At 42.6% G+C, this 144,179-nt stretch overlaps 3 protein-coding genes and 1 non-coding gene across 5 annotated transcripts; 1 reads left to right on the forward strand and 3 right to left on the reverse strand.

Moving 5' to 3' along the window:
- Nucleotides 1-20,891: 20,891 nt before the first annotated feature.
- pou4f1 (POU class 4 homeobox 1) lies at nt 20,892-29,508 on the reverse strand. The gene is made up of 3 exons (XM_015953419.3): nt 29,002-29,508; nt 25,340-28,594; nt 20,892-22,081 (listed from the first exon to the last, which is right to left on the reverse strand). Exons 1-2 carry the CDS (start codon nt 29,122-29,124, stop codon nt 27,608-27,610), a joined length of 1,110 nt encoding a protein of 369 aa, XP_015808905.1. The 5' UTR covers nt 29,125-29,508; the 3' UTR covers nt 20,892-22,081; nt 25,340-27,607.
- Nucleotides 29,509-31,372: 1,864 nt separating this feature from the next.
- obi1 (ORC ubiquitin ligase 1) lies at nt 31,373-40,368 on the reverse strand. Its single transcript, XM_015953420.3, has 6 exons — nt 40,176-40,368; nt 39,858-39,993; nt 34,252-34,343; nt 33,883-34,104; nt 33,560-33,648; nt 31,373-33,029 (listed from the first exon to the last, which is right to left on the reverse strand). The coding sequence occupies exons 1-6, from the start codon at nt 40,245-40,247 to the stop codon at nt 31,718-31,720; spliced, it is 1,923 nt and encodes a 640-aa protein (XP_015808906.1). The 5' UTR covers nt 40,248-40,368; the 3' UTR covers nt 31,373-31,717.
- Nucleotides 32,159-91,584, forward strand: LOC107381648 (uncharacterized). 2 transcript variants are annotated; one of them, XR_011521503.1, is made up of 5 exons: nt 32,159-32,290; nt 51,016-51,272; nt 52,932-53,056; nt 79,690-79,739; nt 86,349-91,584. It is a non-coding gene; the product is annotated as an uncharacterized protein (transcript). The 2 variants fall into 2 exon arrangements; XR_011521504.1 differs by having other exon boundaries at nt 32,170-32,290; nt 50,999-51,272.
- Nucleotides 91,585-109,368: 17,784 nt separating this feature from the next.
- On the reverse strand, nt 109,369-119,913 carry rbm26 (RNA binding motif protein 26). The gene is made up of 22 exons (XM_015953421.3): nt 119,624-119,913; nt 119,316-119,434; nt 119,101-119,213; nt 116,389-116,486; nt 116,048-116,304; nt 115,523-115,795; nt 115,192-115,437; nt 114,938-115,078; nt 114,692-114,832; nt 114,509-114,617; nt 114,266-114,422; nt 113,768-113,968; nt 112,613-112,711; nt 112,448-112,516; nt 112,246-112,344; nt 112,093-112,167; nt 111,810-111,977; nt 111,627-111,731; nt 111,313-111,516; nt 111,042-111,128; nt 110,807-110,920; nt 109,369-110,222 (listed from the first exon to the last, which is right to left on the reverse strand). Exons 1-22 carry the CDS (start codon nt 119,680-119,682, stop codon nt 110,133-110,135), a joined length of 3,024 nt encoding a protein of 1,007 aa, XP_015808907.3. The 5' UTR covers nt 119,683-119,913; the 3' UTR covers nt 109,369-110,132.
- Nucleotides 119,914-144,179: the final 24,266 nt, after the last annotated feature.

Raw genomic sequence — 144,179 nt, forward strand, 5'->3', positions numbered from 1 at the left:
TGGTTTGCGTGTCATAGCTGGAGCATCTCTTCCCGTGTGTTGTTGGAGTAATTAGTCTCTGGAACGTTGCACCCGTCACAAGCCTGTTTAAGGGTTAATGAGGCCCCAGCAGCTTCCCAGCATGGGGTTGTGTGTGTGTGTGTGTGTGTGGGGGGGGGGGGGGGGGGGGGGGGGTATGTATGTGGATCTGAGCTGGTACTGCACCCGTTTCAATAAGAAACCACCCATAGGACCTCCCTTTGAAGTGTCAGAGGGTCCCCCCTTGTTCTGGGTGGCTCCTGTTACATTTGTCTGAGTGGCAGCATAAAATATAGATGAGCTGCCAGACCCCCCCCCCCCACACACACACACACACACACACATCTACACCCCTCCCCAACTCACCCCTGCACATTATTAGTGGATTTAGCAACGCCTCCACAGCACAAAATAATGGCCCGGCGTTCTCCTCCCAATCTGGCTTTTAGGGGTGACAGTAAAATTAGACACACTAAGCTTTATTTGTGCCTCACAGTAACAATAAATGAACCCATGGCCACCAGAAGACTACTTACTGTGAACTATTGTGCCGGGTGCTGGTGCAGACAAAGTTGAAAATGTGTATCTGCAAGATTTTGCCCTGAGGTGTTAGTTGTAATGAGCAGTAATGCAGTAGATGCACGACTGATACTGCAGCTTAGGGGGTTTAGATCTGTGTTCTCCAGCACGGCTGCTTCATCTCCTCTGGTCCCAGTGGGATGTCCAATGGTCCAAATGGAAACCATCCCAGGTGGGGAGGCAGTTCCTAGAAGACATAGACCAGAACGCCCCATTATAGATTTTAAAATGTGTCATAATATTTGTTCCTTCTTATATTTCACTTCAGTTTTTGTACTTTTGAAATACCATCACGTGTAGCCTATACGTGTTTTTCCGTTATCTCATTAAAAAGCACAATATCTGAAGGAGAATTTCTAGCCTATGAGAGAAGATTAAAACAATCACGAATGGATTCACATCGTAAGTATTTCGTAAAATGCATTTTGATTTGAAATGTGACAAAAATAAATAAAATCATATGTCTCAACGTGCCTTTATTTTTAAACAATATACTCTTATATCTCTATTTGTTTGATCCCGGCTCCCGCCAGAGAATGCTGCTGTTGTGTCTTTGGGCAAGACATTTAACCCTCCCTGCCTGCTGCTGGTCAGAGGGGTGGCGCCTGTGCTCAGAGACCTCGCCTTTGTCAGTGCGCCCCAGAGCAGCTGTGGCTACATTGTTGCTCATCACCATCAGTGTGTGAATGGGTGAATGATACACTGTTGTGCAAAATGCTCTGGAGTCCTCCGACTCTGGTAGGCGCTACATAAGTGCGAGTCATTTTGCAACAAACAACATTCATGAAGAATGATCTGAAATGTCCCAAAGTGTCTGCAATGGAGGACATGTTCCAACTATTTTAGTGGCTCGTTTTCTCTCTAAACAATTTAAAAATGAGTAAAACCTCAAAAGAAACTCATCTTTCTTTAGTTTGTCCAGAATAGGGAGAAATGTGAAAACCTTTGGGACTGATTTACAGATTTGTTGGTTCATCTCTCATCATCAGTTTAATTTGTGTCCAATTTGTCATAAACATTGTCCTCAGTAAGGGAAAAACGTACAACTAAAGTAGTTTTTCACTTCTTTTTGATTAAGCAGCAGCGACACCAGTTATCTAATGTGTCAATTATTAAATCCGAAGATGTAAAACAAATTCTTTAACGTTTAAGCCTTAGATATTACTCTTAGATCTAGTGCTATTCAGTACATAATTCTCTGTTTTCCTGAAGTTTTCCAAGTTTGTAAATCCCATTTCTACCTTCTTATCTAAAGCATTTGAGAAATTCTGTGTCAAAGTTATTTATTTCAATCATAAATCCTATAAATATTAAATCAGGCGTCAAGTGGAAGTCAGATCCCTCAGCTGTTACCTGTTTCTGTAACATGAGGATTGACCACATATATAAAATAAACATGATGGTTTGGAATTAAACCTCCGTAGCTTCACATCTTAAGAGAAACCTTCAGGTTCCTTCACAAATCTTGATTTAATTCATGCCGTTCGTTTCATATTTGATCTCATAAAACGTTAAAGTTCAGCATGTCTCCACAGCCATCGTCCTGTGATGTCAGTGTTTGTGCTCGTCTCTGTAGCCGAGGCCAGCATCAGTCAAAGGAAAGTTAGGGAACAGCATTAATACGTCCTCATGATGACAAACTGCATTAGAGTCCAGAGGCACTGCATTTCATTATAGGCTACAGGGAACTCTAATCTCATTCCAGTCCACTTTATGGAAACGACAAAATGTTATTACGTTCAGCGGGTGTATCAAACATTACAGAGCTACTTTTTATTTTCACTTTATTTGCTTAAGTAACTCAGGGGTATCTGTACATAATTGTTTTTAAGCTTTAGAGAAGCCATGTCCCTAATAAATCATCTTCTTCTCCTCGGATCTCCTGGGAAGCTTGACCAACTTTAAATGGTTTCCTTAGAACAAGTTCACTTTTCTCCACTGGCTTTGTAAAACTTCCTCAGTTCTTTCTCTCTTCTGTTTTGCAGAAGCCAATGAGAAAAACACGAAGATTGCTTTGGCATCTGCCTTTCTTACATGCTGAACTCAAAACGAGCAATTGATAAACTGTCTGCTTGCCAACAGAATCTGTAATTACTGGATTTGCTCTTTACAAAACAAGAAAATAACAAAAAAAGGAAGAATAAAGTCAGCATTTAGATAGAAAATAGTCATCCTGAAGCAAGAGAATATTCTAATTCTGCATATTTGTCATGTTTTTGAAAGATAACGGATACATATTATGCATCAAATGTGTAAAAATAATTAAGCCAGGTATGAAAAAAACATTTTGTGATTTGAATTTTTCATTCAAACTAATAAATGTTGATCATGTTGGCTGATAAATAACAAATATAAGAATTAATTTTTTGAATAGTTACAGAAAGAAACTTGGAGAGTGGTGGAGGAGATAACAGGAGGTGCTGGGGGTGAGAATGATGAGGAGGATGAGGAGGTGGGAGGGGCCTTTTTTTATTTCTTGAAATTATTATATCTGGACTACTGGCTCCTCAAGCTTTATCAGATTGCTTTTCCTAATCATTGCACCCGGCGTGTGTTTGATCTCCATGATGAACAGATGATTAGTTTTTCATGAAACCGTTCAAGCACAACACTCCAACACGAGCTGTGGCGAGACGTTGTTGATTTAACCGTTTGAGAGGCAGAGGGCCCCTCCGTCTGCCACACGTCAGCCAGAGCGGGGAGACCACATGGGAGCGGGAGCGGGTCAGGCGGGGTCAAGTCTATGGGTAATGATATATCACCTGCCATATATTTAAGGTTTTGCTAACTCTCCTCTCCATTATGACCATTCCTCTGCCCTGTTGGCCCCAGAAGCAATGAGGCGACACAATCAATTTGAGGAGGAATATACGTTGTTTTTTTTTTTTTTTTTTTTTGGGGGGGGGAGTCATGCTGCTGCAAATCACAGGCAGCAGGCCCAGATGATCCCCCGGTGTTGACATGCACGCATGGTTTGCTGTTCCTGTGTCAGATAATGACAGGGGCGGGGGCATGATGTGAAAAATGCATCAGACGGACAAAAACACTCTTGTGTTTAATTTGAACTTTTCTGTAATGTTTTATTTTTATTTGCAGTGGATGGAAAACAAATAAGTTCCCACAGCTTTAAAAGTTGTCCGAACCGACTTTAAAGCATCTTGATCTTTGAAATCCAGACTAAATAAAGAGCAGCTTCTAGTGCACATCACTCCAGTTTGAGGCATGTGTGAAACATTCATATTTCTAATGTCTGCTGTGTGAAACCAGCGTGGCATACAGCTTCAGAACCTTCCTTGGATGAGCTCCCGCTACATGTAAGCGAAGCTGCACCGCCAACATCTCAGCCTAATGGGATGACAACTCGTGTGAGCGGAGCGAGGAGGATGAAAAGAAGGTGAAATGGCTTATTTAACCAACAGAGAGTAGGGAACTGCAGGGGGGTTCAGTTCTCCATCAGAAACTTTGTTCTGCATGGATAAAGCAAGGAGGAGACAGGAAGTGGTGCATTCATCCCCATGAAAAGAACAGAGCGGTGTGGTACGGGGCAAACAGCAGGAAGGCTGGAGATGAAGGCTGCTCGTCCCTCTAGTCCTAGAACTGATTAGAGGATGAGATGCAGTAAGTGCAGCTGCAGCAGATAATTTAGTCCTGGACTAATTACAGCTAACACACTTATGAAGAGCGTTCTTCAAGCATTGGTACACAGGTTCGGTTCCTTCTTTCTTGTTGTGTTGGTCTTGTTTGTACTTAATTCATTTGATTTTTACTTTTACATTTTCTTGTTTAGTAAACACTTATTGATGTATCCCATCATGCATCATGTTAGTGTGCAGTGTTGTGGATCATCACTTAATGGCATACTAGGCAGTTTTTCTTGCTTTTAGCACCCCCTAGTGTCTGTTATTAATTTTTGTGGCTAAACCAAAACTGAAACGTATTTCCTTGCTGTGTGTATGTCTTTTAATGCCTTGAACTAACAGCTGAAATGTCTCCTCAGCCTTCATTAGCTTCTACAGGAGTGATTCATCACTAAATCAAACAAATCAGCTGTGTTCATGATCTAAACCCACCCACAGACTCCTGATCGGCCATGTCAGCTCCATTTAACTCCACAGCTCCCTCCACCAGTAAGGAGTGCTCACACTGAAGTTTCAAGTGTGTTATTCTAGCCACGGAGGGCGGTGAGTTCTGAGTGACATTTCATTAACCCTGTATAGAGTCATTTTAGCACATACAGACTCAAGAAAACAGTTTTAAATTTTTTGAAAAAGTTGCAAAGTATCCCTTTAAATATTAAGTAGCCTATAAATATAAAAACATTTGACCACGTTTGATTTTAAGAGGGTTAAGTAGCTCTATTTGGTTTTTATTTAGAAAAATATTCCATTAATTCACATAAAGGGGCGGAGCTCATTTTGCTTTGGCTTCAACTTCCTGATTCTATTTGTAGATGCTAATCAGATGTCCTGTTAATAAATATATATCACTGATGGCTCAACCCTACATCAGAGCCACTAATTCAGAGATAATCGTTTGCTGTACTTTTTTCACGCTCTGTTCCCTCTTGAGATTGGTATGTCCATACAATTTTCTATAAACATTAAATTTAACAGCTAAATACTAATTAGTCACATATTTAGTTTTTATTCTATGTGCATCAGTCTGAATCATAACAGGTGTTGATTTCACTTCCATTCTGTTGTTCACTTAATAAATGTTGACACACAGCCATCACATACAGTATGGAGAACACTCGTAGAATCTGGCTTGCAAAATTTAACTGCAATGGATAAAATTATAGCTCACAGATGGAAACTGCCTGACAACTTGTCTTTTGTGCTCGAGTGTATATGGACATTACCTACATGAAACTATCATCAGCAACGATCAATAATGAAACTTCAGCATCTTGGATGGATTTGATAGGTAACCTTAAGAATAGCGATGTCCAATATTATTGGTCTATCATTAATATCAGCCAATGTCAGCATTAAAATGTAAAATTGAGTCTTTTGATGACCCAACTTTTACATACAACACACAAGTTATACATCAAACTCTTCAACTACTTCTCCCCTGACAGATCTGAGGTAAAGTATTTTGGATATTTTAGCCTCTTTGGCACAACTTATTAGTGACAAAACCAAAATACGTGTCTTCACCCAAGGCTTGCCTTTCCCATCTGAAGGTTTTTTATAAACGTTTTATCACCAAAAAAGCAACGTACAGGGAAAAAATATTATGTTCCTAACAAATAAACCAATCTTAGCATCACGCTTAGGGAGAATGAGATTCTGCTGCTGTTGGAGACAAAATCAGTACAGCAGTAGGTGTCATTTTGCACAGACAATGATTAAAATGTAAGCATGCATGATAGAAGATATGGGATGTTATTAACCTAAAATGTTTAAGTTGTTTTTTTATGAGAGGGGGACACAGCAGTATCTGTTTATATAGGTATCAAAAATTAAGAGTCAGAGAATATCAGTACATCGGATATTAATAAAAAAAAGTCAATATTGAGGATCTCTACTTAAAGAGGAAGTGGGCGTTGAAGTAGTCCGTTTGATCACCTCTGTTTCAACTCTGTGACAGCAGGGGGGGAGACTGGATCATCTTTTGGGCTCCCTGTGGGTGTGTCAATTGAGGGATCCTGGGGGAGCTCATCACTCTTTCTGGGGAGCCAGGATTCCCTATAGCTTCCTCATATTTTGAACCCTGGATAGAGGTACTTCATTTAGTAAAAGGATGAATTTGCATCCTCTTTGAGTGGATGGCGGACTGCCCTGTTGACTGACATCCTGTCAGACTCGAAGACTGGGTTCGGGAGTAAGAGCGTTTATTATACAGATGGTGGGCTGAAAGCGGTGCTGGAACGGCTGACGGATGAGGTCTGAGGAGGAAAGGTGGAGGTTTAGCTGTAGTGGCTTTGGAAATACTCTGATCATGGATCACGGTGGAACGATGACTGAGTGAAGAGCCGGTGTAGCGTCTTCCATATATAGACATGGATGACGCAGGTGAAACGTGGAGGGAATCCCCGCGAGGGGCATGCTGGGTAATGTGGTCCAAGACGGAAGCCGGTCAGCTGGGAGAGCCCGGCCTGGGGGCTTGGTTTCTGACAGGACCCCCCGGTCCAGGGACGGCTCCAGAAGTCCCCGGGCCACCTCGGTGGGCCCAGAAGTCCGAGATGAGGGCAGGGTCCAAGATGGAGCGGGCCGGCTCCCAGGAGCGTTCCTCGGGGCCGTAGTCCGCCCAATCTACAAGGTACTGCCAGCCCTGACCCCGGCGGCGAGCGTCCAGAATGCGCCGGACTGCGTAGATGGGCTCACCGTCGAGGAAGCGGGCCGGCGGAGGTGCTGGAGCCTGAGGTGGCAGGAGGGGGGATTCCACGTAAGGCTTGAGCCGGGAGGTGTGGAAGGTAGGATGGACACAAAGGCTTGTAGGCAGCCGCAGCCGGTACGTGACCGGGTTGATGACCTCCTGCACGGGGTAGGGCCCGAGGAACCGGGGAGCGAGCTTCCTGGAACCGGCGCGGACCCGGAGGCCTGCCGTGGACACCCAGACCTTGTCCCCTGGAGCATAGGAGGGACCCGGGCGGTGCCTGCGGAGGTGTTGGTGTGAGTAACGGGCGTTGGCCCGGGTAATGGAGGCCCGCGCCTTGATCCATGCGTTCTTGCAACGCCTCACCAGGGATTGAGTGGCTGGCACCGCGACTTCGGGTTCCTGGTGGGCGAAGACTGGGGGCTGGTAGCCATAGCAGACCTCGAAAGGGGACATCTGAGTGGCCGAGGAGGTGTGAAGATTATGGGACAGCTCCGCCCAGAGGAGGAACTTAGGCCACTGCGAGGGCTGGGCCGAGACAAAGCAGCGGAGGTACCGGCCCAACTGTTGGTTCGCCCGCTCCGATTGACCGTTGGTCTGTGGATGGTAGCCCAAAGACAGGCTGACAGAAGCTCCCACTAGATGGCAGAAGGCTTTCCAGAAACGGGCCGTGAACTGGGGACCACGATCTGAGACCACGTCGACCGGGAACCCGTGGAGACGCACCACATTCTCCAGAAACAGTTCTGCAGTGCGTCGGGCCGAGGGAAGGCCCGGGAGGGCGATGAAGTGAACAGCTTTGGAAAACCGGTCAGTGACCGTTAGGATGGTGTCGAGGTCGTTGACCGGCGAGAGACCTGTGACAAAGTCCAGCCCCACATGGGACCAGGGGCGGCTGGGCACCGGAAGAGGTCTGAGGGTGCCAACCGGAGCCTGGGTGGATGCCTTAGAGCGGGCACAGACGTCACAGGCGCTCGTGAATTCCTTAACATCCCTCTCCATACGTGGCCACCAGAGAGCCCGTTTCAAGAACTTGAGAGTCCTAGAGAAGCCCGCGTGACCAGACAGGCATGATGAGTGGGCCCAGGCCAACGCCTCACTGCGACAGGCCGCGGGGACGTAGAGCCGACTGACGGGGGTCTCTGGCGGCGCTGGGTCATCCCGGAGGGCGTTTTGGATGGCCTCCTCCAACGGCCACCCAAGGTGGGCCACGAAACGGTGCTCCGGGAGGATGGGCGCCGGCTCGGACGTGGGCGCTGAATGTGTGAACTGGCGGGAGAGGGCGTCCGCCTTCTGGTTTTTAGTCCCGGGGCGATAGGCGAGATGGAACTCGTAGGGTTCGAAGAAGAGGGCCCAGCGAGCCTGGCGAGGATTTAGCTGCTTGGCGGACCGGATGTGGGTTAGGTTCTGGTGGTCAGTCCAGAGGGTGAACGGCTGAGGGGTGCCCAGAAGCCACTGCCTCCATTCCTCCAACGCCCATTTTATGGCCAGCAGCTCGTGATCCCCTACGCCGTACTTCTGCTGGGTGGTGGAAAACTTCCTGGAGAAGTAGGCGCAGGGGTGTAGCCTGTCATCTGGGCCGCCTTGGGACAGGATGGCGCCGGCGCCGACATCCGAAGCGTCGACCTCGACCACAAAAGGGACTGCCTGATCCGGATGGCGCAGGATAGGAGCCGATGTGAAACGAGCGACTAGGTAGTGGAAGGCCCAAACGGCATCTGGGGTGAGCCGGAACGGTTGACCAGGAGGGCTCGGTCGGGTGAGAGAGGTGAGAGGCGCCACAATGGTGCTAAAGTCTTTGATAAATCGACGGTAAAAGTTGCAGAAACCCAGAAAACTCTGCAGTTGCTTCTGGCTGGTTGGTAGGGGCCAGTCCTTCACCGCCTGGACTTTCTGAGGGTCCGTAGTTAGACCTTGATCCGAAATCAGGTAGCCCAGGAATGAAACGGACCGCTGGTGGAAGGAGCACTTCTCGGGCTTACAGAACAGGTTGTTGTCCAGGAGCCGGGTCAGGACAGCGCGAACATGGTGGTAGTGTTCGGCCTCTGACTTGGAGTAGATCAGAATGTCATCCAGGTAGGCAAACACCCACCGTCCCAACATGTCACGGAGGACATCATTGATGAAGCGTTGGAAAACGGCGGGGCTATTGCACAGTCCAAAGGGCATGACCTGGTACTCCCAGTGACCGGTAGGGGTGATGAAAGTCGTCTTCCACTCATCTCCAGCTTTGATACGGACCAGGTTGTAGGCGCTCCGGAGGTCCAGCTTGGTGAAAATCCGCGCCTGGGAGATGGCATCCAGGGCGGACGTGAGGAGCGGCAGAGGATGACGATCTCTGACTGTGATCTTGTTCAGTCCTCTGTAATCTATACAGGGGCGGAGATCACCCTCCTTTTTCCTCACAAAGAAGAAGCCTGCGGCACCTGGGGACGACGAGGGTCGGATGAAACCCTGCCGGAGGGCCTGGTCAATATATTCCTCCATGGCTCTGGACTCGGCGGGAGAGAGAGAAAAAAGGCACCCCCGGGGTGGACTGGTTCCTGGTTGCAGCTTAATTTCCATGTCGTACGGGCGGTGAGATGGCAGTGTGGTGGCGCGCCGCTTGTCGAACACCGCAGCCAGGTCCCGGTAGGGCAGTGGAAGATTGGGCGGTGTAGGACCAGGGTCACCGGCCGGGCAGTCTGGCATGGATGGAGGAGGAGAGAGGTGGGCCTGGCACTGGGTCCCCCATTCCAAAAGGCGGCCCTGGGACCAGGAAATCCGGGGGTCATGGAGACGGAGCCAGGGAAATCCCAGGATTAGAAGAGAGGAGGGAGCACATATGATCAGGAACTGGATGGTCTCTCTGTGGCCTTGGACAATCATCTGGAGTGGCTGGGTTCGGTTTTGGACCGGATAGGGTTGGAGGGGCCTACCGTCCACCGAGGTCACTGGTACAACTCTCTCCAAGGGGGTCATGGGGATCCGTAGGCGCTTAGCCAGATCCATGTCCATGAAATTGTCAGCGGCCCCCGAGTCCACCAGCGCGTGCATCTGGAGTGAGGCCTCACCATGAGGTAGGGTAACATAAAGAAGGAGTCGATTTGAAGAGGTGGGGGCTGAAGGTGACCCAGGCTGAGCGACCCCGATACTCAGTGGGTTCCTTCGTTTCCCAAACGTAATGGACAGTTCAGGCGTCTGTGGTGGGAGGAGCCACAATAGGCACAGAGACCCTCGCGCCACCGTCGCTGTCTCTCCTCTGGAGGAAGGTGGCCTAATTGCATGGGCTCATCAGTAGAAGCGGGTCCGGGAGCAGGCGTGGGGGAACGAGGAAGAGGTCCAGGCGCCCTGGATGGGCGAGTGAAGGGCTTGGGCCGAACCAGAACCCGCTGATCCATGCGCAACGCCAGATCCACCACTTCATCCAGGTTCTGGGGCAGCTCCTTTCCCGCCATCTCATCCCGGATGTAGGTTGCCAGTCCCTCCAAGAAGACGGCTCGAAGGGCAGAGTCATCCCACCGCAGCTTGGCGGAGATGGTGTGGAACTCCGACGAATAAGCGCACACAGAGCGCTCCTTCTGGCGGAGTTTTAGGAGTCGTGCCTCTGCCCCCATTTCGCTGCTGGGTGGAACAAACGTCTTTCTGAGGGCAGCCACGAATGCAGCGTAGTCATTGCAGTCCGGTGATTTAGAATTATAGAGCGCAGCAGCCCACTCTGCCGCGCGTCCGGTGAGCAGGGAGGTGAGCTGTGCCACTCGAGAACGCGCAGTGGGAAAGCGTCCTGGGTGGCACTCGAACTGCATCTCGAGGGTAGCGAGCAGACCGTCTGGACTCCCCGTCTCTCCATTCCACTTCTCCGGGAGACTGAAGTGTGGCTCTCCCGTCGGTGGAGTGAGGGCTTGCAGGTGGAGAGCATGAACCTGCTGCTGGAGTGCCGTGACGGCAGTAGACAACTGCATGGAGAGATCGGTCTGGGAGTTCAGTCTGGTGTTAAGCCGGTCGACCTGGGCGTGGAGCTGAACGTTCTCGTTCACCAGTTGCTCCATCTTTCTCTTCACCTGCTCGAACTCCGCTGGATTAATGGACTCAGTCATCCTGTCAGACTCGAAGACTGGGTTCGGGAGTAAGAGCGTTTCTTATACAGATGGTGGGCTGAAAGCGGTGCTGGAACGGCTGACGGATGAGGTCTGAGGAGGAAAGGTGGAGGTTTAGCTGTAGTAGCTTTGGAAATACTCTGATCATGGATCACGGTGGAACGATGACTGAGTGAAGAGCCGGTGTAGTGTCTTCCATATATAGACATGGATGACGCAGGTGAAACGTGGAGGGAATCCCCGCGAGGGGCATGCTGGGTAATGTGGTCCAAGACGGAAGCCGGTCAGCTGGGAGAGCCCGGCCTGGGGGCTTGGACTCTGACACATCCATAGCGGTGATCACATCACATTGTTTGATGTCCAGCAGCATATGGAGACAGTTGCAAAGACAACCATATTCCTCCTCACAATGGAGATCTGTCTATGGGTCGTAGCCAGATTATATTTTCACATACACTGCCTGGCTAAAAAAATTGCCACCCGAAACAAATGTCACACACTCTAATATTTCACTGGACCACCTTTAGCCTTGATTACAGCACACATTCACTGTAGCGTTGTTTCAATAAGCTTCTGCAATGTCACCAGATGTATTTCCATCCAGTGTTGCATTAATGTTGCAACAAGATCTGCATTTATGACAGAGTCTGACTGGTGCACAAAGCCTTCTTCATCAAATCCCAAGGATTCACAATGGGGTTAAGGTCTGGACTCTGTGGTGGCCAATCTATGTGCGAAAATGGTGTCTCATCTCCCAGAATCACTCTTCCACTATCTGAGCCTGATGAATCCTGGCATTGTCATCTTGGAATATGCCCGTGCCATCAGGGAAGATCAAATAACCTGGTCATTCAATATATTCAGGTAGTCAGCTGACCTCATTCTTGGAACACATCCTGTTGCTGAACCTAAACCTGACCAACTGCAGCAACCCCAGATCATAGCACTGCCCCCACAGGCTTGTAGAGTAGGCACTAGTCATGATGAGTGCATCACTTCATCTGCCTTTCTTCTCACCCTGATGCACCCATTACTGGATCAGGATCCATCTGGACTCATCAGACCAGTTTTTGGACAGTTCTTAACCCAATTTTAGCCATTTCTACAATCAGTCTCCTTAGATGTTTTCTCTGTTTGATGCATGCTAGTGATCTGACCCTTCTAAAACAAGCTAACATCACTTTTAAGTCACTTTGGACAAAAGCATCTGCTAAATACATAAACATGAACATCTTTTCCATGACCACCAGATTTCTCTTTCAAGAAGCAAGTCATTGCAGCAGTCAGGGTTAAATAACCTGTTGCCAGCTGAAAGATGGCCCATGCAATAATTATCCAATAGGAGGCTTGTGCCTATTTTCTTAGTTAAAATCAGGTGATGACTTTCATTTGGTATTATATATAGGATGGCTTGCCAGGTGCATATTTAACAGCTATTTGCGGTATTTTCCAATTTTGAGTCTTCACTTGATGACGATTTGATCACGATAGCTGAGAAAACTCGTAACAGTACATTTATTTTAGTTTAAATTAATTTGTTTGCGCATCTTTAATATTAATCATCACAAGTCTTGTTTGGATGGTTTCTTCATTAATGTAGCTTTAACTCAATCTAAGAATGATAAGAGTTGTGTTGTCTGTTAAATAAATTTACAGCAGTTTTTAAACAAAGCTGCTGCTCTTTTTGAACTTGTTTAAGGACATGGTTTTTTGGCTACAATCAAAGACAAGGTTGTTGTGAGTTAGCACCTGTGAAGTTACCTCTGATTGCATCACTCTAAAATGCTCAGACTCCTATGAATAAACTGGGATTTGTTAATATTAGAAATTCCTTCAGTGGAATTCAATCAAGCCTTCATGTCTCTTCAAATGATCTCATCATGCAGATGAATGAACAGCTGATATTTATTAGAGCCAGATGTCGTGTGTGTTTCATTTCTATCTGCTACAAAGCATGACACATTTATTTTGTTTTGATTTAAAAGCTCTTCTGAAAATACAGCAGCTAGCCTTTACTCACACCAGACCATCTTTTAGTGAGGTTTTCTTGCTTGTTGTTTCCACAGCAACTCTTCCAGAATGAGGTGGAAAAAAGAAGGAAAAAAACTAACAAGCACTTGTCAGGTCTCAGCCATCTCTCTCCTGACAAGCCACTCTTGTGGACTCCTCTTATCTTGCCTCTCTCACACCTTGCAGTCATCTGAGGGAGCACATTCATTGCATTTGTATGTGTTCATGTGTGAATGTGCAATTTTGTGTGCACCTGCATGTGTACACATCCTTGCTTCTCTGTGTGTGTGTGTGTGTGTGTGTGTGTGTGTGTGTGTGTGTGTGTGTGTGTGTGTGTGTGTGTGTGTGTGTGTGTGTGTGTGTGTGTGTGTGTGTGTGTGTGTGTGTGTGTGTGTGTGTGTGTGTGTGTGTGTGCGTGTGTGCCTACATGTGTCAAAAACTCGACATGATCGTGTCTCTGGCCAAGGCCTTGGATCACCCAGCCCTGCTCACTCCAGACCTGACAGTGCAGCTGAACAAATCAATATCTCTGCAGTCAAAGGTGGGTTGTGCCATGAGACCGCGGGGGTGCACTAATTGATGGAAACTCACCGCCGGCTAGCTCCATGCCCTGCGGCGTTGGAAGACGGGAAGCTAGGGCCTTCCACTGAAATGGAAGGGGAAATAGAGGACAGAGAGGCCAAGATCATAGTCAGGAGGGAGAGAGATGTTTAGTTTTTGTTATTTTTGTGTTTGTATGTTTAGCTTAGCGAGAGGTTTGGATCTATTTGTACAGTTACATTTTTCTTGTTTGTTTGTGGCTTTTCTTGTTTGTTTTGCTTGTGTGCGGGATATTATTGGTCTTAAACAGTTATTAAACCTGTCAAGCATATGTCTTTTCTGCTGTTTTTTCATTAATCGTTCTTTAGCTCCACTGCTTGAAAGAATATGACCACAGAAAAAGATTATTACAATTGTGAATTTGATTTTTAGATTGAGTATTTTTAATAATGTTTAACAATCAAACTCTATGCATTCTCTTTAAATTAAGCAGTGCCTTAGAAAAAAACGCCTTGTTTCTACTAATCAATTGTTAAAAACATACATCAGCTGTTCGGGGACCCCTTTATGAGAATAACCTTAAGAATGTGTAATAAGTTCAATATGAACCTTCTGTTGAGACAATATGAAAATGTGTCCTTGTGCCAATTATAATATATAACAGAATTACAGCAGAAATGAAAAACATCCCAGAAGAAAGAAGTGATCACTTGAGAGAACGCACAGTGACTTGTTTCTTGTTAAGAATATATTGTTATGGTGCAGACTAAGCACAGCCAGGATAATTACCATCAATAATTGAGTAAGGGGAAATGGTAGGCAGAGCTGCACTCATTGCTGGCTAAATGTGCCTGAGAGATGTAGCAATGGACAGTCTGGCTAGCTTGCTAATTTGGCTCCTTTTTTATGTGGCACTGAAGATTATCTTTATGTTTCCACCCGCTTTGCTTTGGCTCCCGTGAAACCTGGAAAGAGAACATGTAGCGCTTGCTGTCATCGCCGTTTATCAGCCGTTTGATGGTGCACATCGATCTCCGAGAACATCGAAATGAACACACAGGAAAAGGCTTCAGCTGCTTGACTCAACATGAACCAAATTCATTTATCAGTGAATTTGCCTTCATTTTATCTTCTCATTCACAGAATATCATCTTAGGAGTGAGATCAAACAGAGGTAAATGTCCACATGGCAAATTTAATCAGAACCACATCATCTCTTGATGCAAATGCTGTAGAATTGAGAGGAAAGCTGCTTTTTCCTACTTCTGTGTTGTGCGGTTTGTTTAATGCTGACAAATACCTTCCTAGAAATGTTGACACTGAGATAATCTTAATGCACGGCTAGCTGGAGGGCAGATGTTGGCGCAAGCTTTTACTCCTTTCTTTGGAAGCGGGGGTTTGTCTCTGAATCAGAGCACAGATCTGATATGGACCAATCACGTCCATGAATAATGTGCTAAGCAAACGAAAGGCCATCAGCACGCAGTGAGAAAACTAACCTTATAACTCCATGTTTTGTTGAACTCTAGTAATCTAACAGTGGAGACGTTGGGAACAGTGGCGCTCCCAGAAAATGTTATTTTGGGGGCCAGTGAAAATTTCAGGGTGGCACACCAAATGGGTCCCTGTGGTAACTCTGGGAGAGTTTAGCTTGTGCATTGCTCATTCATTCTTTTTTATGTGAAAACAGGCCTATTCTCTACACTGGTTACCAGTACACTACAGAATCAATTTCAAATTATGTCTACTAGTTTGTTTGTTTGTTTGTTTGTTTATTAAGAACCCCATTAGCTGCTGACATACAGCTGCCATTCTTCCTGGGGTCTCATCTCATACAGTCATTACATTATATATATATATATATATATATATATATATATATATATATATATATATATATATATATATATATATATATATATATATATATATATATACACATATTGTGCACTTCATTCATACATGACCATACACATACACACACAGTCACACACACACACACACACCCACACACACACACACACACACACACACACACACACACACACACACACACACACACACACACACACACACAACTAATTTCAACATAATATTGAAGTGTAGAAAAATCACAATTTAATTCTCAAAAGCCCAAATATAACAATATACATTCTTAAAATTTAAAATACAGCTCACTTCAGAAGATGTTTAGCTTGACATTATCTTTGGAAAAATAAAAATATTTGGAGTTTTTTCTGAAAACCTTTTTTTATCAATTTCCCTCAAGAGAAATCCTGGTAGTGCATTCCATAGCACCACTGCACGACAGACCACAGTTTTCTGCATTTGATTTGTTCTGCACGTAGGTAACGCACATCGTCCATGCATACTTTGTCTTGTGGAATAATCGTGTTTATCTGCGAAAAAAGACAAGGTGGAATAAATTACATTTGGAGTTTTTGTCATAAGGATATTTCTAATAAACATTGTTAATGAAAACTCCAATCTTTCTCTTATTTTTGCCAGGACAACTTATTGTGTAACAGATTTACACTGGTTCTGTACGGACTCCCCAATACCATGCGCTCTGCCTTGTTTTGTGCAATTTGTAACTTGTCTAGACAATTTTCATTGGTGTTGGACCAAACCACAGAGGCATAATCTAAGTGTGAAAGCACCAGTGACTGAACTAGTTTCTCAATTAAGTGAAATGGAATGAATTTCCTGCAACGTCTGATAATAGCCATACTTTTTCCCATTTTTTTCAACAGGTAGTTAATCTGATTCACCCAGAATAGCTTATTATCAACAGTAACAACCAATAGCTTAAACTCATCAATCTGTTCAATAATAGTACCATCTAAGGTCAAGCTTTAGAGTGGATTCATTTTTAAAAAGTGTCTAGATCCTATGACCATACATTTAGTCTTATTTGTGTTTATTATCAAATTGTTTGCGGTGATCCATCTATTAACAGATTCTAGTTCGTTATTTAGAACAGTACTAAGTTGTAACACTGTTTTCGCTGGTGCGTATAATGTAATTTCATCTGCATAAATTGCCATCGTGGCATGATCCAACACCATAGGCAAGTCATTCATAAAAATAGAAAACAACAAAGGTCCTAAACAACTACCTTGGGGCACTCCACAACACATTTATTTTTCATTTTAGCTAAACAGAATATCACCAGCCGTGTAGTTAAATTTTTCAGCACATAAGCATCACCAAAGTGTCTCAAGCAATGGTAAAGCATGTGTGTATAGGACCGATGAGTCCTCCACAACAAAGAAAGTTAAGAGAGAGTATTGACAGGAAATGACAAGCGACCCCCCCCCCCCCCCCGAGAATCAGGGGCACTTTTCAAAATGTAAATCAGGCCTTCCCTGAGACACACAGGCTTCTCCCTCCCCTGCTGCTCAGAAAGCTTTGCCTTTCACCTTTAAAACAGAACAATAATCAATGGAGCATTATTAATGCTGAAATCACTCGTGCTCTCCAGTGGTTCCCTGCTGACTGTAAAGTCATGGAGCTGATATGCTGGATTGCATTGTCCTAGTTTAAAAATAGCTGCATTCACTGACCTGATGTCTATATTTGTTTGAATCTGTGAAATGCAGCATATCTAAATAACCCCAAAACAATTAACTCGGATCTGATCCCCCGGTGGCTTTTGACACTTTCCAGTTTAATCTGTGACGACGTTTCCCTTAATCCCAAAGGTTTTCTACAAAGATTTTAAAAGAGAGAAAAGAATCATGTATGTGCGCTTCAATCTTTAATAAGAAATGTTTCCCTACCACGGCACTCACCAGCCCGTCCTCAATCCCTCAAAGATCCTGGTGTGAATTTTTCATAAACCATGTCTCTGTTTCTTGTTCATGAGCTGTCTCAATACACCGAGGCCTATTGCTTCCATGTCCAACCCGGCAGATTTATTGGATGTTAAAGGGGTGTGAGCAGAGAGCAACGGCGCAGGGCGAAGGGAGGAAGTGGGAGCGAGCTCGCTCCTTCATTACAGGAGGCAGATGTAAATCAAACTAATTATGGAGCCACTATGGTATCGAACCCATGGAGGGGAAATGAAATGATCAGAGGCAGGTCGCAGCTCAACGGAGAGCGAGTTAATGAAAATATTAATTACCTGATGATATAGTGGGAGCGCCTCGCTCACACCCGGTTTCTCTCTCTCCCTCTCAAAGGCCCTACCACAGCGAGCTTTCCTTTTAATTGAGTAATAATAAGACTGCTACATTTGGCTGAGTCACTTGATTAGAGCTGGTAATTGACCAATAAAGGCACATGATTGGCAATTATAAAATCCAATGTAGTGCTAATTACTTAGCAACTCTTAAGTGTCTAACTAACACAGAGAACATTCCACTTCTGCGCAGATGGCTGTTTTAAAAACTCGTAAAACCAAAGCAGAGTGAGTTCAGAGTCACTTAATCTGCGCGACACACACTCGTAAACTCAAACACACACATCCCACCCGCCATTAGGATGGGACTGGCTATTAATATCAGATTTTTGCCTCTTGATCGATTTGCTCTGTGTTTTGTTCTGAATTATTCAGTGGTACACTTTATCTCCTCACCTTCCCCTCTCCCCAGATTGCCCCCCAACCATGCAACGTGTCACGCTGGTCAATAAGTGGGTGAGTTGGATCCTGGATGTGTGAAGCAGGGTTACTAGAGTATGACTCTGTGTGTGTGTGTGTGTGTGTGTGTGTGTGTGTGTGTGTGTGTGTGTGTGTGTGTGTGTGTGTGTGTGTGTGTGGATTATATTGTTTATCACTCAATCAGGATAATTAGGAGGCATCAACAGCAGTCTGGTCTGCTAATGTTTGAGGCTAAAGAGGCATTGCAGTTCAGGTTATTCCTACAATTGGATCATTTAGTCTTATAAATTAAATAATGACTTGTGTAAAACTGCATGTATTTGTGTATAAGTGAGGTTCTCTTTTCCTTCGTCGAATCAACAAAGCATACAGGCTAATTGGGTTTCTTTTTCAATCGGTGAGTGAAACTAAAATCATGTATTTAATCAATACTGTGCGACGGTCCTAAGACGTCCTCCATTCAGTTTCCATTCAGCCTGACTCTTTTGTACCTTTGTTGCCATTTAAGGCGGTTTTGAGCAAAACCTTTTGGGGATTTTTTTTAACGTTTTTTTTATCTTTTTTCCTTTAAAAAAACTCTTACTTTTTCAATTTTTCAGACTTTCTCCTAATTCTTTAATGTGGTCTTGAGCAAAACAATGTACTTTTGTGATGTTTGTTTAAATTATCTTTTTTTCACTCTTTTTCAGTCCAATGCCTGATCATTTCCAGGGGAATATTTTTATGATTTTTAATCCCATAAACTTTTTTTAATAAAGCTCTTATAGGAAAAAGACAAAGTTATCTGTAAATGCACCATTAAATTATTAGTTTTTTGTTGTATCACCCATGTTATAACTATTGTTTTAAACATCTTAAAATATATATGAATTCAAATGATTAAATAACTTGTTTGGTTCCGATCTAATGCTTGGTGATTGAAAGAAAACTCAAAGAAAGAGCTGGAGATTATCTGCATTGATGAAATGCCTCTGATAAAAGGATCTAGACTGAAATCAATGCAGCTAAAACCAGCAAACATAAAAAACAAGGTTCTTTTCAGGAAAATGTGCCTGTTAACACCGGACTAAAGTCATTTCCAAGAGCTTTGATGGGTAAACTGGTCCCATTAAGGAGAGTGAGCCCGTGTGCTGAAACTTAGAGATACGTCAACATGGCCGCTGCTTATTACTCAGGCATAATTAGCCGTGTCAGCCTACCCAGCTCGATGGAGTGATGCTTTCATTCAGCTACCTGTCTGGCTCACAGCGAGTGAGTGAATGAATTTTACATAGTTCTTGGCTTTCCTCCATTCAGAGTGACAGGCTAATCAGTAGTTTGTCAAAGTCAACTCCAGCTCCACCTGTCAAAGCTGTCAGTCTTCTGAGGAGCCAATGAGATCCCCCGAGTCATAAACAGGAGAGCTGATTTCACACCGTGTGACCTGCGAGCTGTAAAGTCAGGCCACCGAGGACATCACAATCATTGTCAGAACATGTGGTATTGATGAAAGCTGTCAAAAATAACGGGTTCCTAACATGGGATGGCGCTCGGTGTGTGTCTCCTGGGTGTGATCCTGATTATTACACAATGTAGCGTCAGATATGATGAAAGCTGCAGCAACATCTGTTGTGTAGCCAGGAATGGTAGTCACAAGAGCTTATTTACACGTTCTCTTAGATGTCCAAAACAGGATTTCTTCTTTCGTTTTCATGTCTCTGATTTTTACGGGAGAGGTAATAATGGAGGGTTTGCCATCTTCATTTAGTGTTTGCTGCTTGACACTTGTAGAGGGGCTGATCTCACAGCTGTGTCATGAGTCAAATATTCCAGTAAGAGGATCTGCAGGATGATGTTCCAGTCTACGTAACAAGATGCTAATAAGATCAAAGAAAGGCGATCAATGGCCAGAAAGCTGAGCTCTCTTTCTGTCTCTTCTTGTAGACACTTCCTCTTCATGTTGGATCCCAGACATCCTCCTCAAACCGTGCGAGCATGCCAAGCAGCTTTTCATTCATAGTAAGAGGCAACTGTATAAAAGAAGTTCGTGACATTTTATTTAGATGTTTAAGTCAGGTATTCAGACTTAAATAATGAATCATAACTGAATTATTTGGTTTTTTCTTTTTTTAATAGAAATGTCACCCTGTATAGTGCATACATATATAGTGCAAATTGCCAAAAACAATCTTCCTTCTAAAGCAGTTTTGCACTTTGTTTCTTCATGTTTTCATTACAAACTAAATCCAATTTTTTGTTGTTGTTGGTTTTATCTTGGGCTGTGACATCATATAGGACATTTACAATGTGTGTATTTTCATATTTGTATTGTACTATTACAGCAGACCTAGAAACAACTGATTAACTGCAGTAAAATGTTTATTTATAAAGAAAAATTTGTAACAACGTCATCAGACTTACATTAGTATGACTTGAATGACTTAAAAATCATGACTGTTTTGAGATATTCATGTTTAATATCTAAGGTTTTCAGGAGAGTATTTGTTACTGCAAAAGTTAACAATAATGTCGTTGCTTTGTGTGCTTCCATTTGCTTTTTGCCCTTTGTTTGTTTATTGTTGGTAATTGTTTGTTTTGTATTTTTATGAGGGAAATTAGAACTTATTATGACACTTAAGGCTTTTTTTATAGGCTTTACATCTTTGAAAGAGAAACCTATAAAAAGCCATCAGTGCTATACTTCTGCTGCAGTTTCAAGAGATCTGAGCTTGTGTGTGTGTGTGTGTGTGTGTGTGTGTGTGTGTGTGTGTGTGTGTGTGTGTGTGTGTGTGTGTGTGTGTGTGTGTGTGTGTGTGTGTGTGTGTGTGTGTGTGTGTGTGTGTGTGTGAGAGAGAGAGAGAGAGAGAGAGAGAGAGAGAGAGAGAGAGAGAGAGAGAGAGAGACTGCATTAACATTTGTTCCCCTGCATGCTTCCAAGCTCCAGTTCAGCAGAGTTGAACCAACCTTCCCAGGCAGTCCTCCATCTCTACCCCATCCTCTAACAACTCATGAAATATTTAAGGTGCCTCACAGTAACCTCTCACTCACACACACCCTGACCCACACACATGTGCATTTCTCTTTCTGTCATTCTGGCTGATGGTCAAAGGATGTAAACGTAAATGTCCACTTAAGTCCTGTTATATTTTGAGAGTGGGAGTTATATTCAGCACATCACTGACCCTCACCTTCTTCTATATGCTGCTTGGTGAAAACTTCAGAACAGTTTCTCTAAACATTTCGGGGCGACAGTCCTTTGTGTTCTGGGCTGGACACAAATTTGACACCCGGACGATCGACAGCTGCCGGCTGTTTAATCAACAGTGATGAATATTTGATGGCGTGGCGGTGGGCAAATGGTAGCCGACGCTCTCCTCATTATTGAAGTCCATGTGTACAGAGGAAGATATTCAATATCTTCCAATGGGGGACGTTTTTAAAATACCCCACAACAATTTCCCACCCCTCCCCCATAGATTAAAAAGCAAGATGCCTTCACCTTAGCCCAAAATTCCACCCCATGCACAAGCTCTCAATGAAAGGGCAACTAGCTGAGTACGGATGAACCAGCAGTAAAAAAGAAGGAAATACCATCAAAGGATCCATGAAAGCATGTAACAATATTTTAATTGGACTTTAATGTTTTTAACGTGCGTGGGTGGCTATCCCAGGAGTAGCTTGCTTTTCAGCACCAAGGTCAGCGACCATAAGAGTTCCAAAACAATTCCCAGGTGGTGGTTCATCCATTCACTCTTTCTTTTCATTTGTAGAAACTGTTCATTCATCTGTTTTCATTTGATCTAGTTCGTCCCAGCGGTGAACCTTCTGAATGAGGGCTATTTCCTTACAGATATCTTCTTAGAATCCCTCTCCCCACCTTAAGGCAACAGTATGCATTTGTTTCATGGAGGTTGTTGTCATCATAGGACAGGGGGTGCAGGTTTTCTCTCATCTGTAGAAACAAACATGGGAAAATGGACTTTAGAGGAGAAGTGAGTTCATTTATTGAAATGAAAAGCAAGACAGATTACATCAAACAACATTTAGACAATTTGTTTTATTTTAGTGTAGCAAAAAACTATAATTTTCAGAACTAACGAGCCTCTGAGATCAATTTAATTATTTTACTGGCTCAAAATAGGTTTCATTTCAGAATGTGTTCAAAATAGTACGGAAAAAAACCAGATAATGAAGAACACAGACGAAATCGACTCCCTGTGGTTTGACCAACGAATTATCTGAAAGGTTATTTTGCTAAACTTGACGACGCTGAAAGTCCTTATATGGTATCTGTTGATCCACATGTTTCCGGTCGCTAGCCCTTCTGTCTGCTGCACGGGTAATGACGACAGGGGAATGGGTTCAAAGAGCACTCAGCCCGGGGCCGAGGCAGCTCTTTGAAGGCAGGGACTGGGAAATAAATGACATTTAGGAAGTGAGGCAGATTTAGCATAAAGTGACATTTAGGTGGCAGAACGTGATTTCAGAAGGAGGTAAAACATCCCGGGACGGAGCAGACATAGACAAGCGTTCTGATGTTTTAGTGGTGCACTTTATCAGTTTAGTTGTCAAGCGGTGAGTTCACGCAACTTGGCGTTTAGGTTTAATGGCGTTTTGTTTTTTCCCTAAACCTAATAAAGTAGAATTTAACAGTCCTGAGATGATGACCCAGATGTTACAGGCAAAGACGTGGAGAGTTGTCTGACGCAGCTGGAAATAATGAAGGTTTTAGGGTTGTTTGGTCACGTGCTTTTACTCCAGTTAAAAAAAACACTAAATATGGTTTAGCGCACTTTCTTTAATATAGTTAAAATGTGTTTGTGTGACTTTCAGGAGCTTTTATAAGTTTAAAGGGTAAGTTCTAATTTGGATCACCTGACATTAAGTGGATGACAACAGGAGCCGCGTGTCATTAGACGAAAAAGTAGGAAATACGTTTAATGTTACATCAGGTCAGAATCATATGGTTGTATGTTGAGTTTATAGTTCTAAATAAAATTACAAAGGGGACTTACAGTTTATTTTAAACAATTCACTGTTGGGGTTTTTAGGCATGTGTCTTGATGAAGGCTATTTTCATATAAGTACTGTGTCCTGCTGAATGTGAACCTGTTAATGCCACATAATTAAAGGATTAAGCCGAACCTGTCTTATGTGACAGACTGCCTGATAACTCTTAAATAACTAATTCGTGGCATATTGAGTGTGATTGTTGCACCAACTCTTTTTGTTCTCTTTAACCTTTGCTGCATAGATTTAAAAATGAATCCCACCCTTATATAAATATGAATCTGGTCCTTTTTATGATGCAGACTTCCTGCAATATCCTTGAAGGACCCATATCCATATTTTCATCCGTCAGTCGCTACATGACAAGAGGTCAGCCCTTCAAGATCAAATATTTTTCTTACTAAATGACGGATTTATTAGACAAATAAGATGTGCGTCTGACTCTGAACCCTCTGTGATTGAAATATACCCCTGTGTCAACAGCATTGCCTCTCAAACCGGGTCCCCGGCGATGGAGAGCTGCCACAGCGGATTACTGAGCAAATATAAGTGGGAAATGAGTGCAGATCTGAGGGATCTACCCATCCGCATCCCGGGTGTGACATTTCCGTCCAAAGGCCAACCTCCCTGTGCCTGTTATCTCAACGGAGCCTTCCAGACGCTATTATTTTTGTATTTGTTTTGATATTATTATTATAAGACACGAGATAGCGTCAACCTGAATGTAGAATGTGATCAAAGGGGAATCAGAAATGATAAAGAATGTGAGGACATTTTATTCTTTAATACGCAGGCGTGTTGTAATTATAATGAGCCAATCCATCTTAACATGGGTGCCTAACAGCTGCGATTAGGATAGGCTCACCCGCTTCCGCTCAGAGCTATAGCAAAAAGTCGTACGCTCGTAAATCTAAGCGCCTGCGTAACCATAACGTGGTGAAATCATTATTGCTGAGGTGGTGTCAGAGACTCTCTCATTTCGTCTGTCAGGAATCCAATTTCCTTTTATTTACATCCGCGGAATAGATTAATTACTCCCCCGACTGGTAGCCTCAAGGAATTAAGTTATGGGATGCTTTGGAAGGCTCCACGATTAATCCATCATGGCCTATGCATGGATACAAAGGTGGACGGAGGAGTGGTGATTGATGCTGTCATTGCGTATCACCATAAGTCTTACATAATTATTATTAATATTATTACTATTATTATTATTATTATTATTATTTTCACAAATTAGTTCGATTCAGTAATTTAAAAAGGACGCGCGTAATGTTCATCGTGGAAACAGGGTGGGCAGGTAGTGTGTGTGTGTGTGTGGGGGGGGGGGGGGGGGGGGCATCCTGACATGCATAAGAAGGAAGGCCCTTTCAGGCCCCGGCAACACCTGCGATCAGGTGGCGGCGCAGTCCCGCTATTGATGGAGCTTTAAGGGTTATGATATCGGTGAAGGTACCGATGAAATATCCCCCTCTGATTAATAGAGGGCTCGGTCGTAACGGGCTGACATATGGTAGGCGAGGCAGCTGGGGACGGTACCTCCGGCATCCCCTACGGCCATTAACATATTAGAGGCTATTGTGCAGGCAGACAGTCCGACTTCATCCAGAGCCCCTGTGCAGAGAGACAGCACCCTAGAGCTGTTTGATATAGGCTTTCAATAATGCATTACTCTTCAATCCGCCAGCGGAGCTGTCCGTGGTGCTGAAATGACGTGCCATGTGGCGCGTGCAGTGCTGCTTGTGGAGTGTGTTCAGCACCAGCAGTGAAGGTTACTGGAGGTGTGTTAGTGTAAGAGAAAACTTAGAAGAAAAAGTACGTATGGTTGGATTTTATCTGCTGTTTAACCTGCCAGCTCAGTACAAAAACTCAGCAAAATTAAACATTTGGTAAAATATCTAAGTAAAATGTCATTAAAAACAGTCTTTATCAGAAAGTAAAAACAATTTGAACACTAATTTTATTATATTATTATTATTATTATTATTATTATTATTATTATTATTATTATTGTTGTTGTTGTTGTTGTTGATCAAACATTAAAACATAGTGTGGCATTACCATCTACATGCAAAACGTAAAACTATGTTAAATAAAAATATCGCTTATAAAGGTATATCACTTTTATAAGTTAAAAGATAAATATATATACACACATAATGTACAATCGACAATCAAACTGAGGTAAAAATCTACTTACGATGAGAAAACGCTCACTCTTCTGTCCATGTAGCCAAAAGCTAAAGAAAGCAATATGGAGGAGATTTCTGTGCTGTTGAACACCGACCTCCTCCACTCGCCTGCATCCTCTAAACGCCCCGAAAGCTGACCGAAAGTATTGCATTTTATATCAGCAAAGCGTGATTAATATTGCATCAAGTGCTTGTAAAAATTCGCAGTAATTCATATGCCCAAATACAAGGGGAACTGAAAAAAAAAGATTTAAAAAATATCTGCTGGTTAGAAGCATCCTGACATTAATATCTGAAGGAGGGAAGACGTGAGTTATTTAAAACAAATAACATTAGATATTATTACTCTATGGTGTGTGTGTGTGTGTGTGTGTGTGTGTGTGTGTGTGTGTGTGTGTGTGTGTGTGTGTGTGTGTGTGTGTGTGTGTGTGTGTGTGTGTGTGTGTGTGTGTGTGTGTTTGTGTTGTCTGATTTATTTTGGTTTTAGTTTCTCATTTTTCATTGAAGTGAATCTTCTAAGATCTATTTTAGCAGCAAATGTGGTGAAAGTAAGGGATTATTATATATGTTCCAACTCAAGTAAATCTGGGCGGATTAATACATCACATTAATCGTATTACTAAGATGCATTTAAGCATTTGTATTTATAATTTATGTAAATTTCGATAAAAAACGTTATTACTATTATTACTATTATTATTATTATTATTATTATTATTATTATTATTATTGGTGCTATTTTCTTCAATATTTTCTCTGTATACAAATTAATCAAAGGCCAAATAACAAATGTTTGACAGTCTCACATTTAATATGCCTCTCACTAAGGCATATTCACACCTCAGTCTTATTTTTTCATTTAGTTCAAATTTACTTCAGATCGCAAAATAACAAAAATATAATAAATTTGCCAAGAAAAAGAAGGAATAGACAGAAAAATTAATTATTCCAAGCACATCCTCTAGCTCCACATGTAAATTATTATCCGCTTGCATGTGTAATTATTTATCCCACCAATAATAAAGTCAAAGAGAATATTTGTTGAGGGTGTAGCTTGTCACAACCAAAAAAAACCTCTTTTTTTCTTTCTCTGGTTTATTAGAAGATTGCTGGAACACACCTCCCCGTTGGGTTTTGGCTTACAAGATGAAGAGTACCAATGAGAGTAGAAGAGGACAACAGAGGAGGGTGGAGATGTTGTGAATGAGGGAAGGAGACATTGGGACATTTTCCATGATGCACATGTCGCAGCTGTTTTGTAAACATACTTGTGCACAAAGTAAAATTTTACTCACACAACGATTCCGTAACAATTAACACGACAAACAACGAGGTGATCTTAATGTGAAAACAGGCATTAACAGTGACTTACACCATCCACAAAATCAGGTCTGTCAGCTGACAGCACTACTGTACGCAGTTAGTCTTTTTTAAATGCATAGAGTGTTTGCACTGCAAACTGAAACACATAAGAGAAAATTTCGATCTTTTTTATAATCATTGTGATCTATCCTTGAAGAACAAGGTACTCGTGCTCTGGTCTGTTTTAAACGTTTTCCTGTGACGCCAATGGTGTCAAAAGACCCTTCAAGTTTAGGAGCTCTTATTTGTGATAAAGTGATGTCTGTATATACAAACCATTGCGACATGACAAACTCATAAAAGGGTCTTTTTTTGTGCAAATTCAAAATAAATATATCTGTATTTGACAGCCTGGGAGAGGCTTAATCATAATTAGGAAACCATGCAGGCCTAATTTATTTTTCCCGATAGCCATAAAAGTTTGCAACTAAATTTGAGTCCATAGCAGCTTCCAAAATAAGATTAAATGAACACATTAATAAATTAGCAGATTCATGAATAACTCTATACGAACAGTGACAAAAAAGTCAAACCAAAATCACATTTCAACAATCAATGAGGTAATTCGTAAATGGCTATACTTCAAATAATAGGCCTATTTGGAGAAAATAACGCGTTATTGTATCAAATTACCTCTTTCCGCGTATTTTAAAAGGCAATGTTGACGTCACTGAACTTTTCCCTCGCAACAACTGAGCGAAACTTGGGGAATCTGTTATTTGCATACTTCACATTCACCAATAACGTGAAAATAAAGATGTATGAAGCCTCATAAATGGGTGTCACTGTGCACCAGCGTGTAAAGTCGCTGGAGACAAAAGACTGAAACGGTGTCTCATTAGAGTCCCTTGGTCCCCAAATTCAGTCACCCAACTTTTATTTTTCTCCCTCGTTTCTTTTCCTTTCTTTTTCCATCAGTGAGCTGCTGAAAATTTCAACCTCTTCTGCTTCTGTCTTTGGTTACAAAACCACACTCGCACCACGTTTTTTTTCAGGTCCAACTTTTCCGCTATAGCCGCTATTTTCTCGGACGACGGTCGCGGCTGAACGGCGAAGTAAGCTTCCAACGATCTTTTCTCTGGGGCCGCAATCGAGGTCCTCTTGCGTTTCTTTTCCCCTCCGTTGAAAATGTCAGGTTTGCTCATTTTCTCCCTCTGGGCCCCCTCGGCCTCCTCCAGCCAGGCCTGGAGGATGGGTTTAAGCGCAATCATGTTGTTGTGGGAGAGAGTTAAGGACTCAAATCGACAAATTGTACTTTGGCTCAGTGATCCCACGCCAGGGATTTTGAGATTAGCCAGAGCGCTTCCCACGTCCGCCTGGGTCACCCCCAGCTTGATCCTCCGCTGCTTGAAGCGCTCCGCGAAAGCCTCCAGCTCCCTTGGGTCTGTGTCCGAGTCATTGATGGATGGAAGTCCGGGATTTGTGAGCCCTGGGCCGCCTTGACTCCCCCCGTGATGGCCCGGTAAGAGCCCGTGGTGGGTGAGTGACGAGTTCATGCTCATTGCCTGGTGGGACAGGTGACTTAAGCCGTGCATGTGAGAGTGCGCGTGGGCAGAGGAGGTGGAAATGAGCCCTCCGCCGCCACCTCCACCTCCTCCACCACCTCCACCGCCTGTCCCGTCGTGCGCACTGGGCATCAGGGTGAGAGACTGGGAGCTGATGTGGTCCATGATGTCCGGAGGCTCCAGGTTCTGGTGGTGGTGGTGGTGATGGTGGTGATGATGGTGTGCCAGTGGAACCGTGGAGGTCGACGAGCACGGCACCGTGCTCATCGTGTGGTAGGTGGCGTCGGGCTTGAACGGGTGCGTCTTGCCCTGGGACACGGCGATGTCCACGGCAGCCAAAGCCTCTGCGCGGGCCAGCAGGGTCTCGTCCAGACTTGCGAAAATGTTGCTCTGTAACTGCAAAAGTGAAAATAAAAGAAAGAGGAGGGAAGAGTGAGTGGATTTACACATTTGGTGAGAAATTGGGGAGAAAATACACAGAGATGAAAGAGGGGAAACGAAACGAGTTGAATTCTGTACTTTAAGCGACTCATAACAGCTGATCGTTCCATCAGAGGCGGCAAGTCATACAAATTAATACAAAAACACCAACGCTGGTCTTTGCGTGCAGCGTGCTTTCAAAAAGATCACAGGCTCTCCGAATGATTGCTGTGGAAGACATGAAACAAACATTACGCGAGTCTTGGCGGAATATGCCTTGAAGCATCCCTTGTTATTGCGCGCAGAGAAGCGCTCGTCCCTACCCTACAAGCAGCAGAGGCGAGAAAAAGTGACAAATATAGTTTTCGGGGAATCGTTTTTACCTGTGGAGTTTGTAGACAGGCTCTCCTTATAGCTTCCGAGCTGGAATGCAGAGAGGTGTACTTGTGCTCGGGTAAGGAGGGATGCATGGCGAAGTGCGGCTGTTTGCTGTTCATGGACATCATCTTGGCGAGCTTCTCCAGTTAAAGTGCACAAGAGGAAGAAAAAAAAAGAGGGGAAACTGCTGGGAAACGGTCACAGACACGCGGAGACTTCTTTGCTTATCCGGTAATGACGCGTGCGGTTCGCTCTGTAGTGCACCGAGTGCAGCAGCCTCGTGCCCGGAGATCACAGAGATGCCTGCAGTCTCTCAGACGCACTTATCTGTCTACTGTTTCCCACTGCTGGGGATGAGAGAGGCTCTTACACCTGAGCGCCTCAGATCTCGTCAACAAGACCGTGCTCGGCTGCTCTCGCGAGACACAAACTGCCAGAACAGTGAACTGGTTGACAGATAAGAAAAAAACGCTCACAGGGCAAGGAAAGAACATCTGGAGAGTAGATGTTTTTAAAGGAGCCTTTCCACAGGAGTCTGTGACAGTCCCTTTTGGACTCAGTTCTTTATTTAGACCACTGACCAGAAGGGGAAATAGAAAGGATTTTATGTAATGCGGACAACTTACAAATATTTATATTACCTGACCTATTGACCAATATTTCACTGCATATTTTAAAGCTTGCCAGCTTTACTGCCTGTTAAATTAGACAAAGAGGAGGAGGCAGCGGTGGGTCCTCCACCTGATCATTAAAGTCCATCATTGCCAAATGAGAGCTACACAAATTGATTTAATACATCACTGATCATTTTGAAGTCTTCACCTAAATTTATCTCAATGAATTAACACATCATTAATTTTAACCACAATGGTTATCCAATTAAAATTTCATGCAGCAATTAGAGGTATGTGAAATATACACAATATCCTTTCATTTGCATAATAAATAATGCACTAACTTAATGTGTGTGTGGTCTATTACATGGCTCCTGACATGCTTTGGTCCAAATTAACAAGCAGTGTCATTTCTATTTTAATACCAACCAATTAATAACTGTCACAGTTAACATTGAGAAACTGTTAAACATTGTTTTCTACATGAAAATGTGGACAATAGATATGGCTCACCAAAGAATATCTTCATTTCTTCAAGTCTTCGTTTTTTGTGAGTGTGTGTGTGTGTGGGGGGGGGGGGGGGTAAATGCCATCTTTTATATAAAAATCAAGCATATGCTGTCGAGAGCCCACCTGGAGCGGGTACTGCATGCCTTTGTAATTTCTAGGCTTGACTACTGCGACTCTCTATATGCAGGGTTGTGTCAGTCAACACTGCATCGCCTACAGGTTGTGCAGAACAGCGCTGCCAGGTTCCTGACTGGGACCAGGAAACGGGACCACATCAGTCCGGTTCTGGCCTCTCTGCACTGGCTTCCGATTTTCCTCGTCTTTGTTTATCATTTCTTCCAGAGTGGTGCTCCCCCCTATCTGGCCACTCTCCTGAACAAACATTCCCCATCACGTGCTCTGCGCTCCTCTGACCAAGGCCTGCTCGCTGTCCCTCGGTCTAGGTGTCGTACCCGTGGGGACCGGGCTTTCTCAGTCCTAGCACCGTTACTCTGGAACCAGTTGCCACCCTCAGTTAGGCTGTCCCCTTCTCTGCCAGTCTTTAAGAATCACCTAAAAACACACCTCCTCCGCTTGGCGTTTCCAGAACATGTTTGATTATGGCCTTCTATTATGTTGAATCCATTCCAGTTTTCATTGGTACACTCAATCCATCCACTCAATCCAAATGTGTTTCACACTTTTGTCCTTTACCAGAATGTTTCATCTATCTTGTAATTTCCATTATGTATTTTGTAATTTGTGTTTTGTAATCTGAATTTCTTTTATTGTTGATTTATTCAATATATTTACATACAACTGTACAATGTTCAGCGCTTTGGGCTTCCTGACAGGGTTGCGGAAGGCGCTTTATAAATAAAGCTTTGATTGATTGATTGATTGATTGATATAGTACCTCTCAAGATCAAAATTAATCATGAGATGCTTTACAAAAACAAAAAATTTAAGTATAAAAAGATTTTTTAAAATGATTAAAAATATGTTTAAAAGGAGAAAAGAACAAATAAATGTAAGTAAAGGGAGACAGAAAATTTATAGGAAAGAGGGAAATCAATGGATCGTGGGAAAGGCGGAATGAGAAAGGAAGAAGGAGAGGGTAGTGGCAAAGGTCATGCAAAAGCCAGGCTGACCTAGTGAGCTTCAGCTGCTTTTTAAAGGAGACCACTGAGTCCACTGATCTCAGGCTCAGGAGCTCCAGAGTCTGGGGGGCCACAGCAGTGGCCTCCAGGGGGCGTCAGGGAGGTTGCATTGCTTTATTTCTTTATTTCTTAACAAAATTTTCCATGTGTTAATTCATTATAATACAGCACATGATAGTCATAATCCAGCAGTAATCTTCAGTGTCCTAATTGCTAAATAAAAGGAAATTACAGACAAGCAGGCAGGTAAAAAAGAGCGAGAGGCCCGACGGTGAATGAGCTGAGATGTTGCAAGTGCATTTTAAAAGCTATTTAACTGTTTTCCTAGCTTGTTCCATATAACACTACAGAAGACACGTGACAATGGGTTACACCCTATAACATCACTGTTATTCGTTTATTTCCCAACAACATATAGCTAGAATCTAATCTAAGATCACGGGGGTTGTATGAAACCTTCACATGAGCTTGGACAGTTTGGTGGGACTGCTGGAGTTAAAGGGGCTGTGAGACTTCCTCTTTACTGGCTGGCTGCTGTTCAGAGCGTGTCTGTCTCTTGTGTTTACAGGCTTACTACCAGTGCAGCCAGAGGAAGAGGAAGTTACGTGATCCTGATCTTGGAGTTGGGCCTCTGGACTGAGGGAGCCAGAGGGGACAGCCTCGACCTGATCCAGATGATCAAACAGCAAATCAAAAGACAGCTCATCAGTTTGAGAGGGCTCTCTGTGCTCAGTGGAACCAAACCTACAAGGACCACCCTCAACAGAAAAATTATCCTCAGATCCACTTGGAGCCTCTTTGGAAATCAAAGTGTCGTCCATGTTGCTACCCAGATCCTGTTGTACGTCCTCACCTTGGACTGCAGGTTTACCACCAGAGCCGGACGAGGAATCTGGGCAGATTTGAGATTCTGGGGTGAGGGTGCCATTCAAGTCTCCTGGAGGAGAGGAAGTCAAGGAGAGCTGTGATCCTCTGCTACTGGAACTTTCTCCATCGAGCATCATGGAGTCCAGCTCTGATATTTTGTCCAGGTAAGCTGCATCCATGGAGGCCTCACTAGATGTCTGGAAGCTGTTAGGGTCTTCCCTTATAGCATTAGCAGATGTAGATTCCTTCACTGAGTTGTCTTCACTTGGACCTGGATGCCAGGAGCCCCAGAAGATAGACTTTGAGGGGTCCATGTCACTCAAGCCTTTGGGAGATTTCTCAACGCTGCTGAATTTGTTCCCCAAGGCTGAAGCTGTCTGTGATGGACTTGGATTTTCCTCAAAGTTAAGCTTTCTCAGATGAGGCACAGGTTTAAATGCAACTTTCTTCCCGCGGAGGCCTGGACTTCTCAGGGTCAGGGATCGGAAAGCAGAAGATGGAGTGGTGGGAAGGAAATCAGAGGAGGTGCTTTCCAAGTCCTCCTTCTTCTGCTCTCCATTTGGACTCTTGTCTTCCACAGATGGCTGGAACACCAAACTGGGATTTCTAGAAAATGTTCGAAACTCGACCTCTGGGTTGCTGCAGATGGACATCCTCTCATTGTCACTCAAACTTCTCATCATCATGTTGAATTTCTGCTCGTGTTTGAGAACATCTGCCCCACTGTTGCTGCTTGCAAATGTATCCTGGACTTCAAGATGCTTCTTCTCAGATTTCCTGACTTGAGCTTCCAGCTCATCGATGTACTGGTCGCTGCGCTCCAGAGCTCGTTTGAGGTGTTCCACATCACGCTCATGCTGTTGAATCTTTGATTCCAGCGCTGCCACTGTGTATCGACCAAACCTGAGGACAGAGCATTTTATTTTGAAATCACAACACAAAGGTCAAATGGCGTGTCATGTAGTCACAACACGTTTAGTTTAAATATCTTATGGGAGCTAGAAATCAAAAACAAGCCATCAGTTTCACCAAAATGCAAAAATCTTAAGACAGGAAGTTACAAGCAGGTGTAATTTTTATTAATTATTAGCAGTGTTACTTCTTGAGGCTGATCCAGTGGAGTGTTGCTCATTATTTGACTGACAGATAACCGTATCGGTTTACGTTATATTTAATCTTAAAAATATCAAAACTAAATAGAAAATTCTATAAAATAAAAATGTTTTAACTATTCTGATGATTGAAGTACCAAAGATGCTGCCAATGCACAAATCACTGTCTTGCTCTTCTTAGGATTAAGCTGTTGCAGATAAATGGAAACGATAGAGAATTATGTGTGGAAAAGAGAAAACTGCAAGGCAAAAAGCCCAAAAAAAGGCTTCAAGATCAAAAAATGAGGCGAACCTTTGATGGCATTTCACAAAAATACTTACTTCTGAGGAGACCTGCTGGCCACCTCGGTCTTGAGCCTCGTGTTCTCGTGTATGAGGTTAACATTTTGAGATCGTAAGGACTTGTTGGCCTACAAAATAAAACACACAGACTCATTAGAAACTAGATTATTTTACGAATTGATTTTTAAAACCACTAAAAATGTCCTAGAAAAGAATGGAATAGTAAGTTATTTTTATGTGTGTTTTTTTTCTTCTGCACACAAAATATTTGGGTGATCATCCATTCAGATTGACCAAGTGGATCCAAACCAAAGACAGGTCATGTTGAGCGTTCTCTGTAGAACACACTCCAGCGTGTGTACCTCTCTGAGCTTGTCCATGTCCTGCTTTATTTTATCACAGACATCTGTAGCCGTTTGCAGTTTGCTCTTCCATTCCTCCATAACAAATGGAGAAACCTTTTTGTCATCTGGTTGGGCTGAATTCACGCTGCAGGGATGCAACGCAGTCTTCAGCTGCTCTTCCAGATGTAGATTTTTTGTTTTTAACTCCTCGTTTTCTCTCATAAGCCCGTCGATCTCCTCCTGTCACAAGAAGTTTGCAAAATTACCTTCTAACCACCAAAATAACAGCTTGTTGAATAAAAATGCATACTGTGTTTAGCTAACAAGGCAAAAACAAAGACATTTAGCTGAATTCTGAACTAAAATAGAGCAAAAAAACTTGACAACCTCATACTCCCGTAAAAGCAGCTCTCCCCTGGTTTTCCTGAGACAATTCCTCATGGAAGGACTATCCAAGTAATCACTCTCATTTGTCCCTCCTGCAGCAGAAGTACACAAATAGTAAAACATTAACAAACAAAAACACATTGGTAATATTTCCAGCTTTCCACCCCAGATATGAACAATATTAGCAGGATTTTTATATTTTAAATTGCTGCCCTTTCAAATCAAGTCTGGTGTTAACTGAGATATCAAAGAATTGTGCTAAAAACATTCAACTTATAAAGTTTCTGTTCCTGCCTAAAGCTTCCCAAGACTTCAGAGAAGCATTTTCCCTCCTCTGATCTCACCCACCCTTTATGAATGTAGTTGATACCTGAAACACCCATGGCAGACATGGCTAAATTTTCAGTAAGTCATCTTAGAGCTATTTATATCTACACTACACACTGGACCATTATCGATCGATTGAAAAAGTAATAGATCTTAAAACAGAGAAGCTTGTGACCCTAGAAAATCACTAAAGAAATATGACTTGTTTTAAACATTTGGCAAGAGGAAACCTGCTTGATTTCGAAAGATCAACAGAACACAAATCAGGTTTGCAAAGTTGCATCTGAATAAACCACAAGCACTGGAAAGCTATGACCTTTACCAAAGCTGAGATGTTCGGTCACAAAGTGGAGCATGGGGTTGATCATTTGAACTTGTTTTTCTTAACCATGAAAATGAAGTTGACCGTGAGCTCTAGATCAGTGGTTCCCAAAAGTATTTAGCCGCGCACCCCCTTCTATGTCCCGACCATGTCAACGCACCCCCCAGCCCCCACATCAGGGCATGGCTATACATACATATATATATATATATATATATATATATACATACATATATATATATATATATATACATACATATATATATATATATATATATATATATATATACACATATATATATATATATATGTGTGTATATACTTATAGCTCATAGTCTATGACCCAAGGGCTATAGACCTTGGTTTAACTCATTTAAGTCTAACCAGTACAGACCCAAATACCAATATCTTGCAAATACTGACAGCAAGAATTATACAGTGGCATTCATAACAAATAAATGCAAATACATTTATGTTCACAAAATGTTGCATAACATTTATTGAGTCGTTTCAATGTGCTGTAGGAGAGTGCACTAGCACCGTGTCCTCAGAGAGATTAGTTATTATTTATCAGTGTGAGGAACTTATTTCTACCTAATTTATAAACTATTTATTTACAAGTCCATCAGTTAATGTAATAACTGTCCCAACCACAGCTGCACCCCCCAACCCCCAACCCGGTCTCACAGCAATCCGGGGCAAGCTGCACGTGTGTTTAGCACGCCGCACGCGCACATTTAGCCGTTTTTAGTGGCTCAGGAGCCCGCAGGTGCGGTGTGTGTGTCACTCACTCTGGTTACTCCAACAGGGAGCCGGCTCTGAGAGCTGTCTTTAGCGACTGACACATCACTACATCATTCCCTTTCCTAATGTCCTGAAGAACGGTCCGGACGTGCAGGCGGAGTGTTAAGCTAACCTGCAGGAAATGTCGACGACAGTTAGGGCTGCTCAATTAATCAAATTTTAATCACGATTACGATCCGAGTTTTGAACGATTATAAAAACAAAACAAGCCGATTATTTACTCCTCCCGCTTGCGCTGCCCTGAGTTGCAAATGAAGCGCTCCTCCACAGGGTTGCCAACTTAGCAACTTTGACACTATTTCTAGCAGCTTTTCAGACCCCCTTCGTGGCTTTTTAACTTAAAAGTATCTAGCGAACACCTCAGAAACATTTCTGGTAACCCTTAGCTACTTTCTGGATAACTGTCGTCGACATTTCCTGCAGGTTAGCTAAACACTCCGCCTGTGCTCCGGACCGTTCTTCAGGACATTAGGAAAGGGAATGATGTAGTGATGTGTCTGTCACTAAAGAAACAGCTCTCAGAGCCGGCTCCTTGTTGGATTAACCAGAGTGAGACACACACACCGCACCTGCGGACTCCTGAGCCACTAAAAACGGCTAAATGTGCGCGTGCGGTGTGCTAAACACACGTGCAGCTTGCCCCGATTGCCGAGACCGGGTTGGGGGGTGCAGCTGTGGTTGGGACAATTATTACATTAACTGATGGACCTGTAAATACACAGTTTATAAATAAGGTAGAAATAAGTTCCTCACGCTGATAAACAGTAACTAATCTCTCTGAGGACACGGTGCTAGTGCACTCTCCTACAACACCTTGACACGACTCAATAAATGTTATGCAACATTTTGTGAACATCAATTTATTTGCATTTATTTGTTATAAATGCCACTGTATAATTCTTGCTGTCAGTATTTTCAAGATATTGGTATTTGGGTCTGTACTGGTTAGACTTAAATGAGTTAAACCAAGGTCTATAGCCCTTGGGTCATAGACTATGAGCTACAAGTATATTGGTCTTTTTATACTGGGAATCAGGAGTTATTTTAGTGATCATCTTGTTTCTTATTTTTGTCAAGATTGTGCCCTGAGCAATTTTATGACTGAATAAAAACAAATAAAATCAACATAAATTGAAAAATCGTCCTAAATAATCGTGATCTCAATTTCAGTCACCATAATTGTGATTATTATTTTTGCCATAATCGAGCAGCCCTAACGACAGTTATCCAGAAAGTAGCTAAGGGTTACCAGAGACGTTTCTGAGGTGTTCGCCAGGTACTTTTAAGTTAAAAAGTCAAGAAGGGGGTCTGAAAAGCTGCTAGAAATAGCGTCAATGTCACTAAGTTGGCAACACTGTGGGAGGAGCGCTTCATTTGCAACTCAGGGCAGCGCAAGCGGGAGGAGCAAATAATCGGCTTGTTTTGTTTTTATAATCGTTCAAAACTCAGATCGTAATCGTGATTAAAATTCGATTAATTCAGCAGCCCTAGTTACATCCACAATGTTGTGTGTGTGAGGTTTACAATGTCAGAACACCTGCATGAGACAGCGTGTTAATTACAATCTGCCAGAATGACTCACCACCTTCAGATTCCTCCAACACCGTTAAAAAATCAAATACGGAACATATCGGCGTGCGCAGGCCAGAGTGCTGAAGCTCGGCGCATTGTTATTATGAAGCTAGGGCACATGCGGAGGACACACACACACACGCGCACGCACAAAATATACTTGTTTTCAATTACATTTATTGGGCCCACTTACTTTTTCTTAGGACCACCCACAAATGAGTTTCTGGCTACGCTAATGGTGACATCTGACAGACTTCTCTGAGCTCCGCAGCCATTACACTTTTCACCTCGTGCACCCCCTAGCGGCAGCTCGCGCATCCCCAGGGGTGTGCGCACCACACTTTGGGAATCCCTGCTCTAGATGAACCAAAGCATTCAATGCAAGGCCAACTACTTGATTACAGCTTGGCTAAAATCTAGTCATGTAACAGAGAAACAATCCACATCACAGCTGGACATCCATTACAGAATGTCTGAAAAAGAAAAGTATAAAAATGGTCAAAGTCTGCAGCTTGCTGAAACACCACCAGTGTTGGGAACGTTACTTTAAAAAAGTAATTAGTTATAGTTACTGATTACTTTGTCAAAAAAGTAACTCAGTTACTAACTGAGTTACAAGATTATAAAAGTAACTAATTACAAAGAAAAATAACTACTTAGTTACTTTTTTTCATTAAAGCATGCAAGAATTACTACAATAGTGAAATATAAATGACTAATGACTGGAACATAATAAAATGTATGTTTAAATGTTTTTTTATAAACCTGAATAATTAAAATAAATAAGCACTTAACAGGAGGAACTACTAACAGGAGCATTACACTTATCTAGACTATTAAAAGGTCACTGTGTGATATTCAACAAGACGCCAATCAGCTAAAATTTAAAATTGCAAATAGAAACACCTGTAAAGGTTCCTAAGCCTTTAAATGGTCTCTCAGTCTAGTTAAATTACAGAAATGAATGCAATTTTGCACAGTATTATCATTTTTCCAGCTTCACATAATTGTGTGTTTTAGTAGCATTTCTGTTGCTGCTAATCTAGTAATGGTTAAATAAATAAATAAAATCCTTTAAAATGACACTAGAAGAGGCACAAGCCTGATGGAGGACTTACATTTACTAACTTGGGTCAGACCCAACCACAGAAGAGCTGAAGCTGGGTGGTAAACACACACAGGTAGTTCTAATAACACCTGAGCTCCATGACGTCTGAGACTGATGCATCAGTGCTACAGCGGGACTAAAGACATGATCAGAAACAGGCTACAGCTGGATGATCTAGAAAGGTAGAAGATCAGGACGTCTGAGCGGTGAACAGGTGAGCGGACCTTCGAGACGTCCCGCTGTCACGCTAAGAAGAGCACGGCTGCAGACGAATCTGCAGGTCTGCAGCCGTAGATATTCATCACGTCTTCCTCGTTCTTCACTGGCCGTGATGCGCTTGGATGAAAATGTCTACCTCTTTAGCTCCTGATCAGCTGATGACAGCTTCAACACACCGCGCTGCTTAACGCACGCTTGTCTTTATCAGTAACAGAAACAATCGTTTTGTTAAAAGAAGACGGTAATTAATTAGTTTGCTTGTTACAGAAAGAAATATTGTTTAATTAACGTGGTTATTTTAAACAGCGTTATTCCCATCACTGCTCAGTTGTGCATGCAGTGACAGAGACAGTGAGAACACTGAGGGTCTCCGCCCACCCGGCCAATCATCATCGTGTTTGTAAGTGCGTTACCGACACCTCTCTCTCCCTGGCTGCAGCTGAAGTGTGGCGGTCAGAAAGCCTCACACTGTTGCTCAACGTTCGACAAGCACATAGTAACGCACAACCTTCCGTCCCCAGTAACGGTAACGGCGTTGCAACAGCGGGAAAAGTAATTAGATTATTCCGTTACCTAAAAAACAACGTCGTTATATTTAAACGGCGTTACTCCCAACACTGAACACCACACAGGAATATTCAGAATTTTGCACACTGAAGACTTTAATGTCTAGTATTGACTACTAAACAAAATTATTGGTCTATGTTTTCTATGACACTGCGTGATCAAGTCACACTAAAATGATTTATTTAACTCCCTGATGCTGAAGCAATCAGACAAAAGTTGTTCTGTTTACATTTTTCAGAGCCAATTGTGCTTTAATTTACTGCCATTCAAACATGCTAAAACACAGGTGAATACATTCAACACAACAATGGCACATGTGTGAAATATTGATCTAAAAAGTTCCTATGTTTTTTAAATAATAAAGTAACAAATAACTAAAATTACCATCATACATAAAGAGAACACACACATTAAGTAAAACTTGTTAGTTTCAATGATAAACTAAAGTGATTCACAACTATTGCTGGATATGTATCGGAGGAGAAAATGGCAGTATTAACTAACTCGACAACTGGCTCGTTTTTGTCTGGTTCTGTCAAAGCTGCGACAGGAGAGCCTGATAACCGAAACCACAAAGAACCGACATCAGTATGATTTGAATTAGCCTTCATAACACAACAAACATCATGTTTTATTACGTTTGCCTCCATAATTCTATTATTCTGATGAGTGCAGCCAGGAACTCACCGATGATCTCTCTGCACGGGCTCTCTGCTGAGATGGGTACCCTGCAGGTGGGACACTGGCTGGCATTCTTTAACCACATCTCCATGCAGGATGAGCAGAACACGTGGTGGTTGCCACAAATGACCGGCTGTCTCACCTGCAGAGGCAAACCACGAGTGAATAACCCGTTTACCAACCCCAGCACAGTCAAGCACAACTTGACTCATCGAATCCATAACAGTTGACCAATTAAACCGGTTAGCTAGCTAGCAGCGCTCAGCTGTTTATCCGGTAAAAACACAAAGATTTGCGGTAAAATTAAAACAACATAATTTTTACCTTTCCGAGGCATATCTGACAAGAAATCGGTAGAGTTAGCGAAAGAGTGGAATTCTGAAAGTTAACAGCCATTGTTCTTGTGAAAACACGGAAAGGGGGAGACCATTGCCTACAAACAAATAAAAACCAGAGATAAACCGCTGTTCCGCGCGCTGAGTCACGTGAGTACGGAAAGCTCAAAAGGACAAAAGTCTCCAGATACCCAAACAACAAATGGCTCGTATTTTATCGTTTGCGTGACAAAAATGACAATTAGGCAAATTGTAAACAAAATACGGACTTGCAAAATATATATATATATATATATATATATATATATATATATATATATATATATATATATATATATATATATATCCACCTCACACCCGCATAAAAATATTTGGAAATTGACAAGGAAACTGAATTTCCCACATTTCTTTTATTGGGAATTTACCATGTTTTTCCTTCCATTTACTAATTTTACAAATACTGATTTCCAATAAAGTTGATATCTGTATGCGACAGGTATGTAGATTTAAATAAGGAAGAAAAAGTAAACACCTTGTTAGATTACGAGCTTGCATTACAACATCAAAGTTACATCATATTTTCTAAAGGACATTTTATTATAACTGATATAGGCTATAAAGGAATTAGAAAACATATTTTTTTTCCATTTCGGTCATTTCTTTAGCAAGTTACATTGGTCTTCCTATAATTTAAAGTGTACTGATAATTATGTAAATTCATGGCCTCATTATACTGGAGATGTTTTTTCTTCAAATTATGAGTTTGTTTGTTTTACTCTACTTGTAGCATTAACAATTTCCTTTGATAAAGATGTTGGTAGGATGTCTTTTTATCTAAAGCCAAACTACTGCATATTTGACCTCACATGCTACCCTAACTCCTGAAATGCATAAAAAAGTTTTTTTTGTTTGCTTGTTTGTTTTGAGTTTATTTTTGCATTTTATGCTATTTTTATATCCTTTTTCAAAACTACCATTGTAAAAATGTCAGATTGTGGGTTTTTCTAAAACTGCTAAAATTACCATGAAATAATCACGTACAGTCATGCTAAAATTAACAGTATAGTTTGCTTATCATAACACATCACATTGCGAGTCCTTTGTCAAAAGTTTATTTAAACAAATAAGTGAAGGCAAATATGTTGTTTGCATAACATAACATGTTCTTTATGGAGCTGCCTTTTGAAAATATCTACAAAACAATCTTTTAGCAAAAATTCAACCAGACTTACTGAGTTTATCATTGAAAAAACAAGATGGCATTGGGGCATATCTATAGTTACAACAAGAAAATGGATTTTCTTTAGTTTTTCCATTCTTTTACAAGGTTCTGGGGAAAGTAGTGTGTTTGCAATTGACTGAGATTTTAAGCAGTAAGTAAGTAAATTTTATTTATGTAGAACTCATCACTGACATATACTCACAAAGTGCTTCACATAGATAAAAACAAAATAAACATAAAGTTATTAAATCATAATGACCTTAAAACAGAAATAGATTCAAATCATAAAGTCATGCAATTATAAAAGACCATAAAACAAATGAAAGGCAGGCTTTAAAAAATGCATATCACAGAGTCTGCACTACTCAGGGTCTTAATACCCTTTTGGCTACTGACTCTGGAGCTTTTGTAATACTTTTACTGTTGGATTTGTCTGCTGCATTTGACACTGTGGACCACAGTCTCCTGATTTCGCAATTGCAACATTTTTTGGGGGCTTGAAGTGTAGATCTGGCTGAGAGGCCATTTAGTGTCCCTTTAGGAGGCCTAGCATAATCTCATTCCCCTTTCTTATGCAGGGTTCCTCGGGGATCGGTTCTTGGATCTTTGTTTTCCTTTTATTTGCTGCCTCTGGGTTCTGTTTTTAGGAAATATTGGTGATCTTTCCATTTGCATGCAGATGACACTCAGGTTTACATTCCCATTAAACCCAGCTATACCTCGTTCCTTATATCCTCTTCTAAACGGAATTGATGAAGTTAAAATTTGGATGTTGGACAATTTTCTTCACTTTAATAATGATAAGACTACGGTTATGCTTTTTAGTCCTGTGTGCCCAGTGAGCTGTGTTCAACAGACCTTGGTCCACTGGCTCCTATTCTTCAAACCTTTAACAAACAATCTGGGAGTTATGCTCAACAGTGACTTAGTTCTGGACAAGCAAACCAATGCTGTGAAGAAAACTAGCTTTTGCCAAGTTTAAGCATGTTCTCTCAAAACATGATTTTGAGACCATGGTTCACACGTTCATTGCGTCACACCTTGACTATTGTAACTCACTGTACCTTGGTGTTCCTCAGTCTCACCTCTCCCGGCTTTAAATGGTGCAGAATACAGCAGCACACCTGTTGATGGGTTTGAGGAAGAGGGATCACATCTCCATAATTTTGGCTTTGCTGCACTGGCTGCCTGTTGATTTCAGGGTTCGTATAAAGTATAAAGTGGAATGCCTTTCTAATCCAGATAAGAACGGCTTCCTCATTGTCAGGTTTTAAATCGTGTGTAAAATCTCAACTGTTTTCTGTCGCTTTTAATTCAGTGAGACTGTATTTAGTTTAATTGATGTTTATGTTATGCTTTTATTTAATAATTTCGAGCCTTTTATTATAACATTGTAGTGCATTACTGTTGTTTTACTGTATTTTTTTAGTTTTGTTAAGCACTTTGGTCAGCTTTTATGCTGTTGCAAAGTGCTATAGAAGAAAAGTTGACTTGAATAGTTTAGCCTCTTTAATGTTTTCTTGAAAAGCAACAAAATTCAGTTAAATCATAATCATTCCACTCTTTTATATTACTTAGATTGCATTTGGACATTACAATTCTTCCAATATAAGAGTTTCAGGATGGTATTACTTTGCAAGTCTTGTTTCAGGTAAACATTATATGATTTATGACCGACAAAACAGCATGGTCTAAGATTAGCATACATCCTAGTGAAAATATTTCAGATTTCATTTCTACCACAGTCCAAACCCGAAAGGCCATTACTTATATCTAAAGCTGCATGTCCTGTGCTTCATCGTATCTAAAACCAGGACATCTTCTCAGGATGTAATTGGATTAGAATTGACTGAGTGCAAACTAACCTTGTACACTGATCCCAGATTAAAAACATCATCAGTACTTGTTTGATTGTTTTCAGTGGCCTATTGAATGCACCAAGCCACCACTTGTTCTCACTCATTTTTCATACCTGAAGTGGTTTTATCAGATGATGCTCAGATGAATGTATGTGACAAACATGTTTAGGTTAAATAAATGACAGACCTAAATGCATCCATTTACATGGCATTAGTCTGTGTCACTAACTCTGTATTATGAAAAAGAATCAGCAGAAAAAAACAATAAAGTAGATATTCAAGTATTTTTAGAAACCGTCACTGAGAGTTAAAAACATATTTTTGTGTGCATTAATTCGGGGAAACCTTCATCTGAATATTGCAAATTAATTCAAACAGGGTCAGAAACACCAGATCCTTTCAGAAATACCTTTCTGTGTGCTGCAGTAGAAAATGATTAATTTTTTCAGAGGAAACTAGTTCTAAAATAAACAATATCAGGCTGAAGTGTAGGAAATGCCTTTTGGACCACTGAGATTGTATTGTTTTGCGAGTGGCCAGTCATTAATTGGAGACAGTCAATTAATCACTGCTGGTACAGACGGCTTTGTCTATTGATCTTGTTCCAGCACTTATTTTTCATCCCTAAATGACACCGATTGCCAGATTTGACCAGCATGTGTAATGGACAGTGAAGAACCAATGACCCAAGTGTCAGTCTTGTCACTGGTTGGGATCTCAATCCCCTCCCCCAACTTCAAATAGCATCTTTACCATTTAGCTTGGAAAGGTTTAGATTGCCCTTAGAGCACAGCAGCGAAACAGTGCGCACTTGTGCTCAGATGACCTTTTCTGTTTAAGGCCTAATCTCTGACAAATGCTTGCTTTAATTAGCTTGATACCCCCTGCCAAGACCACCCATCTCTCTCTCTCTCTCTCTCTCTCTCTCTCTCTCTCTCTCTCTCTCTCTCTCTCTCTCTCTCTCTCTCTCTCTCTCTCTCTCTCTCTCTCACACACACACACACACACACACACACACACACACACACACACGCACGCACGCACACACACACACATCCACATTTACCCTCCACCTTAGTCAATGTCTAACGCTATTTCTTCCTTTGAAGCTTAATGTTTGTGACACCTGATCAGTGCTTACACAAAACTATCTAACAGTTGGGTTAGTAAAGTTAGGACAAGACCAGTATCGGTTTAAAACCAGCATTAAAGGGGACATATTATGATTTTATTTTAGTAATAATAGCTCTATGGTTGGTACAAAACATGTTTATGAAGTTCTTTGAACAAAAACCCTTTCTCATAAAAATTATTTCAGCAGTTTTGATCTTGACTGTTTTAGTACCTTCCACAATAAGCCATTTAAAAGTGGTGCGGTTCAATGAAAAAAAAATATTTTTTTAAATTATCATTTCTGATTATAATCGGTCACTTTGAATTTTTCATGCAGGCTGAAAATGAAAATATTCTTCTACACTTATTCCCTGCATTAACCTCTTATACAAAATAGACGGTGAAACTCTATGATTAGAAAGGCCTGACAGATCTACGTCACACTGCCCCATAACATTTATGGACTCACCCATCTTGACTCGTGATGGGGAAGGCTGTTGTTAGTTTAGCGTCCAGGAAACAGCAGCAAACATCTTGACTACTAGAAACTAAGCGCAAATTCCCCACACAGCAGAACTCATTCAGGCGTGTGTTATTTGTGGATAAAACATCAACGTTGCAGCGCAAACAGACATTGGTAGAGTCGCGCTGCTGTAAGCCAATCACAGGCAAGATGTGCAAATATCAGGAAGTCCAAATCCTAAACTCTGAGGCCGAATCGTAATACTCGCACTGCGCCCTGCCCAACTTCAGCAAAGTGCACTTGGAGAAAGTGTGCTGTAGGGTTCAAGTGCGTAGTACACAAGTGTGCATATAATTGCCGAAATGAGACAGGGAGCATTGCATCATCGATTGCAACGCATGCCAGGATGCTGGTCGCTGTGAAACTTTTTTCAAAAACCTTTATTAAAAACTTTCAAACAAACAACAAAGGAATTATTTGAAATAAATGTAACTTCATTGCTGCTTTGTCTAAAACATTCAGAGCATCAACTAATTGTCATAAAATTAACTAATTTCATTAGAAAATACATATTTTCAGAATAGGAACTTGAGCCTTTCTTCCTGCAGCAATGACTTGTGGGTAATACCCTTGCCCGAGGTCCGCATCTCTGCAAACTTGGGTGAAGTGCAGATCAAGGGTGCAATGGGGGCATGGTCAACTTCTGCACTTGAGAATCGGGACACCCTACGCACTCGCACCCCCGGCCGGGAAAGCACAAGTGAAGGGTGCAAGTGTGCAAGTGCGAGTATTGAGATTGGGCCTGAAGCTACTTTCTCATCCCGCTGACTTTTACTTCCTGAAACAGGTGCTTCTAATTTTCTTTCCCCCTGAGTAGGACTTACAAGGCACTAATTTCTACTAGAGACCACTGCAAATGTATTGAATAAACAAGTAACTCACCTTTAAGAAAACAAGCCAGAGTAGGCTCAGAGTAGAGCCGCTGCTCATCCAGTAGCTTAGATTTGCATGAAAAGTAAAAAAAAAATACCTATTAAGACAGATGAAAACAGAAATGAAAATAAAGACTGGGTTTAACTGCATAATAAAACAACAAAAAGTCTTATGTGTAAAGGACATTTGACCCTATCATTTATAAATGTATCATATTTTTCTTTTACTTATTCCTAGATCAGGACTTTTCCTAAGAATCTACTGTGTCAAATTCTGTGTTTCTGCTTTCTGCTGGAAGATGTACAGGAACATCTTAAAAAATGCTGAATAATGTGAATAAGTTCAAATGTTTATCATAAAGTGAAAACCATATATTATATGGATTCATCAGACATACGGTGAATATTTCAAGCATTTATTTCTCTAATTTTATAGCTTATGGCTTACAGATAATAAAATCCCAAAAATGCATTGTGTGGGAAAATGAGTTTATGAAAACATAAATATTGGAAAATCATGTTGTTATACTCTAAACCAGGGGTGCCCAATCCTAGTCCTGGAGGGCCAGTAACCAGCAGGTTTTGTGATTTCTCTGCTCTAACACACTTGATTCAGAGGTTGAATCACCTGTGCAGCAGTTCATCAGGCTCTACAGAAGCCTGTTAATCACCTGCTGATTGAATTCTGGTGTGTGGAAGAAGGGTTAAAACTAAAACCTGCTGGATATCGGCCCTCCAGGACCAGGATTGGGCACCCCTGCTCTAGGGGCGACGGTGGCACAGGAGTTCAGTGCTCGCCCCGTAATCGGAAGGTTGCAGGTTTGAGCCCCGCTCAGTCTGTCGCTGTCGTTGTGTCCTTGGGCAAGACACTTAACCCACGTTTCCCCTTTTTTTATTTATTTTTATCATTGTGTCATTGCTTGTTTATAAAACATTATATTATAGGTTGGGATGCCCAATATTATCAGTCTACCATTAATACTGGCATTAAAATATAATATTGGAAAACATCATTATGATGATCCAACTTTTACATATCACACATGTATTATACACTCAACTCTTCAGCTATTTCTCTCTCTCAAAATGTCAAAACATGACAGATCTGAGGTAAAATTTTAGTTTATTTGGGACAACTTGTGAAGTACAAATTTACCCTGTGTAGTGAACGTGCGTTGTCCTCACAGCACGTACCGATGTGTAGCTAGCAAGCTAACAAATGACTAAAACAAAAACAAGAATTTTCACCCAAGGCTTGTTTTTCTTATCTGAAGATTTCATAAATGTTTTATCGCCATAACTGCAATGTGTATCACGCTTAGAGAAAATGAGATTCAGCTGCTGTTGGAGAAGAAATAAAATATGGCAATTTTATTATTACTAACTTAAATTTAAGCAGTTATCATTTTTATCAGTTATCATTATCATATCATCACAAAAATGTTTAAACTTGAATTATTCATGATAGGAGATATGTGATAATAGTAATCAAAAATGTTTTAGTTTTTCTTTTTTCAAGAGGGGGGACACAGCCTGTATCAGTATTGGTTTACATCGGTATTTCGAATATTGGTATGTTGATATATCGGATAGTGGTATATCGGTAAAGAAGCCAATATCGAGCATTACTAATCATAGGTAATAATAAGATAGTAATATCGACATTAGCCAATAAAATGTTTCATTTTAAAAGATTCTAAATTTTGGGTCATTGTTGTGTCAAGCTTTAGATATGTGGGACACATTGTTTTAAAATAACAAGCAACAATAACCTGCATGGCTCAACTATTGATCATAGCCGCTGTTAAAGTCAATAAGTGTGTGCAACCCCATGTGTTTGTGTGCCATTTAAAGAGAATAGCAGAAAGAATGTGCTTCCGGCATAAACTGGAAATCAGATGGAATTGTTTACTTTACAATACATGTTTAATGGGAAAAATGTAACATTTACAGAGGTATTTTTTGCAGGTATTTTTCTGAAGTTTGGACTTGAAAAAAGAAGATTTTGGCAAAGGCTGCTGATCTCATTACAAAATGGGTCCAATTTAATTCTTATAGGTGCTTGCCTCACTGCAGCAGATCTTACATTTTTCCCTCTGCAGTAGCAAACACAAGTAAAAGAGATGCATAGCCACAAATCCCTGTTTTATTGGAAAAGAGCCTAATTATTAGGATGTAAGTCAAGCTGTGGCTTGAGGGCCGTCTCCTTGATGCAGGCCTGCTTTATATTTATCCCTTCCTCTGCAGCTACAGCAGCCATGCCACCATCACTACCAGCAGAGTGTGGTGCTTTTATTACATCGCCCACAGGCAGGTTCAGCCCTGTCACATTCACACACACACACACACACACACACACACACACACACACACACACACACACACACACACACACACACACACACACACACACACTCACACACACACACACACAAAGCCTCCAGGACCAGCAGCCAGTTGAGTCCCCTCCACAGCAGTTAGTAGAGTTACCCCACGTCCCCATGCAGCCACACAAGGACCCTTGGGACAGCAGAGGGAGGGAGCGGGTATTATGGTAATACTAGAGTCTGCTGCTCCCTACCCCTCTCCTACAGCACAGCTGGGAAGGGCCATCATTACAAGTATTGTAGCAATCTGTTTAAGAGAGACACATTGGAGGGCCTGGGTGACAGACAGCAGATGAGTGCTGCATACATAGATCACATAAAAAATGATTAAATTGTGTGTGAAGGGACCAGGAACAAAATGCAAAACTTGTTATGAACACCTTATATCAAGTCTACAGTCAAAATGACCTGCTGTAAATCTCAATTTTCCCCTTTTTACTTTTTTATTTTATTAAAGGTTTCTTGTGTTGAGCCGGTCATATCTCAAGACGAGGGGCCTGTGGCACATAAGAAATAAATAGGACATAAAGTACTTGAATCTCTAATGTCTCATATAGTTTTACAAATCTATATTGTAGTGTGTCACTGGCTGGAAATCCATTAGGAAAAAAAGAGAAATTGCATATAGCCTTAAAATTGTGAAATTCTTTTGTGATCACATTTTCCCCAAACTATGCTAAGAAAACTCTTTTTAAGGTAATTTGTTACAAATTAATACCAAGGGACTTTGTGGTCACCTATAAAAGCTTCAATGGGGACTGAAACCTAAACAAAATGTTTAAAAATTAAATAAATAAACTGTATTTTTTTTTACCAGTAGATTCTGACCAGAAGAAGATGTCCAGTGTTTATTTTGGACAAAAGAATCAGTCATTCACTTCCGTTAGGCAGAGGCGTGGGGGGCCTAAGCCACGCCCTTCTCATTTTGTTCCAGGAAGAACGAAAAAATGAATGCAAGTCAGTGGGGCTTATAACACTATTTTACAATCCTGTTTGATTTCTGTCCGTCAATTTTTAGAGACACATTTTGATGCCAAGAGCGCGCTAATTTTTGAATGGGGGCGAATGTTATTTTAGGTTTTGTGTGAAAATACGTCCATCATCACATTGAAGCCATTGAACCAGACACATAGAAAAGATGAGGAAAAGTGGCTGTAAGTTCAGCAAACTTCGAAACCTTCCTTCAGGAGGAAAGAACCACCATAATGGTGGCTATTTGGTAAGTAGCAGCTATGCTAGGGGAGATGAGACGTCTGAATTGTAGTCATGCTTTATAAGCTGATAAATCTCAAAGGACGTTTCTGGCGTTGTCGAAAAACATATTAAATCTCATTTAATTCAAAGTACAACATATGTCTGATTTAGGGCGTAAGGCAAAGCGGATTAGAACATAGCTCTTTTAGCCCCACTTGCACAATTATTTTTTGTTCTTCCAGGGACCCATGAGCCAACAGGAAAGGAAGGAGACTCTATTAGCGGTTCAAGGGGCGGGGCAACAGAGGCATTGGCTCCTGCTGAAATCGGATTGTCCCCTGAAGAACCCCTGTCCTGTCACTCATGTTCGTATGATGATCAGATCATGGGTGGATGCATTTCCAGGTCCAAACACTAGTGGTGTTAATGAACCAAATAAGAATTCATTCTTTTTTGGGGGGGTTATACACAAATATACTTTATTATTTGTGACTTCAAAAAAAATTAATTCAAATTCTGAAATTTCTCAAATTTTGTTCATTTTTGTAATTTGTCCATGTGTGTAAACAATGCATAATAAATTGTATTAACGTTTTTCCACATGAACTGGGTGGTGAAATGTTTCTACCTTTTCTTTAAGGACCGAAACTTGGCCCCCTGATGGCCCTATAGAGGAAAATTCTAGATCTGCCACCTTGTTCTCTTTCTCTCTCTCATTCTATTTTCAGCTCTGTTTTAAATAGACTGTTCAATTGATAGAGCACCAACCCAAAGCCTGCACAGAGGTGAAGGGTTATTGAATATTCTGAGAAAGATCTATTAAAAATGCATATTATCTCATTATTCTTGCTGCCAAATAACTGGAAACTATATTTGCCACAAGCCAGAAAATACCTCTGCTCCTTTTCCTCTCTTGACCTGGCACAGGGCTCGAGGAGGGGGGCGAAGGGCAAGTAGGAGCATGTCAGTGTTTTGAGATTTTTTTTTTTATCTGCTGCAGAACACTAATGTTTCTGAAAGCTGATCTCTCATTGGATCTGAAGGGCCAGCCTCTACACTCCCTATTTAAAGGCGAGGATTAAAGAAGAGGCTGTCTAAAAGAGGAAGTGGTGAACATCAGAAAAACACACAACTGTTTTGTGCCTCTCTTTTTTTGTGAAAACCACTTAGTGGACTGATGAAATAATGTCCAACAGAGACATTTGTCAGCACTCTTCCTCCCCCATCTCCCCACCTCTCTCTCTCTCTCTCTCTCTCTCACACACACACACACACACACACACACACACACACACACACACACACACACACACACACACACCAGGAGGCCTTATTAATTATTTGTACCCACTTGACTTCATATTGTGCTTCCAGTGGCTTGGTCAAAGATTATAATTACCACTTCCCTGTTTGTATCATTTTCCATCTCCTGTGCTTTTAGTGCAGTATTACTTCTCTCACCCCCCACTCCCTCTCCTCCTCCCTCTCTGCCGTATACACAAGACCAAAAGTGCAGGCACATCATTTATTGATAAGACAAAAAGAATGTAATGAAATTATCAATGTTCTTGAATTAATTATGAACATGATTAAGAAAGCTAAAATCTCAGGAGCCAGTCTCTCATTACCCATTCACTCTTAGGGATTGCTTTCATTCAGGCAAGGAGAGGCGAAAAAGCCTTCCAGCAGAGCCCAGTCCAGCTCAGCTCCTCTCCCCGAGTGCCTGTCCCCTCCGACTCTGCTGCTGGGTCGCTTGGCCGGTCCTTTCGGCAGACCGGATACCAGCCAGCCGTGGCCGTGATGCTGCCAGCCTTGTGGCCTCTGATGTTGGCGTGGAAACGAGAGGATGCACTCAACCTTCCTGTTCTGATCAAGCTTTGGGGTCTTGACCCTCCTTAAAAAAGGACACAATGAAGGTAAGTGAGACTTAAACTCTTAAACTCTACAGATTTTAGAAGATATTTCACTTTGTGTTGCTTTTCTGACTGTTTGTTGCTACAAAAAGCACTCTGAGAGTCTTTATTTTAGTCTGCTGCTTTCCTTAGTTTGTAGAAAGATGTTCAGCAACACTGCTAATAGTCCTGTTGTCTGCAGAAAAATCACAGGAAAAACATATAAAATGTATGTACAACAGTAATAGATTTAATTGATGTTTAAGTTATTGAATCAATTTAGCTTTCTACAATATTTAGAATACATTTGTTTTATTTACTGCAGGTCATTACAGCAATATTTTATTCTTTATTCTATACAATTAAAACCTTTTAATTAAGTTTGAACTATTTTGAGAAAAAACAAACTTTACAATTTAGATGGCAATTTTACATAAAGTAAATTGTTAAAGGTGTGTTATTTCTTTGTTACTGATTTGACTTGATGAAACCAAAAACTAACTGTTAGGTTTTTTTAAATAACGATGTTTAGTTTTATTTTTACGTGATAAAATTGCTGCTCGTTGCACTGACCTCAGTAACTATGGATTGTTATTCAGCATGAGTGATGCTCTGCAGAGCAGCAGTGTGTCTCGGCTTCAGTCTAACTTTCTTTCTCTCAGTCACATGGGAAAGTGTGCTGGACAAAGTATCAGCAGCTTCAAACGAAAATCCCAAACTTCCTGTCTCTTTCCTCTTCACACCATCTCTCTCGATAGCTCCCTTGCTCTCTCCTTCTCAAACACAAGCGTGCATGCAAACACACACGAGCAGAGGCAGGAATCTAAAGTTGTGTCATCTCAACCCCAAAACAAACGGACTGTACTCTCACACCATCAGGACACACTGCAGCATATCCACACCAGCTTTAAAAATCACTTTATTTGTAATTAAATGAGTCGCTTTGTTTAAAATCTTCTGTGAAATTCCAAGCAGATTCCTGTTACAGATTATTTTTAAAATACAGTTTTCTGTTTTTAAAAGAGATTTCCAAATTCCTGCTACAGCATCCGGAGAAGAAAGATGCACAATAGAGAAAGTGAGAGAAATCTCAGGGGTTGATGGCAACCATCCTGTCCAAGAGATTGATCCAAGTATTGGATCGCACATAAAGCTGCAGTTACTGGATATTACCCCGCTGCTATCGGCCTGCAGTGATGGCCTCGATAAGAAGTGCTTACCAAAGAGGATGCTCCTCCAGGGCAGATATGGTTTCCCAGCCCTCTGGGAACAACAACCACATGCCTGCTGCTTGCTCAGGAACTTTCTGACCTCATCGAGTAAATCCAGGAGCCTTATCAAGTTACTGGCCTACTGAACTGCTAAAAAAATGTTTATTCCTCTTCAGATTTTAAGCTGCAAAGGGGCACGGCAGCAATTAACCAGCACCTGTGTTGCACAGATAAGGGCCTTGATCGTTTGAGTCACGTTTTATGGCCGATGGAGTGGAGTTATCGCAGATTCGCGTCAGAGCAGAATGCACTTGCAGAGATTTTTGTTGAGTTAGAATGCAGATATTGCGTTTAGAGAAAGTTTCCTCTAAACTTCGTTTATATTTGCTGCTTTCAGCTCCTTCAACATCAGCATTACAGTGAAGCTGTCCTTAAACCAGCCACTCTGCTTTCCCTGCTGTACTTTCTGCAGATCTGTGCCAGGTCGGGCAGATCTACCCACAAGCATCTGCTGCATGTCTCTCTGTAGTACCACCCTGGAAGCACCTGGCTCGTGCCACACAGCAGCAACCAGAGCCCAGATGGCTGCTAAGCAGGGTAATTATTTCAGCACAAAACTCTGATGTCCCACACTGACACAGAGGGGCCACTTTGGCACTCGTGCTTTTCTGTGTCTGGTTCTGCCGTGGAGGATCTCTGCCATGGAACTATAAAGATGTCAAGTGGGTAATCGTGGTCATGGACAGGCCCCGCAACAGTACTTGGTATCCAGATGTAAACGTGACCTCCTTCAGAGAAGCAGGGCGAGGTGGCTCTTTGTTTTTGCCCTCACTGATGCAGATGCTGTTCTAAAAGTTCCAGATTTGACAGAAGTTACTGGTTTTTGTTATCAGCATTCTGCTTTTTTCATAAAAGCTCAGACAGCTTTTAGCTTTTATGGCCGTGTAAGCACACGTTGCACAAGAAGCACATTTATTTTTGCAGTCAAACATTTTCTCTTTTGTGCATTTGCCACCACCTGACCGTAAAGTAAATCTGTGCTGTTGAAGAAAGTGTAACTCACATTTATTCCTCATTCACTGATTGTTTTGTGCACACTGTGTCCTCTTGCAGCTATAAAGAGAGGCTTGGTGCCTCTAGGTAAAACTCCCAAAAAAGTTTATTTTTGTCCCTCTTCTAAGAAAAGTCATCGTAAACTTGTCACGTTATCTGGAATTCAACTCGTTTAGCTTTCTCTTTTCTTTGTGTTTGTTTTTGGCACTCGGGCAGTTTCCAAACTCAGCCGACTGGAATGATCTCTAAACCAGTTCAGGGTGTGTTTATTCAAGGCTTTAACTGAATTACACCCAACAGGCTTGTAACCTTACAGAATCAGCATCTCCCTCTGACATTAGATGATGCCGTTTCTCTTCACATCCGTTGTGAGGTGGTGATGAAGTGTGGCCATTAGGCCCCATCTTCTGAACTCACAGCCACATCAGAGGAAGAATTGCTTGTATTTGATAAAGATGGCACTAAGAAGGAGATGCAGCTCAGAGCGATAACCTAATGACTCCTGCATTAAAGGCTCCTCCACTGGGAGAAGACCGTGTCGTGATCTATTGGTTCTTATTAGAGAAACATTGTTGGCTGTAGATGATGTGGGTTGTATTTTTGTAGCTTTCGTGCACATATGAAGGATACATGGATGTTCAAGCTTGCTCATTTATAGTATCACAACTGCCTGCTCTGAAATCTTAATTAAGCACACATTAGGTCTTTATTTACAACATAAATAAACATAATTTTCATCTTATTTTGAGCTTCAAGCACATCCTCTGGGATGAAATAAAACTAAATTCTTATGTATCGATACTTGTGTGACATTAACCTTCACTGGTTGTCGGGCGGGTGAGGGCATTTATAAACTACGCTCACCTCACCCTCTTCACATTTACATAAACCAGAACTAAGTATTTTTTAGACTAGAGCCCAGAAACAAATTAGCTGAAATAAAGCAATAAAGAATCTAATTTGTCCCAGTACAGTTCTATCTCATCCGTCCGCCCTCCTCCTCCTCGTTCCCTCTCCCTGATGTGTATCCCATCTGCTTTGGGGACCTCTCCCCAGCATGCAGGAGCAGGATAAGCACACCATTTCCCTGTCAATACTTTGCTATTAGCCTCTACAGATCCATATATCACTGAGCTGTAGGCCATGAATGGTGTAGGGTGGTCTTGTTATCTGAATGGCCAAGGCTGAGGGTCTCCTGTCTGCCCTGCACTTTGATTTATCCAACCAGTAGGTTAATGAGAAATAGAGGCTGGTCCTTTACTCGTACCTTTAGGGGCTAAAAACGCGTGTACGTAAACATGTGGACAGGTGTGACAAAGGGCCAGCATGGCGTGTTTTAAAAATGCACCAAAATCACTCTGGTTGTCTTAGCACTTCTCGTTGATAAAAGCAGAATAGTTGTGTGAACCCTCTGGTTTGAAAGAAAAAAGGATTTTATGTAGATCAACACTGGAATTTCACCTCAAAACACATGCAATATTTTGTTTCTGGGTCATTTGTAAAGCACATTTTTTGGTGTTTGTGAATTAATATAAAATAAAAGGAAAATAAAAGAAAGAAAATAAAACACGACACAATAACACTTCAGCTCTAGACCAGACCTGCACACTGTTCAGGATCAAAGCTAAACACTTTATTTTGTGGAACTGTTTCTGCTTATATTTATTTCTGCTCTCTTGAGATTATTCCAGGGCCATTGCAAAAAGCAAATTTCTTTATTGGAGGTCATTCTCTGGCAGATTTACTTCCACTTTTGAGGTTGCTGTCCTCCAGCAAATGGGAACATCTAATGAGCCTCAGCTGGCAAACAGTGGTCCTGACTTTATATAGTAAGATACTTGAATAACGCTGAGTCCAGTTTTCACCAGAGGAACTATATATCTAAAGAGCTTTGTCAGCTGATTTGTATTTATTTATTTTTTATTCAATTGATCTTAGACACTACAGGACCCTTAAACCTGGAATCAGTCCTTAAAACGATGCTGCGAACCCAGACATAAAAACATTCAGATCTTACGATTTATTTTAATTATTTTCTCTTTGTCAGTTTCTAAATAGATATAATTTACTGTCTCAGTGGTCTAGTGGTATGAGTGTCTGCTCAGGGACTGGGAGATCATGGATTCAAATCCTGGTCAAGTCATACAAAAGACTTTAAAAATGGGACCCAGTGCCTCCCAGTTTGATGCTCAGAGATTGAATTGGGGGGATAGGTAGTTCCCGAGCGCAGCCTCTGCTGTAGCTCACCGCGGGGATACATCAGTTACGGAGATTTAATTTCACCAGTGTGTGATGACGACTAACGGGACTTTATCTTGAGCTTTTTTGCGATATTTCTCTCACAGCTGGATATTCGTCATTTGTGTTTTTGGTACAGAAAAAGCAATGAAATTGTTCCCCTTTTGTATTTTCTGATTTGAGGCAATAAGGTCTTTAGTGCAATCTAAATCAATGACAGAAATAACACAATAATTCTAATAATATTGATGTAATGTTAATGCAATGTAATAGTGTTATGCCTTTTCTTCAGACATCTCCATATTTCTTTGAATTTTTTTTGGAGGGGGGGGGGTTAATTTATTTTTTGCTACAAAGATTTGCTTCAATAAGAAGATAACTCTTAAATATTGTATTTTACATTGTTTTCTTCATTTTGTTGTAAATGTGTTTTTGTGCACTTATTATTAAAAAAAAACACTCACGGTGCTACATGTTAGTGGCTACACTGTTGACTTTAAGTGTCATGAATTTATATTAGTGCTAAATTATCTTCCGAGGTAATATTTCTTAATTGAGTGTGATGAAACAGTAAAGAAAATAGAATGGTATGACTCTGGGGGAGGAAGTAGAAACATCTCAGATAACTTGTCAAAAGCACACAAGTTGAAACAAGAAAGAAATTTTAAATCACATATTTATGTTTTTTAAAAATCTGACAAGACTGAAATGTCAAATCTAAGCTTGATGACGAGTCCTCGCTGTGGCTGCAAACCCTTTGACCAGGTTGTTTCTTCACAGTGGTGAACCAAGTGTGACACGAGTACAGTAAATAATGATGATGCCACAGCCTCGTGTGTAGCTTTTCAACATTTCCACAGATCAGCGAGTTGTATGTCTGTTCTTCAGCAAGTAGTGTCCAGCAGATCTTTGGCCCCAGTCCAAGAAGAAACTGTCTAATGAGCAACTGGGTCAGTGTCTCTCGCAGTCCCTCTCAGCAGTCTGCCTGTACAGTTATAAACTACGTATGTATGCACGCGTGTGCGTGCGTGCGTGTGTGTGTGTGTGAGAGAGAGAGAGAGAGAGAGAGAGAGAGAGAGAGAGGGTATTTGAAGTCAACAGAATTTCTCTGTTGAAGGCATTTAGCTGTAGGACAGTGAGACAACTCAGAAACTCCCACCCAAGCACAACAAGGGAGGACAAACCATCGCCAGATAAATGTCCTACTTAACTATTACACTCTATTGCAGTTCAGCAACAACTCAGAGATCTCCCCTTTTCTCTGCTTTTTACCATACACACACACACACACACACACACACACACACACACACACACACACACACACACACACACACACACACACACACACACACACACACCTTGCATGAAAGTATCCAACATATGGTTGTGTGCTTCTAGCTTGTATCCCAAGGCCATTTCCCAGCTGGTTCCCTGAGAGAACACAGAGGAGGCGGGGAGCATCAGAACAACACAAAACAGCAGAGGAGAAAGATAAAAGGCGGCATGTTCAGAGATAAACAACACAAGAGGAGATGTTGAAAATGAGAATCAAATTGTTGGTGGAATGCAAACCTCTGAATCTACCTACGGCTGACGGCATGTGCACTGGAGGTTGGGACTGTTAAGTACCTGACAATTAATTCCTCTTTGAGGCCGCAGTGACAGTTTGTCGGTTTGATTAACACAGAACAACAACTATAAAACAAACCCGTCAAACAGCAGAATATACAGCTGAGGAGCATCTGTAAGCTGAAAAACAAACGATGTTGATGGACTTGAGTTGTTGACCTTAGAAAATGCAGTAAATTGGGTGTTTGTATGCATTTATGTTATGCCAGTAAGTAGTTGGTTTGTTTTTGGCTGAAACAAATAGAGTTATTGATCAGTGACCATGCAAGAACATCAAAGCTGTGGACTGAATAGACTTTTTTTTGCCATCAATGAGTTTGAGCATTAAGAAACACCAAGTATAGCAAAAGCCTGCAGTATATAGTCCATACATATTCTTTGATTTTAATAACATGATGCAAGTGAAGAAGGAAAACATTTAGTTGCAATAGTTGCAAAGTCACATCTTATCTTATTTTAACAAAGATCTTTTTATTATTAGGGCAGCTTTTGCTAAGGAGCATCACAATAACTGGAAGACATTTTAGCTGTGAACACAACATTAACTGTTCCAGATGAGACTTTAAAGGCTATAGAGATTTTATTTTCAGACGAAACTGCATCTTGCATTGATCCCTGCAAGAAAAACCTAAAGAAATGATGCTAATTTAGGAAAAAGGGGAGAAAACATCCATCCATCGTCTGAACCCGCTTGTCCATGTAGGGTTGCGGGGGAGCTGGTGCCTATCTCCAGCGGTCCATGGGCAATGTGCCAGTCCATCGCAGGGCAACACAGAGACACACAGGACAAACAATCATGCACTCACACACACACACACACACACACACACACACACACCTAAGGGCAATTTAGACAGGCCAATTAACCTAATAGTCATGTTTTTGGACTGTGGGAGGAAGTCGGAGTACCCAGAGAACCCACGCATGCACAGGGAGAACATGCAAACTCCATGCAGAAAGATCCCAGGCCGGGAAGCGAACCCAGGACCTTCTTGTTGCAAAGAAACAGCTCTAACCACTGCTCCACTGCGCAGCCCAGGGAGAAAATATCTCACACAAAATACCCAAGATGAGCATAACATCTTCCAGCGATGCCTTTACACACTGATGCTAATAATTCAACAGCCCTGCAGACATCATCATTACTGTGATCGCTGCTCCAGTGGCTTTTTAACAGACAATATCATGCAAGGCCACGTTCTGCCATGAAAGAGTTAACATGATTTGTGTGTACTCCTGCCTCAACATCCATCATCTTTCTCAGTAACCAGATCATGGCTTCAATCACAGGGAAGATGAGATAGTAGTCTATTAATCTCCCATATTAAGCAGATCCATTTGTGAAAGCAAACGGCCCGGTGAGGCCATCCTTTTCACTTGTTGTCTCTAAATCTGATTAGCAAGTATAACGACATGTTGCTGAGGGTCACAGGAGATATAGATTGGCTGCTTGCATCTCTTCTTGCGCTGGCTTCAATGTTGGTGGAATAATGAACAATTTCATTTCCAAGAACTCCTGGGGATTCCTGTTGTAGACACCCTGTATGTTAAGCCAGCAAGATCATGAGGGATGGGCTTCATTTAGAGAGTTTTCATTTGCAAAGCACATTAGGTTTTTTTCTTTTTCTGAAGCAGACGCGTTAGCCTCTGTTCAAGTCTCAAACATTTTTTGTTTGTGTGTATTGTAAATAAATCAGCAGAACACATGTGCAGCGCTGTGTGCAGACTGACTTTCCAGCTGGGGAGCTAAATTAAAGAGCAGCAGTCAGGCTGTTGAAACTTGTTTGTAATTTTATAAAACTCTTTATACAGTGTTAAGTATCTGTGAGTGTCGCATTCAGGGGATGTTCTAGACTAACATGTGGGGGGGCAGCTGCCCTGTCAGAAACACTATAAGCATTGCCTTTCAGTGTTTACAATTATAGTAGGTAATTAACACATTTTATGATAACAGAAATTCAGTTTCAGTTACTTTGGTGTCTGGCGACAGCGCAAACTTCTTTCTTTAGACGAAAGGCTTTTAGCGCTTCTTGTTGTTGTGGTTTTAAAGACATGTCCAAGTCATTTACAACAGAGGAAAGAGCCACAGCGAACACCACTTCAGACACCATCTTTGTTGTTTATGAGAAACAGTGTGTGACGTACGCTGCTCAGCGCTGATTGGCTCAGTTACAATTCTCAGACCTTCTCTGATTGTGGAGTGTCTCTCTGGGACTCGAGGCTTTCTTCTGCTAAAGAGTCATTTTTCTGCAGCATCTACGTTTTGCTCAGAGTTTTTAGCTGTTGTGCAAACCTCTGTTTTTGTTTGCTGATCTGGGATAAAACATTCAGCGGCTGTCTTCAGTCTCAAGATCAGATTTTGACTTTCCAGATTTGTAGTCATTGACTCGAGTTCAGAGACTTGTTCCTGAAGTTGTTCCTCTTTGAGATTACCAACTCTTCTCGTGCTTCTTTTTGCTTCTAATCGGATCCAACTGGAGATTAACTATGATTTTTAGGAGGTTTGTTTCTTTTCCTCCATCTGTTTTAGTTTGGTCGTTTGATCATCATGACAGCACTGATCACGTCTCTGTTTTGGGTAAGCTCAGGCTCCAAACCAAGTCTAATATCCTGCTCATCTCAAAACTGGATTTCCGTGGTTTCACACAGAACAGATTTTTCCTGAAGTTGCTGGTGAAGCTGGAGTCTGAGCTTCTGTTCGTTGGTGAAACTTGTTTCCAGGTTTTCACACATAGTTTTTATCTTGGAGTCTTGGAGTTGATGTTTAGCACTCTCCAGCTAATCAACAGACTTGCTGTGAACCACCGTTCTCAGACATCAGGATTCCCATGACCACTCTGAGTTCAGAGCTGCTCCGAGTCAAATCTTTGATCTGCTCTTTAAGATTTGAATTCTCACATACTATTGCCCTATTTGATCCCAGCTGAGCCTCATAGCTAATTCTTATGCCAGTTTCACACTGGAAGCAACAGCGAGGCGAAACGGCAGCAGAACGGTTTACTCACGAACTCCAAAGCGGTCCTTTTCACACCAGGAGAGTTTTGGCAACGACACGGCTTCCCCACTGTGCTCTTCGCTCGCAAGATCACAAGATCCCTTGAGACTTCAGGTCATGGTTTGTTTATGCAATCTGCAGCAAAACCAAAATGAAGGAAATCATGTGTTACGACCCAGAGTTGGTAAGACAACGGCGGGTGGGTAACACAAGAGAAGCAGGTGCAGGGTTTAAACAAAAGGAACAATTAATTTCCTGTCTAACAGTTACTGGACTTAACTAAAACCTACTACATCAGCAGCAACCTCAGAAATCTCTGGGGAAAAACACAAAACCAGACTTATGCCTAAAATCCCTTACTGGGTGTTAACACCTTAATGAAATAAAACAAACCAAAGACGGAGAGTTCTAAACACTCCTAAACCCCCAACAACTTGCCTGAAGGGCAAACAGGGTCTAGTAGTAAAAGCTCAGATATTGTCTGCACAGCTCTGTAGGTAGGCAGCATCAGGCTCAGCAAGACTTCCACATCAACAATGAACTCTATTAACCAATCTCAGGACAAATCAACATCACTAGCACCAGAAATGCTCAAACAAAGTGATCTGGGGATCTCAGAGCTTCACTGAGTCTTCGCCCAGGTCTGGACCTCTGAGCCTTTTGAAGACTCCTCTGCTGATCACTGATTAAGATCAGCTGTGTAAGCAGCAGCAGGTGGGAGGATGAACAAGACAGAAGCTGGTTACAGTTCTGTCACAAGGTGCTGTCCGTGGTGCTGGACATGAAGCACAAAGGCATGTGGTACTGGAGCAGCTCTGTCCAGGATGGTCAGGCTGGAACTGTAACATCACGTTTGGTATCACTGTAAGATGTTGTTCCTCTCCACTGCCAGGATTAAAGCCATGAAAAACACACCACTGCACTTCTGAAATGATGCATTGAGTAAATAAGTCATTGGGTCACACGTAAGCTTCATAAATATGACGTTTCATTGCTGCAGTACTTTTATTTTGAAAGTTACTGTGTAAGCTGTTTCTCCATGTCCAGACTGTTCTTCACAGATAAATATTTTTCATTGAGTTGCTATTTAAAGTTCTGCAGATCCTCACACATGTTCTGTATGACAAGCCTGTCCACTTTTCAGTGTCTGCCAGAGCTCCGTGTTCTTATTGTTGAGATTGTTGATCTCCTACTTGAGACTTCCATTCATTAAACTCATTTGATTTTTTGATTTTAAATTTTTTTTATTATTATTCTCCCTTACAGATCAAGCGGAGCTCGTTTTATTTGTTCAGACGTTTCTCTAAATTTTCACAGATTATTTTGCTCCTCCAGGAGTTTCCTCTCTTTGTTCTTCAGATCAGCCTTAACATTGTCTAGCACCTCAAAGAGGTCACAAGTCCTTTTCTTAAGATCTTTGATTTCCTTCTTATAAATTTTCTACTTTAATTTCCTATGAAGTTTTTTTCTTATATTTAAATCTGTTTTGGTTTTAAACATTTAAATAAATTAACAGTATTAATTAAAAACAGATACACTTAGTCAGAAAAGTTGACAAACAGCATTAAGTAGAGTTTGTGGTTTATGAAGAGGTGTGCGGTCATTTTTTCACCTAGACTGCTGCATGTTTGATGAATGACCTTTACAGAGGTCACAGGGAAACGCGCATGATAAAGAAGAGTGTTGATGATGTCATTGTGCTGTTTTTAGCCTTTGCACCTCAGTGCATACTGGAGATATCTGGTTTCTTTCTGTGACTTGGCTAAGGCAAGGAGGAGGAAGAGGAGGAATATCAGGTTCCAGCTAGGAGCAGTGAGCACAGGGACAGATCTATTTACTTGGGGAAGGTAATTGATTGGGAGGAAAGGTGGTGAGGAGGGAGAGAGAGAGAGAAAGAAAAGTAGTAGAAGGGGCAAGGAGAGGAGGGTCAGGATGGTATTGATCATGTGACAGCTCCTGACATAACCTCCAATATGCCCCCATGCTTTTATTGCACCTCCATGCCAAATAAGAACGTTTCTTGTAAAAACAGCAGAGTGAGAAAAATAACATGTGTTCAATGAATCGTAAGTTTTAGGTTCACCCAATCAGGATCAATTTTTACCCCTTTTCATTAACATTTTGGCCTTAACAAAGGTTATATTAGGCAATAAATCATTGTGTCCAGACAGAACGTACCAATAATATCCATCTGGATGCAGACGTTAAAATCAACAAACTCTTGGTGAAAATGTTCATTAACCTCCTTTTGCTGCTGAAGTACAATAACTGAGAGCGTCTTTCATACATTAGTGGTGTAAAAATATACTTTATCATAGAAAGTCGCTGCATTTTTAGGGGTGGAGAAGCTCTGTCCATGAACATGTAGCACCAGGCCACATAAAAAAGCCACACAGGAACAGTCCCGTCAGGGGAAATACTCAATGAGATGGAGAGCGGTGGAGAGCGGTCTGCATGCCATCCACTTTGTTTTTGATAGACCATATTAATTATTCATCAGCAGGACTTCCAGCTATTATTACAGAAAACAGTGACCTGCATTAGACACTCTCCTGACGTTTGTATGTCAAATCCACACCTCGGCCTCGTGGTCATGCCGGGCCACAGTCAAGCTTTCACCTCACAACAAAAGCTTGTTGAGCAGCCGGGCCAAAGCAAGGTGGAACACCACATGCTACAATGCTTTTAATGAAGAAAATAAAGGGTTGTCTGATTGATTTAAATTCATACCAAGCTCTTATGATCAGATACAAGATATGAATGAATACGTTGTTGAGGATAGAGGGGGAAGTGTCACTTTTAGTTCTTCTGTTCTTGTGATCACTACGTCTGGCCTAGATGGACACTTCTCTGGTATTCACTGATAGGTTATGGTTTTAGATTGAGGGCAAAGCCCGAAGACGGCTGTGTGTTATGAAAGAATCCAGTGTCAGTACAGATGTAGCCGGAGCAGGATTGTTTGCAGAGTTAATGGTAGTTTGATGAAGTCATTCTCAGTGACCTGAAGAGGAATTGACCCCTGTTGTGTGAGTATTTCTAAAATGCCACCTGCACAATTATGGTCGGAGTGTCCCTGGACTGTTGTACGAGGGGTTGGCTTTATCTGAAACACACACACACACACACACACACACACACACACACACACACACACACACACACACACACTACCACAGCTTGATTTGTTGACCCGTTCCTCCACATCTTTAGAAACCTTGTTCACTGAATGTCAGTAGAAATTAAATTCCCCGATGGTGACGGGGAAATAATTTATTCATCATGGCCGGTAGCGCAATTCACCCTGAGTTGTTTCTGTAAGAATTTACTAGGATAAGCTTTTTCTGTTTTAACTGTATAAACACAGGCAGAAACCCACAGAAAAGGTGATACTATACAATCAGACAGAGGCATCCACGAGAAGACAAATGACATTATTCAGCCAGTATAGTGGCTCAAGCTCATGTTTGTCTGATTCGGACCATTTAAAACCTTTCCCACTGACTGATCGTGTCACATTAGTTTAATTCCCATATGCTGTTAATTGTTATTTTAACAATAACAAAGCAGAGGTATTTAAAAGGATGTTAATACAAAGGGAGGAGAGAGGAAAGCACATGAGAAAAAATCCTCCAGAGAGATGTATAATTCATGCTCACCACTGTGAGTGAGATTGTTTGGGTCCTTCTGATCAGTGTTTCATGCTTTAAGATAAGACTCACATGCAGGCAGGAGGCTGGAATCAGATGCTGGAGGCTGAGCATGGGTGAGACTCTCTCCGTCGTTCTCAACCTTTACAGGTGAAGAAATTATCTTACAAGAGAGCTAACAGTCACAGCCAGTGTGAGCAAAGAACTTGACACTGCCGACCTTTATTTTCTTTAATGAGTCTTTTAAATGATGCGTGAAGATTATAAATAAATACTAATATACCTGTTGGAGAAAGCTTCCTGAGTAGCCTCCGTTGGGAGAAATAGCTTTCACATCCTTCGGGACTGATAAGCTAACAACTAGCTCAAAATTAGCCATTACCTAAGTATTGCTGCTAGAGATGCTCCGATCCGATCGCGTGATCTTCTGGAAAACGGAATCAGGTGGGAATTTTTTTATTTAACCATATAAAACAACAAACATTACTTTTTTAAATTCATCCTGAGAAAAATATTTTCTGACGGAAATACAACGGCTTAGTTTTAAACTCAACAACTTCCTCTACATTGTTATTCTTTGTTTCACAGACAACAATGCCTTAAGGCACACTATTTAAGGAATTCACACACCATAACATGTAGCTGCTAGCTAACACAGAGCATATTGTCACCTCAAGAAAGAGAAAATGCCTGTAATTTGGATGTATTTTTCAATGAACAGCAAAGGAAGTGTAATAAACATGTATAATGTGTGTAAACTGGGCATTTAACAAAGTGGAAAAGTTAGTGCTGTGTTCAACGATGATGCGCCACCTTAAAAAAAACTGACCCTGCTCAGTTTGCTGCAGCAATTCAGTTAAGATGGTGGACAGTAAAAGATACATTTAGAAACCAAGAAATAGTCTACAGACAGCAAAAATGTCAAGATAGAAGCATGTTTACCACACCGAACGAGCGTCTGCGTTCTGCGGTGCCCTTGAGACCTTTGATCTGCTTTCTCTCTCTAACTTTACAAACGCAGCAGCACTACAGGTGTTTTGTAGAAAAAAGTTACCCAGCTGCTGACCGTCATGTGCTGTACCATCCTTGTCACTGAAAACAACCGCACACTGAGTAAACTGTTTAAAATATGAGTGACAAGGCTACTTTTAAATTTATTCTTAATATTAACACATTTCTTATTAATTTAAATGGTAAATGACAATTTATTTTTGCATATGTTTGTAATATTAACATGTTTCTTATTCGTTTGAATGGTAAATGACAATTTATTGAACAGATATTTATATAAACACGTTTCTTATTAATTTAAATGGTGAGTGACAATTGTTTTTACATATGTTCATAATATTAAAATAATAATGTACTTCCTAAATAAGTGATGTTTTAAGGAAAACTAGTGCGTTCTCCATTTTCCTTAATGCATTTCTAAAGTACCGGATCAGGACTTAATATTGGCAAATTCTTAAAATCAAATGACTAGGAAACGGATCAGCAAAACAACGGGATCGGAACATCCCTAACTGCTGCCATTTAAAAATAAGGCTACAATTTCGAAATTTTCACAAGAATGCCACAATTTTGTTTTATAAATAATTTCCTTGCAGTCAATTTAGCATTAAATAGCTATTTTTGCCAGAAATCTTGACAAATTGCCTTAGATATAAACTCTGTTTCTCTGAACTGAGGCTGTTCATAAACCTATCATCATGTGGTAAGATATAAATAATTTAATGATATTAGGTAAAACTTTGCTCACCGTTATTCTAAGCTTATAAATTTCCTGACCTTCTATATTGTGCGGTAGTAACCACTTTCACAATCTGAAACATGATTGTATTTATAAATAAGACCATGTTTCTGACTCTTTTGTCTTCTCACACACACCTTCAGCGGGGTTTTTTAAGCCGGATGCAGCAGACCTTCAACAGCTTCTCTGTACATTTATTTGAGTGAGTTAATAAAAAAAACTACAAATTGAATTAAATAACATTTTTAAATATTTCATTTATTTTAATTAATGTTTTTGTAATGGGTTGAAAAATAAAGATTTTATCTGAGAGGTTGTTATGTATTATATTCTAAATGCCACTTGCATTTGGAACATTTTACTAACTGAGTTTTTTCATTTTTGTTTGTAATTGTCCCAAAAGTGATCCTCAATCTTTTACAGCTTTTTGGTTTTTACAGACAAGAATTATACAACAAATATACGTTTTACTTTTCAAAAACAGAAAGACACAAACTATGTCAGTTTTAACAAGTAGTATAACTGACTTCATTTAATAATTGGAGGAATTTATGTATTTTTTTTTTCTTTTAATTTTGTGAGCGATTTTTTTTTCAGCTAATGTTTACCCTCCGTGTTGAGAACAAACTGAGCTTCTACTTTGGTCTACTGTGCATCATAAATTAAACAGAGAGAGAGCTTTTGTGCGTGCGAAATGGCTTTGTTCACAGCTTGTGTCACATCAGTGCATGTTTAACTAGGCAAAACAAAAGCTGCTCAATATTTCAGTGTGCAGAGAGAGGGGAGCCGTTCCTGTGTGGCTGCTCTGTCTCCTCCGCTCTCGTCCCATCCTATCTGGTGACCTGCCTTCTCCTGTTCACTTCTCTTAAATTACGCCACCACAAAAGTAAAATAAAATTAAAACACAACTATGTCAGGGCAGGTTTGGTGTTACGAAGCCAAGATTTTATATAAGCTATAAGATATAATAAGATCCAATCTGCTTTTCTATTTAATCAGTCTTCATTCTGGCTGCCTTAACAGAGTTTAGAGTGTGAAGTGAAGACAAAACTGTATCTTATTTTGTGACCCTGACATTCACATCTTCATGTTTTTCTGTTGGGCCGACCACAGAGGAGACTTTAGCAGCTTCCTACAAGTCCCTTTGTGTCCTTGTGCTGGGGTTTGTCTGATTAGGCATTGGCTAAGTAGGCCTGACTTGTCAGGCTTTTAATTCACTCACCATTCTGTGCAGGGTCTGGTTGAAAGCTGATGGATGGATGAGACATTAGCTGTCAGGATGCAGAAGCTCAACCGATGGAACCTCGTGGCATGAGAGGACTCCATCAAGGGTGCTTTCTTTGTTTTTCCTATTTGGAAGCTGCTGCACATGAATCTCATGTTGAATGGTTTTAATTTGGAAAAAGCTGTAATAAAATTGATCTAAAAGCCAAAAAGCTCTTGAATCCGACCAGAAGCAGCAGTTAAGGCACATGGATATCACAGTCAGTTATCAAACAACCAGGAAGGAGTTGAATCTCCTCCCCTCCTCCTGATGCAGGTGCGTGCTCCCAGCAGAAATCACAAGACGGAAAAGCAGCTAAAGCAGAGACACAGTCGTCAGAGATTAATCGAGACATTTTAACTTTGTCATGAGAACATTTGCGAGCTGCAAGGCGCACTGCTGATATTTAGCCTGAGGGTGTGACAGACAGGAAGGGATGTTATGCTATCAGAGCGTTTGATCTCCAGCATCACGGGAACACAGGTATCAGAGAGAGGCTCATATATCTCACAGCTGTTCAGGTTCTTGTTTAGATATTGGTGTAAACAGGCCGAGGAAGATTTCCCTTTGAAGCTACGAGTTTAACTGCATTTTCCTTTAGATTCCTCTCAGAATTTGCGTGCTAAGATGTCAGAGCGGCTCTTTGAAAGAATGTAAACATGTTTGAGTCAACGGGCTAAACACCATCCAGCTCTTGAGTGTTAATGGGCATCAGAGCACAATGACAAGGCCTCCACATAATGGAAGTCAAATCAATGAATGGATTCTGCCCCCTACTGTCAATGATTAAAATTACATCCACAATCAATTCTTGGATGTTCGATGTGGGCAATAGCAGCAGTCAGCAGAAACATCTGTCTCATTTGGACAAACTCTTCTGTACAGGGTGTAAATATCCAGCAGTGATTGTAAATAATGATAAAAGATATTAATGTTATTTACTTCATGTTTTGAAAACTCTGTTGTGTGCAGCAACTTTTTCTACTTCTTAGTGGTATAATACTTTGCATTATTTTCATTTTTATTGTCCGTCTCACAACAAGGAGACTGTTGGAAGATCATCCATCTCCTGGAAAGTTCAGTGAACACAGCAGCCTCTTCTGGACAAAAGGAAAAGTAGCAAACTGTGAAATCAAACGTGAAAACAACAAATTTTAATAAGAGGGTTGGAAGATTTTAAGATATTTTATTTGTCGCTATCGCTTTGCCGCTGAGCAGCTGAACAGTGTAAAGCCATCGACTCCAACTGACACATTAGACCCCCAAAGTCTTGCACAACAACAGACAACCAACTGGTAATTTGAAAGGAAAAATCATAATATTGCCAGGGGAAGCGTTAAAACGTATTCCATGATCAATGCATCTGATTAGTTTGCCTTGACGGTCCACTGGTGAGCTAATCAGGCCAAAGGGATCAATGGAGCGCGTGTCATGCTGCCTTTCATTGCTTCTGTCTTCAGATAAGTACAATGTAAATGACTGGGTACTAAAGGAAGCTGTACTGGGACGCATACTAAACTCTGCCTGTGCTGCATTGTGTGCAGGGGAGCCTCTACAGACACTTAGCCCCCTCTTAATCAGGAAACAATTCCCTGCTCCAGAAGCCCTCCCTGACTCTCTTATCATCATATTTGTCAGAGCTGTTTCATTCGTTTCCAAAGTCCTCCTTCTATGATGATTAATTTTACAGCTTTTGCAGCAAGTTACTTGTGGTAAAACAGTTGCTCTCTGCCTTTGTGTTCTTGTCGGTGTCTCCTACTAGGCCACCAGATGCTGTCCCAGACGATTTGTTTTGTCCCTTTCTAACTAAACTAATTGCTAAACAAAAGGTGCTGGCGTGTCCTGTCGAGTGGCCTTGTAAATGTTTTACAACCACAGCTCTATTGCTAGTTAAGTGGCTAATTATAAAAGGAGCACAAAGAGTCTAATTAGAGATGAGAACAGGGAGATCGTGGCCTCTTCTTCTTCCCAACAGAGCTGCTGATGATATCAATAGAAGATAACAAAAAGTCCCATAGACAGAGCAGATGTTTTTTTACGTTAAGCTAACATAAAGTTAGACATTTGCCTCTATTATACATAATTTCTTATTTCATAAATATCCAATTTGATGTAAAAGAGGTCCACAAAATGTCAAACAGGACAATCATAGAACTTTATTGTTCTCAGTAGCAGTTTTTGTTTGTTGAATGATCTAAAAGTAGCTAACTTTATTCATAAAATTAGATTTCCTTTGAACAGATGATGATATTTGAGCTTTAATTCATGTTTGTAATTAGTTTCTGAAAAAGTCAAGTGGTTTCTACAGATGATGTGAGGTGTAGATGGTTTTTTTAGGCTGTGTGAGATCAAAGCATCAAGCATGTCATCTTAGTAAATTAAGAATCGTTCAGGAACAAGAAAACCAACAATTCTTCAAAAGCGAGACACAACAATTCAACGCGTGATTTTTTAAAAACAAACTCGAAGTAAGAATGGTTCTGCAGGATCGTCACCAGGAGTTTCAGTTTTAACTCGTCTGTAAATGACTGAAATCTGTTTCCTGTCTGATGGGTACAGGTGCCTCCTGTAATTTGGTGCTGTGCAGGTATTTTTCTGTTCTGTTTCTGCACTTATGAAGATCTGTCCCCTGATCTGACGATGTGTTGAAGCATGTGTTTGCATTAGAGTGCATGGCTGAGCCTGTCTGAGGAAACGGAGAGCCCTTGACACTCTATCTTGACAAAGTCGGGTAATTAACGACAGAGCCTATTAAAGGGAGAATATTCAGCCAGTGATAAATGGCTTTAATAACAGGACCGTGTTCCCGCTAACAGAGACAGATCCTGCCGCCACCATCAGCCTGCCCACTAGATGAAACTACCCAGACTCCCATCTCACCGCCCTCTTCATCTTGCCTTCTCCCATCGGCAGCCTTGCTCCTTCTCTATTTTTTCTCTAACTTTTAAATGCTTTTCTCTCAAAGGTTCCATCTCTACGGCGGACAGTCATATTTTCCAGTATTTTTGTGTGCCATTTTAGGGTTGAGTCTCATCAAAATGTGTTTACAAAATCAAACTGTGAAATGGCCTCAAAGCGCAAACAAGTTCAAGCTTTTCAATCTACCTGCATGCACGGTGTTGCTATCGTGTTTCTGCATGTTTGTCTTGTAAAACGTTGTTAGCCTCTTTGTGCAGAGGCCATGCAAATTGGACAGTTAAGACGATCTTGGACCAATTTATGTTCCAGCTAGGAGCTTTAACAGGCCTGTGCTACTGTTTTATGTGCCCTGGTGGGTTTTAGGGCAAGGGCTGACCACGGGGGTCACATTCATCTCTGGCTCGTATTGTGAGAGTGGTCCAGATGTCAGTCCTCATTAGCACAGCTCTGTGAACAGGAGAAAAGCTGAATTTAGTCTTAGTTCAGGCATGGATTTGAAGACGCTATAGTGTCTTTTTTGAGAAGTAGTGAAAAGATTTCTTTGTTTTCAGAATCTACTTTTTTTTTTAGATCTTCTAGTAAACAGAATTTAAAATGTGCAACTTATTAATACTGTGGTAAATTAATTAATCAATTACCCTCGTTGGTCTGAAGAGCTGCAAACATAGAACACAAACAAAGAATTTTTCTCATGAAAATAATCGTGCACTGACTTTTTAAATGTGCAAAGCAATGTGGTAACAGGCTCCTGTGAAACTCAAGACATTAAGTTTAGATGACAACAAGCACACTATGGATTTATCTGTGTTCAGACTAACCATTAGCTCATCAATTCAAATCTCATTGAACTCTTTCCCTTCTAAAGAAAACCCTTTCAGGAAGTTATCTACCATGGGTAAGATAGTAATTATTTATAACTTTTACAGAAGCAGACTTCTAAAGGGCCCTTAAAGGTCCAGCAGGAGGGAAATTTTACTCTTTAGCGCCACACATTTTAGAGTAGGTACTGCATCTACAGTAGCCCACACGCATCAAAAAGGCAATATGTCATAAATAACTTCCAGCTTTCAATCCAGCGATCAGGTTCGCTCTTTTCATTTTTATTCTTTTCTAAATGGTATCTAAATATATGTTTGTTAGTAAAACTGTGTTTTTATGTCAGATGTGTTGATGTTAATTAAGTTTGTTGTATTTCATGGCTGACAGTGACTAGCGAATTTGTTTCAGGTTACATTATGTCAAAGCACTAACCAGGGTACAAAGTACACAGAGGCTTCCGACGGGAGCAAAATGCCTTGAAACGGCCCTGGGTGTGGGACTAAGTTTTAAAGGTGATCTGAATTTTATCAAATACATTTAAAGTAAATGCTTATAAAGTATTGATCAGGGGCGGATTTAGGACTGAAGAAGATCCGGGGCTTAAAACACGTGTGCTCATGTGCGCGGGCACACACACACATACATAACACGCACTAGTCTTTTCATAAAACATTCAGAGCTTGAGCCCAAGTAGCCGGGCCTAACGCCACCCCTGGTATTGATGTATAACGATTAACATGAAACATGGACATGTGGGATAAATCTACATACATTTTTCTTTTCAAGCACTTTAATTTGTATTCTTGTATTTTATTTGATTATTTTTCTGTCGTGTCTGTCTCTCATCTTCCTGCATCTCCTTAGTCCTCCAGATAAACTGCTGCCTTAGCCTGGCCTGCCAGACTCGTCCTCTGTTTAATTCTGCACAGAGAAAGAGTCTGGTAACTAACAGGCAGAGGCACATGAGGGGCAGAACGAGGCAGCTCAAAAATAACCAATCAGAAAAAAGACAGAAATGCCGACTGTACCGAGCGACGCTGTAGTTTTTTAGCTGTAGTAAAAAAAAAAGGCATCTGGCAACGGCGCAAACATCTTTTATTTTCTTAGAAGAAAGGCTGTTAGCGGTTCCACTTGTTGTGGTTCAAAAGACATTCAAGTCATTTAGAACAGAGGAAAGAGCCACAGCGAGCTCCGCTTCAGTTGCCATGTTTATGACAAACTCGGCGTTGTGGTGTGTGACGTACACAACTCAGCGCTGATTGGCTCGGTTACAATTCTCAGGGGGTGGGGTTGTTTGAATACGAGGGTTCCCAGACCCTTTCTCTGTGCAGAATTAAAGATAGAAGTCTGGCAGGCCAGGCTAAGGAATACTGGAAACCCTTTTCAGATTGGCATTCTGGAATATGTGTGGACAATTCAGTCCGGTTTTTAACCAGAACTGTGTTTTCAGACACACCACTTTTGTACCTGAACTTGTCCTTTCGGCTGCCTTCACACAGCAGGGAAAAGTTCCAGATGTCTGAGGGGGAGGGGGTGGCAAGGCTGTACCCGGATATTGCGTAAACATAGTGCGGCGGGCGTACATGCATCATTTACCCAAACAAAACTATTCAGTCAAACATGGCCGGCGAAGAGATAGAATTCCTCTCACTGATCGGACTTATATTAAGCATAATTCTGCTCACACGAAGACGCATAAGAGACCTGGATGATGAAGCTCAATGGCTAATAAAGAAATCACGGAAGTGGTGTGAAGCGGTGTGAAGCGCTCCGTCGCGCGTCTAGGAGACAGTACCGTAGGAGGCGAGCTGCCATGGTTCACCGCATGCTACAGGAGCGAGCTATCTAGGTGCGCACAGCGTCCCCCAGTCCCCTCCTCCTCCCTATCCGGAACTCGACCTCACCAGTCTGAAGCAGCCGCCTTGTCCGTGACAAGTCCGGACCTGTTACTAGGGGCTTCGTCCGGTTTAATTACAGAAAAGGTTATCCGGATGTTTGTATTCAGACACAAAGGTCTTAAGGACAGAGTCCCGAACATTTCCGTTTTTCATGGCCTGTCTGAAGGGGGCTTTAGAGTGGTCACTGGTGAGAAATAATAGGAAAGGTTTGAGGCAAGTTTATATACACAAAATTTGATCGGCACACTGTGCCTTTAAAAACCTCTTTATTAACCTTTAAGTGAAGGACTCTGCTGCCATGCCTTTGTTTGTGTGTGTAACAAAAAAGGAATATGATTTCCTAGCTTTGATTTTAAAATCATGAATTAATAAATTTTTCAACTTTCTCATTCAAACGATGTTATTCTCTGACAAATCATATATAAGTACATTCACGAAATGGGCATACTTGAGCAGAACATCAGTGTTCTTGGAGATTTCTTTGTTTTTATGTAAATAAAAATTAGGCTAAATTAGAAGTGCCAGTACAATTCATGAGCAGAGAATGGGGAGGCAGCTTACTTTATCATGCATACATTTACTTATTTTCAACTCTGTACATCTCCTTGTGCATCACATACGTGATATAATTATCTCACTCCATCATATGATTCAGGTTTGGATCATGTTCAGACCACACATGCACTAGTCTGGTTTCCCTCATTGGCCTGCAGAGGTTGAAGCATCATGCTCCCTCCTGCAGAACCAAAACGCAATGAGTCCATTAAATTCACATGAGGGCCTAATTAGGGCCCCCCTTCAGTAGAAGGATTCATTGGGGAACAACACTGCAAAGACCCTAACACCCAAAGAGCGTGCTCTGCAGCTGAATAGAAAATGACCAAGAAGCAGCTATGTGACTGACTTGGACCTCATGCTTCCTTGAAGGCAAAAATGTTCATAGCTGATTGCTCTCATTAAATGTGTTATAGTGATATAATTATATTATTATTCCTAGAAAACGTCATGGCTCTTAGTGTGTGGTTGCTTTGCACCTCCAATTTGGTGTCAAACGTAATATTTATATGGTTTGTGGGACCTCAGATGAGTGTATTAGTTTGTGGTTTCACTTCATACAATTTTCTGGGGATGAAAACAAATCAAACTACACACATCATCCTTAATGTGAAATGTTTAAAAATAAGAGATGATTTTTTTTGATCATTTATTCCAAACTGAAGCAAGAAACAAAAAGGATTGACTAAATCTGGTGTTATAATTAGGTTGATAATAACGCCGGGTGAATTATTACACTTTTGTTATTCAACTCTGTCCTCTGCTGCTCGTCAGATGAGATATCGGCATAGCCGTAATTCTTACTCTGACTGCAGAGCAGTGACTGATATTGTTTGAATTACATCTCCTTGGGCAAAGTATTCAGAAATACTTTGCAGATGGGAATTCATCACAAAATGCCATGAAGATAATGAGGGACATCAGAGCTTGATTATGCTGCCAAAATCCTTTTTTTCCAGAGGAAAGTGAGGGATGTAGCTGAAAACAGACTTGGACAATTAATAGAACAAAACGCAATATGTTGGAAGAGATTTGATTTGAAGTTATTTTCATGACATAAAAAATGGTAAAATACAAATAACCATTAAGTGATACTTGATTTTTTGTTGATTTAAATAAACACTTATTTTTATGTGTTTGTTTTTAAAATTTCCACTCGTCATAGCAAATTCAGATGGGAGAAAGTGTTCATGTCTTTAACAACTATTATCTTCAAGTACAGCAAACATATTAATGAGTCTGATTTTATTTACATAAATCATAAATAATTAGACCTAATACCATGTCAATATTGCTAAATAAGGTCTAACCTACCTATTTCTCCTACTTACCTGACCATCTACATGCAGTGGCGCATCCAGAATATTTTTATTGGGGGCAAGTGAAAATTTTGGGGTGGCACACTAAGGTGGTCCCTGTGGTAACTGTGGTAGTTTTTAGCCTCTAGCTGCCCCATACTTGGAAAAACACAAACATATATTTTCCCATCTCACCCTCCGCGGGTGGTCTTATCCTTTCAAGCTTGGGTCCTCTACCAGAGGCCTGGGAGCTTGAGGGTTCTGCAGTATCTTAGCTGTTCCTAGAACTGCACCTTTTCTGGACTGAGATGTTTGATGTTTTTCCCGGGATCTGCTATGGCCACTCCTTCAGTCTTTCCCTCGAGTGCCCCGATGAACAGGGGCACCACTGATGTCTTTATTCTCCAGGCTTGCTAAAGCTTTTCTCTGAGGCCCCTGGTACACGTCGCAGTGATTTTTGCACGTCCAGATATGGTTAAATGTGGTCTAAATGAGGTTGTGATAGACATTCTTCTCACATCAAACATTGGTCAACATTAAATCCGAAACATTGAAAGTTGATTACTATTGCATCAGTATTAATCAGTCACTGGGGACTGCTAGCGTTAGCATGGCAGTCATTTTTAACTAACATCGATGCAAAGAGTCCTACTAAAAAGCAGATTTGGATGACGTTACCTCACAAAGCTTCGCAGAAATGAATATGAACTGACTTGAACAAACCTACCTTCAAACTACAGGAAGCGAAGTTCAAACTTAGCAAAACCATATTTTCTTCTAGTCTTCCTTCTTCTTCTTTGAGATTTTAAGGTGTTTGTCAAATAATGTGAGGTTTACTCAAATTATCAATCATGTTTTTTTTTTCTATTTCATATTACTGACAATATAAAATATGTTTAAAAGCCAAGTAACAATATGTTGTAGAAAGAATGTCCACAACATCTTCCCCTGGATCAGAATTAGCTTATATCTGTAGGTCCTGAAGATGTCAGTACTGGCTGTCCCAAGGAATGTTCAAAAAAGACATAATCTGACATCAGTCTGCACTTTCAGTGGACCAAAAAATGGAGGTTAGGAAAATGACCAGGATATGATGTCACTACATCTTTGAGCAGTGAGCAACAATATTTATTTATTTATTTACAGTTTTTTTCTGGCACCTGTTTTAGACGTGCCCATGACGTTCAAAGAAATTACCCAACCGAACATTATATTGACATCCAAGTGGGGTCATATTTAGACGTCCAAGTATTGGACCTGGTTTACAAATCCAGCAGATGTCTAGAACTGGTCTAGTCTGACAGACTCAATATTGACTTGATTTGCACGTCCATGCAACGTTGATTGTTCCCAGGCAACAAAAGAGGTAGAGGACCTGAGCTTGTAAGGACGAGACAACCTGCAGATAGTGAGATGGGAATTTCTTTTTATGCGATGATTAATAGTTTACTGAAATGTCATTATAATGCATTTCCTTATTAGCTTTAACATCTATGTCTTCAGTAAAGAAGATTGATTTCTGGTTTGTGTGAACCATATTAAGAGAGGTGCAGGTTGCCCCCATCCCCCCCCACCCCCCACCACCCCACCCCAACCCCCCCACCCCGGTCCCCCCTTGTGGGCACCGCTGTCTGTATGTGATTGGGTCCTGGAAAATAACTGAAATATAATGTGATCAGAATATAGTCAAATTTTACTTCTAACTTACATACAGTGTGTGTCTGTCTACCATGGCTCTCCTGTTCTCCTGCTGTCTAAGACACACAGACAAACTCTCTCTCTCTCTCTCTCACTCTCTCTCTCACACACACACACACACACACACACTCTCTCTCTCTCTCACTCTCTCTCTCTCTCTCTCTCTCACACACACACACACACACACACTCTCTCTCTCACTCTCTCTCTCTCTCTCTCACACACACACACACACACACACACACACACACACACACTCTTTATCTCTCTCTCTCTCTTTCTCTATCTATCTATCTATCCATCTATCTATCATCTGTCTATCTATCTATCTTTCTATCTATCTCTCTCTCTGTCTCTCTCTCTCTCACACACACACACACACACACTCAAACACACACACACTCTTTCTCTCTCTCTCTCTCTTTCTCTATCTATCTATCTATCTATCCATCTATCTATCATCTGTCTATCTATCTATCTTTCTATCTATCTCTCTCTCTGTCTCTCTCTCTCTCTCACACACACACACACACACTCAAACACCCATCCCTCTGCTCTGCTCTCGTTTCTGTCTCTTTTGCTGTGACAGCTTTGGGTTAGGGTTAAGCTTGTCACTGTTATCACACAGGCTTCACATTTGAACAAGCATGTCATTAGCATCTTGCTGAGTCTTCTGTCACAAAGACTGACAGCTGTTTTGACACACTCAGCTGCAGATGTGAGGTTGTGGGGCTGACTTTCAATAATGCAATACAAGAAAAAATGTCAGCGGCTCAATTTAATTTTATTAGTTTTAAAGCCAGTGGCTATAGGTTTTTTTATGGCCCACTTTCTAAAAGATCTTACAGTAAGACGGTGCTGTCTAAACTGTATTGTATGTTATAAACTTCCACAAGTATATTGCAGCAGCTACACAGGAACGTGAAGCACACACTCACTCTTTATAGCTCACAATTCAGTGTAAAATCTTGTGCTGATGATGCTCTATGGACCATTGTTTGCTTCCACAGATGGGCAACAACATTATTGGCCAAATATCCATCTGTCTCATGTACAACAAGCTCCTTCTGCTCACCTGTGAAATGCCAGTATATTCTACACATGCCTCTTCTGTGCATGGAGCTTTACTGCACATTAGCTGATCAGATCCCCACATTTCTGGCTGATGAGACATGTTTCGACACCTGTGGATTTCCAAAATTATTATTATTATTATTATTATTATTATTATTATTGGGATATTATTATTGGGATATTTTTACCATTTCAAAGTGTGTTTAGATGTAAAAGTTATTTAGTTGACAGGACTGAAAGCTAACAGCTAGTCTGGACCAGTATTGATGTCAACCTAAACCAGCTCCAGTCTCTTTCATTTCACAGCAGTTTGAGTGAATTTTATTTATGTATTTTTATTTTTGCCATCTTTGATGTCACGTAGCCTAATTATTTAAAGGAAAACGTGTTCTTATCACCAGAAGCTAAATATGGTGATGCTGGTGCATCCTGGGAATTTGTCACTATTTGTAGCAAAAACAAAAGACTGTAATGTGAAACTGATCATGATAATTGACTCCATTTATGACACCCAACTCTCTCTACAGTGAATCCATTATTCATTCACACACTTAATCACACTAGGGTACAGAAAGGGTACTTTGTTGTGCCCCAAGGGACAAAAGTGACATTAACTCAGTCTAAGGACTAATATTGGACCTCAGGGTATCTATCTGTACTTTTTATGTTGTCTGATAGGTACATATTTGTTCCTTAGTAGTAAAAGGTACACATCTGTACCAATTCTTTCAAAATGTATAGTTTCTGGTTATGATTTCTTTCACTAAAAAGAATCCATTAGCAAAGCTATACTTCTCAAAATAGATTTCATAGTTTCACTGTTCACCATTTTTGAGCTCTGAAAGATAGTTGTAAAATTATTGGTTTGATTTTAAAGAATTAACAATGTCCTCCTTGTTTGTACATACAAATTTGTTCCCTAAGGTATGGTTTGGCATGTAAAAAGGTACAAATTACAAAGGTACAAATTTTCACCCACGTTTGATGGTACAAAATGGTACATTTGAGGGTATCACCCCAGTGACAAGACATTGTACCCCTAAAGGTACAATTCAGCACTTTAATTTCTGAGTGTGTGGTACATCAGCCTTGAGGCAGCCACACAGAAATAAGGCTGCCAGCGGCCCCTCTGACCATCACCAAGCATTCATACCTAAGCAAGGCTGGCAAAGGGACTTGTCCAAGGATACTGAGAGACTAGGACAGAGCTGGGCAGCTAACCTTCCAATTACTGGGTACCATTCCTGAGCCAATGGTGCCATAAAAGTGCAATATAAACATTTACATGAACTGCAGTCAGAGATCAGGAGATTGGAGCTAGTCTGCTATCAGCTTTGGTGGTAGATCCATTGGGACAAGCCAGTATAAAGCCATTAACTCCACATTGCAAGAGCCTTTTGACAGAAAAATTAAGAAATTCTTGTAGGACTTGACTCTATTGCTTTAGGTGTTGACATTGCCATGATTATCTGAACTCTGTCTAAAAATCACAAAATTCAACTATGTTGGTGTGAAGGTTTAGAAAAAAGCATGAAATGCTGTTAAAGTTCCAGAGATTGGAGCTGTTTTAATACATCGGTTTACTTAATTCTTGTCTGTCCCCCATCAGTCCTGTTAGATAGAAACTCTGTTGTTCCTAACTGAGGCCATTCGGGAAGAAGTCTACTATACGATGGAACATATTCATATGTTTTACACAGAAATACACCTTAATTGTTTTATAAATTCACCACAGCTGGAATATAACACAGTCGTCTGTTTACTGGTCCACTGAAAGATTCTAATGTGCAACAACTTATCAGCCTTTTCAGCTATGTTGTTAGACTGGATACTGCCTATTGACCTTGAAGATCTCTGTAATTATTTAAAAAACATAAAGTGGATTTTCTAACATAATACATTAAGAAGAACACAAAAATGTCCTCGTTCAGTTTCACAATTGTATTGATCACTTTGCACGGAACAGGACTCAGTTTCCCAAAGTACCCAAAATAAATTACATTGTGGATTATTGTGTAATTATGGATCTTTCCAAAGACTGATAGAGCCAGAAAATTGAGTCCTGAATATTTCATAATGCATGGCACCGTCTTTGTGGAGGAAATTATTTAGGGATAGCGTTCTCATTTGCAGAATGGATAAAGGTTCATTGCGAGTCACCAGAGTGCTGTAATTGGAAAGCTTCTGCGATTCAAAGGAATTATTCAAAGATGAGCACATCTACTTGATAACTGTGAAATCAGTGCAACATTAATCCTCTGTCTTCTAAAAATTCTCGACTGATGACCAAACCCGTCAGGCTGCTGTCATGTTGATCTGTATATCTGTATAAATCACTCTCATACAGCAAATATGAAAAACTTGCTTTTGTTTTTTGTTTGTTTTTGCAGATGACACCTGGGGCCCTCCTTTTGTCTGCAACTGCGAAGACAGTCAAGAGGTGACTCATACTGATTTGATCTAAAAGTTTGATTCAAAACACTGAAGTAAAAAATATATTTACAAAAGAGAAAACTGATCTCAACACTAAGCAGTAATCAGACATATTTAGAACAAATTAAATCATTTTAATATAGGACTGGAAAAATTACACACTAACGTGATCACTCCAGCTGCAATGGAAAAGAACAGTTTTGCCTCTAGAAAACATTTGAAGAAATGCCAGTTTTGAAAAATGTCATCTTTAAAAGGCGAATCTAAATGTCAGAGAGACGGATACTTTACACATAGAGAGCGCTGCCTTCTGGGCGTAACACAGAAAAGTGTGAGAATAATATTTTTTCCCAGTTGGAATGAACTCCAATTACCCGTCATCAAGCATATAAAGCAGTATGTACCCAGTCACATAGCCTGGAGAGGAACGTGGTCACTATTCACAGCATTAGTCAGGAAACCACAGAGGAGGCTGCATAAAAGTGAAAGTGTTTCTGTTTGTTCCAAACAACAATGAAACTTTAGTTTTACTATGTTACTGAGATCAAATTTACTGAATTAATCCAATAAGAAAGATTAGTAAAGTGAAGAAGATCTTTCATGGAAGAAAAAACAAAGAGTCAGAGTACCCGGCCTAGAGGGTTATCGGGGTCCCACCCTGGAGCCAGGCCTGGGGTTGGGGCCCGTGAGCGAGCGCCTGGTGCCTGGGCTTTCACCCATCGGGCCCGGCCGGGCCCAGCCTGAACCGGATACATGGGCTCATCCAGCTGTGGACCTACCACCCGCAGGAGGAACTTGAAGGGTCCGGTGGAGTGTGGATCGGGTGGCAGACCGAGGCGGGAGCCTTGGCGGTCCGATCCCCGGACAAGGAAACTGGTTATTGGGACATGGACCGTCACCTTGCTGGCGGGGAAGGAGCAGGAGCTTGTGGCAGAGGTTGAGCGGTACCGGCTAGATAAAGTCGGACTCACCTCGACACATAGCATTGGCTCTGGAACCCAAGTCCTTGGGAGGGGTTGGACACTCTCCTTTGCTGGAGTTGCTCCGGGGGAGAGGCGGAGGGCTGGGGTTGGCTTTTTGTTAGCCCCAAGACTCTCTGCCTGTGTGTTGGGGTTTACCCCGGGGGACGAGAGGGTAGCTTCCCTGCGCCTTCGAATCGGGGAACTGGTCATGACTGTTGTTTGTGCTTATGGGCCAAATATCAATTCAGAGTACCCACCCTTTTTGGAGTCCCTGGGACGAGTGCTAGATAGTGCTCCATCAGGGGACTCCATTGTCCTGCTGGGGGACTTCAATGCTCACGTGGGCAATGACAGCATGACCTGGAGGGGTGTGAGTGGGAGGAACGGCCCGCCTGATCTGAACTCGAGTGGTGTTTCGTTATTGGACTTCTGTGCAAGCCGCAGTTTGGCCATAACGAACAACATGTTCGAACATAAGGATGCCCATCGGTACACTTGGTACCAGGGCAGCCTAGGTCGCAGGTCGATGATAGACTTTGTAGTCGTATCATCTGACTTGTGGCCTTATGTTTTGGACACCCGAGTGAAGAGAGGAGCGGAGCTGTCAACTGATCATCACCTGGTGGTGAGTTGGCAGGGGAAGATGCCGCGTAGACCTGGCAGACCTAAACGCATAGTGAGGGTCTGCTGAGAACGCTTGGCACAAGAACCTATCAAGACGGGCTTCAACTCTCACCTCCGGCAGAGCTTTGACCGCGTCCCGAGAGCAGTGGAGGACATCGACTCTGAGTGGGCCTTGTTCCACTCTGCGATTGTTGAGGCGGCTGTTGCTAGCTGTGGTCGCAAGGTGGCCGGTGCCAGTCGTGGTGGTAACCCCCGTACCCGCTGGTGGACATCAGAGGTTCGGGGAGCCGTCAGGCTGAAGAAGGAGGCCTACAGGGCTTGGCTGGTCTGTTGGTCTCCGGAGGCAGCAGACGGGTACCGGATAGCAAAGCGGGGTGCAGCAGTGGCAGTTGCCGAGGCAAAATCTTGGGCGTGGGAGGAGTTTGGTGAGGCCATGGAGAAAGGCTATCGATCTGCGCCAAAGAGGTTCTGGCAAACTGTCCGGCGCCTCAGGAGAGGGAGGTAGCAACTCGCTCACACTGTTTACAGTGGGGATGCGGAGCTGCTGACGACCTCATTCCAGTGCTTCCTCTGTGGGAGCCCTCTGCCCCGGCGGCAGTGGTCGGCTGTGGTGGCCTGGGTGCTTTCCAGGTGTGCCTAGGTGGAGGTGGGGTCTCTGCCCTCCCTGCCCTGGGCGCCCTGTGTCAGTGCCTCAGCTGCTGCTGTGGATCTGCTGCTGCCGGGGCGAATGGCTCCCCGGATGGTGTTTCCTTATCCTTATCTTAGCTGGTCTGGCTCATCTGATCTCAGTCAATTGTGTTTTTTTACCATGGGGAAGGGGGCATGTGTGTGTGTGTGTGTGTGTGTGTGTGTGTGTGTGTGTGTGTGTGTGTGTGTGTGTGTGTGTGTGTGTGTGTGTGTGTGTGTGTGTGTGTGTGTGTGTGTGTGTGTGTGTGTGTGTGTGTGTGTGTGTGTGTGTGTGTGTGTGTGTGTGTGTGTGTGTGTGTGTGTGTGTGTGTGTGTGTGTGTGTGTGTGTGTGTGTGTGTGTGTGTGTGTGTGTGTGTGTGTGCGCTGGAGGATGAGTGTTGTGAAGGGGTTTTTATTGTCAGGCTGTTTTTAAAATTCTGGAGATGGCAGGGAAAGTGGGTATGCGGGGCCATTTTAATTTGTTAAGCACTTTGAGTTGCATGTATAGAAAGATAAAGTGCTATATAAATAAAAGTTGATTGATTGATTGATTGACTGATTGATTGATTGATTGATTGATTGATTGATTGATTGATTGATTGATTGATTGATTGATGATTGATTGATATAGTCGGGCGGCGGAAAGAATACTTTGAGGAACTCCTCAATCCCACCTACGCACATTCCTAGGAGGATCCAGAGCTGGGAGACCTGGGGATGGACTGTCCAATCTCGGGGGCAGAAGTTGCTGAGGTAGCCAAACAACTACACAGCTGCGGAGCCCCGGGGGTGGATGAGATTCGTCTTGGGTATCTCAAGGCTATGGATGTGGTAGGGCTGTCGTGGCTGACACGTCTCTGCAACATTGCGTGGTCATGGGGGCAGTTCCTGTGGAGTGGCCATCGACATGGGAGAGGCAGACCGGGGTGGTGGTCCCCATCTTTAAGAAGGGTGACCGCAGGGTGTGTTCCAACTATAGGGGGATCACACTCCTCAGCCTCCCTGGAAAGGTCTACTCCAAGGTACTGGAGAGGAGGGTCCGATCAATAGCTGAATCTCAGATTGAGGAGCAGTGTTGGGAGTAATGCGGTACAGAAGTAATTAATTACTGTAATGCATTGCTTTTTGTTGTAATGTGGTAATGTAAGGCATTACAGGGAAAGAAAATGGTAATATTTACTCGGTACAATTGTCAGTAACGCAGTAATTACAATGCATTTTAAACCCAGAATCAAGATATGTTTCTTAAAAATTCAAATTGCGGGAAACCCGAAGAAAGATCCAGTATCTGTATATATTACGTCATTTATGGACTCAGCTTTGCGGGCAGAGAGGACGCAGCGGTACCGGCTCAAATACTCCAGCTGTGTCCTCCACGCGGCCGCTGTAACATTCACAAAATCGCTCCACTAAAACAAAATAATTCACCTGCGATCGTTCATATCAGCGCATGTTCTCTGGTATTCTGTACTTTTCTGACGTGCTTTGCCTCATCTGAGTTAATCTGGGCCCCAGTGATTTTAACTCATTGCTGCTGGAGCGCCGCGCATGTGAAGATCCCTCTGGCTGATCGTTAGAAAGTAGGAAGTCTAGGAAACAGTTTTTCTGGAAGACGGAGAAAACATGCAGCACGCAGGGAGGTTAGAGAGAGAAAGGGCAGGAAATAATTCAAATAAAATCAAGAAATCAAACAAAGTGCTTGAAAAGCAAAAAGTAGGTAGATTTATCCCCACTACACATTTTTACCAGTGAAAAGCAATAATATATAAGCATTTAATATTTATACATGTGATAGAATCAGATCACCCCAGAAGTCAGTCCCACATCCAGGGCCGTATCAAGGCATTTGGGGACCAAGGCTAAATAGACTTGGAGCCCCCACCACCTCACTCCCTGCTCAGTTAATCTAAGATGGCAGCATGTTGAGAGTACAGATTGTTGTTGCATTTATTTCATAAACAATGCTTCTAAAGATCTGTTTTTAACAGCACTCCTAGCTCAGACACCACATCACCTTCCACCGGATGTGTCATGAGTTCACCAGGCATCAGATTACCAAACTCATATTGAAGTTGTTTTGCTGAAAGTAACTTAGAGTAATGCAAAAGTAGTGTAATGCCTTACATTTTAAAATCAGTAATATTGTAATGTAATGAGTTACTTTAAAATGAGGGTAACAAGTAATAAATAATGTATTACAGTTTTGAAGTAACTTGCCCAACACTGTTGAGGAGGAGCAATGTGGTTTTCGTCCTGGCCGTGGAACTGTGGACCAGCTCTATACCCTTGCAAGGGTGATGGAGGGGGCATGGGAGTTTGCCCAACCAATCCACATGTGTTTTGTGGATTTGGAGAAGGCTTATGACCGTGTCCCCAGGGCACCCTGTGGGGGACGCTCCAGGAGTATGCGGTGGGTGGCCTTTTGTTAAGGGCCATTCAGTCCCTTTACCAGAGGAGCATGAGTTTGGTCCGCATAGCCGGTAGTAAGTTGGACCTGTTCCCGGTGAGGGTTGGACTCCGCCAGGGCTGCCCTTTGTCACCGGTTCTGTTCATAACCTTTATGGACAGAATTTCTAGGCACAGCCGTGGTGTGGAGTGTGTCGAGTTTGGTGGCAGGAGAATCTCATCTCTGTTTTTTGCGGATGATGTGGTCCTACTAGCTTCATCCAGCTCTGACCTTCAGCTCTTGCTGGGTAGGTTCGCGGCCGAGTGTGAAGCGGCTGGGATGAGGATCAGCACCTCCAAATCTGAGACCATGGTTCTCGAACGGGAAAGGGTGGCTTGCCAACTCCGGGTTGGGAGAGAGGTCCTACCTCAAGTGGAGGAGTTTAAGTATCTCGGGGTCTTGTTCATGAGTGAGGGTAGGAGAGATTGGGAGATCGACAGGTGGATTGGTTCGGCGTCTGCAGTGATTCTGTTGTGGTGAAGAGGCAGCTGAGCCAGAAAGCCAGGCTCTTGATTTACCGGTTGATCTACGTCCCATTCCTCACCTATGGTCATGAGCTTTGGGTAATGACCGAAGGAATGAGATTGCGAATACATGCAGCCAAAATCAGTTTCCTCCGTAGGGTGGCCGGGCTCAGCCTTAGAGATGGGTGAGGAGCTTGGACATTCAGGAGGGACTCGGAGTAGAACCGCTGCTCCTCCGGATCGAAATGAGTCGGTTGAGGTAGTTTGGGCATCTGGTCAGGATGCCTCCTGGACGCCTCCCTGGCGAGGTGTTTCGGGCATGTCCTACTGGCAGGAGGCCCCCGGGTCGACCCAGGACACGTTGGAGAGGTTACATTTCCAATCTGGTCCGGGAACGCCTTGGGGTCCTCCTGGAGGAGCTGGTGGAGGTGGCCGGGGAGAGGACGGTCTGGAGCTCCCGTAGTTGGGATGCTGCCCCCGCGACCCAGGCCCGTATAAGCGGAGGAAGATGACGACGACGAGTAAAGTGATGTTTGTAAATGTTCTAGTGTTGCTTTAAAGGGATTTTTGTAACTTGTTCATTTTTTATTACGCCAGTATGTGCTAAAATGACCCTTTAAAGAATTAAGGTGGCCAGAATGTTCCACTTGCAACTTCAGGCTGGTGGGTCGCTCTGTTGGGACTTAAAACTAATTGAACTGACATATGTGGTGCTGCAGTCTGGTTCCAACATGTTTCCTGCATGCTTTTGATCATGAACACAGCTGGTTAGTTTAACTTAGTGATTAATCGCTCCTGTAGACACTAAGGAAGCCTGGGGAGAGATTTTAGCTGTTAGATCAATGATTGAATATAGAACACGGACACTCTGGCGACATCTAGGGTGGTGCAACAATAAAACACTTTTTCCAGGTGTTGGAGTGTTGGTTCACTACATTAATTTGTCTCTTCCCATATATTTTTCATTTAAAAGCCTAATACTTCTTTCTCTGCAGATTTTTAACGAATATGATTAGTTTGAAAAAGTGCTTGTGCTTACAGGTATATAATAGAAGTTTTTAATCTGTGTCCATACTATAAAGCCACTCAGATACTTCAGGTTTGCTCAGGTTTGTCTCAAAAATCAAATTGTTCCCTCTTTTTTTGCAGGAGGACTGATCTGTTGTTTGCTTTAATTCCCTATACAAATAAATAAAATTTTATCCTATGATTTGAATATGTTTACATTTAAATTGATTTTCTCTTCATTTCTAGTATAAACCCTTTATATTTTGCAAAATCAAAGAAAATGGTGAAAATTTATACAGTATCTCTGTAGATATGCTACTATAGGCTTAGACTGCTGTAACACATGGCCACTTTCCACATTTTACTACTTTCTTCTACAATTTCTCTCTTAATTGCATTTTTCCTGTTATTTCAGCTGTTAACTTTATTTTTTTCTCCTCAAAAGAAGCTACAATGGTGTTCTGCTGAGCTGTCCTCATGGAGGGAGCCATCGGCTTGAACACTGCTGCTAACCACCTAACATTGTCCCTCTCCTGATAATGACATTTTACTTTCTTTGACATGGAATGTGCTACTACTAGTTTACCCATTTAATTTTAAATTCACTAGAATAAATACAATAAATTTTATCTCTCACTATATAGAACATTTACTAAGAAATCACAATGTAACCATAGAAACATTGAATCTGCTGGGTTCCTTATATAGGAAACGTTTTACTGATTGGCTTAATGAACTGACCTGTATTGGAATGTTTACTATGTGAAGTGCCTTGAGACGGCTCTTGTTGTGATTTGGCGCTATATAAATAAATTGAATTGAACTGACTTACTGAAGACATTTCAGAGTATAGCATGTCACATGTGAGTGTTTAGGTTTGTTTATTTGTTTGACTTCTCTTTTGGCTCCATAATTGACACGACCTCACACCTTTTACCCAGAAGACAAGAAGAATGATGCAAGATGAGCAGCGGCCTGTTTTTGGATGAACAGTTTGCACTTAGTGTCTCAGTAAATAGAAAACTTAGATCTTCCAACATTCTCAGATTGTTTTAAAATTATTTCACTTTGCAAAAAAAAAAACACTTTTGTACTTTTCAGCAACCTAAAGGTGTGAATCCTCCAGTCAGTGCAGGTAAGTGACTGAGCAGAAAGAAGAAACAGAGAGAAAAAGGAGGTGCAGAAGAAAAAGGAATGAAAGTGGGGTGATAGAGTAAATACTCAGCTGTCTTTGCTCTGTCCCTGCTGTCCCAGGCCATCTTTTTATATATTAATGGTTGAGGTCATGTCAGATCAGGGAGAGCTAATCTTAACTCACTACTCGAGGACACGCTCACCCTACAGGGCTTTTCGGTATCTCCTCAGTCCAAAACAGAAACACTGGGCTCTTCTCTTAGCATGCAAATGAGACAAGAACAAATGTCCCATCACTTCTGGGGCTCCATGTCCCAAAGTGCTTAACACTCTTCCTGTCAACCCCCCCACCCGAGCTGCTTCAAAAAGCCATCCTGCAACATCCTTCACTCCTTTCTCTCCCCTCTTATGTTCTTTAAATGAGCTCTCCAACTCCACTTCTTTCTCACAATTCAATTTTACAAGGCCATTATCCTGGGTGTAATGTGGAGGTTAAATATATCGGGGCAGACATTATGTGAAAATAATTAGTGCTAATGAATAATGCACTCACTCAGCTGATGAAGGATGGTTGTCAGGGTAATGGACTGCAAGGGAGGGGCCTCCATGACAAATGAAATTAAAATATTGAAACACTGTTTCACAATATTACGAGGCCCTCGCTGACACTGCCTGTTCTCAGGCTGGCAGGCCTGTCTCAGAGATGAGATCTGATAGTTGAGCCATGTCCAACATCTGTCTCGCCGAAGGCACGGTGAGGAATCGTCCTGTCCCCGCCCTTTTAGACAACCCTAAACCAAAGCATCCTTGTCCTGTTGGTCACTTTAATGACACAACATACACCAGTCTCCTTGACGGGTCCCGCTTCTGAACTCAATTATATTTAGCTTCTTTTATTTATCACCGCTCGACTCATTCAGTCTTTAACTATCTCATTCTGCAGCCATAATGTGACAATGAAGGATGTAGCCTCTAAATTGCTCAGTTTACTGCACCTTTCTCATCCAATCGGCCCTCTCAAATCAATGATGGTGAACCAAGCACTCAGTGTCTGATAAATATTAACGCATCAATGCCATTTCATTAGACGTGATGGTTGGAGGAGGATGTCTTTGACAGGAACAAAAAAACACATAAACTAATGAGCAATATTGTTACGTTGCTTTGTAAAAAAAATTAACTCGACTATGACCTTTTAAATTGATCCATTCAGCCAATAAATAAAAAACTGTTAAAATTATCGATTGATCTTTGACATTTAAGTACTTTGGGGTCTGATATAAGGTACAATGGAAATGTGAGCATTATATAGTAATATTTAGAAATTCTTACAGAATATTTGGTGCTGTATTGATATTTGGCTGGATCAGCGAATTTCCTTCAAAAGTAAATATGTAATATTTTAAGGGGACGAATTATGCAAATCTCACCTTTTGTGCTGCCTCGTAAGGCAAGGCAAGGCAGCTTTATTTATAGAGCACATTTCAAACACAGAGGCAATTCAATGTGCTTTACAACATAAAAACAACATAAAAACGCAAATTAAAATACACACAAATGGAATTACAGTTTAGAGCTAAAGGAGAAGATGCAGCATACGAAACAATTCATTTAAAGGCTAATGTGTACATTAGGTTTTTAGTTTTGTTTTAAACAACACTAGGGTTGGGACAGATTTGAGGGTCATGGGGAAGCTGATTCCATATGTGAGCAGCACACTAACATTTTAATGTAGCTCTCTACTTCCTCCAGATACACTTCAAGCATTTAAAAAGTCCATCAGCTTTCTGTCAGTGTTTGGTTTGAGGAATTATGTGCCTAAAACAAGTGGTTTCAATTAGTTCCCAAGTTCTGACATCACAAACAGGGAGAGTAGAATAGAACCACCTCTAATGTGTAACAGAGAGCTGCTGCTGGAGGCAAGGCAGCTTTACTTGTATAGCAGCTTACAACAAGTCCAACCAAAGTGCTTCACAGAAATTAAAACATTAAAAACAATACACAATATAAAAATGCATAAAAACTAAAGCTTAACAACTAACACTAAAAAGACTCTCATGCTGAGTTAAAAGCCGAATCATAAAAATAGGTTTTCAAAAGAAATTTAAAACCAGACAGTGAAGAGGCCGACCTTAATGCTCAAAGGCAGCACATTCCAGAGCCTAGGGGCCGCTACAGAAAAAGCCCTGTCACCTCTGAGTTTACGTCTTGTTTTGGGGACTTCCAGAAGCATCCTATCAGTCGAACTCAGAGACCGTGGAGGAACAGCGTCTATGCTCAAAGCCCCTCCCGGATCTCAAAGCTACTCAGTGAATAGCAACCTGAGCTCAGGAAGAGTGCAAGGCCAGCTCCAGCTTGTTTTCTGAAAGGGGCAGAGCCCTGAAACGGCTCATTCTGGAAAGTACTGAGACTATGAATCACAAAACTGCTGACATTGCTTTATGTGAGAGAGGATTTGTACAGAAAAACTTCATGAATGTGTTTTGTATCAATCATAGAACCCTTATAACTTAATATGCCTCCTTTAATGGCTAAAGTTTATCTGTTTGCAAACTGTAAATTTGCTCCATTCATTTCTTTGTTTCTAATGAAGTTTCCACTATGAAAAAGCTCATGTTCAGGGCTTTATCGGTTGTTTTCATCTGTATGAGATCAGGTTGAAGCATGAAAGGTTATTACCACATTAAGCAGGGTAATCCTAAAGGCCTTTCATTCAGATCTATGAAACGACGTCCTGTTGAGATTTTTCAGGTCCGGTTGTCCCGTTCTAGTGTAGCTATGGATGCAGCCAGCCACAGTGTGTGAGAGGGGTCTGTTTAAGTGCTTTAATTGCTTTCTGTAAATGTCAGGTCTTAAATGACAATGATGCAAAAGTGGGATAAAATCGAAAATACCAGAATTCAGAACATTCAGCATTAGAAGTTGATGTCTTTTACAATTCTTTTTCACTTAGGAAAAACATGAGAAGAAAACATATCTCCAAACTGCCAACCTGCAGGTCTTTTGAATCAGTCTTCTGTTTTTGCAGGACAACATGAAACTGTCCTCTACAAAATCCAAACTTTCAAACATGCTTTTTTCTTTTAACCCTTTGATGCATAACGGTCACTACAGTGGACAGGTACTCAAAATTGTTATTTATTTATTTTTGCTATTAAGCACAGCTGTTGAAGACTTTATTGCATTTGAGCCCCTCCGTTTGGACTTCAGTAAGTCAAGCCAACATATTTCATGATCAGAATGCACGCTGTCTACTGAGGTGGACATGTAATAAATTATTTGTAAATTATAAAATTTTACAAAAAATATTTGTTGAAATTTGTTTCATTCACACCTAAAGACGAATGAAAAAAATTGTTAAAAAAATAATGGTTGAAGATTTCATAATTCATGCATCAGAGGGTTAATGCTGGCGATAACAAGAAAGCCACTACGCTCACCCATCATCTGGCAACTTTCTTTTGTTAATTTTATACTTGTTTTTCATATTTGGTGCCAAATCCATTTGACTTGCAAAGCAGGCCTAATTACTGGGACCAGTAGTGTGCAAGTCACACATCAAACAGTAAGTTACAGTAAAAGCCTGTGATCCGAGATGCATCCCCTCTCACTTTTTTCTGTCCTCCTTTTGCACACCAGAAACACTGATTATAACAGAAACATTAAAAGGGAATTACACCGGAACAATTTGCACTTAATGTAGCAGTCATAAGAACGGAGAAGAAGGATGGACAAAGATATAGCTGTATCAATAATGCATGCTTTAATTAAGCAGCTGGGAATGCATAGAGCAGGATCAAGGCACGAGGAAAGACATACAATGAAAGAAAAGTGGGAGAAACAGTGAGAGGAAGATGGTGGATGGAGAAAAAATAAAGGAGAATAAAAAGCCAGTGACGGAGAAAATGTAAAACAGAACAGAGGGTGGGAAGAGGAGCAGGAGGAGGAGGGAAGAAGATCAGAATGTGTTTCTGTGGGCTTTCCGCACTCTGTGATTCATGGGCAGTAAATATGCAAAGCCTGATGGCCATAAGGCAATCAGAGGAGCGCCACTCATCTACATGTTGCATAGTGGGCCATAATCCATCTGAGGGGCAAGGAATAATGATACCAGGAAGCAAGAATAAGAGCAGGCTCTGTTTATTACTTCAGATGGATCCATAATGCATACAGATGTGAGGGCACACAGCAGCCTCTAGCAACAGATATCTATGGAAAAGAACAGACAGTAATATTGTTGTTGTTGTTTTTTTTGTTTGTTTGTTTTGTTTAATGAAAGCGATTTGATTTAAGCACCTGTTAAAGCAAATAAGCCTCCTTTCTCATAAAGTTTTAAAAGTAACACTGGAACTATGGAGGCCATGAAAAATTAGAGCAGAACTAAAAGAAGATGAGCTGATCTGACAAATCAAATAATGAGAATATTAATACATGCTGCATGCATGTAAAAATAAATTAAGGTTTTAATTTGCTCTAACTGCCACATCTCCCAGTAATAGGCCCATACCTGTGTGACTGAAACCCACCAGTAATAAAACAGTGATTTCACTTCCTGTTGTCAATGTGTTTATTCTTCATTATTTCCAGCACAACACAAACACACACTCCCCCTGTCCCCTTGCAGGAGACATTGACACTGGGATTCTTCTGTTGCCAGAGTAAGTAATAAATTGTGTTGAACATTGATAAACTAATGCAATTACCTGCAGGGCAAGCAAGTCAGCTAATTTAAAGATACCAGGTTTGTTCATGGGGTGGGAGGCTCTGAATAGGACCCAAGGGTGAAAGATGGCGCCTTTATTACATTTGAGAGGTCAGCCTGGTAGCACTGTATTAGGATTGATCTTTTGATCCCTCGCTTGGAATCCCCCACCTTCACACACACACACACACACACACACACACACACACACACACACACACACACACACACACACACACACACACACACACACACAAATATGTATACAAACACATGCACTGTACTACCCCATCTGGCAAAGAGAAAAAAAAAACAGCTTATCCAGCGCAAAGGGTTAACTCTGCCAGGCAGGCAGCCTAATTGAGAACCACACATCTCAGCTACACAGCAGAAACAGGAACCCAGAGGGTTGTAACAAGCCAGGCGTGACTTATTCACATAATAAACCAAGCAGATATCTAAATGAGCCATTGAGCTAGCCGAAGGGAGGGAGGCCATTAGGCGGTGCCAGCCATGGGTACATATTTGTATATCCGCAATTGCCCCATCATTTGCATATGTGGCCGAGCATGGACGTGTTAGATGGTTCTTGTGTCAACTAAGCCTTGTGACACGACACAAAATCTCTGTTTTCATTTAGGCGTCATAAACAAGTCAGAGCAACATTTAGGATTTTAAATAATAAGGATAACAAGTTGATTCAGTCATGTAATCATTGACTCAGTCATTGTTGGTGGTTTATTCAGTGAATTCATTCAGTAATCAGTTGAAACTTTGGCTTAAAATCTGTTAAAGTGACTAAGTTATAGCTAGTAGTGGATCTAGGCTTTTTCTGAGGATGGGGCCATCAAGGGACTACAATATTTATAGAGCGGTACAAGTACCAGTCCAACATCCTTACACAAGATTTAATGCTGGAAATTACTATTCGACTCATTATGGATTTGGAATTGCATCCACCTGTAATCTGATCATCACACAAAGGACAGGGCATGGCCAATGCCCCCGTGGCTCCACCTCTAGAACCGACAGTGGTTATAGCCATTCTTGGTGTGTGGCTGTGGCAGCCATCTTTAATTGGATTGGCTTCACAAGTTAATAGCATGTTTATCTAAGTGTGATTTAAGTATGTGTTATGATTCACATATTTGGCATATTTTCACACATTATCAGTAAAATTACCTGAGTTTAAGAATTTTTTTTTGTGTTTTCTAAGGCCCATCAGCTGTGGCTGTGGCGGCAAACTGGGTTGTCTCCAAACCTTGATTAGAAATAGTGTTAAGTTAATGATAAATTTGAATGTCACATTTAATACTTCTTTCAAGTTTCTGAAAACAAATGAGTCAGATCTTAGGTGTGTTCTTTCTGTGTCGTGGTTCTAATTCCATGCTTTCGTTCTTTTAAAACACAGAAACAGCTTTGTTTACCTGTTTTGTAGCTACAGTTTTGCCGGCACAACTGTAGCTACAAAACAGGTAAACAAAACTGTTTCTGTGTTTAAAAAGAACGAAAGCATGGAAATGAGTCAGATGATTGATAAAACTAATAGTTATGCATTAAATAAAATAAGTTAATTATGAGTGTCAAATTCTGATTGAGACTATATATATATACAGTGTATATATATATACAGTATATATATATATATATATATATATATATATATATATATATACAAATCACTGATTTCTGCTGAACAGATCGATTTGTAACAAGTAGAAAAGAAGTTTCTTGTTTTTCTGGGTTTTTCCAAATTCTTGGCAGTCTAAGAAACAGGAATGTGCCTTGCGTGTTTGTTGTTTGATTACAAAAAATGTTTCTAATCAAAGCATTTTATTTAATGATAAAATAGGGAAAGTCCTGATTTTTTGATAATTCTGAGACAATGTGTGGCCTATTAAATATATTAGGACTCCGTGAATTTAAAACATCATATAGCTAGTTCACTTTCATACAATCAAAAGACATTAAACAAAATTATGAAAATAAATCACAAAAACACAAACGTGTTAAATCGCCAAACTTTGAACTGCAGGATAAAATGTCCTCTCAAACCTAAGGAAGGTGCAGCAGGAAGCTACAGTTCAGCCCTCTGGAGTTTCCCAGATTTCTCTTTAGTTGTACTTTTTCTATACTTGCACATATCTATGTTGACCAGTTCAAACAATAACACAAGGTTATCACCAATCAGCAAAGTCCTGAGGTAATCGCTCAAGGGTCAGGCTTTAATGTGACCTCTGACACATAATTAAATTGCCATCTTTAACCTCAGTTACAACCTGTCACAGAGCATTGGATTACACGTTGCAAATCACTGTTAAAATCAATGGCAGGAGAGAAGACAAGGGGGAGGGGTCTGCTGCATCCAGCAGCGTCTGCACAGAAATTATGTTTAATGAAGTTGAACTGTGTCGCCATCATGTTAGTTTACAGTCTAATTTGATTCAGATGGGTACACTGCTGCAGAGATGCGAGGACTTCCATTTAGTAGTCCTGCAACTCTTTCTGATTTAGCTTCAGGCAACATGGAGTGATTTTATGAATGCAATAACTCACTTATCTTCAGTGTGTTGCAAATATCTAAATTGCTGTTAATGTGGCCTGAATCATCAGGACTGGTGGTTTTACCCAGGGCAATACTGAGCAGGGTTCAATAGCTGCAAAGGTTACTGTAAAAAGTCACAAAAATTCAAGGTTAGTGTTTCCAAAATGTCCTACAGACCTCTGTATTCCTAGGATTATTTTCAGATAGTGAATAATAAATTAGAGCTATAGGAACAATTTAGTTTGTTTATCAGCACCAAAATCAAGCTAAACAAGAAAAACATCACCTTACCCTCCAAGGTAAACAGGATAGGGGTTTATTTTTCTGAGGAGCTGCTTTTGATAATTTATTAAATGTGTCTTACGTTGTAAAATTTCCACTTTTTTTTTTTTACTAAATGGCAGACCTGATTCTAGCATCAGAGGTTTAGGGGTGCTGAGCACCAGAGAGCTGCCCGTCCAGGCAAGATTAGTTTCAGTTTTGTACATTTTAACACAATTTCATAGCCACATTTGTAAAATAAAAGCAAAACACTTTCTTTCACAAATCAAAAAAATGTTTCACAAACCACAAACAATGGATTATGATATTACAATAATCTAGTCCAGGTTCAAAGGCTCTAGGTCAGTGATCCCCAACTCCCTTCCCCGGGGCCAGCATCAAGCATGTTTTACTGTTTTTCCTGCTTCTATACATCTGATTTTAATCAGCAGGCAATTAGCAGGCCTCTGCAGAGCTTGACGAGCTGCTGAACATGTGAATCAAGTGTGTTGGATTAGGGAAACAACTAAAACAAGCTGATTACAGGCCCTTGGGAAAGGGAGTTACTGGTCTAGGTGTTGTTAAGCTGGACCAGTTCCTATGTGTGCAAAACAAATGGGGCCTAAATAAATGGATAAAATGCTGAAATCACCAACTTTGTTTTAAGGACTCTGCCATTAGTGGGAAATGAGCTAATCCAGCTTTGACGTATTCAGGTTGTTGTAGTTTCACAAAAAGAACAGATTAAAAAGGCTCAGCGAGTGAAACGTTGCTTAGAATTGCCACTAAAAGATTTATTTATGTGTATTTTTACTTAATTTTCCACTAACATCAACATCCCATTGAAGAAAAACATCCATAATTTTTTTCAAAAATAACAAATCTCATATGGTAGATATTTAGGGAAGGAGAAAACAGAGATCGCTGACTATAATCTCTGAAAAAAGTCAGATCTAATATTCTAAAAAGAAGAATCAATCAATGATTAAAATAAATTATTTTAACTTTTCTTAAATGTGCTTTAAAAGGGTTTGACATGAAACAGAAAACTGTCAGCAATGCGGGACAGCCACTCAGGTGGGTGGCACACAGAGGCTCAGAGCCCGACTCTGGGAAAAGCGAATAGGATCAAACCACTTTAAAGGAGGGGGAGGTTTGCTGCAACCAAGCACTCTATGATTTTTACATTTTACAAGTATCTTTAAAAAACTCACAGTAAAAATAAGAGTTTTAAATTCTCAAATTTTAGAGGTGCTGGGAGTGGATTTAGGCTTCAGCACCCCCCAAAACGGGCTAAAAACCTCCGTGCTAGATGACATAAAATGCATAGAAGTCAGAAATTTGCTTGAGCAGAAGAAACTCCAGTATTTTATTTAAATCATCAGCAACATTTTTTTTTTCACTTTTAAAAGCTAAAATTTGAACTTACAAAAACTAAAATACACAACACCTGAAACACTGTGACATTGCCAGCAGACGTGCAACAAGCTAAAGGCACCTACACACTAGCATCAGCTCCACTCCACCTGGACCAGGTTGGGGGTGTTCTCATTTAGGTATTAGACCACAACCGGATGTCTTTTCAGCCCTCTTCCCTAGGCGGTCTGCTGGAGCTGAACAGGGCCAACACACCCACTGCCAGCTGATTGGAGGGCTCAAAATCACACTTACCATTAGGGGGAGCCTCCAATTGGCAGAATCAGCCAGTGAGGGCCACTCACTCTGGATGCTGTGGAGTTAACGAGCCTCCTCTAACTGAAGCCGTTTTACTCTCTCTCTCTCTGTAAAACTCTCTCTCACTGCTGTGAGGAGGCACACACACGCACAGAGCTGCCAGACACGGCACAGCAGGATGCAAAATCAGAGTCAGGGAGACTCCAAAATCAAGACAGCTCAGGCCGCTTTTGTTTAGAAATGGACTCAACACGGACTTCTCCGCGCTGTTTTACCCCGCCCACGTGCTCAGAGATGCACTCATGATGTCACAGGCCACAGACCGCCCACGTGCTCAGAGATGCACTCATGATGTCACAGGCCACAGACCGCCCACGTGCTCAGAGATGCACTCATGATGTCACAGGCCACAGACCGCCCACGTGCTCAGAGATGCACTCATGATGTCACAGGCCACAGACCGCCCGCGTGTGCAATCATGTTCACATTTCTTAGGTGGTAACGAATGCGGCTCTGATGCTCACATTACGTTACGTTTTCATATATTTATATTTTAAAGACTTACTTGTCTACGAGAAAGGTCGCCAACTCTGCATCAACAGAGGCACATCCTCAACTCATAAAGCACCTTTTAGGCACAGGGGTGACAACACAGCACTGTACAGAGACAAAAAAACAGGACAAGAATTAAAAACAAGAATAAAAGTAAACAACATACATATCACAATAAAAACACCAAAAACAAACTAACAGCCAGAGGTAAAAACCAGATCTAATTCAAATGTCTTTTGCCATACCTTCAAACGCTCAGCACGCTCTGTGGTAGACATCTATGCAGTAGTCTAACGCTACTGGTTAATGCTGACCGGAGCTCAGTTCATATATCAGGGAGCTCTACGGGATGGGGGGCAGGCTTAAAAACCCCACATATTTCCTGCGTTCAATGGACAATCATTTTTATGGATTTCTGAAAAATCATACATAGTTCCTGAAAGGGGAAAACTCCAGACAGCAGCATTAAGTTTCAAGTCGTGGTGGAGTGGGTGGAGAAAACCAGTCATGGTAGGACTTTATTTGCCCATTGTCAAGGCTCCTGGGCCATTGTGAGCCCCACTAATGTTTTATATGCTTTATCGAGGCTCAAAAAACTGTTTCCAATTATAAGAAAACAAACTAAATTCTAGGACAGCTTTATAACATTAACGTGGTGATTGATTTTACACGTTAGCATTTTATCAACAGTAGGAAAAGTAAAATATTTTATTTTTCATAAAGGTAAAGATTAAAACTTGTTAATCCATTTGGTTTTGTTGACATGCTGTCAGCTGCACAGATAAGTTGCATTCATAACCGCGTTGCTTTTTGCTCACGGAGCTACCTGCACTTCATCATCTGCAGACAAGGTTAAAGAGCTCAGTAAAGCTCAACTCAGCTGTTTTTCTTGACAAACTGAGAATAATGTGTGAAGGATTTTAGAGGGAACAAGAGTGTTTTGTCTCTGTGTTACAGCTGTGGCTGTCAGCTTCACATTTACACTCATTTCACACCTGATTATTAAATAAAAGCTTAATGCATGTCCCCAAACTAAAATAATCCAGAATAACTATGCTGAGTATGTTTTGGGGCTCCTGGTTTTGTTTCTAACTGTGCTTTGCTTTGTGGCTGGGGCCGTGAGTTTTTAAAGGGTTGTCGGGGTATAAATACTAAATTAATCATGCTTTGGCTCAACATGCTAGGAACTGAAATTTGCTTATGGAGGCCCATGATCACATCAAATATTAATAGCATCACAGAGAGCTGGCATTGTGGTGATGGGGGCAAGGCGTGTGAAAGCAGAAAGCAGACAATTTGGGAAACACCTCCCTCAGATCTTAAACTGATAATAAAATAAAAGTTGTGTCTATTATCCAACCATTAGGGTGAGTTTTGTACATGTGAAAACTGGTTAAGAAGGATTAATTGTCACAAAGCTGTTTTTTTATTGTTGTGCAGAGATAATATTTAAATGAATCTGCATAAATTGAATGTTTTGCATCTTTGGTTGCATATCTGTTTGACCGACTTCTTGAGGCCCCGGGGGCTTCAAAAAGAAACTGACAAACAACAAATCTTCTAGAAAACACAAGACTTAGTAAACATGCATCTCTTTTTTTTCTCCCATAACAGTTTGAGTTCATCGGCAAGCCCAAATACAACAGATGAAGGAAAAAAAGCTCAGCTCATTGTGGCGTCTCACCTTTAAAGCTCCACACCATTTGTCTACATGACACAAATCAGAAAGCAGGAATTTATATAATTGATGATACAGAAGATGTAAACTTGTTATTGCAAATTTGTGGAGCTCAAGCAGAGCTGATGCACGAAGGGTGGCCAGGCTCTGGCATCCCTGCATACTGGTCAGATTTCCACTTTGCACGTGAAGCACAGTTTCAAATTTTTACTTATTCTTGCACCTGCTCATCAAAACTGGAAATTATATATACTTATTAATAAATGTGAGTGCTAAATCTGTCTTAAAACTGAATAAATTATCTGGTTCTTGCCTGAGCTGTACGTAAAATTGCAGCAGCTTGTTCAACCAAAATGTACCACAGCCTGAGATTTGGTGGCACTGCAGTTGGTAAATGAGACAACGGGATGGGGCATTTAACTCCCACCCCATACTGACAAAGAGGAAGAGGTGAGTGTGTTTTTGTTGCAGCTTGTGGGGGCAATGGGTTGAGAGGATGCACAACAGATATTTTACAAGAGCAAATCTGATTTCTCACAATTATCTCTGCAAGCCTGAAAGGCACAAAACAGTAAGCTGGTGGCCACTGATTGGGTTATTCGTCCATTTTTATTTGAGGCTGATGGATTTTGGAGGGCCCCACCCATTTTCCTTATTTAACCAAATGCCAAAATTCAGATTCAGTTTTAATGTACTGGTTCATGGGCTGACACAGAGATCATAGTTGTGGCTTTCAATAGCAAAAAAATAAATAAATAAAAGACCAGAAAAGTACAAAAAACATTTTGATATCTTTACTTGAGTATTCAAGTGCACATTTTTGTCATCTGGAGGACCCACCACCCGCAGGAGGAACATGAAGGGTCCGGTGCAATGTGGATCGGGTGGCAGACCAAGGCGGGAGCCTTGGCGGTCCGATCCCCGGACAAGAAAACTAGTTTTTGGGACATGAAATGTCACCTCGCTGGCGGGGAAGGAGCAGGAGCTTGTGGCAGAGGTTGAGTGGTACCGGCTAGATATAGTCGGACTCACCTCGACACATTGCACTGGTTCTGGAACCCAAGTCCTTGGGAGGGGTTGGACACTCTCCTTTGCTGGAGTTGCTCCGGGTGAGAGGCGGAGGGCTGGGGTTGGCTTTTTGTTAGCCCCAAGACTCTCTGCCTGTGTGTTGGGGTTTACCCCGGGGGACGAGAGGGTAGCTTCCCTGCGCCTTCGGGTCGGGGAACTGGTCATGACTGTTGTTTGTGCTTATGGGCCAAATATCAGTTCAGAGTACCCACCCTTTTTGGAGTCCCTGGGACGAGTGCTAGATAGTGCTCCATCAGGGGACTCCATTGTCCTGCTGGGGGACTTCAATAATCACGTGGGCAATGACAGCTTGACCTGGAGGGGTGTGATTGAAAGGAACGGCCCGCCTGATCTGAACTCAAGTGGTGTTTTGTTATTGGACTTCTGTGCAAGCCGCAGTTTGGCCATAACGAACAACATGTTCGAACATAAGGATGCCCATCGGTACACTTGCTACCAGGGCAGCCTAGGTTGCAGGTCGATGATAGACTTTGTAGTCGTATCATCTGACCTGCGGCCGTATGTTTTGGACACCCGAGTGAAGAGAGGAGCAGAGCTGTCAACTGATCACCACCTGGTGGTGAGTTGGATCAGATGGTGGGGGAAGATGCCGCGTAGACCTGGCAGACCTAAACGCATAGTGGGGGTCTGCTGGGAACGCCTGGCAGAAGAACCTGTTAAGACGGTCTTCAATTCCCGCCTCCGGCAGAGCCTTGATCGCGTCCCGAAAGCAGTGGGGGACATTGACTCCGAGTGGGCCTTGTTCCACTCTGCGATTGTTGAGGCGGCTGTTGCTAGCTGTGGTCGCAAGGTGGCCGGTGCCAGTCGTGGTGGCAACCCCCGTACACGCTGGTGGACACCAGAGGTTCGGGGAGCCGCAGGCTGAAGAAGGAGGACTACAGGGCGTGGCTGGTCTGTGGGTCTCCGGAGGCAGCAGACAGGTACCGGATAGCCAAGCGGGGGGCAGCAGTGGCAGTTGCCGGGGCAAAATCTCAGGCGTGGGAGGAGTTTGGTGAGGCCATGGAGAAAGACTATCGATCGGCTCCAAAGAGGTTCTGGCAAACTGTCCGGCACCTGAGGAGAGGAAGCCAGCAACTCGCTCACATTGTTTACAGTGGGGATGGGGAGCTGCTGACGTCAACTGGGGCTATAGTAGGACGGTGGAAGGAATAATTTGAGGAGCTCCTCAATCCCACCTATGCACATTCCGAGGAGGAACCAGAGCCAGGAGACCTGGGGATGGACTGTCCAATCTCGGGGGCAGAAGTTGCTGAGGTAGTCAAACAACTACACAGCGGCAGAGCCCCAGGGGTGGATGAGATTCGTCCTGGGTATCTCAAGGCTATGGATGTTGTAGGGCTGTCATGGTTGACAGGTCTCTGCAACATTGCGTGGTCATCGGGGGCATTTCCTGTGGAGTGGCAGACCGGGGTGGTGGTCCCCATCTTTAAGAAGGGTGACCTGAGGGTGTGTTCCAACTATAGGGGGATCACACTCCTCAGCCTCCCTGGAAAGGTCTACTCCAAGGTACTGGAGAGGAGGGTCCGATCGATAGTTGAATCTCAGATTGAGGAGGAGCAATGTGGTTTTGGTCCTGGCCGTGGAACTGTGGCCCAGCTCTATACCCTTGCAAGGGTGATGGAGGGGGCATGGGAGTTTGCCCAACCAATCCACATGTGTTTTGTGGATTTAGAGAAGGTTTATGACCGTGTCCCCAGGGGCACCCTGTGGGGGACGCTCCAGGAGTATGGGGTGGGTGGCTTTCTGTTAAGGGTCATTCAGTCCCTTTACCAGAGGAGCGTGAGTTTGGTCCGCATAGCCGGTAGTACGTCGGAGCTGTTCCCAGTGAGGGTTGGACTCCGCCAGGGCTGCCCTTTTGTCACCGGTTCTGTTCATTACCTTTATGGACAGAATTTCTAGGTGCAGCCGTGGTGTGGAGTGTGTCGAGTTTGGTGGCAGGAGAATCTCGTCTCTGCTTTTTGCAGATGATGTGGTCCTCCTAGCTTCATCCAGCTCTGACCTTCAGCTCTTGCTGGGTAGGTTCGCGGCCGAGTGTGAAGCGGCTGGGATGAGGATCAGCACCTCCAAACCTGAGACCATGATTCTCAACTGGAAAAGGGTGGCTTGCCAACTCCGGGTCAGGAGAGAGGTCCTACCTCAAGTGGAGGAGTTTAAGTATCTCGGGGTCTTGTTCACGAGTGAAGGTAGGAGGGATCGGGAGATCGACAGGCGGATTGGTTCGGCGTCTGCAGTGATGCGGACGCTGAGCCGATCTGTCGTGGTGAAGAGGGAGCTGAGCCAGAAAGCCAGGCTCTCGATTTACCGGTTGATCTATGTCCCAATCCTCACCTATGGTCATGTAGCCTTGTGAACTAGACCAAATTCTTGCTTTGCAAAGAATGGTCTAGGCATGCTCCATTGGAACCTCAGCAGCTCCTACCAGGACTCTGGCTAGCCAATCACAGCTCTCTAGAGGGGTTTCAAACACACAAAGAGCTGTGATTGGTCCATAATGGTGGGCCAGTCATAGTGCTCTATCTGCTTAGTGAACAAATCACAGAGCTTTATCCGCTTTGTGGGCCAATCAGGGCACTCTATATGCCTGGTGGGTGGGATGACGCAGCAGAGTGAAACAAGAGTATGTCACATTCATTGTCCAGTGGAATGCGGAGATCATTTGAAAGACAACGCTAGAACCCGCCCCACAACCAAGAGCCGTCAATGGAGCATGGCCAGACTAAATAATACATTTATTTAGTCTGGCTTGCCAGGCTAATGGTCATGAGCTTTAGGTAATGACCGAAAGAACGAGATCGCGGATACAAGCAGCCGAAATGAGTTTCCTCCGTAGGGTGGCCGGACTCAACCTTAGAGATAGGGTGAGGAGCTCTGACATTCGGGAGGGACTCGGAGTAGAACCGCTGCTCCTCCGGATCGAAAGGAGCCAGTTGAGGTGGTTTGGGCATCTGGTCAGGATGCCTCCTGGAAGCCTCCCTGGGGAAGTGTTTCGGGCATGTCCTGCCGGCAGGAGGCCCCCGGGTTGACCCAGGACACGTTGGAGAGGTTACATCTCCAATCTGGTCCGGGAACGTCTTGGGGTCCTCCTGGAGGAACTGGTGGAGGTTGCCGGGGAGGGGACGGTCTCGAGCTCCCTAGTTGGGATGCTGCCCCCGCGACCCAGGCCCGGATAAGCGGAGGAAGACGACTATGTCATTTTTGTCATTTACTTAAAGAAATCTTAAAAAGCACATTCAAAATAATTCATGAATGTTTGGTATAATTTTGAAAAACTGGAATAGAATTGTTTCTCATTTGTTTAAACCTGAGATGATCTCCCTCAGATAGATGCCAGCAGTTTGTTTATTATGAAGCAGCTTTATATTTTCAGTACTTCTAATTTCATCAAATCTTTGCAGAAGAAAAAGAACATACAGTGGGGCAAAAGTATTTGGCCCCAGCTTTCAAGTCCCCCCGTGTAGTTCTGGGCTGTTTCCTCACCATTCTCAAGGTCAAGGGCGTCAGTTTGTTTTCAGAATTGCTAGAGACAATAACCATACACTTGAGTGGGGTTTAAAAATTGCTGGGGACAATAAAGTAGGCTAGCACAGGGGTCGGCACCCCGCGGCTCTGGAGCCGCATGCGGCTCTTCCATCCATCTGATGTGGCTCTCTGTGCTTTTAAAATGATGAATGGATATTTAAATAAAATGATTTATATTTTACTGCATTAATTTTACATCTGTATGCCAATTCTAAATGTAAAGATTGTCTGCGTAAACCTGAACAGATCCAACCCGGTCTTACTGTGAGACCGGGTTGAAGCGTCACGCTTGTGCTCGCAGCGTTTTAAAAAGAAACGTATGACAAAAGGGGCACCTGCTCAGTAAAACCACCAACAGGGTGAAAAATACCAAAAATTGAAGGCAGAGACGGGCTACAACTTCTGGATCCACTTTATATAAATTGTTTTATTGATTATCGTCTTATGAAAGATAACTTTGACGTACACGAGCGACCAGGCGCGTTGCAAGCTTTTCAAAAGTGTGGGGGATGTCTGTGCCTAAAATAATTTGATGTTATTCATCTTGTTAGTTTAATTTCCATAATAGCGGAGCAGGTGCGAATTTTAGACGCGTCACGCATGTCTCCGTTTTAAACATGTTTAAACTGTTCAGAATACAAATCCAGGATCTGTCTCGTTAGATTGGTGTAACTAAAGTTTGTACTGAATGAAACTTTACATTAAACCATATTGAAAAGAAAAGGATCCGATTAAATCATTTCCCCTCATTTACAGTCACGGAGTACAGTGTAGTGTGCGTGGCTCTGGGGTTAATCAAGTTTAGTTGTTTCTCTTTACAACAATCTTCACAGGAAGGCAAAACAGTTAAATGGCAGGTTACAGATATTTCCATTTGACTGTTTATTTTGACGGATAAACTCAAGGATGTTGGTTGTTTTGAAAGAATTACCCCGACGCACACTGATGCGCATGGATGAGCTAACATTTTAATCGTTACACACATCGGGAGGTAACTAAATCAATCAAGAAACAATTCCCATCAGAACGTCAGAGCTTTATACTGGACACTGTGTTCAGCGCGGCTCGAAGCGCCCACGGTGGACAGTGGGCTGAAGATCTAGAGGGGAGCGCAGCGCAAAACCACAGCGATGCGGTAAGATTTCCTCCCACTGAAACGGTCTGGAAACCCGGTCTCTCTGAGGGATGTGTCACTTGGAAAAATGTTCTCTGATTATGAAACTTTGGCTGAATAGCGCTTGTTCACGTCTCTAATATGGAGACGCATGACACATCCAGTCTGAGGCAGAATAGCCTCTTCAGCTCAGAAAGCACCTGTAGAGACATTTGATCACACACAAAGTTTATGTGGAGCAGAAGCGGTCGGGCCACGGCAGGTGAAACGTTCCTAGCCTACATGAAGTGAAACTGTTTAATTTGTAACATTAATATGTTACTGGGTACGCTGGTCTGGTTGGTTAGACCAGTGTTTGAAGTGGAAAACACACACACACAGACCAATTAAAATAATGCTGATAGCATGGACTAGAAGACAGGTGATAGTTTATGTATTTAAATGATGATCAGGCTGCTGTAAAATGTAATCTCCATCCACATCCAGACACAATTATCCTCTATTCTTTCTCTATTTGCTCTGCTCTTGTCTGGCTGACGTAGCTGATGGTGCGCGCGGAGCGCCTAACTAGCGGCTGATGCACATTTTACGCATTTGGAGAGGTGGGCTGGATGCTTTGCTTTTACTGGAAGATGATCCACTTAATGCACGGGTGTAGACTACATATTAATGACAAATGAATGAAAATTAAACTGGGAGTTTTTACTTCATATTTTAGAAATAAAAATGACAGGGGAACACATTTATGACGTCTTTTTAAACGAAATTTTCTAGCGCGACCTGCCTGCTTCACTTAAGTCACTGCTTATTAAGGTCCGTCTAAAATTACCGTGGCCCACCCAAAAATGAAAACCTGGCGCCGCGCCTGTTATAAACCTCTGCAAATTGTTGTTCTTCACTTTATCAAACTCAGACTTTGTACAGCTAATGTCAAGATGTAAAATTATGAATTCAGTCGAGCTCTTCCGTCCCTCCCTCTCCTGCTCTCCTGGAAACCCGACATCGGCTGTCAGAAGAGGGAGGTGAAGAAGGAAATGAGGCAAACAGAGTGAGTGCGACGTAAAGAAACCAGACTGGTGTGGAGGTGAGCAAAACAGCTGGAAAAGTGTGGGTGTTGAATCCCCCACGGGTGCGATGTCCATGCGAGCGACCGGTACCGGCTGCTGTCACCTGGTTGTGAGCAGCTCTCTGCTGTCTGAGGGTAGGCCCCGCCCACAACGCCACAGCTGCTGCGGTGTTTTCTTTACTGTGGGAAACGGGTAATAATGGCTCTTTGATGGGAACAGGTTGCCGACCCCTGGTATAAGATCTGAGCAGGTAAAACAAAAATCCTCATCAGCAGGCTTTTTTTTAAGTGGGGGGGGGACACAGCTGCCAATCACAAAGTTTGCCTGGGACATGTCCCCGGCGTCCCCGGTTAAAATGACGCCCATGCTCAAGATCACTTGTACCCCATGAGGGGACAAGGGAGATCATTAGTGATCTTGTATTTATTCCATTTTCTTACAATCACTTCAACAGCTAATCTATGTTGATTGGCTCATCTCTGGTCTTGGTCATGGCCAAGGTGGAGGTTGGAGTCTAACGATTTGAAGGTGTGGACAGGTGTCTTTTGTACAGATAACAATTTCAAACAGGTGTTGCTAATGCAGGTGAGGAGTGGAGGATGGAGTAGCTACTTAGCTTTATTTATGCTGAGTGCAGGACAAATGCAGATCAGAATCAATGCGGTTTCCAGATCGTCTGCCTTTTACATCGGCTGCAGATTTTTTAGTGTGTGGAACGTCTCACAATGTTGCTCATGAGTTCATGAAATTTCCACTACTATACTATTCATACATAGACCTCTTGATGTGTGACGTCACACATATGAGATCCAGCCCCCAGCTTCTGGGTGGGGAGCATAAAAAGGCATATTCCCATTGATCACCATTGTTATTTGTCATTTGTCAATAAACTGAGTTAAATCACAACAAAATAAAGTCTATCAGCATGATCAACACATGCAGCACTGTAGGCTGCACAAGTAGACAAAAGAAAGACAATAACATACATTTTACAGGGTTCCAGCTGTTAAAATACACTATAGGCAATGTTCAACAGCCACAAAGAGAGTTTGTCAGAGCCAAAGACGAACTGTGTCGTGGCGATCTGCCAACATAAACCCGCACATCGCAGAAGTAATCTGGTTACACCTTTGTTGCTTCAGCTCTGTAAAGTCCAGGCATGTCAATCAAATAATCGTGGATTTGCCCATACTAGTGGCCAGCTCTGAGGACCTTCCACAGCTCGTTAGCTATTTCAAACGCATCTGGAAGCTTTGCGCTAAACACTGTTAGCTTTGAGTTGTAACTTTTTGATCATCTGCACAAAGATGTGTTAGATGATCTAAAATAGTGATATCTACATCCCTAGGTTTAACTTTGTTAGCTTAGAGCGTGGAGATACGGGCCTGGATAGTCCTCCAGCATTGTGTGAATGCGCGCTATTACCCAGGTGTAAACAATAACATTCAAAGGGTCTGTAGAGAGGAGATGGTAAACAAAAGCAACACTTATTCTCTTGTACTACCATATACTGTGAACTGATATCCGTGTCATTAATAACAACAAAAGAAGCCAACAGAATGATGCAACATGGGTTTTATTTTGAAATTATCCAGATGCGGAAAAATTCTGCAGAATCCAAATCTGGTCTGCACCCCAGCCGGTGTAACTACTTTGATTGGACTCAGTGATTTTCGGTCTGCGTGGAAGCCTCGTCCTTAACATACTAAGTGTAAATGAGGTTAAAAGAAGTAGTAGGTTTGTGAGGGCTAGAACTCTTGCTTGTTTGCAGATGCAAAATGCCTATTGTCGCCTCTGTCAGTGCACCCCAGGGCAGCTGTGGCTACATCGTAGCTCATCACCATCAGTGTGTGAATGTGTGTGTGAATGGATGAATGATACACTGTAGTGTAAAGCACTTTGGAGTCCTTACTCTGAGAGGCGCTATACAAGTGCGGGTCATTTATCATTTATTTTATGCATCATTATACAAATAAATTCTTTAAAAATCATACAATGTGAATTCTTGGATTTTTATTTTTGGGGAAGTGATTAACGCTTTACCGCAGGGCTCTAAACTAGGACTTCTTCCCAATTAAATTTATTCAAGGGCTGGAGATTTTTTCCAGCAGACACCGTGAGGGCCAGACTCTTCTAAAATAAGTATTATTTTGTACATAAATAAAATAAAGTATAAAGTATGCTTGTATTGTAATTTACAGTATTAATATTTTATGGGACATGAATTTTGCTGCTAAACTTCAGAGCCCCCCCCCCCAGCCCCCAATTGGGGGGCGTTAGGACCCAAGGGGCAGGGGGAAGGGTTGAGGTTCAGTGAATTACATCATTAACAGCGGTGGTCAGGTATCAAAATGTGCTCTTTATTTGTATGCAGATGACACTGTTGTCTGCTGCTCATCCCCCATCATTACTCAAAATCTAGAATTTCTACAGGCAGCTTCCGAGGTAGGAGAGTCTCAAATCTAAAGTCTAAAATTCATGAAGTAAATATAAATAAAATTAAGTGCTGAATGCTAAAAAATCCAAATGTATCTTATAAAATGGTAAGAGAACCACAACCAACCTTCCAACCTCGTCTCAAACATCCATGGAGTTCCTGTAGAAATTGTTACATCCTTTAAATACTAGAGTATTATAATTGATCAGAACCGTTCATTTCAATATAGAAAACCTTACCAACAATATTTATGTTACTGGAATCTAATTTGCTTCTCTTTTAAAGCAAAGAAACACCTAATCTCTGCAACCTTTCTACCTTTGTTAGATTGTGCTGGTTTGCTGTATTTAACTGCACCTGATAGATGGCTGAAGAAACTGAAGCCATTGAATCATAGTGCATTATGTTTTATCACTGCTCTCTACATGCTGCTGCGTCTTTGCCCTCTTATTATACTTGCAGGTTCACTTATTGGATGTCATTTGCTTATGAGTGTCTCCTTGGTCCAATTCCTTTGCAAAATAGCCAAGACCATCCTGGTCTGCATTCTAGCGCTGCCCTCCAAATGTCCATCCCTAGAACCAGAACAGAATTGGGTAAAATAGCTTTTAATGTTTTTCGATCCAGCTTCAGTTGGAACAAGCTTCAGAAGAAATAAAGCTTACTAATCTGATTTCACTAGATCAACTTATTACACTTTTAAAAGATCAAGACGACACTCTAGATGAACTGCCTCACACTGATTTACCCCAAACCTGTTGTAATTACATTTCATTGTCTCTGCTTTGTTGTAACCATAATATGTGTTGAAACGTGACTTTGTGTAATTTCCTGTATTGTTTTCATGCTGCCTTCCTGGACCTGGTCGCTCTTGTAAATAAGACTTGACATCTCAGTGAGCCTCTTATCTTTTGAAATAAAGGAATGATGAAAACTTCAGACCTCTCTCACCTTTTTGAGTGGGACAATTTACACAGTTGGTGACCGCCACATACTTTCTGCCCCACTGTAGATGTATTTATTAGCATGCTATAAAGTTTAATTCAAAATGTCCTGAAATCCAACCAACAAAACCTCTGAGTTACAAGCCTGGACACTGGAATCATAATCCCTACCAGTGTATTTATTACCCTTTCCTTGGATTTTATAATATAAATGGTTTGATACTGGATTTCAGATTAGTGAAGAATATATAATCTCAATTCAGTTATCACAGCACACCCTAAGGGTATAGGTGTAACATTACCTTCTTTTTTGACTTATTTCTCAGAATTTACAACAGGTAAAGAAAGGCTTTGCAGGGGTAGGCAACCCTGGTCCTAGAGAGCTGCAGTCCTGCTTGTTTTCCTACCATCTTTGTATTTCCTGCTGTTGATTACCTGGATCAGGTGTGTTCAACCGATTAGAAACTGCAAATTCATGCATGGCTGGAAAACATGCAGGACTGCGGCTCTCTAGAACCAGGGTTACCTTCCTGGAAGAAATTTCACATTAAACCTTGATCATTACTGCAGACTCTTCTGCACAACTTTGCAAGTTTTTTTCCTACAATATTGATGCTGTAATTACCACCTTTAGTAACCAACCTTCATAGGCATGCTGAAAACTGCTAAAGTTTCTTTTTTTATGTTTCTTGTTTTTTCTTTAGCATGCATCCAGGTAGGTTAGAACACACAAATGATAAAGCCCACAATTTGTAGAAAAATATATTTGTATTACAGAATTGCTTGTTATAAAACATGACATGTTAAATACAAAATTCTTGTCAGGAGTTTCTTGCTTAGAGGACTGCAGCAGGAGAAAGCAGACAGCTCTGCAACAAGGAAAAGAGAATTAATGATCAGCAATGCAGACATTGGCATAAAGATGCAATTATTTTTGCCTTACCTTCAACATAAAAGAGCAATTGTGTTACCTTACCACATCCATTGGTTTAAAAAGTGATGAAAGGAAGGTTTTAGGATATTTGCTCTTTAAGTGAAAATGAAGGTTTTTTTGTTTTGAAATGGTCTTTTCTCTGCTCCTTTTATGAGCTTTTTTTGTATTGTTTTGACTGCCATTATTTTTTTCATTTCATCTTTTTTTGTTTGTTTTTGGCAGAATGTTTTCAGACCATTTCAATTCTTTATTTTTTGTACAATTAAACTACAGTCTGGGTTTCTTTTAACTGAGGGCTCAACAAATGTGCGAGTGATCAGCGTCTGACATTTTCATACAATCAACCCGAAAGAAAAAAAAAACACATTAAGAGCATTAAAAAGTTCAGCAATGTTGCATCTGGTTTACATATTAAAATTAAACAAACTGCACAAAATTCTGTCTATTACATGTGTTAGAAGAGGAAAAAAGGGTCTAAACAAAGTAAAATATGCCTTGCTGATTTACAAACAAGCACTGAGTAACGTTGCTGGATTGTTGCTCGTCGTCCACACCAGTAAAACCAGTGCAGACTGGGCTTCATCTGCGCCAGGGACGTGGCTCGTTGTCATCTTCTTCCTCATCATCATCTTGAAGCAAAGCGTCATCACTTAGCGACTCTTCTGGGTACTGATCAAGTAAATAAATAATTAGGATTACTATATGATAGAATACAAAAAAATTTACTGTAAAATTACATTTAAAAAATATCTCAAATAACTGCTTAATAAGAGAAAAGGAGTTCATGCAGAATCAACATGAAGCCAAAACTTGCATCTCTTTAATGTGCAATGGCGCCCTCTAGAGTTCAACACAAAGTAAAAATGAAAAGTTTTCATGAGCTGTCTTTAAGTCCCACAGTCATCACCACACACTGGTGAAATTCATCTCCACATTCGACCCATCCCCATGGAGGGGAGCGGCGAGCTGCCGCCGCAGCTGCGCTCAGGAACTACTTGGTGGTTTAACCCCCAATCCAACCCCTTAAAGCTGAGTGTCAAGCAGGGAGGCATCGACTCCCATTTTTAAAGTCTTTGGTAAGACCTGACCGGGAATCAAACCCCAATCTCCCAGTCCCAGGGCAGACACTCTACCACTAGGTCACTGAGCTGGTTCAGAATAAAGAATTGAGGAATAAAAATCCAAATGACATTTTCAATGCCAACATAAATTAATCACAGCCAGGTGAAGGTGCAGCTAAGTGGAACACCAACCTCTTCCTCTGGAGGTTCTTCTTCCTCAGCATCAGCTGAACTGACAGTCGGTGCAGGCTTGTGCCAGGCCAGCCGCAGGGTCTGGTTGTTAAATTTCACTCCATGCAGAGCCGCCTGCAGGTGGACCAGAAACATCCCAACAGAAGGGATAAACGGGCAAGTCTGGAACCTAAACCCGAGTCCTCACAGATGGTAATCTTAATATCAGACGATGGAAACTACAAAAAATCCTCACCTGTTCTGCTTCTGCTCTCGTCTTGTACGTGATGACCGCTGAGAGGTTGTTCTCGTCAATCTGGCAATCTTCTATCTCGCCAAATAGCTTCAAATTTACAAGAAACAAAAACGTCACATTTACTGAATAGCCTTCCTACTATTAAAGGCATGAAAAATGTATTTTCACAGGAAGTTGCCAATTAAAAAAACAACAGATGGAATGCTTAATTTGTAAAAACTATGTTTCAACTATTGCAGATAGTTTGAGACACTGTTTTAGACTGACTTACAGCAAAGTGAGGCAGCAGGTCTACGCGGTCCGAGTCACTGAAACCAGAAATCTCGAGCGCTCGAGGTCGATGGTCTACGACTGCATGAAGAGGCACTCCCCTTCCTCGACCCCTGGAGCCCCTTCCCCGGGTCCGGACAACACCACGACCCCGACCAGGGACCCGCCGGCCCCGTCCCGATGAGAGGAGTCCCCTTTTGGCTGCCTGAGAAGCAAACAGTTGGCTTTCATTTTATGTAAACAACAGCACCCCCAAGTGGCTCCTGCCGGGACCTCTTCATTTTAAAGATTTTTTTTCCAGGATTAGTTCCATACCTCAATTTGGAGCTGGGTGTATTTGATCTTGAGCAAAGCGGTGTCCTCTCCAGCCTGGGTCTTCTGATACAGGTCCAGCTCTGTATCCAGCAGCTCTTTCTGTGCCTGTGAGTGAAAGCTGGTTAGAGCTATAAAGATCATTCAGGTTTGTTGAAGCAGGACTCTGATGTGTGCCCTACCTACCTGTGCCTTGCTCTTGGTGCTCCTCAGAGGGAGGCTGCAGCTCGAGATTCCCTTTATCTCCTCCTGCAGTTTAGTGATGCTTTTAGTCAACATGCTCAACGTTTCCATAATCTTGGCCTTATCTTCTGCCTTCATCGCTTTGTTCTTCTCCAGTTTGGAGATCAGGAGCTGTCGCCAGCAGAAGCAGGAAAACGAAATGACCAAAAGCTCAAAAGTTAAAAATAAACACAAAAACTCCAAAGCTAACAGCAAACACTTTGAGGACTTCTGTAATAAATCTTACCTTCTGTGTCTCGATGTGCTTCTCCAATATTTCCTGCTTCTTCTTCCTTACATCCTGCTGTAGCTTTAGAGCTTCCTGCGACACAAATAAAATTATCTGAATCTTTCTGACCTTCTCTCCCCCCCCCCCCCCACCGACTCATTCAAGTCTCACCTGTTTCTTCTTCAAGGCCTCCTCCGAGGTCCTCTGGGCTGCCTTCAGAGCAGCGGGGTTGTAAACGGTCTTTGTGAGGCCCGTGGATGTAGAAAAGACCTGCGAGGGGAGATGGACACACACACACACACACACACACCACGTAAAAATCTGCACAAATCTGAAAGTGATACATTTTTTCTGACCAAAGGGGAACACTGACCTTTTCAACAGAAGCAGCTGGTTTGGCAGAGAATCCTAGACGATCTTTTACCGACACTTTTGATGCATTCTGGAAAACAAAAAACAAAGACGTACACACTCCTTGTGTCGATTCTGACATGCAAATGCAATAAAGCACATCCATGCTAGAACCTTCCACACATACCTGAGAGGAAACGCTGGAATCCTGGGACGGCTCCGAGTTTACAGGCACCAGGGGTCCGAGGCGATCCTTCACAGACTGCTTCAGAGCAGCGACCGGAGGCTGCCCAACAACACAAAAGGTTGATTGTACGATAGAAAAAAACGTCTTCATTTCTAAAATTTTAGCTACATATTAAATCACTGAGTGAAAGAATTCCTCTCTGTACTGTCACTGAAAACTGAGACAGAACTGGCATTCAGGTTTATTAAAAGGTGCAAAAAAAAAAAAGATAAATAATGCGAGCCCGTAGGAAACAATGTGCTTTTGTCTGATGCCAAGCTTTGGGAATGAGTAAGGATACTCAGGAAGATAGTTTTACATTTGTTCCGCAGCAGCATAACAAGCTGTGAGTTTGTCGGGTTAGCACGCTGGAGCTGATTTTTAGGAAAAGTAAACCTTAAGTAACTGATATCCTGATATCTCTGTGTGGCCCCAAAACAAGTTCTTATCTGAAGCTGGTGCCCTTGAGCCTTTGAGGCTGAAGTGATTACTCCCCCTCAGAAGAAATGTGGAATGCTGCCATCGCCATGGCAACTCTGTCTCCCTATCCCAGCCTGGGCGGGACTGCGACCGGTGAAGGCCGTTGAATCGTTTCCAGGAGTCACTGTGCCCTCTAACCCAAATACCTCCCACCCCTGTCCAAACGGAGGTGACTAGCGCTGCTCATCGCGGCTGCATGCACTGATGTGAGGAGAGTCCCCAACCCTACCGCCCCACCTACTGGACACTTATGTTGTGTGATGTCTGAATTCTGTTGCATTTCTCTCTGAGGTGTTTTTTGCAGAGCAAAGCTGCCCTCCCTGTGGAGGGTAACTCTGATGTGCCTTTTTTTCCTCCACCTGAACCAATCCTCATGTAAACCCTCTGATCTTTATTAAGGTAGCGCGACTCGGGTTGCGAATGACCACAGTCACCAATTCTTGTCATGTGTCTCTGTCTATGTATGTATGTATGTCTGATCTCAGAATTGTGTGTACTGAACCTCTAATTTCCCTCTGGGATTAATAAAGTATTTTTGAATTTAATTAATATAAAAATCTCAGACCACTCTGCCTCCCTTCATCCTGTTTTTTTAGTTAGTGCTGCTGAACAGATGCTAGATTGTTATAATTTTACCGTGGCGAGCTGAGGCGGAGGCAGCGGAGGCGGCTGCTGGGACCGTGGCTGGCCATGTCCATCACTCCCATCTTCACGAAACCAGTGCACCTTGATGAAGCGGTTGTTTAGAACAGCTTCTGTGCTCTGCATAGCCCGCTTGGCCTCGTCTGGAGAGGCAAACTGTATCAGTGCTCCCTCTGGGTCATTCTGATAAGCCACCTAAGAAACATTAGCAGCAACACAGAGATTATGAGTCAAACTGTAATCTCTGACGCAAGCAGGAGTCTGAGACTTCCCAGCCTCTGAACTAAGTCTGATTATATTTTAAAGGTGAAAAATAAAACGTGCAGCATGCAGAAAGATTGTCGATGCAAAAAGAGGAATCATCTTTTCATTCATCTCCAGATGAAGGATGAACGAATCAAATTCACTAACATTTTAACATTCTGATGCCAGAGTCGCACAGACTACAACCTACTGGAATTTCCACACCTACGGCATCACAAAGGGACTGACCTGCAGGTTGACAATAGTACCAAACTTGCTGAAATGTTCGTTGAGTTTGCTGATGCTGTTGAGCTCGGCGGGAATCAGACGAACGAGAAGCTTTGTGTTGGGAGAGAATGGACCTCTCTTGTGAAAGCCATGGTGGTTTGGTTTGTTGAAGTTGGGCCTGAGCAGAGAGAAGACATTGGGTGTTGTTCAGTTTTAGGTTTTAAAGACAGTTTATTATACCCCACCCCTTTATTTTTTGCTTACTTGTCAAACCAGGGCTTCTTGGGTGGAAGTCCAGCGTCGTGGGAGGGGGCTGGTCTCTTCCTCGGTTCAGACTCCATGACAATCCTCATGCTGTTGTTTGGGATCTTATCTGGAGAGGAGGGGACAAGGATTGACTCAATAAACAAAACACCCATGAGCTGAAATGATTGAGGTGGGAGTTACCTCTTGGCGGCTGGTCAACGTCCCCCATAGTGAGGCCAATCAGGTTTGGTCTTTGAGCATTGACTCGGTGGCGGTACACAGGTCTGGGTGTGTTAGTGATGCTGGGAGCCTCGGGGTTGTACACGTCGGTGTCAAAGTGGTCTGGTGAGGAGAGAGAAGATATTTTAACTCACAAAACAGCAAATAAATAAATAAAAAGTCTAACAGCTGATTTAGATTACAAATGCGGAGGCCACAGACTGTTACCAGGGGTGAAGAGTGGAACCGGGGCTTGTGGGAGCGATGAGCGAATCCCAGAAGTGACGATGGTGGGAACGGCGCTAGTGATGGAATTAGGAGGAGCATCCATGCCTGCTGGTTGCAGAGGAGGAAGCGGAGGTGGAGGACCTGTCTCACAGGAATTAAAAGATAATTTGAAAACTTACAAAATAAGAACCCAGTTTGGATTAGTAATCTGGTTTAACCGTTTTTGTCTAACTGAGCAAAAACTGAACTCTTACCAGCAATAGGTGGTAGACTGGGTGGCAGGGCACCTGGAGGGGGCACAGGAGGCCGAAGATTCACAGAAGGGGGGGGGTTCAACAGAGGTGGTGGTGGTGGAAGGCCTGGGGGGGGTGGCTGGTCCACACCTGGAATGGGAGGAGGCTGAAAGGGGAGCATACCGGGCAGATTCACCTCCTCTACCACCACTGGGTCACTCCCATGGTCAAAAGGACACATGTCCCCTCGCATGCAGAAGCCCTTTTCTGTAAAATACAACAGAGCATCAGAAAGACTCCAATCACAAAAACACTTAATGGTGAAAGAAAAAGAGTTATTAGCTTTTCTAACCATCATAGTCCCGGCATCGCTTCCTCGGTGGAGGCCCCCTGTTAAAGGGGCCGCGATCCACAGGAGGCTCTGGGTGAAAGTCTGACCAGCTCTCGCTGGTGCTGCTGCTGTGGTGATGCGTGGGGGCAATAACCGTAATGGTGCTGCTGAGTGTTGGCACCGGGAAATGCGATGTGGTCACAGAGGACACAAGAGCTGCTGGAGTGTAGACTTCGCCGCCGTCGGGCCGGTCAGCTCGGTCGTGATCGTACCTCGGCTTTCCTGACTCTCGGTCTGAAAAACAGAATAAACAAACAGAAAAGCTCTAAATCAAACTATAAAACTCACGGAATGTTTACCGGTGTTGAACTAGACGTAAGTAAACACGTCTGACATGTTTAATTGGGTCTGCCCTTTCTACACGCCACCTCAGTTAATTCCTAAAAGTAAGAATAACTCATGACCAATTTTAATTCATTTTTGTGCAACATTTTAAAATTTGGAAACACACACCGACTCTGAAGTTTGTGTGAACTTGACATTTACCCCGACTCCTGCTTCTGGACCGCGTCCTGCTGAGAGACTGGCTCCTGCTGCGATCCCGATCTCGGTCCCGGTCTCTGTCCCTCTCCCTGTCGCGGTCTCGGATGCGCTCCTTGCTCCAGCTGCGGCTGCGGCTCCGGCTGTGGCTATAGCTGCGGCCTCTCCTGCGATTGTAGCGATCGCGGTATGAGTCTCTCCTTGGAGGGTTGTGATCGTAATCCCTCTTCCTGGAGCGATCGTCTCTCTTACGGTCATCTCTCCTGAAAGTGTGTGTGAAGACAAAACAGTAAGAAAAACTTAACAGTGCTTTAAATAAAGAGTGGAACACAGGAGATCTCCACCACCTGACGTCTCTCGAGTAGCGAGAGCTCAACTGTGGAGGGCTATGAGTCACTCGTCGAGAAAACTTCTTGTCTCGGTCTTCTTCGCGACTTGCCTGAACCTGTACAAAGCAAAGAGATAAAACCTGATCAGTGACGTATAAAATTAGCTTTAAAAACAGACCTCTCCAGATTCAGCAGCCTAGTGGTATGAGTGTCCACCCTGAGACTGGGAGATTGTGGGTTCAAGTCCACGGTCGACTCATGCCAAAGACTTGGGACCCAATGCCTCCCTGTATGACACTCAGCATTACGGGGTTCAGTTAGGGGCGTTAAACCACCAAATGGTTCCCGAGCGCAGCTGTGACTCCAGCTCACCGCTCCCCTGGTGGATGGGTCAAATGCAGAGAACAAATTTCAAACACCAGTGTGACAACTAATGAGACTTAACTTTAAATACATAAAACCAATGATTTAATATGTTACAGACAGAGCATGCTTTTGAAAAGACAAAAGTTAACCCTATTCCAGCTTCACTGGCTGCCAGTCAACTTCAGGGTTCATTTCAAGATCCTGGTTCTGGTCTATAGGGCCCTACATGGACAAGCACCATCTTACATTGGTGATCTTCTCAGTCCCTACACCCCCAGCAGGTCCCTGAGGTCCAGTGATCAAAGCCTACTGGTTGTGCAGCGCACCAGGCTGAATAACAAATGTGACAGATCATTTGCTGCTGTGGCCCCCAGACTCTGGAACTCTCTCCCCCTGAGCCTGAGATCAGTGGACTCAGTGGTCTCCTTTAAAAAGCAGCTGAAGACTCACTTGTTCAAGCTGGCTTTGGTGTGACCTTCTGTTGATTCTTCATCCCTACCTTCTCCTCATTCAACTCTTTCTACCAATTCTGCAGTTCCCAGGATCCACTGGTTACCTTTAATTTTCCATTTTCTTTTTTCCCCTTTTCTCACATTTTAAAATCACAATTTAACGGAAGAGGATTAGGGCTGAAAGAAAAGAAAATTCTGACTTTTTTCCACAAAATTCTGACTTTAATGTCAGAATTCTGACATTTTTCTGAGAATTTTGACCTTTTTTTCTTTACAGAATTCTGGCATTTTTTCACCAAATTCTGGCTTTAATCTCCGAATCCTGGTGTTATTAATCCTGAGAAAAAAAAGTCAGAATTCTGAGAAAAATGTCAGAATTTTGACTTTTTTTTCTCTCTCAGAATTCTGAAAAAAAAAGAAGAAGAAAAGTCAGAATTCTGTCATTTTTCTCTGAATTCTGACTTTAACAATCCTGGGGGGAAAAAAGTCAGAATTCTGAGATTAAAGTCAAAATTATCTTAATCTTTTTTTCCAGTGGCCCAAATCCTCTTCCGTAAAAATTTTACTTTTCCCATCTTCATGATATTTTTAGTTTTGTTTTTATTTTTGTTCAGCGCCTCATTATTTTTATCTTTAGAGGTGCTTTATAAAAGATTGTTCTTCTGTCTTTGTGTTCATGTTCACAGCTTCATTCATTCATGCAATACAGTGGAGGAAAGCCACTGTACAAATACAATATTTTCCATTAAAATTATGAGATCAGGAAAAGAGGCAAAGTACAACGCTTCATCTAGATGTTGGCTTTACTTCCTGAAGAAGAAAATATCATTTCTATAGCACCTCTCAAGATAAAAATCATGAGGCGCTTCACAAAAACAAAAAAAAAATGTAAAAATATAAAAAAGCACTTAGAAAATGTTTAAAAATATATTTTAAATGAGCAAAAATAGGCAATTGGGATTTAAAAGAAACAATGTTAAGAAAGAGAGAGAGTAAACATGAAAGAGGGAAATCAGTGGATCATGAGGAAGGTGGAATAGGTGGGGAGAGCAGAATAAAGAGAGAGTGGTGAAGAAGGTCATACAAAAACCAGCTTGAACAAGTGAGTCTTCAGCTGCTTTTTAAAGGAGACCACTGAGTCCACTGATCTCAGGCTCAGGGGGAGAGAGTTCCAGAGTCTGGGGGCCACAGCAGCAAATGATCTGTCACCTTTGGTCTTTAGCCTGGTGCTGCACAACCAGTAGGCTTTGATCACTGGACCTCAGGGACCTGTTGGGGGTGAAGGGACTAAGAAGATCACCAATTGAAGATGGTGCTTGTCCATGTAAGGCCCTATAGAACAGAACCAGGATCTTGAAATGAACCCTGAAGTTGACTGGCAGCCAATGAAGCTGGAGGAGAAGCGGGGTGATGTGGGTGTGTTTGGAGGACTTGGTCAGAAGCCGAGCACAGGCATTCTGAACCACCTGTAGACGGTTCAGGGAGGTTCTGCTCAGACACGTGAAAAGAGAGTTACAGTAGTCTAAGAGTGAGGAGGTGAAGGTGTGGATAACTGTCTCAAGTTCAGAGCGGGACAGAATGGGACTCAGCTTAGCAATGTTGCTGAGACGGAAGAAGGAAGAGCGAACAAGAGAACTGACATGAGAATCCTGGTGTCTAAGTGCAGCTAATGAGACAAAGATATAGGTTTTTCCCTACATCTTTAGCAAAAGGTACATTTGTAGATGTGTTTTAACTCATTGAAAAGCAGAATAAATTAAAATAAACGTTTCCTTTGTGCCCCAACCTACATAGTTGTGGATAAATCATGAAAGTGATCATGCAGACCGATTCTGATTATTTCAGAAGTGAGCACATGACTGCATGCCACTGAGCTGAAGTGTTTTGCATTTTAAGGGTTTGAAAGAACTACCTCATCTTTCTTTGGCTCTTCCTTCTCGACTTTGACCAGTGGTTGCTCTGATTGGGGGAGGTAGCTTTTATTATTAATGGCTTCAAACAGCTTATCCACAAATGGCTGGGTCTCTGAAAGAAAGTACATGTGATAATCGTGTGATTATTACTTCCATTAAAGATGGATAAATAAATATAACAAAGAGAAATGTGGAAAAATCCAAAGTACTTTACCTTTTTGGAGAAAAACATCCAGTTGATCTACACACAAGGCTTTAAGCTCCTTTTCGCTTTTGTCCTTCTTCACTAGAGCAACAACATACTTAGCGAGTGCAGATGGGTCAGCATCACATCTAAATGTTAAAGAGGAGAAATGTTCGTCAACATCGATGCCGCAGCATAACATGTAATAAATGCCAAACGTGCAATCCATGTGTTAGATATTTTTGCAAAAGAACGACAACTCGTGTAACTAATACAAAAGTTATAATGCAGAGAGGCGTGTTGAGCATGGCACTGCTAATGCTAAGTGGTACACTTACATGGGCTCAAGGGTTTCAGACAGCCATGTTTTCAAACCATCAATGTTGTCAATGATCATCTTAAATCAGGTCGAACCTTCCCGTTACCACATCCAGAGTTGAAGGATTCGATGCTACTTATCAATTTACATGAATAAGCGACATCAGCTAGAGAAACTTTCCACTTCAGTGCAGGATTCGGCAGCTCTGATGATCACGCTCCGTTAGCCGAAGTTCCGAAATGACACCACAGACATACGCTGGTTAGCTTAGCATCTGTTATGCTGGGCCAAAATACGCACCGCACGATTTCTCAAAGTTTGTATTTATCTTCTAAACAAATTTCACGTAAATAAATCATATCTCCACGTAAAACACATAAACAATGTCACTTGATACTGATTTTTGATCGTTAAAAAGATGTAGCATCCACGTTTTTAGATGCTATTTCGTATCCGAGTATTTTACTTCCGTTTAAGTTCTCGTTGAAACGTTCCCGAAATATCGCGCGAGAAAGTGATTTGCCACACTGCTGTCAGTTAATTGGTTTTCAATAAAGTTTAGTGATTATATTTCATTAAACAGAAGACAAACTTATTATGCTGTGTCATAATAACTTTTAATTTTATATTTATTAAACGTGGACTTGTTTAACTAAATAGTCTAATGTAAAGACAAGAAAATAAAATAAAATTAATGCAGATAATGAAAATGTCTAGCTTCTCAAAAGAGGCTATCATGTTGCAGTGACTGAGATAAATTAATGAACTGGCGAATCGAAATTCTGGATACTGTCAAGTCAATGGGAACAGTGAAGTCAACTCACATTTGAGTTTACTAACTTTTCTTATCATAGACTTCTAATTTTCACTGCAAATTTCTAAAGCAACGCTTAGCACAACTGGTGCAGCCTCTCCAAAGGCTCTCCAACATAAGTCTCTCCTCTGACAGGATCCTGAAGCAGTGGAAGACATCCTGTTTCATTCCTGTGGTGAAGATAGAGCAGCCAGCTGGGATAAATAATTATCAACCATTTGCTCTGACATCACAAATTATGAAGAAAGAAAGAAAGAAAGAAAGAAAGAAAGAAAGAAAGAAAGAAAGAAAGAAAGAAAGAAAACAATCTTTCATATAGTGCTTCTCAAGATAAAAATCACAAGGTGCTTCACAAGAAAATTTTTTAAACATAATAGATATATATATTGTTTTCATTAAAAAATAAGGTTAAATGAGAAATAATTTAAAATAACAAAATTTGATTACAAATGTAAGAAAAGGGGAAAGGAAAAGTAATGGGAATTAAAGCTGCAAGCAGCGTCGTTCGGCCCTCGCAGCTCCGCGCCGCTCCGGCCTGGCCGGCAGCCCGGGGCACCAGGGCACGTCTGGCAGAACAGAAACGTCAACCACCCCGACACCAGAAACCGCAAATGGCCTCCTCGTCCGCACCTCACCCTGACTCAGCATCCCCTCTGAGCTCACCATTAAATTGAATTGTAAGGTTACGGCGTTACGCCAGAATTCGCCATGGCATCAAAGCCCCTCCCTATCTGGAAAGCTATCAGATCTGAATGGTCATTACAGCATCATGAAGACCGTGCATGACCTTAGTGTCATGTTGACTAAATTAGAGGGGACAAATATGGGCATTTCAGCATAAAACAATAGACTTCCTGTATTCAGGGGGCGGGGCTTAGGTGATGTCAGCTGTCCACATTGTCATTGTTTAAAGATATGGTCAATGATCACACAGACAAAGTTCGAAAAAGATCTGATCATGCACATGGGAGTTATTAAGTCAAGTAAAGTAATGGCGAAAGGTCAAAGTTTGAGACTTAGCCACGCCCACACCTTTCAACTTTTGAAAAATCCGACGGTTGAATTTTTTCTCCTATGTCTTAAGAGTAAATAGCAGAAGTTTGAAGGCGATTGGTGAAAAGGGCAACGGAGCATCACTCTCCAAACAACGTGTGCCAAAACAACTAAATCGCGTACTTGGACCAAAATGCCCGACTTCCTGTGCGACTTTGCACTTGGCTCCAAGAGACTTTTTTGTAGGTCCGGAGACACCTCATTAGTGTACCAAATTTCGTAATCCTCAGTCAAAGAATGGCTAGGGGCTGACAGTTTTAATGGTCCTAGGGGGCGCTATTTCAGAAAAATGGCCACGCCCACAAATTTTAGCTGTCCATTTCTATTGGGGGTCAGACTAGGATCACTCACAACAAATTTCGAGGTGATATCTCGATAACTTAAGAAATGAGAGGCAAACGTATTTCCATGGCGTGATGGCGATTTTCGCCATGCTCCCAAAGCCCCGCCTTTTTTCAAAACCTGCCAGTACTGGAGACAAAGTAACCTCAACTTGTCTACTGCTGTTTGCCACAGAATCCTGGTGTTTGGGTAAAAGGAGTCCAGTAGGGAGCTGTGAAAAAAAGAGTGGCGTGGCGACAGGTCAAAGTTTGAGGCTTAGCCACGCCCACATCTTTCAACTTTTGAAAAATCCGACGGTTGAATTTTTTCCCCTATGTCTTAAGAGTATATAGCAGAAGTTTGAAGGAGATTGGTGAAAAGGGCGACGGAGCATCACTCTCCAAACAACGTGTGCGAAAACCACTAAATCGCGCACTTGGACCAAAATGGCCGACTTCCTGTGCGACTTTGCGCTTGGCTCCAAGAGACTTTTTTGTAGGTCCTGAGACACCACATTAGTGTACCAAATTTCGTAATCCTCAGTCAAAGCATAGCTTGGGGCTATTAGTTTAAATGGTCCTAGGGGGCGCTATTTAAGAAAATAGGCCACGCCCACTAAATTCAGATATCTATGTCGCTTGGGGGTCAGACTAGGATCACGCACCAGAAGTTTCGTAGCAATATCACGATAACTGAAGAAATGAGAGGCAAACATACTTCCATGGCGTGATGGCGATTTTCGCCATGCTCCTGAAGCCCCGCCTTTTTTTGAAACCTGCCAGTACTGGATACCAAGTGACCTCAAGTTGTCTACTGCTGTTTGCCAGAGATTCCTGCTGATTGGGTAAAAGGAGTCCAGTAGGGAGCTGTGAAAAAATGAGTGGCGTGGCGACAGGTCAAAGTTTGAGGCTTAGCCACGCCCACACCGTTAAACTTTTGAAAAATCCGACGGTTGAATTTTTTCCTCTTTGTCTTAAGAGTATATAGCAGACGTTTCAAGGAGATTGGTGAAAAGGGCGACGGAGCATCACTCTCCAAACAAGGTGTGCGAAAACCAGTAAATCGCGTACTTGGACCAAAATGGCCGACTTCCTGTGCGACTTTGCACTTGGGTCCAAGAGACTTTTTTGTAGGTCCTGAGACACCACATTAGTGTACCAAATTTCGTAATCCTCAGTCAAAGCATGGCTTGGGGCTGACAGTTTTAATGGTCCTAGGGGGCGCTATTTCAGAAAATAGGCCACGCCCACCGGATGTTCACATCAGATCTTTTGGGGGGCCAGACTAGGATCACTCACAAGAAGTTTCGTGATGATATCTTTAGAAATGACGAAATGGGAGGCAAACGTAAGGCCACGGCGGTACGCCTGACTTCGCCGCGCCGCCACAGCCCCGCCCTCTGCCGAAAACTCACATAATGTGACACCAAGCAACCCCCACTTGTCTTGAGTTACCAGCTACAAATTTGTGGTGATTTAGTGAAATGGGGCAATTTGGGACCTTTCACAGTAAAACTTAACCTTTTTGGTCCTGAGGGGGCGGGGCTTGTGTGATGTCATCATGCGACCATTCAATTTACTTTGTGAGGTGATGACGAATGACCACAGAAAGTTTGGTAACTCTATTCCATTCAGTTATGAAGTTATAGCAATTTAAAAATTTTTGGCGAGTAGTCAAACTTCGAGGCCTGGCCCCGCCCCTTCAGTATTTACGAAAAGTCAATTTTATTGTCTCATTTTGTTCGCCCATCTCTTCTGAGCAATTTTACAGAATTTTTGAGATGATCGTGCAAAAAATGATCGAGCAATCCAATCAGAAACGGACCCTAAAAACGGCCAAAACGGCAAAAAATCGCCATTTCAACCCAAAATGGCCGACTTCCTGTTTGATATTGACCATGCTTGCAAGAGACTTTTCTGTGCGGACTATTGAGTACTATAAGTGTACCAAATTTCATAACGGTACGATAAACTAAGCTTTATGGAGAGGGTTTTTTTTCATTTTCTAGGGGGCGCTGTTCAGCCAATTTCTTTGCGATTTTTTTGGGACCTTTAAAATATCAAATTTTTCACCAGGCCTGACAAGTATGCAAAATATTGTGAGTTTTGGGGTATGTTAAGGTCCCCAAAAAGCCATTCAAAGCGGCACCGGAATAATAAATAAAAATTAAAGCTGCAAGCAGCGTCGTTCGGCCCTCGCAGCTCCGCGCCGCTCCGGCCTGGCCGGCAGCCCGGGGCACCAGGGCATGTCTGGCAGAACAGAAACGTCAATCATCCCGTCACCGGAAACAGCAAATGGCCTCCTAGTCCGCACCTCACCCTGACTAAGCATCCCCTCTGAGCTCACCATTAAATTGAATTGTAAGGTTACGGCGTTACGCCAGAATTCGCCATGGCATCAAAGCCCCTCCCTTTCTCGAAAGCTATCAGATTTGAATGGCCATTACAGCATCATGAAGACAGTGCATGACCTAGGTGTCATGTTGACTAAATTAGAGGGGACAAATATGGGCATTTCAGCATAAAATAATAACTTCCTTTAGTCAGGGGGCGGGGCTTAGATGATGTCAGCTGTCCACATTGTCATTGTTTACAGATATGGTCAATGATCACACAGACAAAGTTCGAAAAAGATCTGATCATGCACATGGGAGTTATTAAGTCAAGTAATGGCGAAAGGTCAAAGTTTGAGGCTTAGCCACGCCTACACCTTTCAACTTTTGAAAAATCAGACGGTTGACTTTTTTCCCCTATGCCTTAAGAGTATATAGCAGAAGTTTGAAGGCGATTGGTGAAAAGGGCGAAGGAGCATCACTCTCCAAACAACGTGTGCGAAAACCACTAAATCGCGTACTTGGACCAAAATGGCCGACTTCCTGTGCAATTTTGTGCTTGGCTCCAAGAGACTTTTTTGTAGGTCCTGGGACACCACATTAGTGTACCAAATTTCGTAATCCTCAGTGAAAGCATGGCTTGGGGCTAATAGTTTAAATGGTCCTAGGGGGCGCTATTTCAGAAATTAGGCCACGCCCACATATTTCAGGTGTCTATGTCTCTTTGGGGTCAGACTAGGATCACTCACCAGAAGTTTCGTAACAATATCACGATAAATGAAGAAATGAGAGGCAAACGTATTTCCATGGCGTGATGGCGATTTTCGACATGCTCCCAAAGCCCCGCCTTTTTTTGAAACCTTCCAGTACTGGATACCAAGTGACCTCAAGTTGTCTACTGCTATTTGCCAGAGACTCCTGCCGATTGGGTAAAAGGAGTCCAGTAGGGAGCTGTGAAAAAAAGAGTGGCGCGGCGACAGGTCAAAGTTTGAGGCTTAGCCACGCCCACACCTTTCAACTTTTGAAAAATCCGACGGTTGAATTTTTTCCCCTATGCCTTAAGAATATATAGCAGAAGTTTGAAGGCGATTGGTGAAAAGGGCGACGGAGCATCACTCTCCAAACAACGTGTGCGAAAACCACTAAATCGCGTACTTGGACCAAAATGGCCGACTTCCTGTGCAATTTTGTGATTGGCTCCAAGAGACTTTTTTGTAGGTCCTGGGACACCACATTAGTGTACCAAATTTCGTAATCCTCAGTCAAAGCATGGCTTGGGGCTATTAGTTTAAATGGTCCTAGGGGGCGCTATTTCAGAAAATAGGCCACGCCCACCGGATGTTCACATCAGATCTTTTGAGGGGCCGGACTAGGATCACTCACAACAAGTTTCGTGACGATATCTTTAGAAATGACGAAATGGAAGGCAAACGTAAGGCCATGGCGGTACGCCTGACTTCGCCGCGCCGCCACAGCCCCGCCTTCTGCCGAAAACTCCCATAAAGTGACGCCAAGCAACCTCCACTTGTCTTGAGTTACCAGCTACAAGTTTGTGGTGATTAAGTGAAATGGGGCAATTTGGGACCTTTCACAGTAAAACTTGACCTTTTTGGTCCTGAGGGGGCGGGGCTTGTGTGATGTCATCATCCGACCATTCAATTTACTTTGTGGCTGGATGACGAATGACCACAGAAAGTTTGGTAATTCTATTCCTTTCAGTTATTAAGTTATAGCAATTTTAAATTTTTTGGCGAGTAGTCAAACTTCGAGGCCTGGCCCCGCCCCTTCAACATATACGAAAACTCAGAATCCTTGTCTCATTTTGTTCGCCCATTCCTTCTGAGCAATTTTACACAAGTTTTGAGACGATCGTGCGAAAAATGATCGAGCAATCCAATCAGAAACGGACCCTAAAAACGGCAAAAACGGCTAAAAATCGCCATTTCAACCCAAAATGGCCGACTTCCTGTTTGATATTGACCATGCTTGCAAGAGACTTTTCTGTGCGGACTGTTGAGTTCTACAAGTGTACCAAATTTCATAACTGTACGATAAACTAAGCTTTATGGAGAGGGTTTTTTTTCACTTTGTAGGGGGCGCTGTTCAGCCATTTTCTTTGCGATTTTTTTGGGACCTTTAAAATATCAAATTTTTCACCAGGCCTGAGAAGTTTGCAAAATATTGTGAGTTTTGGGGTATGTTAAGGTCCCCAAAAAGCCGTTCAAAGGGGGCACGGAATAACAAAAAATAATAATAATCAGAGCAAAAACAAGAGGCCTTCGCAGCGCTTTCGCTGCTCGGGCCTAATTAAAGCTGCAAGCAGCGTCGTTCGGCCCTCGCAGCTCCGCGCCGCTCCGGCCTGGCCGGCAGCCCGGGGCAATAGGGCACGTCCACGGAACAGAAACGTCGACCACCCCGACACCAGAAACCGCAAACGATCACCTCGTCCGCACCTCACCCTGACTCAGCATCCCCTCTGAGGACACCATTATATTACACGTCTCACAACTAGGGCATACTCTACCTTTACGACTCTCGTGGATCTGATGACACAGACCAACTGTAATGCTTTTCTGACCACGTTGTTTGAAGTTATTGTAGGTTAAACTTATCTAGGGCCGCTGGAAAGCTTTCAGATCATGACAAATATGGGCATTTCACCATAAAACAATAGACTTCCTGTAGTAGAGGGCGGGACTTAGGGGATGTCAGCTGTCCACATTGGCATTGTCTTCAGATGTGGTCAGTGATCACACAGACAAAGTTTGATATAGATTAGATCATGCACATGGGAGTTATTAAGCCAAGAAATGTAATGGCGAAAGGTCAAAGTTTGAGGGTTAGCCACGCCCACACCTTTCAACTTTTGAAAAATCCGACGGTTGAATTTTTTCCCCTATGTCTTAAGAGGATATAGCAGGAGTTTGAAGGCAATTGGTGAAAAGGACGATGGGGCATAATACTCCAAACAATGTCTGCGAAAACCACTAAATTGAGTACTTGGACCAAAATGGCCGACTTCCTGTACGATTTTGCACTTGGCTCCAAGAGACTTTTTTTCCTGAGACAACACATTAGTGTACCAAATTTCGTAATCCTCAGTCAAAGCATGGCTTGGGGCTATTAGTTTAAAAGGTCCTAGGGGGCGCTATTTAAGGAAATAGGCCACGCCCACAAACTTCAGCTGTCTATTTCTCTTGGGGTCAGACTAGGATCACTCACCAGAAGTTTCGTAGTGATATCACGATAACTGAAGAAATGAGAGGCAAACGTATTTCCATGGCGTGATGGCGATTTTCGCCATGCTCCCAAAGCCCCGCCTTTTTTTGAAACCTGCCAGTACTGGAGACCAAGTGACCTCACGTTGTCTACTGCTATTTGCCAGAGATTCCTGCTGATTGGGTAAAAGGAGTCCAGTAGGGAGCTGTGAAAAAAGAGTGGCGTGGCGACAGGTCAAAGTTTGAGGCTTAGCCACGCCCACACCTTTCAACTTTTGAAAAATCCGACGGTTGAATTTTTTCCCCTACGTCTTAAGAGTATATAGCAGAAGTGTGAAAGCGATTGGTGAAAAAAGCAACGGAGCATCACTCTCCAAACAACGTGTACCAAAACAACTAAATCGCGTACTTGTACCAAAATGGCCGACTTCCTGTGCGACTTTGGACTTGGCTCCAAGAGACTTTTTTGTAGGTCCTGAGACTCCACATTAGTTTACCAAATTTCGTAATCCTCAGTCAAAGCATGGCTAGGGGCTGGCAGTTTTAATGGTCCTAGAGGGCGCTATTTCAGAAAATTGGCCACGCCCACAAATTTTAGCTGTCCATTTCTATTGGGGGTCAGACTAGGATCACTCACAACAAATTTCGAGGTGATATCTCGATAACTTAAGGAATGAGAGGCAAACGTATTTCCATGGCGTGATGGTGATTTTCGCCATGCTCCCAAAGCCCCGCCTTTTTTCAAAACCTGCCAGTACTGGAGACCAAGTAACCTCAAGTTGTCTACTGCTGTTTGCCACAGAATCCTGGTGTTTGGGTAAAAGGAGTCCAGTAGGGAGCTGTGAAAAAAAGAGTGGCGTGGCGACAGTTCAAAGTTTGAGGCTTAGCCACGCCCACACCTTTCAACTTTTGAAAAATCCGACGGTTGAATTTTTTCCTCTATGTCTTAAGAGTATATAGCAGAAGTTTGAAGGAGATTGGTGAAAAGGGCGACGGAGCATCACTCTCCAAACAACGTGTGCGAAAACAACTAAATCGCGCACTTGGACCAAAATGGCCGACTTCCTGTGCGACTTTGCACTTGGCTCCAAGAGACTTTTTTGTAGGTCCTGAGACACCACATTAGTGTACCAAATTTCGTAATCCTCAGTCAAAGCATGGCTTGGGGCTGACAGTTTTAATGGTCCTAGGGGGCGCTATTTCAGAAAATTGGCCACGCCCACCGGATTTTCACGTCAGATTTTTTGGGGGGCCAGACTAGGATCACTCACAAGAAGTTTCGTGACGACATCTTTAGAAATAAAGAAATGGGAGGCAAACGTAAGGCCACGGCGGTACGCCTTACTTCGCCGCGCCGCCACAGCCCCGCCCTCTGCCGAAAACTCCCATAAAGTGACGCCAAGCAACCCCCACTTGTCTTGAGTTACCAGCTCCAAATTTGTGGTGATTAAGTGAAATGGGGCAATTTGGGACCTTTCACAGTAAAACTTGACCTTTTTGGTCCTGAGGGGGCGGGGCTTGTGTGATGTCATCAACCGACCATTCAATTTACTTTGTGGGTCGATGACAAATGACCACAGAAAGTTTGGTAACGCTATTCCATTCAATTATGAAGTTATAGCAATTTAAATTTTTTTGGCGAGTAGTCAAACTTTGAGGCCTGGCTCCGCCCCTTCAACATATACGAAAACTCAGAATCCTTATCTCATTTTGTTCGCCCATCCCTTCTGAGCAATTTTACACAATTTTTGAGACGATCGTGCGAAAAATGATCGAGCAATCCAATCAGAGACGGACCCTAAAAACGGCAAAAACGGCAAAAAATCGCCATTTCAACCCAAAATGGCCGACTTCCTGTTTGATATTGACCATGGTTGCAAGAGACTTTTCTGTGCGGACTGTTGAGTACTACAAGTGTACCAAATTTCATAACTGTACGATAAACTAAGCTTTATGGAGAGGGTTTTTTTTCACTTTGTAGGGGGCGCTGTTCAGCCATTTTCTTTGCGATTTTTTTGGGACCTTTAAAATATCAAATTTTTCACCAGGCCTGACAAGTGTGCAAAATATTGTGAGTTTTGGGGTATGTTAAGGTCCCCAAAAAGCTGTTCAAAGGGGGCACGGAATAACAAAAAATAATTAAAGCTGCAAGCAGCGTCGTTCGGCCCTCGCAGCTCCGCGCCGCTCCGGTCTGGACGGCAGCCCGGGGCACCAGTGCACGTCTGACAGAACAGAAACGTCAACCACCCCGACACCAGAAACCGCGAATGGCCTCCTAGTCTGCACCTCACCCTGACTCAGCATCCCCTCTGAGCTCACCATTAAATTGAATATTAAGATTACGGCGTTACGCCAGAATTCGCCATGGCATCAAAGCCCCTCCCTTTCTGGAAAGCTATCAGATCTGAATGGTCATTACAGCATCATGAAGACAGTGCATGACCTTAGGGTCATGTTGACTAAATTAGAGGGGACAAATATGGGCATTTCAGCATAAAAAATAAATTCCTGTAGTCAGGGGGCGGGGCTTAGGTGATGTCAGCTGTCCACATTGTCATTGTTTACAGATATGGTCAATGATCACACAGACAAAGTTCGAAAAAGATCTGATCATGCACATGGGAGTTATTAAGTCAAGTAAAGTAATGGCGAAAGGTCAACGTTTGAGGCTTAGCCACGCCCACACCTTTCAACTTTTGAAAAATCCGACGGTTGAATTTTTTCCCCTATGTCTTAAGAGTGTATTGCAGAAGTTTGAAGGTGATTGGTGAAAAGGGCGACGGAGCATCACTCTCCAAACAATGTGTGCGAAAACCACTAAATCACGTACTTGCACCAAAATGGCCGACTTCCTGTGCGACTTTACGCTTGGCTCCAAGAGACTTTTTTGTAGGTCCTGAGACCCCACATTAGTGTACCAAATTTCGTAATCCTCAGTCAAAGCATGGCTTGGGGCTGAAAGTTTTAATGGCTCTAGGGGGCGCTATTTAAGAATATAGGCCACGCCCACAAACTTCAGCTGTCTATTTCTCTTGGAGCTCAGACTAGGATCACTCACCAGAAGTTTCGTAGCAATATCACGATAACTGAAGAAATGAGACAAACGTATTTCCATGGCGTGATGGCGATTTTCGCCATGGTCCCAAAGCCCCGCCTTTTTTCAAAACCTGCCAGTACTGGAGACCAAGTAACCTCAACTTGTCTACTGCTGTTTGCCACAGAATCCTGGTGATTGGGTAAAAGGAGTCCAGTAGGGAGCTGTGAAAAAAAGAGTAGCGTGGCGACAGGTCAAAGTTTGAGGCTTAGCCACGCCCACACCTTTCAACTTTTGAAAAATCCGACGGTTAAATTTTTTCCCCTATGTCTTAAGGGTATATAGCAGAAGTTTGAAGGAGATTGGTGAAAAGGGCGACGGAGCATCACTCTCCAAACAACGTGTGCGAAAACCACTAAATCGCGTACTTGATCCAAAATGGCCGACTTCCTGTGCGACTTTGAACTTGACTCCAAGAGACTTTTTTGTAGGTCCTGAGACACCACATTAGTGTACCAAATTTCGTAATCCTCAGTCAAAGCATGGCTTGGGGCTAATAGTTTAAATGGTCCTAGGGGGCGCTATTTCAAAACATAGGCCACGCCCACAAAATTCAGCTGTCTATTTCTCTTGGAGCTCAGACTAGGATCACTCACCAGAAGTTTCGTAGCAATATCACGATAACTGAAGAAATGAGAGACAAACGTATTTCCATGGCGTGATGGCGATTTTCGCCATGGTCCCAAAGCCCCGCCTTTTTTCAAAACCTGCCAGTACTGGAGACCAAGTAACCTCAACTTGTCTACTGCTGTTTGCCACAGAATCCTGGTGATTGGGTAAAAGGAGTCCAGTAGGGAGCTGTGAAAAAAAGAGTAGCGTGGCGACAGGTCAAAGTTTGAGGCTTAGCCACGCCCACACCTTTCAACTTTTGAAAAATCCGACGGTTGAATTTTTTCCCCTATGTCTTAAGGGTATATAGCAGAAGTTTGAAGGAGATTGGTGAAAAGGGCGACGGAGCATCACTCTCCAAACAACGTGTGCGAAAACCACTAAATCGCGTACTTGATCCAAAATGGCCGACTTCCTGTGCGACTTTGAACTTGACTCCAAGAGACTTTTTTGTAGGTCCTGAGACACCACATTAGTGTACCAAATTTCGTAATCCTCAGTCAAAGCATGGCTTGGGGCTAATAGTTTTAATGGTCCTAGGGGGCGCTATTTCAGAAAATAGGCCACGCCCACCAGATGTTCACATCAGATCTTTTGGGGGGCCGGACTAGGATCACTCACAAGAAGTTTCGTGACGATATCTTTGGAAATGACGAAATGGGAGGCAAACGTAAGGCCAAGGCGGTACGCCTGAATTCGCCGCGCCACCACAGCCCCGCCCTCTGCCGAAAACTCCCATAAAGTGACGCCAAGCAACCCCCACTTGTCTTGAGTTACCAGCTACAAATTTGTGGTGATTAAGTGAAATGGGGCAATTTGGGACCTTTCACAGTAAAACTTGATCTTTTTGGTCCTGAGGGGGCGGGGCTTGTGTGATGTCATCATCCGACCTTTCAATTTACTTTGTGGGTGGATGACGAATGACCACAGAAAGTTTGGTAACTCTATTCCATTCAGTTATGAAGTTATAGCAATTTAAATATTTTTGGCGAGTAGTCAAACTTCGAGGCCTGGCTCCGCCCCTTCAACATATACGAAAACTCAGAATCCTTATCTCATTTTGTTCGCCCATCCCTTCTGAGCAATTTTACACAATTTTTGAGACGATCGTGCGAAAAATGATCGAGCAATCCAATCAGAAACGGACCCTAAAAACGGCAAAAACGGCAAAAAATCGCCATTTCAACCCAAAATGGCCGACTTCCTGTTTGATATTGACCATGGTTGCAAGAGACTTTTCTGTGCGGACTGTTGAGTACTACAAGTGTACCAAATTTCATAACTGTACGATAAACTAAGCTTTATGGAGAGGGGTTTTTTTCACTTTGTAGGGGGCGCTGTTCAGCCATTTTCTTTGCGATTTTTTTGGGACCTTTAAAATATCAAATTTTTCACCAGGCCTGACAAGTGTGCAAAATATTGTGAGTTTTGGGGTATGTTAAGGTCCCCAAAAAGCTGTTCAAAGGGGGCACGGAATAACAAAAAATAATTAAAGCTGCAAGCAGCGTCGTTCGGCCCTCGCAGCTCTGCGCCGCTCCGGCCTGGCCAGCAGCCCGGGGCACCAGGGCACGTCTGGCAGAACAGAATCGTCAACCACCCCGACGCCAGAATCCGCAAATGGCCTCCTAGTCCGCACCTCACCCTGACTCAGCATCCCCTCTGAGCTCACCATTAAATTGAATTGTAAGGTTACGGCGTTACGCCAGAATTCGCCATGGCATAAAAGCCCCTCCCTTTCTGGAAAGCTATCAGATCTGAATGGTCATTACAACATCATGAAGACAGTGTATGACCTTAGTGTCATGTTCACTAAATTAGAGGGGACAAATATGGGTATTTCAGCATAAAAATAGACTTCCTGTAGTCAGGGGGCGGGGCTTAGGTGATGTCAGCTGTCCACATTGTCATTTTTTACAGATATGGTCAATGATCACACAGACAAAGTTTGAAAAAGATCTGATCATGCACATGGGAGTTATTAAGTCAAGTAAAGTAATGGCGAAAGGTCAAAGTTTGAGGCTTAGCCACGCCCACACCTTTCAACTTTTGAAAAATCCGACGGTTGAATTTTTTCCCCTACGTCGTAAGAGTATACAGCAGAAGTTTGAAAGTGATTGGTGAAAAGGGCGACGGAGCATCACTCTCCAAACAACGTGTGCGAAAACCACTAAATCGCGTACTTGGACCAAAATGGCCGACTTCCTGTGCGACTTTGTCCTTGGCTCCAAGAGACTTTTTTGTAGGTCCTGAGACACCACATTAGTGTACCAAATTTCGTAATCCTCAGTCAAAGCATGGCTTGGGGCTATTAGTTTAAATGGTCCTAGGGGGCGCTATTTAAGAGAATAGGCCACGCCCACAAACTTCAGCTGTCTATTTCTCTTGGGGGTCAGACTATGATCACTCACCAGAAGTTTCGTAGCGATATCACGATAACTGAAGAAATGAGAGGCAAACGTATTTCCATGGCGTGAATGGCGATTTTCGCCATGCTCCCAAAGCCCCGCCTTTTTTCAAAACCTGCCAGTACTGGAGACTAAGTAACCTCAAGTTGTCTACTGCTGTTTCCCACAGAATCCTGGTGATTGGGTAAAAGGAGTCCAGTAGGGAGCTGTGAAAAAAAGAGTGGCGTGGCGACAGGTCAAATTTTGAGGCTTAGCCACGCCCACACCTTTCAACTTTTGAAAAATCCGACGGTTGAATTTTTTCCCCTATGTATTAAGAGTATATAGCAGAAGTTTGAAGGAGATTGGTGAAAAGGGCGACGGAGCATCACTCTCCAAACAACGTGTGCGAAAACCACTAAATCGCGTACTTGGACCAAAATGGCCGACTTCCTGTGCGACTTTGCACTTGGCTCCAAGAGACTTTTTTGTAGGTCCTGAGACACCACATTAGTGTACCAAATTTCGCAATCCTCAGTCAAAGCTTGGCTTGGGGCTATTAGTTTAAATGGTCCTAGGGGGCGCTATTTAAGAGAATAGGCCACGCCCACAAACTTCAGCTGTCTATTTCTCTTGGGGGTCAGACTAGGATCACTCACCAGAAGTGTCGGAGCGATATCACGATAACTGAAGAAATGAGAGGCAAACGTATTTCCATGGCGTGATGGCGATTTTCGCCATGCTCCCAAAGCCCCGCCTTTTTTCAAAACCTGCCAGTACTGGAGACCAAGTAACCTCAAGTTGTCTACTGCTGTTTCCCACAGAATCCTGGTGATTGGGTAAAAGGAGTCCAGTAGGGAGCTGTGAAAAAAAGAGTGGCGTGGCGGCAGGTCAAAGTTTGAGGCTTAGCCACGCCCACACCTTTCAACTTTTGAAAAATCCGACGGTTGAATTTTTTTCCCTATGTCTTACGAGTACATAGCAGAAGTTTGAAGGAGAATGGTGAAAAGGGCGACGGAGCATCACTCTCCAAACAACGTGTGCGAAAACCACTAAATCGCGTACTTGGACCAAAATGGCCGACTTCCTGTGCAACTTTGCACTAGGCTCCAAGAGACTTTTTTGTAGGTCCTGAGACACCACATTAGTGTACCAAATTTCGTAATCCTCAGTCAAAGCATGGCTTGGGGCTGACAGTTTTAATGGTCCTAGGGGGCGCTATTTCAGAAAATAGGCCACGCCCACCGGATGTTGACATCAGATTGTTTGAGGGGCCAGACTAGGATTACTCACAAAAAGTTTTGTGACGATATCTTTAGAAATGACGAAATGGGAGGCAAACGTAAGGCCACGGCGGTACGTCTGACTTCGCCGCGCCGCCACAGCCCCGCCCTCTGCCGAAAACTCCCATAAAGTGACGCCAAGCAACCCCAACTTGTCTTGAGTTACCAGCTACAAATGTGTGGTGATTAAGTGAAATGGGGATATTTGGGACCTTTCACAGTAAAACTTGACCTTTTTGGTCCTGAGCGGGCGGGGCTTGTGTGATGTCATCATCCAACCATTCATATTACTTTGTGGGTGGATGATGAATGACCACAGAAAGTTTGGTAACTTTATTCTATTCAGTTATGAAGTTATAGCAATTAAAAAAAAATTGGCGAGTAGTCAAACTTCAAGGCCTGGCCCCGCCCCTTCAACATATACGAAAACTCAGAATCCTCATCTCATTTTGTTTGCCCATCCCTTCTGAGCATTTTTACACAATTTTTGAGACGATCGTGCGAAAAATGATCGAGCAATCCAATCAGAAACGGACCCTAAAAACTGCAAAAACGGCTAAAAATCGCCATTTCAACCCAAAATGGCCGACTTCCTGTTTGATATTGACCATGCTTGCAAGAGACTTTTCTGTGTGGACTGTTGAGTACTACAAGTGTACCAAATTTCATAACTGTACGATAAACTAAGCTTTATGGAGAGGGGTTTTTTTCACATTGTAGGGGGCGCTGTTCAGCCATTTTCTTTGCGATTTTTTTGGGACCTTTAAAATATCAAATTTTTCACCAGGCCTGACAAGTTTGCAAAATATTGTGAGTTTTGGGGTATGTTAAGGTCCCCAAAAAGCCATTCAAAGGGGGCACGGAATAACAAAAAAAGAAAGAATAATAATCGGAGCAAAAACAAGAGGCCTTCGCAGCGCTTTCGCTGCTCGGGCCTAATAATAATCAGAGCAAAAACAAGAGGCCTTCGCAGCGCTTTCGCTGCTCGGGCCTAATTAAAGCTGCAAGCAGCGTCGTTCGGCCCTCGCAGCTCCGCGCCGCTCCGGCCTGGCCGGCAGCCCGGGGCAATAGGGCACGTCCACGGAACAGAAACGTCGACCACCCCGACACCAGAAACCGCAAACGATCACCTCGTCCGCACCTCACCCTGACTCAGCATCCCCTCTGAGGACACCATTATATTACACGTCTCACAACTAGGGCATACTCTACCTTTACGACTCTCGTGGATCTGATGACACAGACCAACTGTAATGCTTTTCTGACCACGTTGTTTGAAGTTATTGTAGGTTAAACTTATCTAGGGCCGCTGGAAAGCTTTCAGATCATGACAAATATGGGCATTTCACCATAAAACAATAGACTTCCTGTAGTAGAGGGCGGGACTTAGGGGATGTCAGCTGTCCACATTGGCATTGTCTTCAGATGTGGTCAGTGATCACACAGACAAAGTTTGATATAGATTAGATCATGCACATGGGAGTTATTAAGCCAAGAAATGTAATGGCGAAAGGTCAAAGTTTGAGGGTTAGCCACGCCCACACCTTTCAACTTTTGAAAAATCCGACGGTTGAATTTTTTCCCCTATGTCTTAAGAGGATATAGCAGGAGTTTGAAGGCAATTGGTGAAAAGGACGATGGGGCATAATACTCCAAACAATGTCTGCGAAAACCACTAAATTGAGTACTTGGACCAAAATGGCCGACTTCCTGTACGATTTTGCACTTGGCTCCAAGAGACTTTTTTTCCTGAGACAACACATTAGTGTACCAAATTTCGTAATCCTCAGTCAAAGCATGGCTTGGGGCTATTAGTTTAAAAGGTCCTAGGGGGCGCTATTTAAGGAAATAGGCCACGCCCACAAACTTCAGCTGTCTATTTCTCTTGGGGTCAGACTAGGATCACTCACCAGAAGTTTCGTAGTGATATCACGATAACTGAAGAAATGAGAGGCAAACGTATTTCCATGGCGTGATGGCGATTTTCGCCATGCTCCCAAAGCCCCGCCTTTTTTTGAAACCTGCCAGTACTGGAGACCAAGTGACCTCACGTTGTCTACTGCTATTTGCCAGAGATTCCTGCTGATTGGGTAAAAGGAGTCCAGTAGGGAGCTGTGAAAAAAGAGTGGCGTGGCGACAGGTCAAAGTTTGAGGCTTAGCCACGCCCACACCTTTCAACTTTTGAAAAATCCGACGGTTGAATTTTTTCCCCTACGTATTAAGAGTATATAGCAGAAGTGTGAAAGCGATTGGTGAAAAAAGCAACGGAGCATCACTCTCCAAACAACGTGTACCAAAACAACTAAATCGCGTACTTGTACCAAAATGGCCGACTTCCTGTGCGACTTTGGACTTGGCTCCAAGAGACTTTTTTGTAGGTCCTGAGACTCCACATTAGTTTACCAAATTTCGTAATCCTCAGTCAAAGCATGGCTAGGGGCTGGCAGTTTTAATGGTCCTAGAGGGCGCTATTTCAGAAAATTGGCCACGCCCACAAATTTTAGCTGTCCATTTCTATTGGGGGTCAGACTAGGATCACTCACAACAAATTTCGAGGTGATATCTCGATAACTTAAGGAATGAGAGGCAAACGTATTTCCATGGCGTGATGGTGATTTTCGCCATGCTCCCAAAGCCCCGCCTTTTTTCAAAACCTGCCAGTACTGGAGACCAAGTAACCTCAAGTTGTCTACTGCTGTTTGCCACAGAATCCTGGTGTTTGGGTAAAAGGAGTCCAGTAGGGAGCTGTGAAAAAAAGAGTGGCGTGGCGACAGTTCAAAGTTTGAGGCTTAGCCACGCCCACACCTTTCAACTTTTGAAAAATCCGACGGTTGAATTTTTTCCCCTATGTCTTAAGAGTATATAGCAGAAGTTTGAAGGAGATTGGTGAAAAGGGCGACGGAGCATCACTCTCCAAACAACGTGTGCGAAAACAACTAAATCGCGCACTTGGACCAAAATGGCCGACTTCCTGTGCGACTTTGCACTTGGCTCCAAGAGACTTTTTTGTAGGTCCTGAGACACCACATTAGTGTACCAAATTTCGTAATCCTCAGTCAAAGCATGGCTTGGGGCTGACAGTTTTAATGGTCCTAGGGGGCGCTATTTCAGAAAATTGGCCACGCCCACCGGATTTTCACGTCAGATTTTTTGGGGGGCCAGACTAGGATCACTCACAAGAAGTTTCGTGACGACATCTTTAGAAATAAAGAAATGGGAGGCAAACGTAAGGCCACGGCGGTACGCCTTACTTCGCCGCGCCGCCACAGCCCCGCCCTCTGCCGAAAACTCCCATAAAGTGACGCCAAGCAACCCCCACTTGCCTTGAGTTACCAGCTCCAAATTTGTGGTGATTAAGTGAAATGGGGCAATTTGGGACCTTTCACAGTAAAACTTGACCTTTTTGGTCCTGAGGGGGCGGGGCTTGTGTGATGTCATCAACCGACCATTCAATTTACTTTGTGGGTCGATGACAAATGACCACAGAAAGTTTGGTAACGCTATTCCATTCAATTATGAAGTTATAGCAATTTAAATTTTTTTGGCGAGTAGTCAAACTTTGAGGCCTGGCTCCGCCCCTTCAACATATACGAAAACTCAGAATCCTTATCTCATTTTGTTCGCCCATCCCTTCTGAGAAATTTTACACAATTTTTGAGACGATCGTGCGAAAAATGATCGAGCAATCCAATCAGAGACGGACCCTAAAAACGGCAAAAACGGCAAAAAATCGCCATTTCAACCCAAAATGGCCGACTTCCTGTTTGATATTGACCATGGTTGCAAGAGACTTTTCTGTGCGGACTGTTGAGTACTACAAGTGTACCAAATTTCATAACTGTACGATAAACTAAGCTTTATGGAGAGGGTTTTTTTTCACTTTGTAGGGGGCGCTGTTCAGCCATTTTCTTTGCGATTTTTTTGGGACCTTTAAAATATCAAATTTTTCACCAGGCCTGACAAGTGTGCAAAATATTGTGAGTTTTGGGGTATGTTAAGGTCCCCAAAAAGCTGTTCAAAGGGGGCACGGAATAACAAAAAATAATAATAATCAGAGCAAAAACAAGAGGCCTTCGCAGCGCTTTCGCTGCTCGGGCCTAATTAAAGCTGCAAGCAGCGTCGTTCGGCCCTCGCAGCTCCGCGCCGCTCCGGCCTGGCCGGCAGCCCGAGGCACCAGGTTACGTCCGTGGAACAAAAATTTTGACCACCCCGACACCAGAAACAGCTAACGGTCACCTCGTCCGCACCTCACCCTGACTGAGCATCCCCTCTGAGCACACCAAGTTTGGTGCAGTTACGACCTCGTCTGTAGGAGTTATCACAGTTTTAATGTTGTGTAGGGGGTGCTGTGGTGTTATTATACGAATTTCACCAACCATTTGTGTCTCATTGGCTAAAGGGCATGATTGTTGATTGCCATGTTCAGTCTCGTGCAGATGGGAGGCTGTTTGTGGAAGTTACGATCAAACGTAAGGTCATGGCGTCATGCCAGAAATCGCCATGGCATCAAAGCCCCTCCCTATCTGGAAAGCTATCAGATCTGAATGGTCATTGCAACATCATGAAGACAGTGCCTGACCTTAGTGTCATGTTGACTAAATTAGAGAGGACAAATATGGGCATTTCACCATAAAACAATAGACTTCCTGTTGTCAGGGGGCGGGGCTTAGGTGATGTCACCTGTCCACAATGACGTTGTCTTGAGATTTGGTCATTGATCACACGGACAAAGTTTGATATAGATCTGATCATGCACATTGGAGTTGTTAAGTCAAGTAATGTAATGGCGAAAGGTCAAAGTTTGAGGCTTAGCCACGCCCACACCATTATACTTATTTAAAATCCGACGGTTGAATTTTTTCCCCTTTGTCTTAAGAAAATATAACAGAAGTTTGAAGGTGATCGGTGAAAAGGGCGACGGGGTATCATTGTCCAAACAACGTGTGCGAAAACCACTAAATCGAGAACTTGGACCAAAATGGCCGACTTCCTGTGCGACTTTGCACTTGGCTCCCAGAGACTTTTTTGTAGGTCCTGAGACACCACATTAGTGTACCAAATTTTGCAATCCTCAGTCAAAGCATGGCTTGGGGCTGACAGTTTTAATGGTCATAGGGGGCGCTATTTCAGAAAATAGGCCACGCCCACAAACTTCAGCCATCCATTTCTATTGGGGGTCAGACTAGGATCACTCACAACAAGTTTCGAGGTGATATCACGATAAATGAAGAAATGAGAGGCAAACGTATTTCCATGGCGTGATGGCGAATTTCGCCATGCTCCCAAAGCCCCGCCTTTTTGCAAAACCTTCCAGTACTGGAGACCAAGTGACCTCAACTTGCCTGCTGCTATTTACCAGAGATTCCTGGTGATTGGGTAAAAGGAGTCCAATAAGGAGCTGTGAAAAAAAGAGTGGCGTGGCGAAAGGTCAAAGTTTGAGGCTTAGCCACGCCCACACCTTTATACTTATTTAAAATCCGACGGTTGAATTTTTTCCTCTATGTCTTAAGACTATATAGCAGAAGTTTGAAAGTGATTGGTGAAAAGGGCGACGGAGTATCACTCTCCAAACAACGTGTGTGAAAACCACTAAATCGCGCACTTGGACCAAAATGGCCGACTTCCTGTGCGACTTTGCACTTGGCTTCAAGAGACTTTTTTGTAGGTCCTGAGACACCACATTAGTGTACCAAATTTCGTAATCCTCAGTCAAAGCATGGCTTGGGGCTGACAGTTTTAATGGTCCTAGGGGGCGCTATTTCAGAAAATAGGCCACGCCCACCGGATGTTCACATCAGATCTTTTGGGGGGCCGGACTAGGATCACTCACAAGAAGTTTCGTGACGATATCTTTGGAAATGATGAAATGGGAGGCAAACGTAAGGCCAAGGCGGTACGCCTGAATTCGCCGCGCCGCCACAGCCCCGCCCTCTGCCGAAAACTCCCATAAAGTGACGCCAAGCAACCCCCACTTGTCTTGAGTTACCAGCTACAAATTTGTGGTGATTAAGTGAAATGGGGCAATTTGGGACCTTTCACAGTAAAACTTGATCTTTTTGGTCCTGAGGGGGCGGGGCTTGTGTGATGTCATCATCCGACCTTTCAATTTACTTTGTGGGTGGATGACGAATGACCACAGAAAGTTTGGTAACTCTATTCCATTCAGTTATGAAGTTATAGCAATTTAAATATTTTTGGCGAGTAGTCAAACTTCGAGGCCTGGCTCCGCCCCTTCAACATATACGAAAACTCAGAATCCTTATCTCATTTTGTTCGCCCATCCCTTCTGAGCAATTTTACACAATTTTTGAGACGATCGTGCGAAAAATGATCGAGCAATCCAATCAGAAACGGACCCTAAAAACGGCAACAACGGCAAAAAATCGCCATTTCAACCCAAAATGGCCGACTTCCTGTTTGATATTGACCATGGTTGCAAGAGACTTTTCTGTGCGGACTGTTGAGTACTACAAGTGTACCAAATTTCATAACTGTACGATAAACTAAGCTTTATGGAGAGGGTTTTTTTTTCACTTTGTAGGGGGCGCTGTTCAGCCATTTTCTTTGCGATTTTTTTGGGACCTTTAAAATATCAAATTTTTCACCAGGCCTGACAAGTGTGCAAAATATTGTGAGTTTTGGGGTATGTTAAGGTCCCCAAAAAGCTGTTCAAAGGGGGCACGGAATAACAAAAAATAATAATAATCAGAGCAAAAACAAGAGGCCTTCGCAGCGCTTTCGCTGCTCGGGCCTAATTAAAGCTGCAAGCAGCGTCGTTCGGCCCTCGCAGCTCCGTGCCGCTCCGGCCTGGCCGGCAGCCCGGGGCACCAGGGCACGTCTGGCAGAACAGAAACGTCAACCACCCCGACACCAGAAACCGCAAATGGCCTCCTCGTCCGCACCTCACCCTGACTCAGCATCCCCTCTGAGCTCACCATTAAATTGAATTGTAAGGTTACGGCGTTACGCCAGAATTCGCCATGGCATCAAAGCCCCTCCCTATCTGGAAAGCTATCAGATCTGAATGGTCATTACAGCATCATGAAGACCGTGCATGACCTTAGTGTCATGTTGACTAAATTAGAGGGGACAAATATGGGCATTTCAGCATAAAACAATAGACTTCCTGTATTCAGGGGGCGGGGCTTAGGTGATGTCAGCTGTCCACATTGTCATTGTTTAAAGATATGGTCAATGATCACACAGACAAAGTTCGAAAAAGATCTGATCATGCACATGGGAGTTATTAAGTCAAGTAAAGTAATGGCGAAAGGTCAAAGTTTGAGACTTAGCCACGCCCACACCTTTCAACTTTTGAAAAATCCGACGGTTGAATTTTTTATCCTATGTCTTAAGAGTAAATAGCAGAAGTTTGAAGGCGATTGGTGAAAAGGGCAACGGAGCATCACTCTCCAAACAACGTGTGCCAAAACAACTAAATCGCGTACTTGGACCAAAATGGCCGACTTCCTGTGCGACTTTGCACTTGGCTCCAAGAGACTTTTTTGTAGGTCCGGAGACACCTCATTAGTGTACCAAATTTCGTAATCCTCAGTCAAAGAATGGCTAGGGGCTGACAGTTTTAATGGTCCTAGGGGGCGCTATTTCAGAAAAATGGCCACGCCCACAAATTTTAGCTGTCCATTTCTATTGGGGGTCAGACTAGGATCACTCACAACAAATTTCGAGGTGATATCTCGATAACTTAAGAAATGAGAGGCAAACGTATTTCCATGGCGTGATGGCGATTTTCGCCATGCTCCCAAAGCCCCGCCTTTTTTCAAAACCTGCCAGTACTGGAGACAAAGTAACCTCAACTTGTCTACTGCTGTTTGCCACAGAATCCTGGTGTTTGGGTAAAAGGAGTCCAGTAGGGAGCTGTGAAAAAAAGAGTGGCGTGGCGACAGGTCAAAGTTTGAGGCTTAGCCACGCCCACATCTTTCAACTTTTGAAAAATCCGACGGTTGAATTTTTTCCCCTATGTCTTAAGAGTATATAGCAGAAGTTTGAAGGAGATTGGTGAAAAGGGCGACGGAGCATCACTCTCCAAACAACGTGTGCGAAAACCACTAAATCGCGCACTTGGACCAAAATGGCCGACTTCCTGTGCGACTTTGCGCTTGGCTCCAAGAGACTTTTTTGTAGGTCCTGAGACACCACATTAGTGTACCAAATTTCGTAATCCTCAGTCAAAGCATAGCTTGGGGCTATTAGTTTAAATGGTCCTAGGGGGCGCTATTTAAGAAAATAGGCCACGCCCACTAAATTCAGATATCTATGTCGCTTGGGGGTCAGACTAGGATCACGCACCAGAAGTTTCGTAGCAATATCACGATAACTGAAGAAATGAGAGGCAAACATACTTCCATGGCGTGATGGCGATTTTCGCCATGCTCCTGAAGCCCCGCCTTTTTTTGAAACCTGCCAGTACTGGATACCAAGTGACCTCAAGTTGTCTACTGCTGTTTGCCAGAGATTCCTGCTGATTGGGTAAAAGGAGTCCAGTAGGGAGCTGTGAAAAAATGAGTGGCGTGGCGACAGGTCAAAGTTTGAGGCTTAGCCACGCCCACACCGTTAAACTTTTGAAAAATCCGACGGTTGAATTTTTTCCTCTTTGTCTTAAGAGTATATAGCAGACGTTTCAAGGAGATTGGTGAAAAGGGCGACGGAGCATCACTCTCCAAACAAGGTGTGCGAAAACCAGTAAATCGCGTACTTGGACCAAAATGGCCGACTTCCTGTGCGACTTTGCACTTGGCTCCAAGAGACTTTTTTGTAGGTCCTGAGACACCACATTAGTGTACCAGATTTCGTACTCCTCAGTCAAAGCATGGCTAGGGGCTGACAGTTTTAATGGTCCTAGAGGGCGCCATTTCAGAAAATAGGCCACGCCACAAACTACAGCTGTCCAAATCTATTGGGGGTCAGACTAGGATCACTCACCAGACATTTTGTGGTGATGGCACGATAATTGAAGAAATGAGAGGCAAACGTATTGCCATGGCGTGATGGTGAATTTTGCCATGCTCCCAAAGCCCCGCCTTTTTTCAAAACCTGCCAGTACTGGAGACTAAGTGACCTCAACATGTCAGCTGCTATTCGCCAGAGATTGCTGGCGATTGGGTAAAAGGAGTCCAATAGGTAGCTGTGAAAAAAAGAGTGGCGTGGTGACAGGTCAAAGTTTGAGGCTTAGCCACGCCCACACCTTTATACTTATTTAAAATCCGACGGTTGAATTTTTTCCTTTATGTCTTAAGAGTCTATAGCAGAAGTTTGAAGGCGATTGGTGAAAAGGGCGATGGAGCATCACTCTCCAAACAACGTGTGCGAAAACCACTAAATCGAGTACTTGGACCAAAATGGCCGACTTCCTGTGCGACTTTGCACTTGGCTCCAAGAGACTTTTTTGTAGGTCCTGAGACACCACATTAGTGTGCCAAATTTCATAATCCTCAGTCAAAGCATGA

This window comes from Nothobranchius furzeri, chromosome 9 (genome assembly GCF_043380555.1).
Source record: "Nothobranchius furzeri strain GRZ-AD chromosome 9, NfurGRZ-RIMD1, whole genome shotgun sequence".
NCBI classification, from domain to species: Eukaryota; Metazoa; Chordata; class Actinopteri; order Cyprinodontiformes; family Nothobranchiidae; genus Nothobranchius; species Nothobranchius furzeri.

Coding starts and splice junctions, on each gene's coding strand:
- pou4f1 (XM_015953419.3), bottom strand. CDS start 29,124: ATGATGTCCATGAACAGCAAACAGCCGCACTTCGCCATGCATCCCTCC. Junction 28,595..29,001: donor CCTGTCTACAAACTCCACAG/GTAAAAACGATT, acceptor TCACTTTTGCAG/TTACAGAGCAACATTTTCGC.
- obi1 (XM_015953420.3), bottom strand. CDS start 40,247: ATGGCTGTTAACTTTCAGAATTCCACTCTTTCGCTAACTCTACCGATT. Junction 39,994..40,175: donor GTCAGATATGCCTCGGAAAG/GTAAAAATTATG, acceptor TTGCCTCTGCAG/GTGAGACAGCCGGTCATTTG. Junction 33,030..33,559: donor GCCAGCAGGTCTCCTCAGAA/GTAAGTATTTTT, acceptor CTCTGTCCTCAG/GTTTGGTCGATACACAGTGG.
- rbm26 (XM_015953421.3), bottom strand. CDS start 119,682: ATGATCATTGACAACATTGATGGTTTGAAAACATGGCTGTCTGAAACC. Junction 115,079..115,191: donor CAGTCTACCACCTATTGCTG/GTAAGAGTTCAG, acceptor CCTGTGAGACAG/GTCCTCCACCTCCGCTTCCT. Junction 112,517..112,612: donor ATTCCAGCGTTTCCTCTCAG/GTATGTGTGGAA, acceptor TTTGTTTTCCAG/AATGCATCAAAAGTGTCGGT.